Source organism: Chiloscyllium punctatum, chromosome 48, assembly GCF_047496795.1.
Source record: "Chiloscyllium punctatum isolate Juve2018m chromosome 48, sChiPun1.3, whole genome shotgun sequence".
Taxonomy (NCBI): Eukaryota; Metazoa; Chordata; class Chondrichthyes; order Orectolobiformes; family Hemiscylliidae; genus Chiloscyllium; species Chiloscyllium punctatum.
Window position 1 is genome coordinate 51,103,760 of NC_092786.1, and position 109,626 is coordinate 51,213,385.

Genomic DNA, 109,626 nt, shown 5'->3' on the forward strand with positions numbered 1-109,626 from the left:
TCAGAAGGTCGATTCAGGCAAATTCAGGGCGGCACGGTGGCACAGTGGTTAGCACTGCTGCCTCACAGCGCCAGAGACCTGGGTTCAATTCCCGCCTCAGGCGACTGACTGTGTGGAGTTTGCACGTTCTCCCCGTGTCTGCGTGGGTTTCCTCCGGGTGCTCTGGTTTCCTCCCACAGTCCAAAGATGTGCAGGTCAGGTGAATTGGCCATGCTAAATTGCCCATAGTGTTAGGTAAGGGGTAGATGTAGATGTAGATGTAGGGGTAGGGGTATGGGTGGGTTACGCTTCGGCGGGGCGGTGTGGACTTGTTGGGCCGAAGGGCCTGTTTCCACACTGTAAGTAATCTAATCTAATCTAATCAAATTGCTCAGGACTGGGAAGCAGGCTGTGTAACTGGACTTAAGGGACAATTAAATATCATTGTGGAGTTTTAACTATTTGCAAATTCTTCTGTGCATTTGTACTGCATAATCTTTCCTGAATATGTCTTTACTCAACAAAGCATGGCACACATGCCAACTACGGCGAGACCATTAACTTGGTGTAACACTACAGCCAGCCTGAAACATGCTCATGTTCCAGTACAAAGAGTCGTCCACAAAATCACAGAACTGTTATGATAGAGAAGGGCATCATTCGGCCCATCGAGCCTGCACTGGTGCTGACCCTCTGCCATTTCCCCATACTTCAGCACACGATTCCTATTCAAGTAGCCATCCAACACCCTCCGGAATGTCTCAATTCAACCTGCCTCCATCACATTTCCAGGCAGTGCCTTCCATATCCTGACTACCCGCTGTGTGAAGAAGATTTTTCAAAGATCACCCTTGCTTTGGTTGCTTTAAAACCCAGTGTTGCAGACTGACAAATATCCCAAAGTCCAGGACCACATGCTGAAGTACACACAAAAACTTGAGATAGCCTCTGTAAAGGCTAAAAGATCACACAACACCAGGTTATAGTCCAACAGGTTTAATTGGAAGCACACTAGCTTTCAGAGCACTGCTCCTTCATCAGGTGATTATGATGTAAAGGCAGAACGGGAAAACATGGCATTGTCTAATGCCCTTCAGCTATAGTGCACCCATAGTGAAGATTGTGAGAAAAAACCCTCTGAGTATGTTCAACTTTTAATGACTATGATAAATTCCAACTGTAATTGTAACTGTGATGATTCTTGTACAGTATTGGAAGAAACTGATTTTGTTGTGCCATATGAAATGTCAACTTTGGTTATTACTTTCATGGATTTTTATGAATAAAATATATTTTTGGAGGAATGGGATGTGTTTCTGGAGAGAGAGAAGGAACTGGTTATGACAGGAAGATGGGGTAGATGCCTTCGTCAGGGGTTAATTGGATACTCATGACTTTTCCCTTTTCCAAATACTATTTGCTCTTGTCAGGACTTATGAAGATATCTTGAGAACATTGTCCATTGATTTGATTTCCTTTCTGAAATTAAAACAGAAAATTCTGGATATTCAGGTCAGCTTAGTAAACGATTGAAACGGAAAGGATGGGCAATGACGATTGAGATTATGTACACATGATCAAATATAGTTTGTTCTTCATTTTATACCTTATTAAAATATTTTTTCACTAAATGCTGTTCCTCTTTTATGAGCTCAGATTTATCCCAATAATCTAGTGACTGCAGGAAGTAGGCAAGGTGACTGTAGAAATGAATTGAAGGGAGATCTGGCTGAAAATAGGAGGGAGAAAAGGAACAGGGGGTTCTGCTGAATGAGCTAGCAGAAGAAATAAAGAAGTGAGCTCAAGTGGAAAAAAGATGACAGCTTTGGTGCATAAAATATTCTGTTTCTCTTCTGTATATGACACCTATTTCTGACCTCTGAGCATCCCTATTTTAATCACTCCACCTTCAGCTCCCAAGGACCTAAGCGCTAGACTTTCCTCCCCAAACCTATTCATAACATCATGAGATATTGTAGCAGGAGTAAGCTATTTGGCCCCTCAAGACCATTCCACCATTCACTAAGATGATGGATCTGACTTTGGCCTTTCTTCTTTAATTCATTTAAAGGATCTGGGCATTACTTGCTGAGTCAGCACTTCTTAGCCATCTTTAAGTGATCTTTGCAGAAGTTAGATACAATTAAGCGATTTTAGAGGCTATTTCTGAGGGCAAATGGTCTGGTGTCACAAGTGGGCAATTTTTTTTATTCCCTGAAAGGGAACTGGATGGATTTTTAAAAATTATCTAATGGGTAAAGCAGAATCTCAGCTCAACAGTAAGCAAGCTTCCCATCAAGATGCATGCCAGTCAGTGACACCCACATCCTATGAGTGAATAAAAAAAATCTCTCCAAGCTGACTTGCCATTCCTTCACTGTCGCTAAGTCAAAATCCTGGAATTCTGTCTCAAAAGACCCTTATGGGTCTACCTGCAGCATATGGACTGCAGTGGTTCAAGATGGCAACTCCCCTCTACCTTTCCAAGAGCAACTAGGGACGAGCAATAAATGCTGGCTCAGTCAGAGATCAGCCCAGGTCCCACAAATGAATAAAAAGAACACGATTCAAAGTGGGTTCATAACACCAGTGAGAGAACCAGTGCAATGGCGCTCAGAGCTAGTAACTATTCCCAAGCCTAATGGACAACCAAGATACTGTGTGGAGTTCACTCACTTAAGTAAAGAACAGATAGAATTTCACCGCCATTTTGTCTGTCGATGATAATTGAGCAAAATTGGCCAACAGCTTCCTCACAAAGCTAGATGCAAGCAGTTGGTTCTGACAGATAGCCTTAGACAAGAGTCAAAATTGCTGACTACATTTATTCCTACAAACTGGCAATATTGCTTCAACAATTTAGCCCATGTGGGATCACCTCTGCACCAAAGATTTTCCAAAGGGTAATGTCCAGCATCTTGGAAGCCATTTGACACCTGAAGGACATCCTAATCCATGGTACACAAAGGAGGAACATGATCAGAGAGTCAAGGATATGTCAAAAGCACTCTAGATGCAGGAGTTACACTGAATAAAGAACACCAAATCTGCAAATTGAATTACATTCCTAGGACATGTTATCTGACAACAAGGTGTTACAGTGGACCTAAGGAACACAAGAGTCATCAGAGAATTTCTGGCACTGAAATGCACAAATAATGTCAAGTGCTTCTTTGGTATGATGAATCATTTGGCAAAGTTTATCCCCAACGTAGCCAGTCCTACTCAATTCATAAAAGCCCCTCCATAATGGCCACCATGGCATTGCAGACTGCAGTTTGTGGAAGGATTAAAGCTACCTTCTACTGATGCTTTGGATCATTACAATTCAGGCTTATTCACTATTGTAACTACAGATGCATCACCCACAGAATGAATAACAGGCCTTATTCAAGTGAAAACTGATGGAACATGCAATCCAGTCTGTTCAGTATTGGGAGCTTTGACAGAAACTGAACAGAGGTATTTAATCATGGAGAAGGAAACTTTTGTGGTTTCTAGGGGGTGTGAAAGGTTCACAGACGACATCATGGGATGGACATTGCAGGTTGAGATGGACCGCAGGCCTTTGGTAAATTATTTGGATCATAGGAATTCTTTGATAGATCTCTACACATTCAGAGATTCAGGTTTAGGCTGATGAGATCTGATCATAGTGTAGTCTGCGTTGCAGAAAGGGCGCAAGTTATACCAGGTACACTCTCAACAGAAGCATTAGATTGAACAGAAAAAAACAGGACCTTAGTCTTGTAGAGGAATTAAAGTTTTATTCTGGAGTAATTTTACTGGCAATGCAGACATATTCATGCAGCTCAAAAATCTGACAAGGAGTGCACAAAGGTCAGAGAACTCTGTCTGCTAGGGTGGCTGAAATATAATCTAGCAGAGTAACTACTGAAAAGACACGTCAAGCAAAAGCAACACTAGTCGATAGTGGAATATTTATTGATGTACCACCGTAGAACGGTTATGTCAAAGTCAATGCGAAGAAAGATTCGACAGAAGCTCCTGGCACACTATCTTGGTATCTCAGACTGCAGAGGAAGGGAACAAGAGTCAGTGTGGCGATCAGGCATTTTAAGAGTCAAACAAGATCACATGTTGTTGTGCAACATATCTGAGAGCTTACAGAGCCAATGATCTTAGCAGGATTTCCATTAGAAAGACTACCAATGGATTTGCTCCATTTTAAATGGAAGATATAGTTAGCCTTAGCTATTATTCAAGATGGGTTGAAGTAAAATGATTTTGTTCAACCCCAGCAGAGTCAGTGATCAATGACTCTTGTGTTCCTTAGGTCCACTGTAAGGATCTTTGCAATACAAAGTTTCCTGCAAGTAACAATATTGGGCAATAAACCGCAATTTGTGAACACAGATTTCAGGCATATCACTTTAAGAGGCAGGCATAAACCAGGTGACAGATTGCCTACTCCATCATCAATTAAATAGAGAGGCAGAAAGAGCAATCAAAACTGTAAAGTCACAAATGCAAAGAGTTCAGACTGGGAATGAGCTGTACTCGGATACAGAGCAACACCGTTGAAAAATGAGTACTCGTCACTGTTCATGAGGAGGAGGATAGAAACAGTTGTACCAGGTTTAATATCAAATCAAACCTCCCTGGATCATTAAACTGCAAGGCAATTAGAGAAAAGCCACAGCAAAAAGCAACAGAGATGATACAACTCTAGACACAGAATAAAAACCTCTGTCAATCTTAAAGTTAGGTCAGAAATTCTGATTAAGGGAAAGTATGTTTGAAGCTACAGTCATCAGAGAAACAGATCAACAGAGATATTGTCAGAATGCCTGAAGGAGCATTCAGGAAGAAGAGATAGACTTTGATTTGACATGAACCAAGAAATGAGACCAAGTGTGATAATCACAATTTGTGTGTATATATAACTACTTCAGAGACACCATCACCATAGCATTGAATGAACCAGATTAGAACATCCAGATGAGACCATCTCAACCTGTGAGATTCAGCCTATGAGGTGACAGCGAGGTAGTAATAATGCTGAAAGCAGCAATAATGGGAATATTGATGTTAATTATTACAACAATTCTTACAAAAACAGTAGAAGTAATTAATTGTAAATTACTAGGTTAATGTAGATTAAGTAGAGAGAAATTAGGATGTGGGGGGTGCAGGTGTGCTATATTGTGATTCATATAAATCATGATAAAGTAAATGACTATGTGATCCTGATGTTAGTAAGACAAAGACACCAGTCTAGAATGGGCATGTGAAGACAGGGGTTCAAACACTAACAGGAGAGCAGTCCTTGATAGCCTACTATGTATAGATGTAAAGCAGCGTTACGGTACATAGAAGTTGAAGTGCCTTACTTAGAGATAGGGAACAAGCAGCCTCAGGGACAATGCATGTGCAAACCCCCACAGCCTGAGATACTTCAGATGGTTATCTCAATGTGCAGGTGACAGTATGAGCTCTGAACACAATATAAAGCAAAGAAGAGAGAAGAGTGGAGGAAAATACATTGTGATTATCCATGCACAGCAACCTATTGTGAAACTATCAGCTGTTCGGTGGGTGGCTGATTAAACAAAGACAGGCAAAGTCCTGTTCCAAATATGTGGCGAATATGTGCAGAGTTACAACTGCACGTCTGGAGGGAACCCAGTTCCCTGTCACTCTCCCAGTAACTTATATATAGTTACAATAAAGCTCTCCAGTTGTAACTGATATTGTGTTTACTGCAGGTACGAAGTGCTTGCGTTAAAGCTATTTCTGTTCCTGGTTGGATTCCAAGAGCTATAATAACTCACTGCTGCGCCCTAGTCTGAGTCACTCTCTGCTTAGATTGGTAGCCAGGTACCTGATTTCCTCCGTTTTTCTGAATCCTTTTTGTGTTTTGAACAAAAAGATAGCTAGAATTGTGTTAGCAGGTTATCACTGACTGTGTCTTGCAAACATACAAATTAGAGCCCTTCGAGTCTCCATTAGACCCTGTGCTCCACCCCATTCAGGCCATTCAGCCCCTCATGCCTGGTCTGCTATTTGGTATGGTAATGGCTAATCTGTTTGTGGCTTCAACTTTACTTGCCTGTCAACACGCAAAATTTTTTGTTTCATATTTTCTTGCTTTCAAAAAGGCTGGTACTGGTCCAAAATACACAGGGTATCGAAGACTTGCTGTTACTTCAAGTGCTCCATAAAGAAATTCTGACCAATGTGTTTTCCCAAGCTTTAAAAGTACTGTAGTCCCCCTCGTACCTGTAGGGGATACGTTCCAAAATCTATCACAGAACCCGGAAACCGCGGATAGGAGTGAACCCATTCATTTAAATGGGAAACATACCTTCCCAGCAGCCTCCTGGTCCCTGGTTCTGGAACGTTCCCTATAACATGTTTGGGCCGCGGTAAACCTAAAGTAACTGAAACCGCGGAAACCGGACCCGCAGATATGGGGGTTACCTCCTGTAATATGGTTTGGAACATCCTGGAGTTATGGAAGGCATTACATAAATGCAAGGCAGAAGTGGGTACTGCAGATGCTGGAGATCAGATTACAGTGGTGCTGGAAAAGCACAGCAGGTCAGGCATCATCCGAGGAGCAGGAAAAATTGACATTTCGGGCAAAAGCCCTTCATCAGGACTACATAAATGCAAATCAGCTTTCTTTATTCCCTTGCTATTATTGGATATCCTTTTCTTTTCACTTAATTTGAAGTTGACTGTTGTGTTTCCAGCCCTTCCTGATTAGAATCATGGAATCTCTACAGTGCAGAAAGAGGCCATTTGGCCCATCAAGCCTCCAAAGAGCATCCCACCCACTCCCACCTTCACCATGGCAAATCCACCTAGCCTGCACATCAATAGACACTGCAGGCCACCTAACCTGCACATCTTTCGACTGTTGGAAAATACTGGGGCACCAGGAGGAAACCCACACAGACATGGGGCGAATGTGCAAACTCCACACTGACAGTCACCTGAGGCTGGAATCAAACCTAGGTCTTGGGCACTGTGAGGCAGCAGTGCTAACTACTCTGCCATTTAATTATTCAAGGGATTTCTGGAATTGAGAATTAATCTCCTCGAGCAGTGAGATTCTCAGGAGAGGACTTACAAACTAATGTGATGATGGTCACTGATTAGTGGGAAACAACATAGATAGATTAGATTAGATTACTTACAGTGTGGAAACAGGCCCTTCGGCCCAACAAGTCCACACCGACCCGTCGAAGCACAACCCACCAAGACCCATTCCCCTACATTTGCCCCTTCACCTAACACTATGGGCAAGTTAGCATGGTCAATTCACCTAACCTGCACATTTTTGGATTGCGGGAGGAAACCAGAGCCCCCAGAGGAAACCCACGCAGACACAGGGAGAATGTGCAAACTCCACACAGAGAGTCGCCTGAGGCGGGAACTGAACCCAGGTCTCTGGCGCTATGAGGCAGCAATGCTCACCACTGTGCCACCCAAAATAGTTCTCTATGTTTTCAAATCAACCAGCTCAGAGGTATTGGAATAGATGAGACTTGAACCCAAGCCTCCTGGATTAAAGGCAGGAATGGTGCCACAAGAGCCTTCATATAGTCCTTGATCAGTTGGTGCAGCCATTCCCACAGCATGTTCATTCCGTTCACGCAATAGACCAGTTTCAGCAACCCAGGGTATTATGGGTATGTGACACCACCATTGCGGCCTCACTGATTTTGATAATCGTTAGCCACAGTGATGGGGTGTTCATGGATGTGGTTTGAAACATAGTCAAAACTACTGAGGATAAAGGAATGTCATTGATGGGAATTAGTTTTACACAGAGGTGAACCTTATTTTCTCAGGCCTGTTTTGCACTATTGGCAGCTGATAATTTAATATCCCTTTCTCTATTGTCACCCCCTTGCTCACGGCATAAGCTTCAAATAACCCAAAAATCATTAACTATCACCTGCACATCGACATAACTTTTCCATTAATAACACTGGCCCTCTCCTTTCAAACCCACAAAATGCTATGATTCTACAATTCTCTTCCCTTCAGCTGCTAATGCTAATACGTCTAACATTCCTGGATTGGATCTGAGTAAAGATTTCCATTTTACCTCTGTTCTCCCAATTTCCATCCTGTCATGTGTCTGCTTTGATGCTGTTATGGTCTTTATGAATTCCAAATAGATCTACATACTCTCCTTCCTGCTTGAAGCCTTGTTTCCATGTTTTATATTTGACATAATTCTTTTGCAGGATCTTGTTGCTCGAAGCCTGCACACTTGGAGTTTTCCTTTGGTTACTTTTGCATGTAATGTGGACAGACATCTAGTTCTGAGAATATCTCACATTGACATCAAACGATGAGCGAAGTCACAACTGTAGCACAGCCATGCAATCTTCATAGTGCTAATTGTAAAATTGCATAGAACATAGAACATAGAAAAATACAGCGCAGTACAGGCCCTTCGGCCCTCAATGTTGTGCCGACCGAAGCCTACCTAACCTACACTAGCCCAATAACCTCCATATGCTTATCCAATGCCCACTTGAATGACCATAAAGAGGGAGAGTCCACCACTGATACTGGCAGGGCATTCCATGAACTCACAACCCGCTGAGTAAAGAACAACCCGCTGAGTAAAGAGATCAGATATCACATGATCAGACATTGCAAGAGGAGATAACACATAATCTGTTCTGCCAGAACATGTCCAGTGAATGTTCCCTGCTATGCCAGTGTCTAAGTTGCATATTCAGTCACAGTAAGAGTGAAATGATTTCAGAACAGAAGAGAAAGGAGCAAGCTATGAGGGCAGTGCCCATTTAACCTATTCTGCCACTCATTGTGGTCATGGCTGATCTGCCAGTCAGTTTCAATCTCCCCAGAACCCTTTAGTAGCCAAAAGTAACTCAATGTCTTAAAAATAATATCCAACCCTCTAGGGGGGTAAAGAAGCTCAGAAATCCACAATCCTTTGAGTGAAGGAATTTCACCTTAGTCCAAAAGAATCAATGCTTCATCCTAAGATGGTCACCCCCAATCTGTGATTCTTTGTAGGAGTAAAGTTCTGCAGATGCTGGAATCTGTACTGAAAACAAAAATGCTGGAAATCACAGGTCAGGCAGCATTCATGGAAAAGACGCTCTGATGAAGAGTCATCAGACTCGAAACTTTAGCTTGCTGTCTCTCCATGGATGCTGCCTGACCCACTGTGATTTCCAGCGTTTTTTGTTTTCAGTGTGATTTTTTTGGAGTTGCAAACCAGATTATTTTAGATTCTAATTCCAGATCTTAAATTTTCATCATGCGACTCGCTGTTTCACAAAATTGTTTGCGGTTTGCAAAACTTCCTGCAGTATTTTATTGGAAAGAAAACAAAACTAAAAATAAGCTCAGGTTTGGGTCTTTAAGGGACCAGACTGAATGTCTGTTCTGATTGGTAAGGTACACCCAAAAAGATTTTGATCTTTTCAATTGTGGCATCCGGATTTAAAATGGAAAGTAACCACTTGGGCAGTAAAAAAACGGTGAAAGAAATAAAGGCTGAAATTAATGGCTCATGCAGACAGGACAGACTGTCCCTATATATAACTGACCACTCTCATTACAGGTACAATTTCAGTTATAGAGCCATAGAGTCATTGAGAAGTACAGCACGGAAACAGACCCTTTGGTCTAACTCATCCATGCCAACCAGATATTCTAACCTAACTTAATCCCATTTACCAGCATTTGGCCCACATTCCTCCAAACCCTTCCTATTCATCTACCCATCCAGATGCTTTTTAAATGTTGTAATTGTACCAGCCTCCACCACTTCCTCTGGCAGCTCATTCCATACACGTACCACCCTCTGTGTGAAGAAGTTGCCCCTTAGGTTTCTTCTACATCTTTCTCCTCTCACCCTAAACCCACGCCCTCTAGTTCTGGACTCTCCCACCCCAGGGAAAAGACCTTGTCTATTTATCCTCTCCATGCCCGTCATGATTTTATAAACATCTATAAGGTCACTCCTAAGCCTCCGATGCTCCACAGAGTTCCTTGTTTTCAGATGCCTCCATGGCCTTAAGCTCTCCGTATCTCTGTAGCCTATAATACTCCTTATTCTGATTCCAATTCCAGCCCCACTCATTTCCCAAGTTTCATTGCTTCGGTATTGGTAACAATGCCTTCAGCTGCCTGGACATGAGATTGGGAATTTGGTTTGTTGAGCTCTGGTTACCAGCCTCTGGTAGTTTGTAGATGGGGTAATTTGCCACCATTCCTCTTTCCTTCTGTATTAAATGATCAAGGCCAGTTTAGACAGTCACTGGCAGGACACTGTAACAAAAAGTCAAAAGGTCCGTGAAAACTTATTACTAACAGATCAAAATATTGTTATCGGGGTGATGACACACTTCAGCTCCAACATGGCAAGCCTCCCCTCTACTCTTTCTAAAACCAAACTTTAATCAGGTTAGGCAGCCCCTGGTGAGCATGATGACAAAAGTAAAATCAGTCAATGGCAGAATCCTTAGGAACATTAATAGACAGACAGATTTGGGCATGCAGGTCCACAGTTCCCTAAAAGTGGTTACCCAGGTGGTCAAGATGATTAGGAAGGCATATGGCATGCTTGCCTTCATCGGCCAGGGCATGGAGTACTAGAGTTGGCAAACCATGTTGCACCTTTACAAACCCTTTTTAGACGGCATTTGAAGTATTGGGTGCAGTTTTGGTCAACACACTACCAGAAGAACGTGGAAGCTTTGGACAGAGTACAGAGGAGGTTCATCAAGATGTTACCTGGTCTTGAGGGCATTAGCCGTGAGGAAAGGTTCAAAAGACTAGGATTGTTTTCAGTGGAAATATGGCGGCTGACAGGAGACCTGATAGAGATCTACAAAATTATGACAGGCATAGATAGGTTGGATGGTCAGAGGCTTTTTCCCAGGGTTGAAGTTTCAATTACAAGTGGGCACAGGTTTATGGTGAGAGGGGGAAAATTTAAGGGAGATGTGCAAGGGACATATTTCACACAGAGAGTGGTCGGAGCCTGGAATGCACTGCCAGAAGAGATAGTGGAAGCAGGACCATTGGGGACATTTAACAGGTATCTGGATGGTTACTTGAATAGGGAGGGAATAGAAAGATACAGACATAATAAGGCAGAGGTTTGTTTTTTCGTTTAGTTAGGGCATGATGATGGGAACAGGCTCGGAGGGCCGAAGGACATATTCTTCGGTGCTGTACTTCTCTTTCATTCTTTGTTCTTTGAAACTTACTAGAGTATTATTACTCAGGGTAATAATCTTTCCTTCAAGATTTTTTTGAATCATCCTGTTCAGAGATGTTGTTATGCTCCTTGGGACTCAAACCCAGGCCTTCTGCTTCCAAGGTAGAGACACTACCACTGCACTATAAGATCGCTGAATCCTCCTTTCTATTCTTTGAAAACAAACCTAAAATCAGGTTAATGAGCCACATTATGGGGAACAGCACAAACTAACAGTCAACTGAAACTTAAGAAAAGTCAACAGAAACTTACTAAGTCAAAATAATATCTCAGGAATCCTCCTTTTTAGATATTTTCTAATCAACCTATTCACGGATGCTATGGAACAGGTGGGACCTGCCCTGGGCTCCCTGGTTCAAAGATAGGGATATGACCATTACACTCAGAAGAGTTGAGTCTGTCGGATTATCAGTGGTGACTGATTAAAGCACCAGTGAGTCTTCGCAAGGAGAGTTTGTGTAATGGCATATGTTGCATGTTAGCAATAGGTTGAACTTACATGAATTACCTCAGCATAATTACGACAATTGTGAACATTTGTCTCCACCTGGACTCACTGACTCTCCACCCAAAGGCTATGTGACATAATCAGATTGGGTGACGATTAAAGCAACCTCAACATTAACTCTTGCAGAACCATTACTTGATATGAAAGAATTTAGGGTGGTTCAGTGCTTGGCACTGCTGCCCCACAGCATCAGGGAACTGGGTTCTATTCCAGCCTTGGGTGACTGTTTGCACATTCTCCCCCTATCTGTGTGAGTTTCCTCTGGGTGCTCCAGTTTCCTCCTACAGTCCAAAGATGTGCAAGTTAGGTGAATTGGCCTCTTTCTGCATTGTAGGGATTCTATGAAGTGATAAGTCTGGATAAAATTAATAATATGGATATTCTTTGGGGTGGCATGATGGTGCCTCATAGTGCCAGGGACCCAGATTTGATTCCCATCTCAGGAGACTGTGGCATTTGTACATTCTCCCTGTGTCTGTGTGGGTTTTCTCCAGGTGCTCTGATTTCCTTCCACAATCCAAAAACGAGCAGGTTAGGTGAATTGGCCATGCTAAATTACCCATAGTTTTAGGTGCACGAGTCAGGGGTAAATATAGGATAGGGGAATGGGTCTGATGGACTACTCTTTAGAGGGTCAGTGTGGACTTGTTGGGCTGAAGGGCCTGTTTCCATACTGTAGGGAATCTAATCTAATCTAATTCCCACCTTAAACTTCTCCCCCTCCCTTTCCTCCATTAAGATGCTCCTTAAAACCCACACCTTTGATCGAGTTTTTTTGTCATCACTCCAAATAGCTGCCAAATTTTGTTTGTGGACACTCCTGTGAACCAGCTTGTACTACTATATTACAACTGTGATATAAGAATATGCTCTGGTGCTTGATTTCAAAATCCTAAAAAAGGGGAACACCTGCTGTGAACGGAAAGAAATATGAGGAAAGAAAAGAGAAGTAAAGGGAGGAACAATAAGGGAAAGAGAAGAGATTTATTCTCATGCTGTTTTCAGCCATCTGTGCCTGCTCTGGCTCTTCAAGTGAAGATCATTACCTATTTCTTCACCTGTGCTCCCTGCATATGTCTTGCTGCATTTATGCACAATGACCCCTCTAGGATTCACTTTGACAGAAAACATCACACCTTGATCTGGTCTGATGATAGAAACCCTGCAGGCCAAACCGCAGACTGACATGAAATTTCAACTCATCACAGCTTTCCCTTGCAGACCACATTGACCTTACGCTGGAGCTACCCGTGAACGAACAGAATTCCCGGGTGACCAATTTCCAAAGGAACGGAATTGAGTTGAATCACCAAATAGGTAATTGCAGGAGGAGAGATTGTGTCTTCAAGATCGAAAATCCTTTTTGAGAAGACACCCTGTCAAAATGACCAAAAAAGGGTCAATCAAAGGTAGTGTTTTTGTTAAAAATAGAGGACAAAGAAAATAATAGATTCTTTCTGTTGTGAGTTTGGTTAGAAAATAAGGTATTGATGACAAGAACTTCAGCAAATCTCCTTTGCTTACATTGCCAGTGCATAATCAATACTCTATTATTACTTTATCGAATGCACTGACAGCTCAGTGCATGTGGTGGAGGGAAGACCTGTACGATGAGTTAGTCTTGATATTAAACTCTTACTCATTCCAGGATGTCACTGTTCTGTCAATGGTTGCAGCCACCTTGTCTCTTTTCTTGGGGGTTGCTGAACCATGAAGAATACTCAAGTGCAAATTGTGGTTAATCGTAGATAGTTTTAATTGCCATCTGAGGACTATAGAAGCCGGGCAGGAAAGTGGAGTTTTGATCACAATTAAGTCAACCATGGTCTTATCGAGTGGGATATCAGACTTAAAGGGAGAACAGAGTCAAACAGTGTGGCGCTGGAAAAGCACAGCAGGTCAGGCAGCATCCGAGGTGCAGGAGAGTTGACGTTTTGGATTAGATTAGATTACTTACAGTTTGGAAACAGGCCCTTCAGCCCAACAAGTCCACACCGCCCCACCGAAGCGCAACCCACCCATACCCCTACATTAACCCCTTACCTAACACTACGGGCAATTTAGCATGGCCAATTTACCTAACGTGCACATCTTTGGACTGTGGGAGGAAACAGGAGCACCCGGAGGTAACCCACGCAGACACGGGGAGAACGTGCAAACTCCACACAGTTCGTCGCCTGAGGCAGGAATTGAACCTGGGTCGCTGGAGCTGTGAGGCAGCATGCTAACCACTGTGCCACCGTGCCGCCGTGGACATAAGCCCTTCATCAGGAATCAGGAAGAACAGCCTGTTCCCTGATTCTTTTGGTGATAGGGTCACAGGAGAGACACTAAGGGATGAAATGTGAAGGGATTTGGATCAGATCAATAATTACAGTGTGCTTGGTGGGAGAGTTGGTATGTCTATTTACAATGTAAGCATCCAGGGTTATGAGAGAAGATTCAAGAGTTACAGAGGGAAGGTGCACAGTGATGCTGCTCATCAGAAAGTCAGTGTGAACTCGATGGGCCGAATGCCCTGCTCCCACACTGACGGGGTTCTATGATAATAACTGATTCTAACAATTACAAGCACCTAGCAGTGGGAGATCTGGCTGAGTTTTTTTTGCTCCTTCCTTGCATAAGGAGTACTGTGACCAATTGTAAGGCCATCCTGTTGAACAGATCAGCAAAGACCAGGAATTGAACCTGCTCCATCTGCTCATATCTCCGGGAGCTCTCATGACTTGTTTATCTTAATGGAACTCGCAGATTCCTTAGACTCCTCCAATGAGATGCCACACATCATCACTTTATTGCATGCGTTTCGCACTCCCCACTTTGTGACGCTAAAGGATACCAGTTACGACACTAAAGTGGACGTGGCAACTCTTCCAGTTCTGCTGTTGAGAACAGTGTGCCATGTATTCAATTCCACCTTGTGTATGCATAACTGCTTTAGAGCATAGAACATTGTGTTTGCACTATAGGGCTTGAATGTTCTTAAGCAGGTCAGAATCAGAGTTCTGTTTTAATATATTACAGAACCACAATTACAGAGAGAAGATGCAACAAACAGATTGAAAGCTCAAACACTACCATCTATAATGAGGTACAAAGTCATTATAACAAACTGCAACAGCTGTAATGGCAATTAATGTGAAAGTGTCCCCCTGTGGCTATGCTGCACAGTGAACAACTGGGAAATAGACAGGGTATGTTTCGTTTCATCAGCATCCTGCTGAAATACTCAGCCGAGGAGTTCCGGCTTTCTAGACACGGGTTCAAGCCAGTGAAAGGCTCATTTACAATTGATGCCAGGAAGCTCTTCACAACAAAGAGCAATCAACACACGGAACGGAATTCCGGCTGGATTGGATAATGGAGGCAAAGTCTTGGAGCAGGTTGAATTGTTTTTCATTTGATTTCACTAACTTCCCTCTTGCTCATTTGAATCATAGAATCCCTACAGCGTGGAAACAGGTCCACACCGACCCTCCGAAGAGTATCCCACCCAGACCCATTCCCCTACTTTATTACTCTATATTTACCCCTAACTAATGCACCTAACTACACTTCCCTGAACGCTATGGGCAATTTAGCACGGCCAATTCAGCTAACCTGCACATCTTTGGACTATGGGAGGAAACTGGAGCACTCTGAGGGAACCCACACAGACACGAGGAGAATGTGCAAACTCCACACTGACAGTCACCCGAGGCTAGAATCAAATCCAGGACCCTGGCGCTGTGAGGCAGCAGTGCTGGGTAGCAGTGTCTGCTACATCTTCTGAGTGTGGGCTAACAGGGACCCAGTCACTTAGCAATCAGGTGTGGCCACATGTAGTTACCCAGTGAGCTTGCATTAATTTAAGCAAGTTTGGCATTGATTAAGTGTGACTGAGTATGATTAATTGTCATACAGGATTCTTCCGTTTCTGTTGAGGAATCAACAAAAATGCCCACGTTACGTCATCCCAAACATTTGCTTGTCCAACCCTGGTCTATGCAAATTGTACATGGGATCCTTATACAGTGAGAGACTTGAAATTGAAATGATCCAAAGACAATTCCACACAAATCAGTGTGAGGAATGCCACATCTTTGATCTAGATTTGGAATAGAAATTGCTATAGCACAGGTGCGAGACTAAATAGACTATCCACATTTCAGAAAATATGGGCTGTGGGAATTAACAGAAACATGTACTGCATGCCCTCTGGCAATGACAAACATGAAGTAGTCATTCTTATAAACTACAAAGACCAATTGTTTCCAAAATATTGTATCAATAATCTTTTCTCAACCCAAGAACAATCTCCGAATAGAATAAGTGCCCAATGGAAATAACCACAGCTTCATCACTTGAGCTTTTCAAGACTCATCTCTACATTATTTCCAGCAGGTCATGCTGGGTTTCACAAGAGCTGCTGGCATACATGTTGGCAGATACAGATGTTAGTCTATAGTTCAGCACAACTATTGTATTAGTTAATGGTTCTGAAGGAGTTAAAGTTCATGTCACATTGAGCTCCACACATTCTGAAGATGGCTCACAGTTTTTGGGTGGAGATAGCTGGGTTCTGCATAAGTTCCCAAAGGGGGCTGATGTATTTTGTACAGCTCCCGAGAGTTCTAAGTAACTCTGCTTAATAAGTTAATGTAAACCATATCTATTGTCGTCATTCTATAAACTATCTATTTATGTAAGACAAGGGGCTCTTCAAGTTTAGACTCATCAGTGGTCTGTCACTGATAATTAAATAGGCTTTAGACTTAGTACACACAAGGGAGGATTGGTGGCACAGACTTACTCAGTCCAGAATGGGTTATGCATAGAATAGAATCCCTGCAGTGTGGAAGCAGGCCATTCAGCCCATCAAGTCTACACCAACTCTCTGAAGAGCATCCCATCCCTCTCCCCAGCCTGCACATTATGAACAATTTAGCACGGCCAATCCACCTAGGCTGCAGATCTTTACACTGTGGGAGGAAGCCAGAGCACCCAAAGGAAACCCACACTTACAAAGAGAGAATGTGCAAACTCCACACAGACAGTCACCTGAGGGTGGAATTGAACCCAGGTCCTGGCGCTGTGAGGCAGCAGTCCTAACCACTGAGTCACCATGCCGCCCCAACAGTGATATTTAAGCTTGTGTTACTCTAAACAGGCCTATGTTATTTTGAGGAGTGGTACTGATGATGAGAGGCCCTGGATTTGAGCGGTAATTAATTGGCTGTCCTATAACTGATCATAGAATGCAGTGCAGGCCACTCAGCCCATTGAGTGTGCACTAACCCTCCAAAGAGCAACCAACCTAGAAACATGCCATCCCTGTAATCTGCATTTCCCATGAGTAATCCACCTAACCTGCGCATCTTTCCATGGGACGAAACTGGAGCACCCGAAGGAAACCCACACAGTCACAGGAAAAATGTGCAAACTCCACAGTCACTTGAGGCTGGAATCAAACACAGGTCCCTGGCACTGTGAGACAGCAGTGCTAATGAGGCAGCAGCAGTGCCTAAAAATATGACAAACTGAAACAGAAGCACTAATAGAGAGAAACACTACAGCCATTATAGGAAAAATATTATAGAAAATCCGTGAAAGTATGCACAAATATTAATACATGTAGAAAATATCTGATAAATGGCAGCTTTCCATGTTTTGCTGGGTTTTTAAGTCTCAAAAATATGCACCTATACATGTTTCCATTGCACAGTCAGTAACTAATGTGCCTTCATGAGTTAGAATAGCAATTATCCAACAGGAGGCTCCTTATCACCGATCTTATCATTTCCTCTCACCATATACCAGCATCAGTGTGTTATCCCTCATTTACTGTCAATCATAGGAAGAAACAACAAATCCCTGAACTTCAATAAGGTCTTAGATCAGTCAGGCTTTACTTTTTAATTACATATCTCTTTGGCAGACAAACAACTATTTTGGGTGAACAGTTTGAAACATGGTTACATGACATCCTTATATCCGTTATTTTAATGATGGTGTTTATCTACTTATGTTAAATGGGCTAAAACAAAATGCAAAAGGATTACTCTGAGTCCTATCACTGCATAAATCATTGAGATTGTCGGCGTTTAGCTTCTCAATACATTTTAGTGCGAATTTGATGATGTGGACGTGAGAGTTTTGAGGGACAGTGAAAAGGCAAGTAAAATCAACTGTTTTAAATTGAAAGAAGTAACTCTCAAGTTACTAATGGAAACACATAGAGCAGCATTAAGCACTATATGGGTCAGCTCCCAGTCTAGTAGTGAACTAATTGGGAGAGCAACAGGGACATGGCAACTGGGCTATATATGTGCCTGTGTTAAGGAGGGGGAATAGGTCAGAAAGTCCTGCTCCCAATGGATATTAAGTGACGTCCTGCAAAATGTGCACCTTGATTGAGAACAAGATTGAAATTAGCTGTGATAACCCCTCATAGACAACCTTCTCCACCAGTCTGCTCCCCCCATAAACCACCTCCCCCATTCCCAATTACAATTAAATTTTCAATTTCACCAACGAAAACTGAAATTGCATGTGAAACTTAGCAAGCCTGGCAGCACCAGTGGAGAGAAAACAGAGCTAATGTTTCAGGTCTAGTGACCCTTTCTCCAGCAATTCCTGTTTCTGTAATTTGAAAAGAGACCATTTGGCTCATCAAGTCTCCACCAACCTCCAAAGGGCATCCCACTGAGACCCGCCTCCCCCATCCTATCCCTTAACCCTGCATTTCCCACGGCTAATCCACCTCACCTACACATCCGTGGACACTATGGAGCAATTCAGCCTGATCAGTCCTCCTAACCTGCATGTCTTTGGACTGTGGGAGTAAACTGGATCATCCGGCAGAAATCTACACAGACAATCACTGAGGCTGAAATCAAACCCAGGCCCCTGGCACTGTGAGGTAGCAGTGCTAACCACTGAGACACGCTTGATTGATTCTGCATCCCTAATCTCTATCCTGGATTAGTGGTGCTGGAAGAGCACAGCAGTTCAGGCAGCATCCAAGTAGCTTCGAAATCGACATTTCAGGCAAAAATTCCTGATGAAGGGCTTTTGCCCGAAACGTTGATTTCGAAGCTCCTTGGATGCTGCCTTAACTGCTGTGCTCCTCCAGCACCACTAATCCAGAATCTGGTTTCCAGCATCTGCAGTCATTGTTTTTACCTCCCTGATCTCGAATCAATTTCTCCCATTTTCTCACAATCCTTTGCATGAAGACAGTCTTTGCTGTTTTCTGAAGTCAAGTACCACAGAGAAAACATTTTCCAGCGGCTCTTTCCAGCGTTTTAAGTACCACGACAGCGATCACCCACTCCACGCATCTCCCAGGGTTAGAATCCATGTTTGCCCCTGAATTTATCACAGGGCATCATTCTGGTGCATTGTCACCTTCTGGAGGTAAAACATGTACACCATTGATCTCTCATTCGTGCACTGCTGAATGTGACCATTTCTGATAAGATTCTCCTTGTGGTGGGTCTAATTTTTAACTCTCTGAAAACCTGAATCCTACCGCACAAAAATAAAATTGGTCCAATAGTAGTCTTGAAACAATTCAAGACTACGCACATTGTGGAAGTCCACACAACATAACAGAAATGGCAGGGGGTGAACATGGTATGAACAGAGGAGGAGGAGGCCATTCAGCCCCTTGAGCCCATTATGCCATTCAATGAGATGATGACTGATCTGTATCTTAGCTCCATCCACCTACCTTGGCTTTGAAACTTTTTCTGCTCTTGGCTAGCAAAAAATATGTTGACCTAAGATCTCAAATCATTCATTGAACCATTCTCCATGTTTTTTTTTGTGAGAGAGGGCTCCTCACTTCCATCCCCTTTTGGGTGAAGATTTATTTCTCAAGTTTTCTTATGAATGATCTGGCTCCTATTTTTAATGCGATGTTATATAAAGAGTATCGTTTTTGCAAATCCTTTCCAACACACAGGATGGGTGGGCGATAAAAAGGCAAGAGATTTTTGGCCAGGCACATAGAGTCAGATTTGAGAGTGTGGTGCTGGAAGAGTGCAGTAGGTCAGGCAGCATCCGAGGAACAGGAAAATCACCATTTCAGGCAGGAGGCTTTCATTAGGAATACTGCCTCACCTGCTGTGCTTTCCCAGCACCACACTCTCAAATCTGATCTCCAGCATCTGCAATCCTCACTGTCTCCACATAGGGTCAGACAGCATGGGAACAGACCCTTCAATCCAACCAGTCCATGCCGACCATAATCACAAACTAAACTAGTCCCACCTGTCTGCACTTGACCCATATCCTTCCAAACATTTCTTATTCATGTACTTATCCAAATATATTTTAAATGTTGTAACTGTACCTTCTTCCACCACTTCCTCTGAAGTTCATTCCACACACATTAAAAAAAATCCCCTCATGTCTTTTTTAAATCTTTCTCCTCTCATCCTCCAGCTTCAGCAAAGGACACCTGCCATTTCTATGCATGCTGGATAGAACATCGGAAACTCTGCCGTCACTATCCATACCTCCTGGGCTACAACATGCAGGTAAAAATGTACGTTGCCACAACAACTAGGACTACTTGCTGGATGACTGGTATAGAGCAGAGTGGTGGGAACAGGACGAGGTTTCATCCCCATTCCTTCTGAAGTGGATTCAGGAGCTGTTTCCTTGCTTTAACCCAAGTGTAGATCAGAGCCTGGAAGTCAGAACTGCCCTCGGTCACAGAACTGAAGCTGAAGAGTTAAATCAATCTTGGTCTTTCTTAAACTAGCAATTCCTACTCCCTTAAAATCTCAGACTGATTGAATTTGTTGGATAGGAATCACTTGGGAAGAACGTATGAATTTTCAATCAGCTGAGGCTACATGAGAACTCGCAACAGTGCAGAACCTCCCGAAATTTATCCTGATATCCCAAAAACAAAGGTTTAGCCAGCAATCTGCAAAGCCACATCAGTCATTCCTCATAACTGTTCATAGCATTTTTCATGAGGACCAGACAAGCCCTAACAAACAGAGTAATATTAATTCTCAGATGCCTCAAGGGCAACATTGCAAAATATTTTCAGTCATGATGCTCAGGTAACATTAGAATTCAGCAATCCCTGTTTCAGTCAGGCAAACACTTTGAAAAATGTGATCTCAATTATGTGCATCACATTTCACACACCGCATTTCAAAGCAGCCTGACCATGGTTTCTATCAAAGATCAGTTTCTGCAGTTTGCTGGAAAGCTGAATTTGATTTCCCTGATTCTACTGTTGCAAGACAATATTGTAAGCCCTGTCTGAAAGATTTGTTACATGCCAGGCTTCTTTCTAGCAACTGAGAGGTGGGTGCCTCGTAATGTGAGTTTAATTAGCCCAATTGCATGTTGAGCAACCAAATTTCGGAAGTTAATGTGTCAATCTGGATGTGTGAAATAAACTCACCGTGTCTGGCCAAGTCAAAAAAAGAAGAAAAGGTGCCCTTAAAGCTGTGAAAATGAGCATAGCTGCAGGTTTGTATGTTTGTAATTTTGATCCTTTTCAACCTAATCAAAGCAACTACATGGTTATGTAAACTTGTAGACATTTCAGCAGAGTAGGCAATTGATTCACACTGGTAAAAACAATGACTGCAGATGCTGAAAATCAAATACTGGATTGGTGGTGCTGGAAGAGCACAGCAGTTCAGGCAGCATCCAATGAGCAGCGAAATCAACGTTTCGGGCAAAAGCCCTTCATCAGGACGTTGATTTCGCTGCTCGTTGGATGCTGCCTGAACTGCTATGCTCTTCCAGCACCACTAATCCAGTAATTGATTCACACTGTTCACTCCATGTTGGAATCTCTACATGTACCATTATGTTTTACTTCTTGATTTTATTTTAATCTAATACTCTCACAAATCCTCTGATTAACTTTGCTCAACAGTTATTTATGCTTTCCATATCCTAAGAAAGTCAGACATGAAGAATATTCTACTCTTCTCCTTCCTACCACTAGTGCCAAATATGGGTTTATTTTCACTGATCAGCAGAAACAATCTTTCATAATTTGACATCAAATTCTTTCGTAACTTTGAGTATTCTAATTAGATCCTCCTTCAGCCTTTCTCTGCACTGGAGACTGCTAATTTTCACTTCTCATCCTCCCATTCTTGGTTCACACTTTCTCAGTTGTCCTTTCTGTAAGACAGTTCTCAAAAACTGCAGATGTTACTATGCTTTCATCCAGCAATATCCTGATATGAGCTTTTAGGACAACACACATTTACACTCAATTCTGAGGAAGGGTCACTGGACCAGAAACATTAACTCTGATTTCTCTCCACAGATGCTGCCAGACCTGCTGAGCTTTCTCATCAATTTCTGGTAGTTTCTAATTTCCAGCATCTGCAGTTCTTCTGGTTTTTACACATTTACTGTGTCTGTGCCAAGTGTGGGGACTTGAGGATGTAGTGGTAATGTCCCTGGACTAGAAATCCTGAGCTCCAGACTAGTGCTCTTGGAACACAGGTTTGAATACTATGCTGGTAGATGGTGAAATTTGAATTCAGTAGAATTCTGGAGTAAACGCTCCCCCAATAGCAACCACGTCTCTTGTTGCAAAGATCCATCTGGTTCACTCGTATCCTTTAGGGAAGGGAATCTGCCATTTCTGCTGATCTTTGGTCTGGCCTACATGTGATACCAGCCTCACAGCAATGAGGTTGATAATTAGGGATTGTAAATAAATGCTAGCTTAGGGAGTGATGCCCAGAATCCATGAACAAATATAAAAAAGGAGCAGTCCAGATATATTATTGTTTATGTTCATTCTTCATCATCACAAGTATGTCTTTTTTAAAAATGAAGTCCAATGTTTTCAAAAGGATTATTTTGTGCTTGTAACCCCATCTTAAATATATCCAAACAAAAATGGGAAAGTAGCTCAGTGGTTAGCACTGCTGCCTCATGGCACCAGGGACCTGGGTTTGACTAGATGTGTGGAGTTTGCACATTCTCCCAGTTTCTGCGTGGGTTTCCTCCAGGTGCTCCGGTTTCCTCCCACAGTCGAAAGACATGCAGGCTAGAGTGGATTGGCCACTCTAAGTTGCCCATAATGTTCAGGGATTTGCAGGCTTGGTGAGTTGACCATGGGAAATGCAGGGTTATAGAGATGGGGTGTGTCGCTGTGGGATGCTCTTCGGAGGATCGATGTAAATTCGATGGGCCGAATGGCATGCTTTCAAACTGTAGGCATTCTACGATTGTGTGTGGAAAACATCAAAATCTCGTAAAGTCCACAGAAAATTACAGTTCAGAAGTGGCCCATTCTGCCCATCAAGTGTGTTCTGTTCTCTGTTAGAGCCACCTTACACTCCCTGCTCACTTCTCGTTCTTTAATGATGTGTTAGTGTCAGCAGCTTAATGAGAGTATAGAGTTAAAGTTTATTGGGCCAACTTTCAAGAGGTGCTGTAAATCACTTCAAAATGGTAACAGCTGGTGTGAATCTCAGAAGAGTACTGAAACTTTGCAAGGCCAGGCTATTCACATCATTATTGTGAGCTTTTCGTCCAGATATGGCTGGGTGCAGCAATTACGTGAGTGATGGGAACAGAAGGCTGCTTGTATGTGAAATGTAAAAGGGGCAGCAGACAATTAAAAATGGAGAGGAACAAAACTGCTTCCAGTATTTGGTGGACTTCATAGGCATCATGACGGATTGCCAACCATTGCCAAGGGCCAGGGAGACAGGGCTAACAGGTGCTAGACAAGAATTAAAAGGAGAGCAAGTCCAATATACTGCATGGGTCATGACTGAATAGGCTGGCACTCAATAGCTTTTGGCTGCTGACTGCTCCCCAGTTGTGTTTTTAAGGATAATGGGCCAGATTCTAACCAATTCAAAATGTACCCATTTGCACTGTTCAAAATCAGGCCAAGTGAGTCATGAGCTTGGCTCCCAATCCCATGTTGCACACACCAGTCAATCTACAATGTGTCGTTGAAAACAAAATAACAGGTCAATTTTAACCCAGTCAGCCCAATGTGAAAGGGATGGGACAGGTGGTTAAAATTATGGTCAGGTGCTAAACTATGCTTATTGACATGACTCAGCTTGTCACCAGATTAGCTATATCTACTTGAGATGAAGCATCCTTTACGAGCAGGTTGGTAGTCGTGGTGGTGGTGGTGGTAGTTGGGGGGGATGCAGGTGTTGGGGGGAGTAGTGGGTTCAGGTTGCATCCTGGGTTCATTTCAAATATGACACTGTGACATTGTGTCTCCACAATTAGCTTGCTCTTGATCAGGCAAGAGGGACACCCATAAGAAAAGAACAGGGTCCTTTGTTAAGGCTGGTTGTGACCCGATCACATGGTCAGGAATCAGCAACTGTAGCAAGAGAAGTGTGATGGCTTCCACACCAGTTGGGAGATTCTGGGCCAGAGGAGGTCCATGGGTACATTTTGAAACCTATCAGCCATGATTGAATGGCAGAGCAGAGCAAAGGGGCCAAATGGCCTAATTTCTGCCCCTATGTCTCATGGTTTTATGCTTTGATGGTCTTAATTTTTTTGCCTCAGGTTTCCTTATGGGCTATCTAGGACAAGGGTTCTCCTCCAGCTTTGCAGTGAAGCTTTGGGCCTACTTTATCCCTCTCCCATTCCCTTCCCTTTGCACCCTCAATTATCTCCAGAGTGCTTCAGTTTAATTCAACCAGTGACAAGTGACTGTTCTTACACCTCCCTCCATTGTCAAATGCGCATGCCGTGGACAGTGGCTGTAATTCCAGGAAAACCGACAGAATTGTGGCCTCTACACCCTCCAGTTCACCTCCCGCTTGGAGGAACCCATGCAGTATGTGCCCACACCACCACCCCCTTTATCCTGGGGGCTGCAGAAAATAGACACTTCACTGATAAAATGATTTGTGACTGCCCAGTTCAGTAACAGATGTAAAAGGCAAAGCCTTTCGCAGAGTCATTTATCATCACTAATGGAATTCAAAGCCTGCAGTGTCCTGTCACAGTCCAATTAATTATGGAACGGTCATTAAATGAATTCAGCACTGACCATGGGCATTACCACCTGCGAGCTCAGATGGAAAGGGAGCTCATTAACATCCCGTGGAAATGGATAACCGGAGTTGAGTGTGCGGCTGGAAAAGCACAGCAGGTCAGGCAGCATCCGAGGAGCAGGAGAATCCACGTTCTCAGGGAATTCCTGATGAAGGGCTTATGCCCAAAACATTAACTCTCCTGCTCCTCGGTTGCTGTGAGACCTGTTGTGCTTTTCCAGCACCACACTTGTGACTCTGATCTCCAGCATCAATTGTTCCCACTTACTTCTACTTCTTTCAAATGTTGTGGAACGGAACGAGGACATGCCGCAACCCAAAGGATTAGCCACACTACCATACATCAGGAGCATTTCTGAACTGACAGCCAGACTACTGCGACCACTAGGACTCATAACAGCACACAAACCAACAGCCATGCTCAGACAACAACTCACCAGAACAAAGGACCCGATACCCAACATGAGCAAAACTAATGTAATGTACAAAATCCCATGCAAGGACTGCAGAAAACACTACATTGGACAAACAGGAAGACAGTTAACGATCCGTATACACGAACACCAACTAGCCACGAAACGACACGACCAGCTATCCTTAGTAGCCACACACACAGACGACAAGCAACATGAGTTCCACTGGGACAACACTACCATTATAGGGCAAGCCAAACAGAGAACAGCCAGGGAATTCCTGGAGGCATGGCACTCATCCACAGACTCTATCAACAAACACATCGACCTGGACCCAATATACCGGCCACTACAGTGGACAGCTCGAACTGACAACCGGAAGCGGCAGAGACAGGCCACTATAAATGCCGGAGGAAACATCACAGAAGCGCTTCACAGGAAGCTCCCAAGCACTGAGGATGTCACCTAGACAGGGGACGAAACGTTTGCAAGACAAATTCCCAGCTCGGCGAACAGAACCACAACAACGAGCACCCGAGCTACAAATCTTCTACCAAACTTTGAACTTCTTTCAAATGGATAGTCACCCCCTGTTGGAGTGCTCGAAATTTGATGATGGAGATGACAAGAAATGGGTAACAGAAAGGAGGTGTGGAGAGATTCTGAGACCGTGAGATCAAGAGAAATACAGATAGAAAGGTTGGTAAGTGAGGCCCTCTATTTATCTGATATGGTAGCAGCTCCCCCTCTGACAGCTGATGAATGTGCCCTCTCTGCCCTCCATATTGGAGGCTTGGGTACCTGTTTCACAACAGGGACAACGAGTATGTCACTTACCAAATCATGTCTGGGGAGAAACAAAAAGACTGCTCTAGAAACCCAGCAGCTCTACAGAGAGAAACAGAGATAACGCTTCAAGTCTGGTATGATTTTTATTCAGAACTTCCAAGGAGAAGTCAGAGATAGTGAAACACCTTGGGACACCAAGAGAGGCAGCACATGTGAGAAGCAGACAGAAGGTTAGAAAGTACCAGAGCCAGAAATGGTCAAAAAATGAATGAGACAAATGGCAGTTTCCTGACAGCTGAGAATTGCATTTTCATGGGTAAACAAGTTGCACAGCTGGAACACTGATCCACTGGGCAGGAGTCTCATGATATTTGCAGTTGTAACAGATGTATAAACTATCCAGTTTCCACCAGGCTTAAAGGTCAAGCAGAAAGACTGTGATTTTCCTTGTCTGCTGTGACCAGCAGTTTAAATCAGGATGTCATGAGATGATGTTCGGGCTGTGTAATTGCACAAATGCTACAGTTAAAGAAGCAACCTGCTCTGCTCTGCTAAACCGTCACGGGCAAAATAAAAACTCCTGTTTAAGAGATTTGCTGTGACTTCTCTCTCGATTACTCTGAACTCCATTCCGGAGCCAGAAGCTGTTCCATGTGAAAGCAGGTTTGAGTCCCAGACACAGACGATGCCATGAGTTATGTGCAATCATGTGCATTTCAGAGTCTTCAGCCTCTACTATTTATATCACATGTTGGAACTGAGCATCTCTTTCAAAAATAAATTGGAAAATTTGCTCGTCATTTATTCAAATAAGTAAGAATGGAGAGAATTGTATTTTCTGTCTTAATTTGGAATAGCCTGGAATTTGTTTGGAAACAGTTCTATTCTGGGAAAATCAGCTGTGGTGTACTTAAAAAGCTGGAGGCCTCCACAGTAAATGACAGCATTGAGAATTTGCACCTGTCTCCCCTCTTTGGACCTTTCTCTCCCAGATCCTGTTGTCATGGAATCTGGACCATGATCACTTGCATCTGAATAGCAGAGGAGTCTCTGTTTTCCCTTCAACTCAGGCACTGGAGTTGATTATGCTCTTTGAAGAGCTAACATGTGGTGACTGAACAACTGCACGTTGCAAAGATAGAGTTTACCACTCACACCCTCCCAAAATCCCATCCTCCTGGCCCTCTCCCACTTTGGAATTTTTGAGGCCTTGAATTTTTGAATCCTTACCATGGCTCACACTGTTGTGAGAACAATATCTGGATTATTGTCCATCGTTGGGCAACAATTTTCTATTTTCTAACCAACCTGTTCAGAGGTGTAATTAACTCAGGAACAGGTGGGACTTAAACCCGGGCTTCCTGACTCATCATTGGGTACTATTTCCGTTTCCAGCCTTCTTTTAGCTAGGGATCTACAGTGCCTGGTGTCTCACATATTAGGGGGAAAGTAATAAGTAATCCAAAGAGAAGAGACTCTAGTTTTAAATAAACTGTAGTCTATTGCATGAGAGCTACTAGATTTCAGTTATATTGATATCATAGACAAAGTTACACGAGGCAGGCTGAAAGGGTTACTGCTTTAGATGATAGCTCTGTCTCCTTTGATACGCAGAACTGTTCCCCATCCAAAAGATATTACATCACCATATTGGATAGTGCTTAATGCTTCTCAACATTCATCCTTTCAGAGCCAAGGCCCTTATGTAAACAGCGTCATCTAAATTTGACTGCTTTGTCTCACAACACCAGTTTGAGGTGCTTAAATTGGAGAGAGACAAAAAGCAACAAGCAATTGTAGTTAGAAGGATCATCATCATTGGAAAGTAGAGATTTCCAGGCAACATAACCTTACTCAGAAGAAGTTGGGGTCAGCTGAAAATTTCAAAAGTGAAATGAATCCATTTCCATATCCAATGATATAGAAGAGATATGGATCCGAGATGTGGGTAAGATACAGATCAGTCTGTATCAAATTGATTGGTAGAACAAAGGATTGATAGTTCACAGTTAGTCTCAATGTGCAATGAATGGAAGGGTTAATTTTTCAGAACTTATTCGAATGAGGAAAAGTTGGACAGTAACTTCTTAGGGAGGGGTATCCCCAGCAGGTTCTGAGACTCTGTCATCTAGCCCAACACCTACAGAGTTGTCAATAGGAACAGCTTTTACAAACAAAGGCGGTGTTTTTATTTGCTCTGTTTAAATTTCAAGGTATCAAGTTTGTCTTGAATTAAACCTTGTTTAAATGTTGTTTTAAGGATCTGACTTTGTCAAAAACTTTGGGTGGGTCCTCCCAGTTAGTTTCACAAAAGAGAGGATCAGAAAAGTTAAACAACACACAGCGACCTTTTAAAATTAGGTTCTGGGGTTTGGATTAACTCTCGTGGTTTCTTTATTTTCCGGAAGGGCTCATCACACAATACTGACTGACACTCAGTGAAATGAACTGAAAAATACATAGTCCACAGAGGACACACAGCAACTGTTTGGTGCTTTCCAGGTCTATTTATAAAGCCCAGGATGCCATTTTTTTTAACACAGTGATCTCAACGTGTCCTGTCATGTTCAAAGATTTACAGATGCCCCCAGTTCCCTCTGTTCCCACACACCCCATAAATATTTACCATTTTATTTCTATTGCTTCTCCTCATTCGTCCTTCCAAAATGTATCATATCACACGACTTTGCGTTAAATTTAATCGACCGCATGTGTGCTCGTTTCACCAGTCTGTCCACAAACTCCTGAAATCTGTTCTTAACTGCTTCATATTTTTGAGTTGTGTGTCATCTGCAAACTTCTAAATGATGACTTTATACCCAAGTCCACATTGTTAATATAAAGCAAAAAAGGCAATGGTCCTAATCGTGACTTCTGGGGACCTGTATTCCTAATAGCAAATAATTCTTCAACATTCTCTGCTGTTTGTTTCTGTACATTGTAGTTATTGTAATGAGGTCAGCCAATTGGACCTCATAGAATATGAGGTCCCTGATTGTGGCTGTTAGTCTGGTCCAATCAGGGAGCCCTGGCTGATATACATAAACTCAAGTGTCAGAGGTTCTGTTCACTCCAAGAACTCGCTCTAGAGGAGCTGGATCAATGTCAAGTACTATGTGGAGTAAATAAAGGGTGACTTGGAGGTGGGATACTGGCCTCTGTGGAATTATTTCACAGACAAATTTGTATTCATGTTTCCACTGACCCTTTAACACCATGCAATTCATTGTAGCTACCACATATTTACCTACAGAAACTGGGGAACTGAGTGTGCAGATTATAAGGTTGTAGGATCATGAAGATGATGCTGTAGAGAAGGTGACCATTCAATCTATTTTGCTGGTGCTAGTTCTTTCACAAAGTTATCCAATTAATTCAGTCAAAAAGATATAATTGTAACTGTTTATATTTTACTGCAAACATAAATCAATGGCTACCATCACCCACCTTTCGCTGTCTGACTGTTCTAAGTCTCTAAGATGTAGGAGAAGAAATAGGCTATTCATTCCATTGTTCCCACTCCACTATTGAATGAGATCATGGCTGATCTAATAATTCCAAACTCCACTTTTCTGACTTTTCCCCATAACGCTTAATTCTCCAACTGATTAAAAATCTGTCCATCTCAACCTTGAATATCCTTAGTAACCTAGCTTCTATGTTCCAAGTCCTAACCCTGTATGGTAAAGAATTCCACAGATTGACTCCACCATGAGATAAGAAATTCCTCTTCATCTCTATCCGTCTGGATAACCCTTTACTCTGAGATTACGGCCTTTGGTCAGACTCTTACACAAACAACCCCTCAGTATCAACTTTGTCAAGTATGTACGTATGTTTCAGTAAGGTAATCTTTCCTTCTTCTAAATTTCAATGAGTACAGGCTCAATATACTCAACCTCCTCATATGAAAATCCCTCCAGACAAATTATCAGCCTAGTGAACCTTCTCTGGTCTTCTGACGATGCCAGTATGACTTTCCTTAGGTAAGGGGACAAAAATTGTTCACAGTATTTGAAGTGTGGTCTAATTAGTGCTTTGTTTAGCAAGACTTTCCTATGTCTATATTCCATAATTTTATAGTTTTTACTTGCTTTTCTACCTATTTTATATTATCTGCAAGCTTAATGATAGTACATTCAATTCCCTCATCCAAGTCATTCATATGCATTGTAAATAAACATGGCCCCAGCACGAATCCCTGTATCACTCCATATAATACAGGTTGCCATCTTGACCATGCTCCACTTAGCTCAATATTCTATCTATTAGTTAATAATTTATTCAGGCTTTACTACTCCCAAAACCATGGGGTCTTAATTCATTAAGTAGCCTTATGTGTACCTTTTAGAAATCCAAATACATTATATCTACTGGTTCCCTTGAATCTACCTTACTTGTTACCTCCTCAAAGAATTCTAATAAGTTTGTCAGGCATGATTTCCCCTTCATGAAGCCATTGTGCCAATTTTGCTTGACCGTATTATGTATTTTTAAATACAATGCAATGGAATCCTTCATACAAGACATTTACCCAATGGCAAGTGCTAACTAGCCTGTAATTGCCTTTTTTTTTATTCCTTCCCTTTTTCAATAAAATTGGCAGTTTCCCAATCCTCTGGGACTTTTGGAGACTAGAATTTTTGGAAGATTATTATCAGTGCTTTCACTATCTCTGTACTTAAATCCTTTAATATCCTAGGATAGAAAACGTCAAGTCAAATGCAAGTATCAGACTTTAGGCTCATTAGCTTCCCTAGTAATCACCTATCCTAGTATTTTTCTCTGGGGATAGCTTTTTTTCTTTGTTCAATCACAGGATGTAGGCATTCCTGGCTAGGCCAGCACTTATTACCCATCCCAATTGCCAGAGGGCAGTTAAGAGTCAACCTGGTTGAGGTGGACAAAATAACAACAATTAAAAGGCATTTGGACAAATACATGGATAGGAAAGGTTTAGAAGGATATGGGCCAAATGCAGGAAAATGAGGTTAGCGTGAATGGACATTTTGGTTGGCATGGACCAGTTTGGGACAAAGGGCCAGTCTCCATGCTGTAGGACTCTATGACTCTAACCATATTGCTGTGGTTCTGGTTTCACATAAAGGCCAGACCAGGAAATGATGGCAATTTCCTTCTCTAAAGAACATAAGTGAACCAGTTGAGTTTTTCGGATGACTTACAATGGTCATCGTTAGACTCTTAATTCTAGATTCTTTTAAAGTTGAATTTAAATTCAATCATCTATCACAACATGATTCAAACTCAGATCCCTAGACCATTAGCTGGGTCTCTGGATTAATAGCCCAGTGACAACACCTCTAGGCCATTGCCTCCTGCTCCAAGTTGCCATATTTATTTCCTCTCCTCTTCTGAACCTTGATTTGTTAGTTTCTGTGGAATGCCATTAATGTCTTCTACTGTGAAGACTGCTGTGAAGTATTTATTCAATGCTTCTGCCATTTCCTCGTTCCCCATTATCATTTCCCCAATCACGTTCTCACATACCTGTGCACACCTTGACCTCTCTCTTTCTTTATATACTTTTAAAGATGATATTGGTTTCCATATTGGTATTACTTGTGAGTCCTGATGAACGGTCATGTTCAAAATGTCAATTCTCTTGCTCCTCAGATGCTGCTAGACCTGCTGTGCTTTTTCCAGCACCACACTTTATCGACTCTGTTTATCCTAAAAGTTTACTTTCTCCCATTTTATTATTTTATCAGTCATCTTTGGTTGACTTTAAAAACAAATCACTGGTCTTGCTGGCTACAGAACCTCTCATACATTGAATCAAAGTGAACAAAATGTAAGATCATTTATTGAGAAATTCACTCCCCAGGCAGTCCTATCCAGCCCCAAGTGCTGTGGGTTATTAGATTAGATTCCCTACAGTGTGGAAACAGGCCCTTCGGCCCAACAAGTCCACACCGACCCTCTGAAGTGTAACCCACCCAGACCCATTTCCCTCTGACTAATGCACCCAACGCTATGGGCAATTTAGCATGGCCAATTCACCTAGCCTGCACAGTTTTGGATTGTGGGAGGAAACCCACGCAGACACGGGGAGAATGTGCAAACTCCACACAGTAACCCAAGGTTGGAATCGAACCTGGGACCCTGGTTCTGTGAGACAGCAGTGCAAACCACTGAGCCACTGTAACACCCCTATACTGAGATATGTGACATAATTGGGTGAACTATTTGGCGAGGTCCACCACAACTTTGGAATCACCTTGCTGCAACTGGAGTGCTTTCCCCAAGTGGCATTGCAAGATTCTCATGAGGTATTGGCGAGTTCCAACTTGATGCTCATTATTGCTTATTAAAATGTTGGGGAACACTGGAGAAATTGGGGAATTGCTGAATGCCAAGGAGATTAAATCATTTAAAGTTCCTTAAGGTTTACATAACCTCAATGTAGTGATTATACCCAGATCAGCTAGCTGGACCTCATAAAATATGAGTTCCTTGATTGGTGCTGTTAATCTTGCTCAATCAGGGAGCCCTGACTGACAGATAAAAAAGGGGGAATGTCAGAGATATTGACACTCTGCTGCCTGATTTTGTATGAGGCAGTACTATAGTTCAGGAATGTAAATAAAGGGTTACTTGGTGACAGGATAATGGCCTCTGTGGAGTTAATTTACTCACGGTACCTCTGAGGGTGATAGAAATTCTTGCATTTATGACAGCTTGAGGTTGAGCTTGATTGATTGGCCACCTTTTGATAGCAAACTGAGACCATGTTTATTTAAAACTGCAGCACTCAAAGGCCACCTGGGTCACCCTTCACCTGACTGCCTGTTTATTAGAGGTGATGCTGGTTCTTTGGGTTTTCATTGGCACAGAACATAATTACAAGAAAGTGACGACTGCAGATGCTGGAGATCAGAGTCGAAAAGTGTGGCGCTGGAAAAGCACAGCAGGTCAGGTCGCATACTGATGTTGCCTGACCTGCTGTGCACTTCCAGCACTATACTTTTCGATACTGAACATGATTACGTTCAGCGAGTCTCAACAGTTCACACCTACTAATTAATATTATGCTGAAGCTGTAATGTATTTCTCTATCAAATTGTACTTCCCAATCTTGATTGAGTCTGTTGAAGAGAGAATCGTATTGCAGCCTACATGAAAATACTGATCTCCCAATCCTTGGTGAGTCTCAACTGTCTTAATTTTGTGTTATGCTTGCAAAGTGCAAACAGTCATGTAAGGAATGACATGTGAAACCCATCAACAATATTGGTCAAGTTAGAAAAATATTCCAGGACATGATATGTCTTCCTTAAAATAAAAATGAAAAATAAGTGATTATGTGTTGGACCTGCATTGGCCATACAGTAATTTGTAATCAAGAAAGTACTTTATTTAAAGATTAACCACTATTTGATGTAGGAGACTTGGTGGCCTGATTGTTGCTTTGAACTTGAGCAGTTCAGCGGTTTGGAAGAGGTTACAAAGATATGGCGAGGCTTATCCAAAGAGGGATTAGGAAACAAGGGTAAAAAATGTTTTGGAAAATATTGTGGGAGTATTCAGCTGAGAATGGGAATCCACTTCAATTCCTCCTTCTTCCAACTTCTCTAACTCTCCGTGGTCGGATGGCCTGCCAGAAAATAATTGTCTGGGATTATAGATGGCCAATGGCCGATTAGAATTCTGATGGAGGGTCACCGGACATGAAACCTTGACTCTCTTTCACTCACCACATTTGCTGCCGGACTTACTGAGTTTCTCCAGGAATTTATGTTTTTCTTTCAGCAGCCAATTAGAAATGGTTCTGGAACGTCAGTGCTGCCAGCCACAGTTACCTTTAATAAAGTCAGGGTCTTCAAGGACAGGAGGGAAGGAATCTGCGACAAGAAAAACAGGTCATAGACTCATGTCTTGAAATATGGAAATCCAATTCTGCAGTGATTTCAGTTCGAGTGTGTATCAATCCAGAGGAAATCCAGTAATTCCCACAATTCTTTGAGTTTTTTTGATAAAATCTGGCTGTTTTGACTTGCCCAGAATTAACTTCACATGGCCTCTACACAACTTGATTTCCCAATTCCAATCTGCTAGTGTAAACGGTGATTAAGAACTCGTTGATAGCAGGTGAATGTGAGTCAATGAGAGCTGCTTTGAACTGCATTCCTCCTGTTTTCTGAGTGGTTTTGGAATGAGTGACAGTTGCCAGTGATTCCTTGTGTAAACTATGCAACAACCCGACAAAATCTCTTGGTCATTTTGCTATGCAGCCAGCTGTATTTGCTCATCGGATCAACCTCAGTCATTCCACATTACTGTGTGATGTTAACCCACTCAACCCTTCATGCCATGTTCTTCTGTGTACCTTTTACACTAATTCACTTGCTGACCTGAAGCCCATATCCTAGATTCTTTTGCTCCCCCCGCCTGTTTTCACGTTCCTTCTTTCCCAGTTCCTATCTTCTCTAGCTCTTGGCAACTTAGACGTATAGTTCTTCAAACTCTCCATTGCTGGGGATTTCCTCAATTTTTTTTTGTTCATTCATGGGTTGTGAATGGCTCAGACAGAGCCATGTTTATTGCCCATTCCTAATTGGTCTTGATAAGGTGGCAGGAACAACTGAGTTGACTGAATTGCTCTTGGTCTGGAGTCACGTGTAGTGCAAAGTGGGTAAGGATATAGAACATAGAACATAGAACATAGAGCAATACAGCACAGAACAGGCCCTTCGGCCCACGATGTTGTGCCGAACTTCTATCCTAGATTAAGCACCCATCCATGTACCTATCCAAATGCCGCTTAAAGGTCGCCAATGATTCTGACTCTACCACTCCCACGGGCAGCGCATTCCATGCCCCCACCACTCTCTGGGTAAAGAACCCACCCCTGACATCTCCCCTATACCTTCCACCCTTCACCTTAAATTTATGTCCCCTTGTAACACTCTGTTGTACCCGGGGGAAAAGTTTCTGACTGTCTACTCTATCTATTCCTCTGATCATCTTATAAACCTCTATCAAGTCACCCCTCATCCTTCGCCGTTCCAACGAGAAAAGGCCGAGAACTCTCAACCTATCCTCGTACGACCTATTCTCCATTCCAGGCAACATCCTGGTAAATCTTCTCTGCACCCTCTCCAAAGCTTCCACATCTTTCCTAAAGTGAGGCGACCAGAACTGCACACAGTACTCCAAATGTGGCCTAACCAAAGTCCTGTACAGCTGCAACATCACTTCACGACTCTTGAATTCAATCCCTCTGCTAATGAACAATAATACACCATAGGCCTTCTTACAAACTCTATCCACCTGAGTGGCAACTTTCAAAGATCTATGTACATAGACCCCAAGATCCCTCTGTTCCTCCACCTGACTAAGAACCCTACCATTAACCCTGTATTCTGCATTCTTATTTGCTCTTCCAAAATGGACAACCTCACACTTGGCAGGGTTGAACTCCATCTGCCACTCCTCAGCCCAGTTCTACATCATATCTAAGTCCCTTTGCAAACGACAAATGCCCGCCTCACTGTCCACAACTCCACCTATCTTCGTATCATCTGCGAATTTACTGACCCACCCTTCGACTCCCTCATCCAAGTCATTAATAAAAATTACAAACAGCAGAGGACCCAGAACTGATCCCTGCGGAACTCCACTTGTAACTGGGCTCCAGGCTGAATATTTACCATCTACCACCACTCTCTGACTTCGACCGGTTAGCCAGTTTTCTATCCAATTGGCCAAATTTCCCTCTATCCCATGCCTCCTGACTTTCCGCATAAGCCTACCATGGGGAACCTTATCAAATGCCTTACTAAAATCCATGTACACTACATCCACTGCTCTACCCTCATCCACATGCTTAGTCACGTCCTCGAAGAATTCAATAAGACTTGTAAGGCAAGACCTACCCTAAAGGGTCAGACTTCCATCCCTAAAGGGAAAATAAACAAACCAAATATGTTTTCACAATAATTCAGTAAATGACCAAAATTGTTGATATTAGCTTTTTATTCCAGATTTATTTAATTGAATGAATTTCAATTCCCCAACTTCCATGGTGGGATTCAAACTAATTTTTCTGACGTATCAGTCCAGGGTTCTGGATAACTCACCCAGTAACATAACAATTGCATTACGATATCCATAATTTAAATTTGTTTTAAATCTATTGATGGATTCTGATTTCTATAGTACACTTTAGAATCAGAATTAGAATTAAGTTTTATTATCATGTGTACTGAGTTACAGGAACATACAAATACTGTGAAAAATGTACAAAGTTGCCATTCCTGGTGCCACCTTAGGTACAAAGGTACCTAGATACAAAATCTTACAAACAAAGTAGAAAAAAATACAGAAATAAGTTAAGTGTTAAACATTATGGCTCTTCTTAGTCAATATTGATTTTTTTAAAATTCATGAAATAAAGATTATTCAAGGATGTTGCCAAGGTTGGAAGGTTTGGAGAGGCTGAATAGGTTGGGGTCTATTTTCCCCAGAGTGTCGGAGGCTGAGGAGTGACCTTATAGAGATTTATAAAATCATGAGGGGCATGAATAGAGTAAATAGACAAGATCTTTTCTCTGGGGTGGGGGAGTCCAGACTAGAGGCCATAGGCTAAGGGTGAGAGGGGAAAAAATTTAAAAGGGACCTAAGGGGCAACTTTTTCACTCAGAGGGTGGTGTGTGTATGGACTGAGCTGCCAGAGGACGTGGTGGAGGCTGGTACAATCACAACATTTAAAAGGCATCTGGATGAGTATATGAATAGGAAGGCTTTAAAGGGATATGGACTAAGTGTTGGCAAATGTGACTAGATTAGTTTAGTATAGTTGAGAGGGAAATTAGTGAACCAGATCAGTTTTTCATACAATCAATGGTCATCATTAGACTCTTAATTCCAGATTTTTTTAAAATTGAATTCAAATTCCACTATCTGCCATGGGTCCCCAGGATGTTATCCGAGTCTCTGGATTAACAGTCCTGCAATAATGTCACTAGGTCATTACATCTCCTCATTAAAGAAATAAAATTAAAAATTTAGCATGACAGTCTTTCTTTCGCCATGGGCCTGCAAACGCTCCACACTGGGCTTTCCTCATGAGGGCTCACTCTCTCCCAATATTAACTGGGAATACTATAGTTCAAGTAGTTTAGATGGGTCAGTTTTTGTTCAATGTGTGCAGGAGGGTTTTCTGACACAGTATGTAGAAGGCCAACAAGGGGTGATGCCATATTGGATTTGGTACTTGGGAATGAACCGGGCCAGGTGATAGATTTGGAGATAGGTGAACACTTTGATGTTCGTGACAATGATTCAATTATGTTTACAATAGCAATGGGCAGGAATAGGTATATACTGCAGGGAAAGAGGTATACCTGGGGGAAAGGCAGTTATGATGCAATTAGGCAAGATTTAGGATGCATAGAATGGGGAAGGAAACTGCAGGGGATGGACACACTTGAAATATGGAGCCTTATTCAAGAAATAGCTACTGCGGGTCCTTGATAAGTATATACCTACCAGGCAGGGAGGTAGCTGTCGAGAGAGGGACCTTTGGTTTACTAAAGAAGTTGAAGCTCTTGTCAAGAGGAAGAAGAAGACCTATGGGAGGATGAGGCACAAAGGCTCAGTTTGGGGTATTGAGAATTATAAGTTAGCCAGAAAAGATCTAAAGAGAGGGCTAAGAAGAGCCAGGAGGGGATATGAGAAGTTGTTGGCAGATAGGATCAAGGAAAACCCTAAGGCCTTCTCTAGGTATATCAGGAATAAAAGAATGACTAGAGTAAGATTAGGGCCAATCAAAGATAGTAATGGAAAGTTTTGTGTGGAATCTGAAGACATAGGGGATGTGCTTAACGAATACTTTTCATCAGTATTCACATTGAAAAAAGGCAATGTTAGTGAGAATATGGAGATACAGGCTACATGATTAGACGGGATTAAGGTTGACAAAGAGGAGGTTTTAGCAATTTTGGAAGATCTGAAAATAGATAAGACCCCGGGGCCGAATGTGATTTATCCTCAGATTCTCTGGGAAGCCAGGGAGGAGATTACAGAGCCTTTGGCTCCGATCTTTATGTCATTATTGTCAACAGGAGTAATGCCAGAAGACTAGAGGATAGCAAATGTTGTTCCCTTGTTTGAGAAAGGGAGTTGGTGCAATGCTGGTAATTAAGGCCAGTGAGCCTTACTTCGTTTGTGGGTAAGAGGTTGGAAAAGGTTAAAAGAGATAGGATTTATAGTCATCTGAAAAGGAATAATTTGATTAGGGATAGTCAACACAGTTTTGTGAAGGATAAGTCATGCCTCACTAACCTTATTAACTTCTTCGAGAAGGTGACAAAACAGGTCGATGAAGATAACGCGGTTGACTTAGTGTATATGGACTTCAGTAAGGTGTTTGATAAGGTTCCACAGAGTTTCAGCATTTAGTGGTTTGGATCAGAAATTGGCTAGCTGAAAGAAGACAGAGGGTGATGGTTGATGGGAAATGTTCATCTTGGAGCTCAGTTACCAGTGGTGTGCTGCAAGGATTGGTTTTGGGGCCACTGCTGTTTGTCATTTTTATAAATGAGCTGGATGTTGCTGTAGAAGATTGGGTTAGTAAATTTGCGGATGACATTAAGTTAGGCAGAGTTGTGGATAGTGCCGAAGGATGTTGTGGGTTACAGAGGAACATAGATAAGATGCAGAGCTAGGTGGAGAAGTGGCAAATGGAGTTTAATGTGGAAAAGTGTGAGGTAGTTCACTTTGGAAGAAGTAACAGGAATGCAGAGTACTGGGCTAATGGTAAAATATTTGGAAGTGTAGATGCACGGAGAGATCTCACTGTCCAGATGCTCCTTGTAAGTTGCCACCCTGATTGGTATGGTTGTTAAGGAGGCATACGGTGTGTTGGCATTTATTGGTAGGGGAATTGAGGTTCACAGCCATGAGGTCATGCTTCAGCTGTACAAGACACTGGTAAAGCCGCATCTGGAGTATTGCGTGCAGTTCTGGTCACTTGGAAAGCTTTGGAAAGGGTTCAGAGGAGATTTATTCAGATGTTGCCTGGTATGGAGGGAAGGCCTTACAAGGAAAGGCTGAGGGAACTGAGGCTGTTTTCATTGGAGAGAAGAAGGTTGAGAGGTGACTTAATCGAGACATATAAGATATTCAGAGGGTTAGATAGGGTTGACAGTGAGACCCTTTTTCCTCAGATGCTGAAGGCTAAAACAAGGGCACATAGCTTTAAATTGAGGGATGATAGATTTAGGATAGATATTAGTGGTGGTTTCTTCACTCAGAGAGTAGTAGGGACGTGGAACGTCATGCTTGCAACAGTAGTAGACCCGCCGACATTAAGGGCATTTAAATGGCCATTGGACACACATAGTGGATAATAGTGGAAAGTGGAATAGTTAAATGGGCATCAGATTATTTTCACAGGTAATCGCAACATTGAGGGCCGTAGGGCCTGTACTGCACTGTGACGTTCTATGTTCTATGTTCTCCCCTGCACTCTCCTCCAGACTGCCATTTTATGGAAATTAGGGGCCAACAGAATTATTTATGCATAAGCAAAAGATCAAAGAAATCATCATATCATAATTATATCAAACTGTGTCAATAGAGCACCGCACCAACATTACAGCTAAACTACAATAAAGACAGATATAAAACAGAGAAAAGAAAATAGCGGAATAAAGATATAATTCATTAAAGCTTCTCATCAGGACAATTCACAAGAATACTAATGTCAAAGGGAACTACAGTTTTATAGTGTCAGGGAGGAATGGGCTGATTGGTTGGCAAATAGATTTTGATAGGTCGTGGTATTGCAATAGGAAATGTACCAGTTAGATAATAACAGACCATTAACTGGCATGCTTTGTTTAAATTTAAACCAGGTAGATTGACTGATTGGTCAAGGCATTCCCCAAAGGAATGAATCAGAGAATGGCTGTCATCATTTTTCTTCAGTTACAACAGGCACAAGGTGTGTACATATTCCTTTTGTCTACAAACAATCAGATAAATCACACAACACCAGATTTTGTCCAACATGTTTATAGCTGGGAGCCAACTGATGAAGAAGCAGCATTCCAAAAGCTTATACTTCCAAATAAACCCGTGTTGTCTGATTTTTAACTTTGTCCACCCCAGTCTAACATCAGCACCTCCACATTATGCAAACAGTGAGACACTGTGTTCATTTTTTTTTCTTACTGATGAGATGTGAGCCAGAATTTTTCACCCATCTCTAATTGTTCAGAGGCAACCACATTGTTGTGGGTCTGGAGCCATATGTAGGCCAGACCAGGTAAGACAGCAGATTTCCTTCCCCTGAAGGGTATTAGTATACCAGATGGGTTTTACTGACAATCAACAATGGTTTCATGGTCGTTATTACACTCTTAGTTCCAGATTTCATTTATATTGAAGTCAATTTCCACCATCCAGCCATATTAGGACTTGAACCCAAGTCCCCACAATATTTTTCGGGTCTCTAGATTAATAGTCTAACAATAATACCATTAAGCCATCAACCCCTCCAATATATGCTGTTTCTAGTACTCACACATGCACCATACTGCAATCCCAGTTGACAAATTGTCTGACAGCATAATTCTGAGCACAATTAGAATTAAACAACAAATGTTATTCAATCATGAAATTGCATCTAATGTTGGACCCTATGTGAGTACTCGATGCTTGACTCATTAACATTGTAGTTGGTAAGCTGTTGGAAGAGATTCTGAGGGATAGGATTTACATGTACTTGGAAAGGCAAGGACAGATTAGGGATAGTCATCATGGCTTTGTGCATTGCAATTCGTGTCTCATTAACTGGACTGAGATTTCTGAAGTGACAAAGAAGACTGATGAAGACAGAGCAGTGAACATGGTGTATATGGATTTCATCAAGTATTCAACAGGGTTCCACATGGTAGACTGGTTAGCAAGGTTAGATCAAATGAAAGCTGGGAAAAGCTCACCATTTGCGTACAAAATTGGCTTGAAGATAGAGGACAGAGGGTGGTGGTGAAAGGTTGTTTTCCCGACTGGAGACCTCTGACCAGTGGTGTGCCACAAGGATCGGTGCTGGGTGCAGTGCTTTTTGTCATTTATATAAATGATTTGGATGTGAATATAGGAGATATGGTTAGTAAATTTGCAGATGACACCAGAATTAGTGGTGTAGTGGACAGTTAAGAAGGTTACCTCAGAGTACAACGGAACTTTGAACCAGATGGGTCGATGAGCCAAGGAATGGCATGTGGATTTAAATTTAAATAAATGTGAGGTGTTGCATTTTGGTAAGGCAAATCAGGACTTATACACTTAATAATAGGATGCTGGGGAGTGTTGCCATACAAAGAGATCTTGGGGTGCAGGTTCATAATTCCTTGAAGGTGGAATCACAGGTCAACAGATGGTGAAGATTGCATCTGGCACACTTGCCTTTATTGGTCAGTGCTTTGAGTATAGGAGTTGAGATGTCATGTTGCGGTTGTGCAGGTCATCATTTAGGCCACTTTTGGAATACCACATTCAATTCTGGTCTCCCTGCTATCAGAAGGATATTGTGAAACTTGAAAGGGTGCAGAAAAGGATGTTGCCAGGGTTGGAGGGTTTGAGCTACAGGGAGAGGCTGAATAGGCTGGGGCTGATTTTCCTGGAGCATTGAAGGCTGAGGGGTGACCTCATAGAGGTTTATAAAATCATGAGGGGCATGGAATAGGGTGAATAACGAAGGCCTTTTTCCCTGAGTAGGGGAGTCCAAAACAAGAGGGGATAGGTTTAAGGAAAGAGGGGAAGGTATAAAATGGACCTAAGGAAAATGGAACCTTTTCACATAGAGGGTGGTGTGTGATTTACCAAAGGAAGTGGTGGAGGCTGGTATAATGATAATATGTAAAAGACATCTGGATGGGTGCATGAATAGGAAGGGTTTAGAGGGATATGGGCCTCTAAATGGCAAATGGAGCTAGATTAATTTAGGATATCTGTCAGCATGGATGATTTGGACCAAAGGGTCTGTTTCCATGCTGTACAATTCTATGATGCTATCTGAGTTTCTATTTAAGATTGGATGCAGATAGGTATAATGTAACATAAAGCTTGTCACAACCGTAAAATGCAGCATATTAAGCAATATTACCTGGCTTATTTTCTGGGGCTATTCAGAATCTATCCTCAAGCATTTGAATGGGTGCGGTCGAGTCTATGGGATAAATTACATATGGCACGCAGAAGGAATATGTTTAATGATGTTAATTGCCGTCTTCTCATACTTTGGATTCTGAGGTGCTTTAAGAGCCTTGCAACATTATGTGGGAAGATGGAATGGTTTCAGTCATAGGTTTCCAACCGTATCACTTCTTTAACCTTCTGAGTCACAGGAAGCAAAATGTGTTCATTTTGACCTCTTCCTGATCTGTTTCCAGCTTCCATTTGCAAGCTTCAGTTACCTCCTTCTAGCCGTAGCTAGTTCCAGTCACCCCAAGAATTTGAAACTAATCATCTCCACTAGCAGTGAGTCCATGCTGTTGAGATTCAGGGTTATACACTCATTAACCTTTCACATCAGAGAAAATCCAGAGAAAATCCAGAAATGGGGTTGTTGCGATACGTTATTACAGGCCAGGATAAGCTAGAGGCACCATGAAAATTGGGTTGATCCCCTTCACACAAATGCTGAGAGGAGAACCCTTTACATGGGAGGCCTACTCCTTTTGACTGACTCCATCACAGAATATCCCACAATGCAGAAAGTTTTGTGTAGTGGAATAACTTCTATTGGATGTCCAATACTTAATTAGATGTCCAATGGTTAATGTTTTGAGGCATTTTCGCAGATCCTGTGCTGCCGGATCGAAGACACAACTAAAATTAAGCGTGATTGTTACTTCTTTTCTCCTTTACTCCTGCTTGGGAAGTGGGTAATGCTGGACAGGACAGATTTTACTGCCCAGATGAACTGGCTTTGAACTGAACAGTTTGCAAAAGCCATCTCAGACAGGAGGGAGGAGCCAATCATGTTGTTTTGGGCCTGGAGTGATACGTAGACCAGAATGGGTACAGATTTTCCTCCCCCTCAGTGAATTATATTCTAATTGTTTTTACAAATTAATTGCATTTAATTTTTTCTAGCAGGCATTGTGGTGTTGGAACCTGTGTCCACACAGCTTTAGCCAGAGCTGTTAGATTACTAGTCATAGAAAAATAGCAGATAGGAGCAGGAGTAGGCCATTTGACCCCTCAGGCCTGCTCTGCCATTCATTATGATGATGGCTGACCATCAACCTCCATACCCTAATCCTGCACCCCACCCCCCTATCATATTGTTTGATCTTTTAGCTACAAGAGATATATCTACTTGCTTCTTCCTGACCTAATGCTTTGGCCTCACCTACTTTCGGTGGTCGAGAATTCCACAGGCTCACCAGTCCCTGAGTAAAGAGTCCCACAAGAGTTACCCCTTTTCCTTAAACTATGACCCATTGTTCTGGACTCCCTCACCATTGGGAACATCCTCCCTGCACCTAACCTGTCTAGTCCTGTTCAAATTTTATATTTTTCTATGAGATTCCCCACTTTGTTCTTCTAAAGTCCAGTGACTCAATCTCTCCTCATACATCGATCCTGCCATCCTAGGAATCATGTGGTAAACATTCACTGCACTCCTTCTGTAGCAAGAGCATCCATCTTCAGATAAAGAGACCAGAACTAGACATAATATTCCAGGTGTGGCCTCATCAGTAATTGCAGTAAGATATCCTTGTTCGTATATATGAATGCTCTAGCTGTGAAGGCCACCTATCATATTCCCAGCACCCCTCCCCCAAATTCCCTCCCCCCTATCTTTTATCTCAGCCCGCTTGGCTCACCAGCCTCATTCCTGAAGAAGGGTTTATGCCCAAAACGTTGATTCTCCTGCTCCTCAGATGCTGCCTGGCCTGCTGTGTTTTTCCAGCATCACATTTTTCAACTCTGGTCTCCAGCATCTGCAGTCCTCACTTTCTCCAAGGCCATTGTACAGTTTACTTTCTTTACTGCTTGCTGCACCTGCATGATTACTTCCATGACACCCAGGTCTCATTGAACTTCTCTCAATTCCAATGACATGACCGCAATGCACTGAGTCCCTCACACATTGATGCTATAGTGGAGCAGCCACAATGAACTGCATTGATCCTTCCCAACCCCGTGCACATTACAAAGGTGTTCATTTCCATGAGGGTTGTGGAAGCAAAGTGAAATAATGATTTCAAAAGAAAATTGGATGGATGTTTGAAGGAAATGGACCAGCATGGGAAAGGGGAGTTGATGGGCAGGAGGTGGGTGGTGATGCAGATCAAGAGGGGAAGTGAGACAGACTGCATTGTTTCTGGGACAGGTGATGTACACTCAATGGACTGAATAGCTTCTTTCTATAGTGTAAATGACTGTCTGGGAATTGATTTAGCTCAGTTGGGTGGATAGTTGGTTTGTAGAGCAATATGATGCCAACCGTGTGGGTTCAATTCCCATCACTGGTTTGAGGTTACCATGAAAGACTCTCCTTCTCAACCTCTTCCCTTGTCTGAGGTCTGATGGCCCTCAGGCTAAATCACCACCAGTTGCTTCTCTCTAATAAGGGAGCAGCCCCTATGGTCTGGTCAGACTATGGTGACATGACCTTTAGCAAATGACTCTCTGGGCATGACTTTCCCCTCCCTGGAGATAGTGAAGAAGGTGGCTAAAAGGCAGATAGTTGTGTGGGTCAGATCTGGAGAGATCCCTCCCTTGCCACCACCTCAACCTTTTCAACCTGCCACTAGCCCAATCTCCTGCCTTCCCAACAGTCAGGAATAGGAGCCGCTCCCACCCCCTCTCCCCTGCCCAGTAGGGAAACTAAGTACAGACCAGCCTCCATTTGCCCCAGTTCAGCAACAACTGAGGGACGGAGATGGGACTGCAGGTACATGGTCACTGAAAGCTACTCCAACCCACAACCCTTACCCTGCGATTGTCATCCAGATAGAGAAGGAATGATCAGTGGTTATTGAACAGTTGAAGCCAAAGTACTTACATATCTAATCCAGTTAGGTCTTCTTACTGGTTGGGGCAGAGAGTTAATAATAGGTGCAAATTACTGCAGATGCTGAAATTTGTACTGAAAACAATGAAGGCTGGAGATCATAGCAGGTCAGGCAGCATCCAAGGAGAGAGAGAGAGAGAGAGAGAGAGAGAGCAGGCTGCCTGACCCACTCTGATCTCCAGCATTTATTGTTTTCAGGGAGTTAAATATCCCTGTAATTATCCAGTCCAAAATCTTGTTGCACAGAGCGCTAAATCCTAGCCTCTGACTCTGTGCCCCCTGCTGAGACTGTACAATCAATACAGTTTGTCGCCTTCCTGTGTTAATCGTGCGTTGTGTGACACATACGTTAGTATTTTAATACACCAACACAGTGGCAATTCCAAGCTTCAGTAATCCATGGAGACTAGATTTGGCTCAACCCAGGCTGTTATTTTCAACTAGGCTCGGAATCAAGGCACTTAAGCATCTCAACTGGGCTTGCTTAAAGCAACCAATTGAAGAAAAATTGGAGTGAAATTTGTCCTCATTCCATTGCCAACTGCACTTTGTTGGCGAGCCAACAATTCTAGAGACCAACAAATATCCATTCCTGTTCAGCTCTGGGTGAGTTGTGCGCTCTCACTCTCAAAATTTCTCTTCACTTGAAGGTTGGGATCTCTCAAGTTTATAAAGCATTGGTTCAGTAACAGAAAAGCAGGTGGAGGCATAGATACATAGAATCCTTGGAGTGTGGAAGCAGGCCATTCAGCCCATCGAGTCAACACCACCCATAAATGAGCATCCCACACAGACCCATTCTATCCATATAGCCCTGCCTTTCCCATGGCTAACCTACTTATGCTACACATCCCTAGACACTATGGGATAATTTACCATGGCCAATCCACCTAACCTGCATATCTTTGCACTGTGGGAGGAAATCCACATAGACACGGGGAGAATGTGCAAACTCCACACTGACAGTCACCCAAGGGTGGAATCAAACCCGCGTCCCTCGCACTGTGAGTCAGCAGTGATAACCACTGAGATACTGTGCTGCCACCATAGTAGTCAAGCCATTGGCTGAGCCATGCTCAACACCCAGGCTAGTGACTTTGGCATGACAGGAGGTGGAATTTACATCCAATAAATAAATTTTGACTTGACCATTGGCCTCAGCAAAGGTGACCACAAAAAACACGGCTAGATTTTGTGAAAACTCATCTGGATCACTCACGTCCTTCAGGGAAGGAAATCTGCCGTTCCTACCCAGTCGGCCGACATGTGACCTCAGCAATTTCATTGACTTCCTGAAGTACCCTAGCAAACCATTCACCTTCAACGGCAACTAAGGTTGAGTAACCAATGATGGAGTCACCAGCAATACCCATGTGCCTTAAAAGAATGAAAAAAAAGTGTTGCATCGAGGTCTGGTCCTCACACCTTTGGAAGGATTGACGATCTTTGAGAGGGTGAGGAAGACATTTATCCAAATGGTTCCAAGGGTGAAGACATTGAGTTTGTGGCTGAATTGCCTATGAAAATACAAATTATGAGCATTTATCATTTAACTATATCATTGCTTGCGATAACCCCTACCAGACCCATGGGGAATCATTAAATGTTCATGATTTCATTGCCCACAATGCATGGGAGAAGTGGAGGCTATCCATAATTTGGAAAGGAAATTGGATAGTCACTTGAGGGAAGTAAGTTTGCAAGGCTAGAGGGGCAGAGGGGACAATGGGACTTACTACTGTGCTTTATGCAGAGCCAGCATGAGTTCAATGGGCTAAATGGCCTCCATCTCTACTATAATGACTCTCAATCCACATGAGTTCCAACATAAAGTAAAATCAAGAGTGAGCATGAGCAAGAGGAGCCTCCAGTATGGCACAGTGCTGACCCTGCCCAGTATCTACACACATTCTTTTCCCAGCATCACTTGCATAACTTTCCTTACGATAGATCAGGGACATAGATCAGCGAATAATTTCAGTTCTACTTTCACTCCTGAGATCAGCTCCAACCTCCCAACTAGGTAAGGACAAGATTAAACTGACAAAATGTATTTCGGTCCAATGGTTCTCAAGCATTTTTGGTTGAGGGATTTCTTTCTAAAAAGAATGTTATACATATTTACCCTGCTCCTCCATCTAAATTATAGTTACACTGTCTAAGTTGTATATTAAAATCTTAATCATGTTTTTAAGAAAACCAATATTTATTTTTAGGCTACTCCCAGTATTTGTCCATGAGCAGTCCCGTCCAAGGTAAGACAGTCAGCCCATTCTCTGCTGCATATGCAAAATCTATACTCTATTCTCAGCTATCCTTTAAAAAAGGAAAAATAATTTTCAATCAACCTGTTCAAGCATTTTGCAGGGTTGGGTGGTACTTGAACCCAGAATTTCCTGTCCCAGAGCTAGGACCACAAGAGCATACTCACACTTAAACATTATCTCGCAGGCTCCCAGTTTGAGAATGACTGTAATGATTTGCATGGATGTGACATTCTTCTTTTTTTATATAGAAGATTGAATATAGAGCATAACTGGGTACAATTCTTTTCACTGTTCCCAGTTACTCATGTGGGAAATGAGCACGATGCAGAAGATGAATTGACTCTTCTTTCTCCTGCATGATTGATTGGCAGCCCGAAATGTGTGGCCCTTTCAATTCTGATCTTGGCCTTACCATGTACCTCACAATAGAGGGGTTAATGATATGGAAATGGCTTTTAACAGGGCTGCTATTGACTAGTTCACAGCACCTTCTGCTGTCATCAGCCCAGATTATTGCAAATCGACTAAACTGAGCCAAACCATGATACAGGGATATACGTTTAACACAATCATCTGCTTGTTGATCACATATTCAAGTCAATGTGTTCTGAAGAGTCGTCACTGGACCGGAAATATTAACTCTGATTTCTTGCCATAAATGCTGCCAGAGCTGCTGAGATTTTCCAGTAATTTCTGTTTTTGTTTCAAATCAATCTGGACATGCCAAATATCCCACATTATCAATCAAAACAATCTACCGATTTCAAAAGCCAAGTCTTGCAAACTGGAAACTTTTACATTTTATGAAGATGAATTTGTGTTAACTCCTGTCATTACCTTCAGATCAAATGTGGAGACATGGGTACCTGTGTGGGTCCCTGTTATGCCAGTCTCTTTGCGGGTACATGGAACAATGCTAGCTCCAGTTCAACTCAGGTCTGTCCTGACAACTCTTTCTCTGTACATCGATGACATCATCAGAGCCACTTTCCTCTCTTGTTCGGAATTGAAAGTATGATCAATTTTGCTTCTAATTTCCACTCTGTTCTCACTTTCACCCAGTCCATTTCTGACTTTCATCCCTTCCAATACATCTCCATTTCTATTTCTGGAATTGGCTGGTCACTGAGCTCCACTAGAAACCCACTGACTCCCACAGTTATACATAGATACACATATACTAGACATCCTCATACCTGCTCCCTGTAAGGACTCTGACCCGTCTTCCCGGTTTCACTGCCTCCATCACATCAGTTCTGATGATGCCACCTTCTGCAGGGGTTCCTAAGAAATGTTCACCTTTTTCCTAAGCCAAGACTTCCCCATTACCATGGCGAAAGTGAGGACTGCAGATGCTGGAGATTAGAGTCAAGATTAGAGTGATGCTGGAAAAGCACAGCAGGTCAGACAGCATCTGAGGAGCAGGAAAATCGACGTTTCGGACAGGATACCATGCTTAGCCAAGTCCAACCTATTTCTCACACTTCTCTTCCCTCACACCTTCCCTTCCTTCCCACAGCAACAATACAGTATTCTTGATCCTTACTTTCCACCCGATCAGCTTCCACATCCAAAGGGTTATTATCTGATACTTCCACCACTTTCAGTGGGGATTCCAGCACCAGACACATATTCCCCTCCTTTCCATTGTCTGTATTCCACAGGGACTATTCCCTCAGGTCCATACTGGTCCATTCCTCCTCTATTCCCAATACGTCCCCACACCCACAGAGCACCTTCCTGTGAAATCGTAAAAGGTGCAATACTTGCCCACTTACCTCTTCCCTCTTCACTCAGGCCCCTTTCACACCTTCTAGATGAGGCAGTGGTGTACCTGCACTTCACTTAATCAAGTTCACTGTATTCCCTGCTCACGGTGTGGTCGTCTATACACTGCAGAGACAAAACGCAGACTAGGAGGCCACTTTGCAGAATGTCTCTGCTCTGTCTGCGAAAATGACCCTGAGCTTCCAGTTGCCTGTCACTTCAATACACCACTGAGTTCCAATGCCAACATTTCTGTCTCAGGCCTGCTGCAGTGATCCAGTGAAGCACAAGGTGAACTAAAGGAACAGCACACATCATCTTCCACCCAAATGTTCAGCATTCAACATTGAATTTAACAATTTCAGAATGTGAACACCTTCCTCTATGTTTCTAACTTACCCCCACACCCTAGGTCCTGTTTCGTGTGGATTGCTTATCGGCACAGCCAACCCATTTTCAACCATTTACACTTCCTTACTCACTAGTTTCCCAGACTCAACTTATCATCGGCAATCCTTTGATTGTTTTTCTCTCTCTCTCTCACGGGACCATCTCCATGTGCACTATTCACTCTTTCCCCTGCAAACCCCACTCTCTCCATCATCAGCGTAAGTACCAGTTCTGACAAAGGATTTCTGGACTCAAAAGTTAAATCTGCTTTTCTTTTGTTTCCAGAAGCTGCTAGACCTTCTGAGTTCCTCCAGTACTATCTGTTTTTGTTCCAGATTTCCAGCATCTGCTGTTTTTTTTATTTTAGTTGCTGAAAGCTTGATTTACTGAGGCAGCTTCTCAAAACCACAGGTGTACTTGCCATGGTAGAAAGCCACGTGGAGCACATAAAATAACTCTGTATTTGTCCTTCCGGCCAACAAGTATCATCTGAACTCAGAGTGTGCAATATTGAAGATACCACACTTGACTGCACAAGTCTAATAGTGGCTGAGTCATTGGCTGGTGTAAGTTGGTCATACCTCTGTCCTCTGGTGCTCTACAGTCCTAAGATCTGTACAGAAGTGAAGAGAAACCATGAACAATTTTCCATGCATCTCATTTCCTTCCCACACAAGTCCTTACAGCAATATCTGAAGGTGGATAGAACAGGTTGTTGACACCACCCTTCTTGTATACCCCACCCTTATCCACTTGTCTTAATAACACAAGCCCGAAGCAAATTTCTATCCCATGATCTGTCATTTGCATAGTGGAGTGAGGAAGAGCCAATTACACTGAAGGTAGTTTTAAAGCTGAGGTACCCATTGGCTTTGAATGTGATTAATGTAATTTTTTTTTCCAAAGGTGCTATAACTTCTGCTACTTCTTGGGGTACCTGCACTCATTAGACTTTGCTTAAGTGATTATTTTTTAAAATATCAATAGCCGATATCAGTTTTCAGCTATTAGGACACAACTCATTCACACAACTCTTAACACACAACTCATTCAACTCAACATTCTGCCAGGTAATGTGGAGAGCCCTTGAGGTGTTCTTTCTTTCCACCTTCATTCTGGGCATTAAGGTTTATGGACCCTTGAGCTCTGCTTTGACCTTGACCAACCATCTCAGCGCAAGTTAGAATTTTGTCCTTCCTTGAACCTTCTAGACCCAAATAGCGAAGTTGCAATCATGACCGTGAATGTAATCACCAAATCACACAGCAGAAAGGAATGTGGAAATTCAAGGCAACTCTTGTCTACAGTATTTGCAATGTCACAATCAAAATAATTCCACAGAAGTCAGTATCCCATCACCAAGTCACCTTTTATTTGCATGTGGAAATTCTTTGACACTGATCAAGCTCCCACAGAGCCAGCTCTCAGAGTGTTTATATCTGTCAACCAGGGCTCCTAATTGCACCAGACTAACAGCCCAAATCAGGAAACAAACTCTTGCAGTCTTCTTTGATATTACTAGTTTGCTTACCCTTATATTTCATCTTCCCCCCTCCTTATTGCTTTTTTAGTTATCCTCTACTGGTTTTTAAAGGCTTCTCAATCCTCTGGCTTCCTACTAACCTTCCCCACACTGTATGTTTTCTCTTTTACTTTTATCCTGTCCCTGACTTGCCTTGTCAGCCATGGTTACCTCATCCTCCCCTGAGAATGCTTCTTCTTCCTTGGGATGAATTTCTCCTGTACCTCCCAAATTATCTCCAGAAACTCCTGCAACTGCTGATCCACCATTTTCCCTGCTAAGCTTCCCCTCCAATCAATTCTGATCGTGTCCTCCCTCATGACATTCTAGTGACCTTTATCAATTATAATACCATTATATCTGATTCTACCTTCTCCCTCTCAAACTGCAGGGTGAATTCAATCATATTATGGTTAATCGCCTCTTTGGGTTCCATCATCTTAAGCTCCCTAATCAAGTCTGCCTCATAACACATCAAATCCACATAGCATAAAAATTAGTTTTAAAAATTTCAGAACTAATGTCTTGCTTCTTTTTACTCAATACATCACTGTTTTCTAGCTTTCTTTCTGTTTATATCTGAAAATGCTTACATTCCTGAGGCCACACTAAAAGAATGAGAATGCCTGATAGGTTAATAAATTTCACAAACCATTAAATTAGTAATAATTATCAGCATCTTTTTTGATGAGTAAGTCAATATCGCTCTTGTAATCAGATGATGATGGTGAGCCAAAGATTCTCTGCACTGGTATCCCCCTGGAGACCAGGATTTGAAACACAGAGAAGCAGGAGGTACATCTGAAGGTTGCAGTAAACTTTTCCCTTCCCCCGCTCCTTCCTCCCCTCAAGAGAACACAACACAGCTTAAGGATGATACTCCAGGTCAGATCAATAGATGGGCGGCAATCATATATTAATTATTAGCAGATTAACCTCCTTGAGAGGTGACAGCTAGCAATGATGGCTTAACCTTTGTTACAGAACAGCTTCACCACATACAGGAAAACTGGGCTTCTGAAAACTGCCAGTCCCTGTCGTATTTAATGAAGACTCTATTGTACAGCTAGTAAACATTTTGGATAAAAAGAGTTGGGAAAAGAATGGCTAATAGGGATATCTAGTATCGATATGAACTTTAATGTAACGTAGGTGCAGTATTAGATGTCAATAAAGATTCACTGGTGCCAATTAATCTTAGATAATACATTTTCATAAGTATGGTCATTTATTTTGGTGTCTGGTTGGGTTGAAGGATGTTGGCAGTGGGTAATTGAAGGTGTTCCCACAAGATCAAGTCTAGTATGGTACTAGAGAAACGAAAGGAAATTAAAATGAAATTAGATTAAATCCAATAAAAGAACTGAATATATTCTTGCTAAGGAAATATTGGGAAGGTTTGTAGGGAAGAACAGATTAGTGGGACTAATTGATAGCCAGCACAGGGCATGATCCCCCTGTGATGTGTGATTCCACGACTCTGTGAACTTATTGCAATTACTGACTATGGCTTCATGGTTTATCAACTGGTACCTGGGAGATTTCAACCATCAGTGGCACTCTTGCTTATATATTAGATTTTGTGAAACCTATTTCCCAGTTATACAGTCCCTTGTTAAAAATAAATGTTTGGACGAGTGTACTGGGCAGCTTGCTATTATTGTGTGACCTTTACTGGTACTGTACATGCTTTAATTGCTATTTGTGGCAGTCATTAGCACATTTACTGGAAACATGGCATCAGAATTGCAAAGCTAAGATTGAGTGAATTTTCAAAGGTGTAGGCATACCGTAAAAAATAAGCAAACAAGAACTGAAACCACAGACTGCATCCCTGAGGTGGTGGGTCAGGTATCAGGTAGCTCTGAATTTATCATTCCCCAATGCTATGGAAATGAAAGGAAGTATGAGACAATTTGGGGCAGCACGATGGCTCAGTGGTTAGACTGCAGCCTCAAAGCACCAGGGACCCAGGTTTGATTCTAGCCTTGGGCGACTGTCTGTGTGGAGTTTGCACATTCTCCCCGTGTCTGAGTGGGTTTTTTCTGGGTGCTCTGTGCAGGCCAGGTGGATTGACCTTGCTTTAAATTACCCATAGTGTGAGGTATATTAGTCAGGGGGAAATGAATCTAGGTGGGTTACACCTCGAAGGGTCAGTGTGGACTTGTTGAGCTGACGGGCCTGTTTCCACACTGTATGGAATCGAATCTAATCTAAAAGTGGTTACTCTCAGTGACAGAACTATGAAATAGCTGCAGAATTAAATAAAATTTTAAGCATATAAAAGCAGAAACTCTGTTATTTGTGCTGGGGATAGAATGCTAGCAACTACTACACCCTAGATCTCACTGGGGAGTTGCAAATTCAGAGATTTCAAAGGCACAAAGACATACTTTGAATCCCAACATCAGGGTTCCAGGGGAGTGCGATACTATTAATTTTTTCTACTCATGGGTCAAAAGTGGTATGTTGCAGTGTTCACTTATTGGTTACACAAGGTCTGTAGAGTAACTTGTGAACAAGTTAGATTTGATAGTTTTGGAAGACATGCAGGCACCAGGTGCCTTTGGATTGAAAAGCTGCCTTCAAACAGACTTTGGAATTTACATTGCGATTTGAGTCAGGACGGAGAGAATAGTTGTACTTGGGCTTCCAAAAAGCCTGCAACTGAACAAGCTGTACCTCTTTCAACCTCTGTCAGTAACAACAAAAAAAAGGTACTCAAAAACTCTGAAAAGAAGCAATTCTAATTCAAGTAAAGACCTAGATCCAACTGACTGGCTATTGAGTTGAGGTTCTCCAAGATAATAACAATGTGATCTCACGGCAACAAATAAAATGAAAGAACTTTGAGAAATTTGTCTCATTCTATTCTTATTGGTTGGATTCTTGATCCACAGAATCTTTCTTTTTGCTTATGATTTTCCCTCATGTCATTTCAATAGAAGTCCCTGTCTGGTCTGTCCTATTTGTGAATAAATGTGTGTGGGTTGGTATTTACAGGGGATATAGTTTAAAATTGTATGTCAGAAGTTAATCATTCATTTTGCTGCTTGCTAATTGCTAAGTTTACTATAATAAATACTGTTTTGTATTCTCATTCGTTGATGAAACCTGGGGTGTGATTCTTTTACCTTAGGTGTAGTCACAGTCTATCAACCATCTTAGTGACTTGAATGGTGATTTGTATGATTATGATGGCTTGCAGAATATCAGGGCTTGACAGCTCATCCTATCAAAGTCTTGATGTAGAACACATTGTTAATGAATTACAATTGATAAATAATTCTTTTTTTGTCATGTGTATTGGGTAACTTTAACAACTTGCAATTGTTAATGATGGTATGGATACTTATTGATGTTTCTTTGTGAACAGGGAGATGCATTTTGGGGAAATGCATTTTTATATAGTGTGCTGGCTAGCTTGGTGCAAACATGTGACCTTTAGCTCTGCTATAGGAGCTTCAGTTTTGTTTGTAGCAGGCTTTAAGTATATTACTTGAAACAATAGCCACAGTTGTGAGTTTTCACATACCAACTTCCCTACATGTGCCCAATTTATCTTGGAACAAAGATGTGACATGTGGCGAGAATATTGTGATATTCCTCATTCTCATTCTCCTCCCTCCAATTCCTTTTTCTGGTATGGGAAAAATATATCTTTCTGAGGTTGCAACTGAGGCATGCTGCTGTGGCAAAATAGCTTTGCTCTGTATCAAATCTTTTACTGTAGGGCATCCCACAGTTAGGACTGGAACTCCAAATGGCTCTTGAGCTGAAATTTTGGTGTCCATAGCTTTGAGACATCAGTGGCTGCCATGGAGCACTTACCAAGTTATAAGAGCTGTCCTCACATTCCAGTAGGGACCCAGTTTCCCCACCAAACCCACTCTCTCAGTTCTTACTCAGGAGTCATGACGATTGTCAAACACTGAAATAGAATGCCAGTTGGAAAATGTTTGGGAAGCACAGTTTTTTTACCTTACTTGATTTGAGAGAGTTGGTTGCTGTCACTGGACACTGAGCGTGAGAACATATCACACTCTCCAGCAATAACCCCTTCTTGACAATTGTTAAAAGAATCAGAATGACGACTGCCAATTGAGTAATGACTGTCACAGCAAAAACAGAAGACTTTCCAAATTGCAACATATTTCAGCGTATTTAACAGAGGAGAACTTCTATAAAAGTATCCAGTGAAAAATCTTCAGTATAGCCGAAGCCCACCTCTGCTTTACTCTTACTACACCACAGTGGCCATCATTTATTCTGTGATGTTGCCATGGGAGACAATAGCAATAACAATCATTGTTTCTAGGGTTACCAGTGTGAGGTGCATACAGAACACCCAGTCTGCTGGTGTTGCCGGTTGCTGAATATTGATACCTGGCCAATACTGCATTGGATTCAATGCTGGCTCTACCTCCCTAAGGTTTGTGTCAATGTGTTTGCGAAATAATGAGTGGCACTTTGCAGAAGTGAGGCAGCATTTGTCATGAGATGGTTTTCTAGAAAGAACAAATTTCGAATGCTTTTTGTGCAAAATCCTTAAACTGGGGAGGCTCAATAAGTTTAAAGAGACAGGTGGATGTTTCATTGAGAGGAACAGATGGAAAGCTGTTCAAAGAAGTAGGCATCATTAATTCACCGTAAGGTTGCACTGAAATACCCTACTGGGGACTGTGGTTGTGCAATTGACCTTCACCTCTGGGACCTGGGTTCACACCAAGCCCAGGTGGATGGGTTAGACGAGTCTTCAAGGGTAATGTGCAAAGTAGTTTTGAACAGGTTCAGTTAAGTGTCCAGTACTGCAGAGCAAAATAGCCCCAAATTCCAAATTAATTGACAGCTCTAGCACTGAGACCACAGAATGGGAACTGAAGATTGCTACAGGGCAAAACGGGTTTCTTTCCCAATATCGGGTTGTACTGTATCTCTCCCTGGAGCACACAACAGGGCAGCACACCCTCATACAAAAGCATCTTCCTGATGATGACTTACAGGTGTTTTGACATGGCAAATGCAATTTCTATTTCCTTTATTCATTGAAACCTGTATTTCAACATTGAAACTTGTCTTTCCTTGTATTTCAACTGAGAGGCCAGGCAAACTCTTTGAATACAATATACAATTGTGGGTGGGCTAATATTGGGAAAGCTAAGATAAGTAAAGGACTCATCAGGAAAAGCAGCTGATTCTCAGTGGAGTATTGGTATCGATAGGCATTCATTCTCAAGGTCACCAACCTGAATCATAGAATCCCAACAGAATGGAATCAGGCCATTCAGTCCACAACAATTCTCCGAAAACTATCCCACCCACTCCCTAAAATCCTGCATTTCTCATGCCTAATCCACCTTGCCTGCACATCCCTGGATGCTATGGGCAATTTAACATGGCCATACACCTAACCTTCACATCTTTGGACTGTGAGAGGAATCTTCAGCACTAGAGGATACCCACACAGACACAGAGAGAATGTGCAAACTCCACACAGACAGTAATCTAAGGGTGGAACCAAACCCAGGTCCCTGGCACTGTGAGGCAGTAGTGCTAACCATTGAGCTACTGTGCTGCCCATATGACCATATGAATGGGTCATTCTACCTAAGCTGATAGGACAATTATAAAGAATGATTTCTGTCAAATTGGTGTGCCTTGTTTAGGTTCTAGGAGAGGAAAACAATGATGAATGTAGTCAGAAGTTTGACCTTCAGTAAATTAACTAAAGTAAGACCATTATAGGCCCTGACAAGCATCTGCCTAACTGAATAACACCTTAAAACATCTCTAAGTGACACAGTGAATCATCCTGATTGGTCAGAAATAATCTGCTCTCCAGAGAAAGGATTTGTTTTGCTGAAGTAGGTATGTAAAAAGGTCAGCTATTTTACACCCAAGTTGGAATGTCTTAGAAAAGGTAAGAATGCTATAAGAAAATTCGTATGAGCTTTGGACAGAAGGTTAAGATAGCTGAAGCTTTTCAATTTAACACCTATGAATTGTATCATTATCGGTAACAACTCAAATCTCTTGAGTGCACAGAGGAACCGCTATGACCCCATATCAATTGGCAGACGTCTGGGGTTAGCCAAACTCAGGCTTGGAGGTGACTGAAGAAAACAATGACTGGCAGAAAATAGCTAATGTGGACAGGCAAGAGGCTGGAAGAACCCAGCAAGCCAGGCAGCATTAGGAGATAGAGAAGTTGGAGTTTTGGGTGTAACCCTTCTTCAGGACTGACACCAACCAGATTCATTCCTCCCATTGACCAACCAGGTTGTACTGTCTGCCTGTCTTCACCTCTCCTCACTTCACTACCCTGTCCCTGCCACCCCCTTTATCTGCAGCTTCCCCTACACCCAACCCCCAGTCCTGAAGAAGGGTTACACCTGAAACATTGACTTCTCTACCTCCTGATGCTGCCTGGATTGCTGTGTTATTCCAACCTCTTGCCTGTCTACCTTGGATTGCAGCACCTGCAGTTTTTTTTATCTCTAACCAAGTTTGTTCCACCGCGAAGTCTCTTCAAAGGATGACCACTTTGAGGGAGTTCTCTGCCTCCGTCAGACATGCACTCAGTGAGTCCCTTTCTCACTGCCTCAATGCCGTGACCACTCAGCCCTCCTCCAGCTCTTTGGCCACACGATGAAACAAACTCACTGCTATAGCCACGTGACATTCCTCAGCTGCTGCCTTCGCAATCATCTCATCCATCAAGGCCTAAAGGTACATTACAAATCCTCCAAATTTGGACTCACCTTTGATGCTTCATACTGACAATAACTAATCACACACAACCTCAGAAGTGAAGCGAGGACTCCAGCTGAAGTTACATATGGAATGCCAATCTACTTCACAAATAAGGTTGTGTGTCGGCATGTAGAACACAGAGAACAGCCTGAATGACCCCAGGTGCAAGCTTATTAATGATACATTGAATAACTATCTACGCATGGAACCTTGCTAAGCAATTATAACATTGAACTTGTAATCAGGGAGATTCTAGCTTCTGCTTTAATACAGCAGGAGGTTTAAACTGATTTGCCTGCAATGTAGACTATCAATTAATCATATTTACCCAAGTATTTTATGAATGTGTAACATTCTAACGAAGTTAATTGTGTTATTATGAATGTGTCAAATAAAACTGTTAAGTAATGCACCTCTCCCCGCCACTTTGTCTTTGCCTAAAAATGAACAGATAATTACTTCATTCAGTGTTGCAGTACATCCTTACTGTAATAGTCCAAGACAAGGGGATGCTGTATTGCTGTAGGTGCAATAGTTTTCTTCAACCAACATGGTAAAGCAAATTTCTCTCCACTTGTTTAAGTGTCTTCATAGAATCCTCGCCATTATGTGAAGATGTGCAAAGAATTCCTTCAGGATTTAGGCCAATATTTAGCTCTCAAACATAACATCAAACCAGGCTGTATCATACACCAATGAACTGCTACCTCAGCTCAGATAACCGCAGTGATGTTCTGTGAACAACGTTGAGGAGCCCAAAAGAATAGAAGGGCACTTTGTAAATGTAAAATGTTTTTTGCTGTCTTAGCACTTGCAGGCCAGTCCTCCTAAGTCCCCCGTATAATCTTTTCAAGACTCAAATGTTCATTTCTATCATCGTAGCTACATTCCCTCTTCGAAAACAGTGCTCCTACCTGGGTTATGGTTTCAGCCATTGTTGTCATGAAAAAAATAAAATAAACAGACAGTTGAGATGCTTGGTGGCTGCCAACATGCATGAGGTTGATTTGACTGCTGTCAATTTCAGTGCTGGGAAATGAATGCATTTATGTCTTTTGGTCCTTTGTCAAACTAAATGCATGCTTGTCCTCCATTGCATGGCAAAGAAAGAACTCCTCACCTTGTCTTCCCAGTACCATGTTGAATAATCCATTCCAAACAGCTGAGCAAAAACTCATTGCAAAACTAAAAACAAGGTCAGTTTGGGAAGGTGGTGCTTTCAGAGAAGAGACCTGCCCAAGATGTCAATGAAAGTTGAAATTTGTGCTGTACCACAATGGTTTAATAGTCCATTGATAGAATCAGTGGCTGGTACAATTACTGCATTTAAAAGGCACCTTGATGGGTACATGAATAGGAAGGGTTGAGAGGGATATGGGCCAAATGCTGGCAAATGGGACTAGCTTAATTTAGGATATCTGGTCAGCATGGACAAGTTGGGCTGAAGGGTCTGTTTCCGTGCTGTACATCTCTATGACTCTATGTTGTAGCCTGACCCTCAGCAAGAATCAGGGTTACAATCTTTGCAGCCCATTTTGAAAATGAAGAATCAGTTATACTCCAAAGGTCTGATGAACACTGGAGTTATAGTGTTATAGTCCCAGTTACTAGCAGTGGTAGAGTCTCTGGTGTTATAATTTTAGCTTCAATCCTGATAAACAGGGATCAGGTATTAAAGCCATAAATTCTGACAGAATTCTGAGTCAGTTCCTCTTGTGAGATAATCTCAAGTCAAGTGTGTGTGGTAGTTACAGAGCAGGGATTTCCCTTGCGACTTGCTAAATTACCATTGAACCTGTTTCATTTTCTGGTGTGTGCAATGTACAAAGTGAGAAACCAAACTGTCTCCTAAATCTAAAATCTGATGTATTGAGGCAGTTGAGGGGCTTCTAATAAAGAAGAACATCAGTCATCGGGTAGTTACTTTCCCAATAACTATGTTGATGAAGTGAGAATGTAGCTCGGTCGTATCCCTCAAAGGAAATAAAAGTTGCAATCATAGAAATAAAGCTTAGGAGATAATTAATGCAGACAGTGTGGGGTACAGTTTGTAGAAAAGAGAGGAGATGGGCACTGCATGTCAGTGATGAGGTAACATTGTATCATCCTTGGGGTTGGAAGGTACCATCATATTTAGGGAAGGAACATGGTGGAGTAAGCATGTCTATGTTGTTCAAAATAAACATTTTGTTACCTGTGCAAGCCTGGTCCTCATGCAAATCTTCTTCAGGTGTCATATTTTGTAACATCAGCAAAAGCAAACAGTTTGTTGTTTAGAATTAAGACCCCTGATAAAACAGGGTTTTTAGTTTTGTGTTCTCCCAAATCAGAAGGACAAGGTCTTCTGAAGGTCTCTGCTGTGTGCTGAGGTTTTTGGTTGTCAATTTTTCCCGGCAGCTTGGAGTCAAATCAAAGTGTGGCCCATGGATAGAATCCTTGCCATTGTGTGAAGATGCGCAAAGAATTCCTTTAGGGTTTTGGGCAATATTTAGCTCTCAAACATAATGTCAAAACACAAAAAATTAGTTTGCCAACTCACCAAAGTAAATGCACACTAAATGTCAGCCATCCATTGCAAATCAGCCTTACACAGATCCCTTTAACATTTGCAATTTTCAGCAAGGTATCACAAGATCGTGAGCAACACAAGATAGTGAGCAACACATGATAGTGACCAACACATGATAGTGACCAACACAAGATAGTGAGGAACACAAGATAGTGAGCAGCACAAGATAGTGACCAATACATGATAGTGACCAATACATGATAGTGAGCAACACAAGATAGTGAGCAACACATGATAGTGAGCAACACATGATAGTGAGCAACACATGATAGTGAGCAACACAAGATAGTGAGCAACACATGATAGTGAGCAACACATGATAGTGAGCAACACATGATAGTGAGCAACACATGATAGTGACCAATACATGATAGTGAGCAACACATGATAGTGAGCAACACAAGATAGTGAGCAACACATGATAGTGAGCAACACATGATAGTGACCAATACATGATAGTGACCAATACATGATAGTGACCAATACATGATAGTGAGCAACACATGATAGTGACCAATACATGATAGTGAGCAACACAAGATAGTGAGCAACACATGATAGTGAGCAACACATGATAGTGAGCAACACATGATAGTGAGCAACACATGATAGTGACCAATACATGATAGTGAGCAACACATGATAGTGAGCAACACAAGATAGTGAGCAACACATGATAGTGAGCAACACATGATAGTGACCAATACATGATAGTGAGCAACACATGATAGTGAGCAACACATGATAGTGAGCAACACATGATAGTGACCAATACATGATAGTGAGCAACACATGATAGTGACCAATACATGATAGTGACCAACACATGATAGTGAGCAACACATGATAGTGAGCAATACATGATAGTGAGCAACACATGATAGTGAGCAACACATGATAGTGACCAATACATGATAGTGAGCAACACAAGATAGTGAGTAACACATGATATTGAGCAACACATGTTAGCAAACTAACATGAAATAGTGACCTCCTCAGAAACAGACCTTTTGGTCCAACTTGTCCAAGCCAACCAGATGAAATAGTGACTAACACGAGATAATAATCAAATACAAAACAGAGACACAACATGAGATTGTGATCCAGTACAAAGTAGTGAGCAACGTGTGATAGTAATCAACACGAGACAGTATTCTAACACAAAATGGTGACAGATAGAGTTTAATAAATATCAGGATGAGCCTCTGAGGTAAGCTATAATGTCATCAATACTTTCGTGGTTCTTGTGTTAGTGTTGCACTAAGAGGTTGGATACTGTACAGTATGAAACATGTAGCTCAGTAGCAATGCCAATGTACAGTGTATTAATAAACATACACTTCAAAAATGTTTTGCCTGTGAAGTACTTTAATTGGGGCTAGCTGAGGTTGTGAAATCTGCTATATAAAGGCAAGACTTTTCTTGTAGAGTGAATGCTTCCCTCTGTGAAATGGGACATGTTCCAGAGGTTGATTTTATTTTTAAAAATAATTTATGGCACATCAGCACCATTGGCTGGGCCATCTCCAATTTGATCTGGAGAAGGTGACAGTGAGCTGCCTTCTTGAACCACTGCAGTCATTGGGGGGTAGAAGGGACACCCATAAGGGAGATCCAGGATTTTGATCCAGTACTTCAGTAGTTAGAATCATGGGTGACTTGCAGGGCTGTACTCTAATACCTATATTCCTGACATGCCAACAGACACATTCAAAATAAAATGTATGATATTAAGAAATGTCACAATTCTGGACTAACCGGCTCAGCAGATACCAACACCCAGTCGCCAGAATTAACTATCTCATTTGCAAAATTCATTAATTGATAATGTGATTTGTTAATCAAGGAACTGATATCAATATGTAGATGTTTCTTTCATAATAACTCATTTATGAGCTTCCTCAAAAGCAGCTCCTTCAAAAAAAAAGTTTTCCCCTTTAATAAAGATTTGATGCTATTGTCAAATTTAACAAGAGGTGGAAAATCGGCTACACCAACGCGGGAATTTTGTCAATGCCACTAGATGTCTGCGTGTGAATCCCATCTGAGTGAATAGAAATTATAATTCCCCTCTGCTGTATGTTGTCAGGCTGTTCTTTTTAAATTATTTCCTATCTCCCTCTCTCCCGTTCGTATCTCTCTCTCTCTCACACACACACTGTTCTTGGATCAAGTGAATTACTCTCCCAGTATGTGTTGTAGCTGTCTCCACTCTCACTCTCTCTCCCACTTTGCATTTTAACAAAGCTCTTAACACGTGGATACCGATGAAAGTCTCCCTCCATCGCCCTCTCCTTCATCTCACTGCCGCTTTTGTATCACAGGTTGTGGTGCGAACCAACCCTCTCCTCCCTCCCCTTCCCACAGCCAGGACCCGATGGGGTCAACATTGGCCAGGAAAGGGATGATCGTGGAGCTGGAAGCATTTTAGCACAGACGCATACTCACTCACACACACACACACCCTCACAGAGAGAGGGAGGGGGGAAGAGAGAGACCCTCACACACACACACACACAGAGGGAGGGGGGAGAGAGAGACCCTCACACACACACAGAGGGAAGGGGGAGAGAGAGACCTCTCCCCCCCACACACACACACCCTCACAGAGAGAGAGAGAGGAAGGGGGGAGAGAGAGACCCTCTCTCACACACACACACACACACACACTCACAGAGAGGGAGGGGGGAGAGACAGAAACACCCCCCCCCCCCCCCCTCACACACACATGAAAAGGACGCAAACAACATAAAAATCTCACACAAGCCAAGTTTCCCTTTCCTGCAGCTCAGGGGTTTTGAGTGAAGTGGAGGAAGAACTGGGAGCTGTCATCATACCAGCCGGACAAGTTACATGCAGCGGCCGAGGTAAGCGAAGGAGCAGCGGGGCTGCAAGTTCACTCTCACCCGGAGTAAGGAAATAACACGAGGGGCTCGCAGCTTGGGTTTTAATTTCTGTAAATACAGTAGACTGGCATTACTGATAACTCAACCGGTCTGACTGCTGTCCAGGATAACATAGATTTCGGTATCGTCCTGTGAATTTTAACGCAATCTCTCAGTCTGTGTGTGCGTGTTATTATATATAATTATCTCCAGGCTTTTTAAAGATCGCGGTTTCCAGTTTAATCTACTGTGTGCATGCATTTGGCAGTGTCCATTTCTCCCTTTTTTTTGTTCCCTCCCCGCTGTATTAATTTCTTGCAGCTTTTCCCCCCACCGCCGTCAAGTCCCCACCCCGGTTTGCAAACGATTTTCTTTTCACTTAATCGGAACGTGGCCTCGTCGGAAATCATTGGAACGGGAGATTTGTCAGTCTTTGCAGCACGTTCAGTGAAACTGATGCAAATGTTGCATTTTTTTTTGCAACTTGTTGGAACGAGGGAGGGTGTGCAATTTGCTGGCGCGTTTTCAATTTGTAGTAAGGCCTCTAAAGGTTACATTTCTTTGCAAAACTAAACGTTAAACAACAATTGTCCTCCCCCCCCCCCCCATAAGAGTGAGACACATCAAACTTTGAATCTGATATGAATTGGCGGAGATGATATTCGTAAATCAGCCCGCGGTTGTATGGTTATCAACATCAGAATATGCCTTTAGTGTTGTGTTGGGAGGAATATTAGTGGTTTGCTGGTTATGTATTAAAGGGGTGGTGATGTTTTGATTACCTCCTGTGTGTTATAATTGCTGGAGTGATCTGATTTAAATTGCTCCGCGTACAGTTCCTGCTCTCTTTTCTCTCTCTCTCTCTCTCTCTGTGTTTCTCTCTCTCTCTCTCTTTCCTCCACTTGTTTCTCCTTTCTAAGGACAGAAATGTAACCAGCAGATTGACAATTTTCAGTGGAAACTGTATCCAAACCAGACGTCCCTCCCAGTGTTGAACAGCGACACCTTACGGGATGGACAAGAATGGCGAGACGGGGCCCGGAGCATATCGCTCTCTCCCACATAAGGAGCACCCCAAATCATTGTCAACCGCTTTATCTGGACAGTTTCTTTCTGTCACAGCAAGACTTCGAAACAATAGAGACACGTTGCTATTTATGATAGGATTAAATGCAGTAGGCACTTTCCCTTTTGGTGGGCTAATTGGGAGGTAGGGGTGTTTGAGAGGCATTAATGTGTAAAGAATTTAAATCCCAGATCATTCAACGTTCTTTACAGTTCCATCCTGGATGTCTTTAATTTCAGCTGGCCTATCACTCTTGGACTACTGTAGGGTACTTAACAGTGCACCCAAGTCTTCACTATTAATCAAGATCTTTGAGCAATTAATCAACCATTTGGAGATTAATCAAACATTTTCAAAAGGGAGAGGAATCAACAAAATTGAAACAGCTGAGTCTAGGGAATCAGCGCAATGGCTGGAGCTTTCCTGGGCAGTCTTTAGACCTTAATTAAAGCAAAGAATTGCAGATGCTGGAAATCTGAAACAAAAGTAGAAATTGCTGGAGAAACTCAGCAGGTCTGGAAGCATCCGTGAGGAGAAGTGTTGTTGGACTCAAAACTTTAACTCCGTTTTCTCTCCGCAGATGCTGCCAGACCTGCTGAATTTCTTTGGCAATTTCTGTTTTTACTTCTGTCTTTAGACCTTGTTACATGGATTATTTTGTCCTGTTAAAATATTTGTATACATTAGTTCATGTGTTGAACAAATTCTTCAAACAGAAATATACACTCATAGGAAAAAAGGCATTAGAATTTGATATAAAAATCAGATTAATCCTTCTTCAAATAACAAGTCTCTTATTTAACTTATACCACATCAGATTATGATTTATTTTAACATGTAGGGAGACTTTGATGAAGAAACTACAGGTACCAAAATTGCTATTGCATTCCAGTGTTTTTTGGGACATTATTTTTGAGTTTAGGATTTGGTCCTCATAGACCGATGAAATAGATCCAACTAACATGTGAACCATTGAGGGAAAAATATTTACATTGGTCAAAATTTTCCTTATTCAAACTAGGCATTATGAGTGTATGACAGTAACTAACTGATACAGTAAGGAATTTAGAAGAAACTTATTTATCCAGAGGGTAATTAGATTGTAGAATGTCTAACCACATGGAGTAATGGGGGTGAAAAGCTATGATCCAGGGGACACCAGGTTAGTATGTGAGGGTGTGTGAAATATTTCAAAGGATTAGATAGGGAGGGAGCTAAGAGGAAGTTTATAAGGAACTCCAACAGGGACCAGTTAGTCTTAGTGGCCTGTTTCTGTGCTGGAAATTCTATGTGAACGTCCACGACATGTCTTTGTGCAGATAGTGGCTACGCTGAAAGAAAATCCTCAATGGCTATAATATGCTTTGGCATGACATAAAATTGTGAAAAGTGTTAGATAAATGCAAGTCCCAAATTGCTCTAGAAAGTGAAGTGACAGCACACATTTCTCCAGCTCACTAATCTCATGCTATAAATTATGACCTTTTCCAGTCGGTGAAATTTAGTGCCCATGTCACAGTAATGTTGTGATGCAGTTGTAACATTGCGTGGGAACTGGCTACAATGTCAGCACATTGACAGCAGGGTGGACAGAGTTAGGATACAAATTAACTGTGACTTCTTTGAATACCAGAACAGGCTCATACTCTAGATTTCTTTTCACATTCACTTTAAATCACTTTAATTTGTGAACTCCAGCTTGCAATATAATTTTGAGTGTCCTCATGACCCTTCATGTTTCAGGTAAACTCTCGGTAGTGGAAGGATAATAAACAGAACAAATCCACGAATGGTTTTCGAGAGTGCAATTACCCTAGGTCTTCACACAATTTGTCTGCTTTCCTCAATAAGCTATTGATGCAATTTTAGGTTAAAGTTATTAAATACATGGTTTTAACAAAAATTGAACCAGCAACTGCTTAACAGTAATGCAATACATTCCATCCACCTTCTTGAAAAGCATTAACTCAGTGTTAACTATTCTTTATAGATTATTTTTATACAAGTAACTTTTTTCTCTTGTATTTCATCTCACCGAAAAGCTAAGATAAAGCTAAAACCTCCTATAAGTTCCAAGCTGATTTAATAACTACATCTCCTTAAATATTCCCAAAGACTCACTAAATTTGAGTATCTGTCAACCACACTGAAAAACAACAACTGTACAAACGACACAGTCAGTCCACATTCGAAGCTTGTCTCTCCGTCACAGTTTGCAGACTGTTTATGAAATCTTTCAACATCAGTGTTCAGTTGAACCAGATGCAAAATTCAGATTATCAGAGCTTTACTTTCCAAATTCAATATGTTCCAAATTCAAATTTTCCAAAAGTGAAAGAAGATGGATTTGTTTTAATTTACTTTGTCAAATTTCAGACAGTGAAAGCATGATCCTGCCATTAATGATTGTGGCTGATGCCCACACAATGATTACAACCAGTTCACTGTATAAGACTAGAAGCCTCTGGTCTACTGGGCTTCTAAATGAGGCGTGGGTGGAGGTAACAGTTTAAAGTGACTTGTGACTTCTGAACCAACCTGCATCAAGGCCCGTTCACCTATCACTTCTGCGTTATCTGAACAACATTGGTTCCCGGACCGGCAATGCCTCAATTGTAAAACTACCATCCTTGTTTTCAAAATTCCTTTGTGATTAATATCCTCTCCATCACTGTACCCTCCTTCAACCCTACACCACTTCAAGATCCCTGTACTCTTACAGTTCTGTCCTCTTGCACATCCTCAATTTTTGTAACTTCACAACGAGAATCAATGCTTTCAGTCGGCCAAACACTGAAATTTCCTCCTTAACTTTTTAGCCTCTTTTTTCTTCTTAATGCTCCTTAAAACAAACCTCTTTGATCAAGTTTTTGCCTTGTCCTAATATCTCCTTATGTAGTTCAGTGTCAACTTTTTGATTTGGAGCGTGTTTTATTATTTTAAAGGCACTGTCTAAATACGGGTTGTTGTTGTTGGGAGTATTTCCCAGTCTTTGTATCTATATGTACTTGAACATTGGCAAGAATAAATTCTGTTCAGTTTTCAGAAAATGGCCCATCCTTATCCAACAATGATACACTGCCAACAACAAGCAGATACCTCTTGTTTGGATGCTCCAAGCCTGAGTTTTTAGATAACAAATATAGACCAGCTCTCTAATTCTTATGTTAATTCCCCAACATCTGGAATAAATGCCCAAGGCAGGAAGTGAACACCAAGACCGTAACCTTTGGATAACTGATCGTATGCTATTTTTCTTGATGCAGCTTTTATGTAACATTATTCAATCCTGGATTTAATAAGGCCAAATTCAGATAATCGACACCTTTAACCATTTTAAGGAACTGTTTCCAACTTTAGCACATGATAACTGACATGCCCCAACTACTCTACATAGTGCCTTGATCACAGGAACCAGTTCAATAAGAAAATGTAGAAGGAATGTGTGCTAAACACATCAATCAAAAACTATAAACTTATTAACAAAGCTCTTTTAAAATTCGTTCATGGGCTTCAAGCTTTACTGGCATTTGTGGTGCACCCCTAGTTGTCTTTGAAAAGGTGATGGTAAACTGTGTTTGTGATCTGTTGCAGTCTTGGAATGTAGGTTGTTGTTCAGAACATCAACAAATGATTTGGATAGTGACAGAAACAAAAGGTCTCCGAGCTTGCAGGTGATAAAACAGTGAATCTGGATAGACCATGGAGTTGGGCTGAATAACGTCAAATGCTGTTGAATATAGACAAGTGTGCAGTCAGTGTGAATGCTGTCTAGGCCCCAGTTTTCTGAAGCTAGTAGATACATACTTAAGGATCACACAGAAAAAAATCTGAAGTGCTTGCCATATTTCACATCTGGAGAGTCCAGCCCCAGACTTACTTCCTCTTAAAAAAAAATTGTTTGTGTAAAAGGCATTCAGTGGAACATCCTGGGAAATGGAGGAACTTCCAGAAATGCGCAGTGATATTGGATTGAGCTATTGAACAAAACAAAACTCATAAAGATCAGGCTGCTGTGTTTCTCTGAAGTTCTCGTATTTTGCAATAGTGATTTCACTTCAAAAGCGGTTTATTGGCTGCAGTATGTTGTAGGATGTCCAGACCTCTTCCTTAACACATTAGGTTTAGGGCTGATATTTTGTCATTTTTCACAATTTCCCCCTTTACCTGGAATGGAATTGAATCTTCTAAAGCTGCTATCTTTAGCTTGAGATAAAAACTGAGGTAGTGTGGAAGAAACTTTACTCTCTCTGTTTTGTTGTACCTGCTCTGGGAATGTGCCATGTGGTGAAAGCTTTACATTATTCATACGAATAGTGTCACACTGAAGTAGCAACAGAAAGTAGAAGATTCATTGGGTTTGCTGAGTGTTTAGCCGACTCACCATCAATTAAATCACCAATTAGCCAACACCCTGCTGTTCTCTGGAGGGAATTTGTTTATTCCAGGTGCGATTCCTATCGTTGCCACTCCAACTCATTTCCCCTCTGATGGTGCTGTTCTGTTCCTGGTGCGAAGGTTGCCAGCTGGACATCCAAGTGGTTGATCTAATGTGCCAACTGAGATAGTGGCAGCCTGAATGTGGCAGAAGGTAGGGAGATGAGCCTGATCCTCACATCATCTGAAATGCCACACTGGAACAAGAGGAGGCCATTCAGCTTCTCGAGCATGTTCTGCCATTCAGTGAGATCGTGGCTTGTCTGTAGCCGAACTAAAAGCATTGAATTCTCTCTGTGCCTCGGTCAACATTCCTCCTACAATCAGCACCAGCTTGAACAAGCTCTTTGGCCTTTCATTCAATTGACCCTAGGTATGACTTTTCTGTGTTCAAATTGGAAACAGCATTTACTTACACAGGTGAATGCATTCCAAGAAGCGGTTGTGATGTTATAAGATGTTCTGAGACTGTTATTGGCACCTCACAAGTGAAGGTTGTCTTCTTTGGGGAAGCCTTACTTGCAATATCATATTTCAGAGAGCAAGAAGAAACAAGAATAGCAAAGTAAATTGAATTGTCCTAGCATTTATAGAGACAGGACCGGATCATGTATTGTTATCACAGACAGACTTCATTGTATTTGTGAATTCAGATGTAGCCCAGGCTTCAAACCTCCCTGGTGTTCTGCACGAAAAGAAAACACTTGAAAATCCCATAGCCAGGCAAGCTATAATTTGAATTAAAAAAACCAGAATATATTGCCTTCCTTCGGGCATCCACAACAATTAGTGAGATGATATGGTTTGACACTTTGAACAACGAGGTATGATTCCTGAGGGAACAGACTCACCACTGGAAATCTCGTCCAGTTTTTGACAGCCCTACAACACTCCAAGATTTCTGTGCTCTGCAAAACCTGACATCGCTGGCTTTCTCCGTTGTGCTGTTAGTGACCATACCCTCAGCTGCCTGTGCTCTAAGTTGTCCCTTTCTAAATCTCTCCACCCTCTCTGCTTCATTTGAGAAATTCTTTTTTAAAAAAGAGACTCTTTGACCAATTTGCTGGTCTCTGTTATTACAGCCTCATGTCAGTCAGCGCCACAGTTTGTCAGCGCTCAAGTGAAAGACCTTGCGTTGTTCTACTCTGTGAATGGCATTGTTTAAACACAAGTTGTTCTGTACGTTTGTGGGCATCGTATAGAAAGCACAGGATTTCTGGTATCTGGATCACAGGACTGGAATCATAGCATTTTCTGGCTATGACACATTGCTATAATAACATAACAAATTGACTACCATGCAACTAAGGAGGAAGAGGAGGGACTATCTAGCCCACCCACTCCTGTATTAGTATCATAGCAAAACAAAGGCAAATCCAGTTTGCTGAATAGGTGCACTGATAGAATTCTGATACCACTATTGGCACAGTCTGAGCGGGTGTCTGGTCTGCTGCCAGCGTCAGCCGTTTGATCTACCCTTGATCTTGTGCCACCTTTATTTGTGCTCCACACTTTCACAGTTGGGTTTAACAAATTCCTGGACTGCAATGATGTTGGTCCTGTAACCTTAAACCAGCTCATCATGGAAGCTAGCCAGAGTCACACAAAGTAACCCTCTTTTGTTTCTCCAGCCAGGTGTCTGCTCTACATTATGGCTTGGGGAACTGGCGTTGGACTGGGGTGGACAAGGTGAAAAGTCACACAACATCAGATTACAGTCCAACAAGTTTATTTGGAAGCACTAGCTTTCAGAGCGCTGCTCCTTCGTCAGGTGGTTGTGCACTGCTGCCTGATGGAGGAGCGGCACTCTGAAAACTAGTGCTGCCAAATAAACCTGTTGGACTATAACCTGGTGATGTGTGATTTTAACTATATTTATTGGCCAGAATGGGCGTGATAACTTTCGCTTTATTTGGTTTAAACTGCCTTGTACAGCTACGCTCCTTTTACATCTCAATGTCAGTTCTTGAGTAGAAAGGTTGCCGGTTCAAATCTTGCTCCGGTGACTTGAGAACAGAGTGAACAGCTGAAACTTCAGGACAGTACTGAATAATCGCTGCATTGCTGGAGGTGCTCCTTTAAAAGACTGAGGTCCCATCTGTCCTCTTGGGAGCTGTCAAACATCCCATGGCCCTATTCAAAGAAAAGAATGAATATTCTCCCTCTTGCCCTGGTCAACATTTATCCTTCAACAACAATGGAGGATCTGGTCACTGTCATGGTGCTGTTTGTAGGAGCTTGCGAGAATCATAGAGTCATAGAGCACGGAAACAGACCCTTTGGTCCAGTTGATCCACGACGACCAGATTTCCGAAGCTAAACCTATCCCATTTGCCTGCATTTGACCCATAAACCTTACTATTCATGTACCTGTCCAAATGTCTTTTTAATATAGTTGTACCTGCATCTACCGCTTTCCCTGTTGTGTGCAATTAGGTCGGCACTTCTGCTAGTTCACACTTGTAAAATTAACTTGATCCTGTTTAAAGTGCTTTGGGATGTTACTATATAAAAGCAATGTTCCTGTTTAGCTGAAACTGCTTGGTGACAAGAACTGTCTGCATGTGTCTTTACTCCCTTTTCCATTTTCTCCCTTGTGTCCTTGAATCTACCCATTCATTATGAGAGGTGATCAGGGGGTATGTGTGAACACTGCTGCCTGAGAACAGCTGGAGCTGTCAAATTGGCCTGAGTGTCCCTGGGAATATAAGTACAAAAGTCAAGCTGGACTCTCCCCAGTGACTGGATCTCAGGGAGGACCAAGCTGTGCAGTGATGTTCCCATGATGGAAAATCCCATCAGCACAGCCCGATAGCTCATCAGGAGGCTCTGGGGTTCTGAGGGTCAGTGAAACTGAGGCAGCAGAGAGAAGACAATGGAGAGAATGAGCTGCAAAGAATGACATTTTGGGCCCTTTAAACTCCACGTTAGCTTTCATTTAAAAAATAAACTTTCTGCAAAGAAAATAAAAACTTCATCCTCAATAAAAACTCTTATAAATCCTGAAGCTGTTAAACGACATGTCTCTATTCGCACGGCTTATGACACAGGCTGTTGTCATGCTGCATTGAAATATTTATGCCCACACCTCCAATTTACTTTGATCTAGCTTTAAACCACATTAAATGTATTTAAAGCATAGATAAGATTAGAATTGGCTTTATTGTCACATGAACACGGTGAAAAGTTTGAGTCTTAGGTATAAAGGTGCCTAGAGCCAGATTCTTGAGGGCAAATTCTGAGGGAAAAAAAGATTGAAAAATAAAGAGATAAAAAGTTTGGCATTACAGACCTTCAAAAGTTTAAAATCATAGAAATAAATGAGAAAAATTAAAAGTTCAGAACAACAGTCCTTCCACAATAGTATGATTTGAAAAAGAGAAACTTTAAAACAAAAAGGATTTCAGACAAAGTCCATCTTAGTCCATTTCACGAATCTGAGCTTGAGGACCCAAACTGCACCCCCCCACCTCCCCACCTACTCTGTTGGAACCCGGGCGAGAACCCCATAATGTTGACGAAAAGCCACGTGGAGTCACAAACCTATGCCGAAGCCGTCCTGAGGAGACCCATATCAAGTATGTGGGATTTCTGGAAAGAAAACTTCTGATGAAACAAAAATGATCTCATGGAAATCAAATAAAGCAAACTTCAAGCCCTGTTTCATTCAGTGACCATTCTCCCATCTCTCCTTTCGTGGCTGGGGCTGTAGCATTGCAGTGGCTCAGTTCCGCAGGCCTCAGGTCTGGTGTGTATTGACTTTGTTGCCTTCTTCTCAGGATGTTAATCTCTCCCAAATCCCCCCCGCCTGAACCCTGTCCATTGATGGGTCAGAGTGCAGCCACCCTGTGTGTTGGGCTCAAACACTGGAACTTCAGGGCTGTATAGGAGAGTTCTTCCTCTCTGTTGGAACCAGGGACCTCTGAGTGTACGTTCATTTTGCCCCATGAAATATAGTTTTTTAAAAAGTCACATGGCTAAACAAGACAAAACCACTTTGTAAAAAGACAGTTTGAGGGAGTGAAATAAATTCTCCAGTCCTAAGTAATGCTTCAATCAGTGATTTCTAAACCTGATGCTCTTGCCTCGTCAGGACTTTTAATTTCACTACAATAAGGAATTCTCTCACTTTCCAAATATCTTTAATTTTTTGTTTGCCCAGCTTTTCCTTGCATTCTCTCTTTCCTCAGTACTTTGCATCCCTGTCTGGCTCCTGTCTAAGGGCTGGTTTCCCTTGTGTATTTCTGGATTTCTCGCTTCCTCACCGTTTTTGTCCTTGTTTCTATCCTTTTACCTTAGTCTCTCTTCTTCACAGCTTTTTAAAACTTTCAGACAATTCCTTTTCTTACTGACAATTCCACTATTTTGTTCTCAAGCTCTCTCTCTCCCTCCTATTACTCCCCCTGAACCTCTCTTCTGTCTCAGGCTAGTTTTCTCCCTTCTCTCTTCTCTGCCCCTCAGACTGGCTCTCCCCCCTCTCCTTTGGACTAACTCCCGTTTCCTTTTGTTGACCTCTCCCCTCCCCTCTCTCTTACGCTCAGTCTTTGCAATCCCCTCCCAGGCTAGCTCCCTCCTACATTTCTATCTCTCCCCTCTCTGGAAAGATCTCTGCTCTCTTGTCCTCTCTCTCTCAGGATAGCTCTCTCTTTGTCTGTCTTTTTCTCTCTCTCTCATACACACACACATTCCCCTCTCCCATTCGGGCTCTTTCTCTGTCCTGTCTCCCTCAGGCTAGCTCTCCCTCTCTCTCTCTCCTCCCTTTCTTCATATAACCCATACCCTCCCTTCTCTCTCTCCTTCCCTCTCCTCTCTCCCCTTTCTCTCTATCCTCTGTCTCTGAAGCTAGCTCTCTCTTTCTCTGTGACACCCCCTTCCCCTCTTTATCCATTCCCACCGTCTCCTCCCACCCCTTCTCCCTTCTCCTCTCTCCCTGTCTTGCTCCCTCCTCCCCTTTCTCCCCATCCTCTGTCCCCTCTCTCAGGCTAGCTGTCTTTTTATCTGACCCCCTCCCTCTCTCTGCCCTCCCCGTCCCTCGATGTCACCTCACTCTGTTCCCTCTCTCTTTGTCCCCTCTTTTCTCTCTAACCTCTCTCTCTGTCCTATCTCTGTCCCCCACTTTCTCTCCCCATCTCTTCATCCCTCTGTACCTCCATCACTCTGTCCTTCCTCGCCCCTCATTCCGATTCCCAATCCGCTTCCCCTTCTCACCCCCATCTCTCTCTCCTCATCCCTCTCTCCAACCCCCATACCTCCCTCCCTCACTCCATCCCTCACTTCCTCTCCCCTTACCTCCTCTCTCCCTCTCCGTCTCCCATCCCCCACCTCCCTCTCCTTCTTCCTCAGCCCCTCCCTCTCTTGCCCTCTCTCTCTTGCCCTCCCTCACTTTCTCCACCCTCCCTCTCCCCGCTTTCTCTCCCTCTCCTCCCCCTTCCCCACTTCCCTTCCCTCTCCTCCTTCCCATCCCTCTGCTCCCTGTCCTCCCCTCCCCGTCTCCTATTTCTACCCTCTTCCCACCACTCCCTTCCCTCCTCTCACCCCCGTTCCCTCCCCTCCATCTTCCCCCAACCTTCCCACTTCCCTACCTACCCCCTTTCTTTCCACCGCACCTTCCTTCCCCCTTTCCCTTCACTCCTCCTGCGTTCCTTCCCCCCTCCCTCCACCTTCCCCAACCCCTTCCTTCCCTCTCCCCCACCTTACGCTTTCCCCTCCCCCACCCCTTCCATCCCACTTCCCTCTTCCTCCCCACATTTCCCCTTCTCCATATTTCCCCTCTCCTCCTCCTCTTCCCCCTCCCCTCCCCTACATCCTCCACCTTCCCCACATCTTCCCCTTCCCGACATCTCCCCCTCCCCTCCCCTCCCCTCCCCCACATCTGCCCCTCCCCCACATCTCCCCCTCCCCTCCCTCACATCTCCCCTCTCCCCCACATATTCCCCCTCCCATCCCCTCCCCCACATATTCCCCCCCCACATCTCTCATCTCCCCTTTCCCCAACATTTTCCCTGACCTTCCCCCACCCCCACATCTTCTCCCCCCAGTCTCCCACCCCCCCACATCTTCTCCCCGTCTCCCACCCCCACATCTTCTCCCCCCATCTCCCACCCCCACATCTTCTCCCCCCATCTCCCACCCCCACATCTTCTCCCCCCATCTCCCACCCCCACATCTTCTCCCTCCATCTCCCACCCCCACATCTTCTCCCACCCCCACATCTTCTCCCCCATCTCCCACCCCCACATCTTCTCCCCCTCCCCTCCCCCACGTCTTCCTCCTCCCCTCCCCGTCTTCTTCCTCCCCTCCTCCACATCTTCCCCCCACGCCCCCACATCTTCCCCCCACCCCTCCACATCTTCTCCCCCTCCTCCCCCCTCACATCTTCTCCCCCTCCTCATCTTCTCCCCCTCCTCCCTCCCACATCTTCTCACCCTCCTCCCCCCCACCTTCTCCCCCTCCTCCCCCCCACCTTCTCCCCCTCCTCCCCCCCACATCTTCTCCCCCTCCTCCCCCCCACATCTTCTCCCCCTCCCCTCCCCCACATCTTCCCCCAACCCCTCCACATCTTCTGCCCCTCCCACCCTTCCACATCCTCTCCCCTCCTCCCTCCCACATCTTCTCCCCCTCCTCCCCCCCACATCTTCTCCCCCTCCTCCCCCCCACATCTTCTCCCCCTCCTCCCCCCCCACATCTTCTCCCCCTCCTCCCCCCCCACATCTTCTCCCCCTCCTCCCCCCCCACATCTTCTCCCCCTCCTCCCCCCCACATCTTCTCCCCCTCCCCCCCCCACATCTTCTCCCCCTCCTCCCCCCCACATCTTCTCCCCCTCCTCCCCCCCACATCTTCTCCCCCTCCTCCCCCCCCACATCTTCTCCCCCTACCCCCCACATCTTCTCCCCCTCCTCCCCCCCCCACATCTTCTCCCCCTCCTCCCCCCCCCACATCTTCTCCCCCTCCTCCCCCCATCTTCTCCCCCTCCCACCTCCAGACATCTTTCCCCATCTTCCCCCCACCCCTCTCCTACACCCCTCCCCTACACCTTCCCCCCCCCCATCCCTCCACATCCTCCCCCCCCCCCTCCCCAGGCTGATTCCCTGTTTGTTGCCCTGCAGCCTGCTCTAGGCGGGGTTAGCCTGCCTGCTTCCGCGCTCTCTGTGTTTGGGGGAGGTTCAGGCTGGGGCACTGATTGATGGGTTAGCGCAGATCTCTCTCTCTCTCTCTCGCTCCTTGGCGTGTGCGCGCTCTGATTTCTTGTATTTTCTTACCCCCACCGCCTGTCTCACCCAGGGCGAGCAGAGTTGGAGAGTTGGAGTTCTGCGGGATCCCAGTGTGGGCTGGATGGATGGGAATGGGGAGAAGGGACGCTCCATTCGGCTACCGGCTGCTCGGATTGCTCAGCCTGGCTCTCTGGCTCCCAGCAGGTAAAGCAAAGACGGTCTTCTCCACAAAGATTGGCAGATGGAGGCTTTTCCCTCTCTGTGTGTCTGTTTTTAAAGTTTGACTCTTGCGTGGGCTGACCTTAAAATGTCCCAGATTTCAAATGCAGAAAGTTTTGTTCAGACAGTTCATTATGCAAGTCCCCTCCAAAAAAAAGTCTTAGAGTTGCATTTGTTGGGGGGGGGGGGGAGGGGAGAGGGACAATCAGAATCTCAGTGTTCAAGGGGATCAGAGGGAAGTTTTTTTTCACAAAGTTCTTTAAAGTTGTTAAGCAAGAAAGGTTTGGAGATGGTGGGCAGAGAAAGAGTTTAAACTTTTCATTTCTTGGTCAGTGTGAGTTAAATCAAATCCCTTTTTTTTGGCGTCATAAAACGAGCAATGTGTTTACAGAAATCCCTCTTCCTCCGAGTTGGAGGTTTGGATTTTAATACAATCTATCCCACCAAGAAGCAGATCTCAAATGTGTGTTTTTTAAAATTGTTTTGCTCAGGGTGCAAGGGTCTCACAAAGACCCTTCACTGCAAACTCTGTTTTGTTGGGGGATGGGAGCGTGGGCAACTTAAAAAAAAGACTTTCAGAAACTTTCTACTGTTGTATAAAATCCCCGTGTGGACAGACCCTAATTACTCCCTTTTGTTTTGTAAACGCATTTCTATAGTTTGAGTTCATTTCTGCAACACACTAGCAAATATCTCCGGACAATTTTGTTACTACCTTAATTTGAAGATCCACCACCAAACTTAAATAATTTAAGGGGGTGGAAGTGACTGATAAACGCGTCTGAAGTACATTTATACTTCCATTTGATCAGCCGCCCAACGAGTTGAAATTGTCACCAATAAGACTCGTTATAAGGTACGCGATAAATATTATTACCGCCTTCCCTTGCACGTTGTCTGTCAGAATATTTCTTTTAAGGATTGTGAGAACGTCGTGTGAACTATAGGAACCTGCCTCCCACGCGGGAGTTCATAAAATAGTTTAAAAGCAGCTTCCAGACGCAGTATAAACTCTGCACTGTGTAAAATAATCTCAGTCTGCACTTGTTACTGTAACATTTGAGTGCAGATTTTTCTACAGTGTTTACGTTTCTGAAGTCTTAAGGATTTTTTGTTTCTAAATAAAATTACGGTATAAAGTATTTCACATATTTCAGTATGACTCCTGTTAACAGTCAGGGAAATTGTAAATTTTGACTAAAACAGTCTGATTCTTCCCAGCCAGAAGAGGCCTGACCTAGGAAGTGTCTGGGTAATATCAGTGATTAGGTTTGGAGATCAATGATTTTGTGTTTGTGTGTCTGTGCATATCTTACTGTGTATTGTGCCTTTTCAGTGCCTCAGTGCACCTTTCAAATTCATGAATTCATTCCCTTTTCTGATCTTCTCCACTTTCTATATAAAAAAATCTTCTCTCAGGGTTCCTTTGTGGGGGAAATCTGACTGTCTTCACAGGAGGCTTTGTAGTGTTAATTAAATGTGCCACAGAATCCAAATTGCCCATTCTTTTATTGTCAGGGGAAAGTAACAATTGATTTGCATTTTTCTATAAATATTTATTTTTAAAAGAGCAATGGTGTATTGTAGTCACTGATAGTGAGATTAGCCATTTATTTAAAGTCACAGATCTCCTTTTTTTATAGGTAAAATGTGAGATTTTTATTCAATCCATGGTAATATGTTCCTTTTTATTTGCTTGAAGTTGCGAAGGGAGAGTGCGTTGTTCATTCAGGAAGAACTGATTGCTGTTTTGAAAATGTTTTCATTTGTTGTTTTTAATGCAGAGTAGAGTGCTATAATTTGTGGGGAAATATATGTGTGTTGCGTGAGTGCTGTTTACATATCCTGATTACCATCAAAATAACACATTTGTGTCCTCACTCTATCACTGATCAGAATGTGGTTTTCTTAACTCCAAAGAGTAGCCAGAGTTAGCAGAGGGAGCTACAATTGGTCTCAGTATCCCTGTGTCTCAATCAAGGGGTGGGGGGAGTGTTGAGTGGAAATTGGCCAGGGTTCCTGCTCCACACTGCAATCCACAATTCCCGCAGCCAAGTGCAGGCATCAGGTGCAGGGATTGACATGGTAGTGAAGCTCCAATTGTTGAATAGCCTGGTAAGATCTTGGCTCATGTACATGCAGAACACCCACTTCAGTAAAACACCAGAGAGAAGTTGACTTTTCTGGAACTGAGCCTTGGCGAGAGTCTGTGCCAAGGGGAGGAGGAAGTAATCAACAAAGAATTCTTAAAATAAATTAACGCCAGTTATCTATTTCTGAAATATGACTTTCTTTCGAATCTCAACCCTAAAGGTTTCTGTACTGGGATCAAAATGATTAACCTTAAAAAGCAGCCCTTTACAAGGAAGGTAAATTTGTAATTTACTAATTTCAGAATTGTGCCCTTCCTCAGATTTGTTTCATATAAACAATAATTAGCATTAAAAAAGGAGTTATTTCAATATTGTGGCGAATGGATTTAATTTAAGGAATTAAATATGTCATTATCTCTCTCTCTCAATAAGTCAGAGACAAGAGATTATTATATGTTAAGAGGTTGGGGAGCATCAATGTCTTACTTTTGATTGGAAGATTCAGCAAGCATAGTTCTTGCCCTCAGTTAATGAAATTTGTTCATGTTTGAGTAGATGTTGAGCTATGTTCAGAGCCGTGCTTTAGGAATAGGTTCGTCCACCTGCTGTGGTGCAGAGTGATGCAGAACAGACTAGAACCCAGTTCCGTTTCTTCACTGTGCAAGCTCAGCTCGTTTCATATTTGGTGGCGAGTGGCTTTAACTGGGAAGAAGGCCAATGTCAATCATTCAGGGTCTGTTGTCCACCTTTTTACACCCAGGTCCACAGTGGGAATTGCCTGTGCATTTGGCCGTGAGGTGAGAGCAGGTTAGGCTCGACTGTAATCCTTTCATGGTCAAATATGGATTGACTACTCACTACTTCAGCAGCCCTTTGGATTAGGTGTTGCAAAGGTCCTGACACCTTTTAAAGCCCCAACTAGTGAGAATCCTCATGTGTAAGGGAGGAGTGAGACAAAATAGAGGTGGAGATGCCTTTATAAGAGCATTTTAAAATAAGTGTTCTTTACATTCCTCATTTGGAATCTCATTTTAGTATCATTTTGCGACAGGCACCATTCGCTGGCCCAGCCATTTCTCTCAGTTGACTTTTCCAATCAGCTTCTGTCGCTGAACAAAAACAGCTGGATAGACTCCAGGCATTTTTGTTTTAAAACGCTGAAAGCTGCCACTTACAAACCAGCGTTAGGAACTGTGTGTGAGACTTGTTACCGAGCAGCAGACTGGCTGCCTCAGTACGTGTCTGAAATCACTGCCCTCGGAATAATCAGGATTCCCAGAGTATGAGGCTGAGGATCGTGTGCCGATTGCAACATTGGGATGTTCCAGCTGCAAGAGAAACATTTGTGAAAAGACCCTCCCTCCTCCCCCGCACCAGTGCACTTGCCCGATTATAATGACATGGTGCCCCCCCCCCACCCAGATATTTGAGGGCGCCCTAACTGCGCAGTGAACGTTGGCTGAACATTTCACTGAGGACCAGATTGAGACCCCTGTTGCCAGCTGACTTACTCATTTGCCAGCGGCAACAACAATGATGGGGTTGACATGCTCCATCTTGCCTCTACACCCCAAATCACCCAGCCCAGTTTGCTGTTGGCGGGTGGATAGATAGAGGTGCCGAAGGCAACTTTGGAATCTCTTTGAAAACGCAAAGTAAGGATTAGTCCCGGGTGCTCACTGGAGAGTTTGGGCAGCTCCATGTGAATGGCTCATTAGAAGTACTGCAAAGGGAACTGAAAGACCTTAATGGCTAAGCAATACAATTTCCTTCCATACAAAACCTTGTAGAGCTTTCCCAAATTGTTGACATAAAGCTATTATATGCCATAACACAGATTGTCAGCTGCAGATCAGTTCTTGATAAGTCCACTTTAATCGCTTCCTAGCCGTGAACCATGCAGTGCACATACCAACTGAGGACGCCATCTCCGGATTCAGCTGACATTTATAAGTCACATATGCCTTCTGCTGTGATTTGTGATGTCGTCTGACTCCCTTGAATTAGATTTGTGTCCTAATCACCCCCCAGGTATCTCTTCATTTGAAACGTAGCTTTCAAATCAAGAGACAGAGTGGGAAGGTCACAATGGGAAAGAATCATAGGCATGATAGAGCAGAGATTGAGATCGTTCAGCCCATCCTCCCTGTGCCAGCTTTTTGACTGAGCTGTTCAATTGGTGCCACTCCTGCACTCCTTTCCTGCAACTCTGTTAAATATCTATACCCAATCTCCTTGAACATTGCTATTGAGTCTATTTTCCACCACCCTGTCAGGATGTCTGTTCCTTATCGCTGTAACTGGCTGCATACACTTCTAATTTCCTCACCTCGCCATTGTTTTTGAGCCAATTATCTGTGGTCTGTCCTACTAATGGAACCTTGCCTTCTGATTTACTCGACTCAAACCCTCCAGGATTTTAAAACATTTTTTGATGAAAGTTCAGGAAAATGGAGGAGTTGATGTTAGATGACAATGAGTTTTAAATTCCTTTAAAAGATCAGAAAGGAAAGGGAACACAGGAGGTGTAAGGCATGCCGCAATCTGGACATCCTCCAAAAAAATGTGTTTTACAGTCAGAGGGAAGAACAGTTAATATCAACTCAGGAGCAGGAAGCGCATGTAGGTCAGAAACACGGAGTCAGTAAACACAAGATGAAGAGGGGCTCGGGTGCCAAAACATTAGAAAAATGATTCTCGGGACCTTGAATTTAGGACATAATTTGTCTGTTTCAAAAGGAGCTGTGAGTTACAGTGTTTCCCTGTCCAAATCTCATTTTCGCTATATAGCATGTACAGTACTTATATATTTTAGATTAGATTAGATTCCCTACGGTGTGGAAACAGGCCCTTCTGCCCAACAAGTCCACACCGACCCTCTGAAGAGCAACTCACCGGACCCATTCCCCTACATTCACCCCTGACTAATGCACCTAACACCATGGGCAATATAGCAAGGCCAATTCACCTGACCTGCACATCTTTGGACTGTGGGAGGAAACTGAAGCACCCGGAGGAAACCCACGCAGACACGGGGAGAATGTGTAAACTCCACACAGACAGTTGCCTGAGGCAGGAATTGAACCCGGGACTCTGGCACTGTGAGGCAGCAGTGCTAACCACTGAGCCCCCGTGCCGCCCGTTATACATTGGTAACCAACATTCAATAGGCTTTCCTTTCCTACTACCACTGGGAACTGCAGCCAATATAACCAAGACTGTCAATCAGTGACTTGTTCCTTTTATTTGGTGAGATTAACCAGACTCCAATGAGGGCGAATTCGGGATGGGCACCAGACGATAGCCTTGGCAGAGACACCCAGCATCCCATGAAAGAACAAAGAAGGAAAAAGGAAAGACCGAACTTTGGCCTTGATACTTTAAGATTGGCTCTGTCCATTACTTGTGCAATGTTCATAATTCTTCCCTTCAGGCTCTTCCACCATCTTGCTAACATTAGTGTCACTATGGCCCTCCATTTTTTCAAAACAAAGATCCGTGACAGATCCGTATTTCCAATGTTATGCAGTGATACTTGGGTGAAATGTTCTCTCTACAAACCCAGCATCACCCCCTCCACCATCCCCACACAACCCCTCCCACAAACATAAGCCCCGTACTCCATGCTATCCACTCAGTACAAAAGTTGGTGGAGTTGAGGATAGCAAGGAAGGTTGTCAAAGGATACAACAGGCTATGGATCAGCTGAAGTGTTGGGCAGAGAAATATCAGATGGAGTTTACTCCATAGAAGTGTGAGATGATGCATCTTGGGAGGTTGAATGCAAGGGGAGAGTATGCAGAAGGAGCATTGATATCCGGAGGGATCTTGGGCTACAAGTCCACAGCTCCTTGAAAGTGGCATCACAAGCGGATCAGGTGGTAAAGAAGGCATGCGGCCTACTTGGCTTCATTGGTCAGTCCATTGAGTACAGGTAGTTCTCGGATACGTGCATTCCGGCAGCGCAATTTGCTTATAACATCGCTGAGAAATTAAGGAACGAGAGTTTCGAGAACGCTTCCCTCTGTTCCCAATAGTGCGATTCCATCGGTGATCGGTTGCGCGCTTTGTGCGATGTCAGCTGGCAACAGAGTGGGCTCTGGGGAGAGGGTTTCTAGAGGGAGGCGCCGGGCAGAGAACGGGCTCCTGGGGGAGGGTGCCAGGCGGAGGGCGGGTTTCTGAGGGAGGGAGCCGGGCGGAGAGCGGATTTCTGGGGGAGGTGCGGGGCAGAGAGCGGGCTCTGGGGTTGGTGCCGGGTGGAGAGCGGGTTTCTGGAAGGAGGCGCCAGGCAGAGAACGAGCTCCGGGGGGGGGGGGGGGGGGGTGCTGGGCGGAAAGCGAGTTTCTGGGGAAGGTGCTAGGTGGAGAGCGGGCTTCTCGGGGAGGCGCCGAGCGGAGAGCGGGCTCCTGGGGGAGGCGCCGGGCGGAGAGCGGGCTCCTGGGGGAGGCGCCGGGTGGAGAGCGGGCTTCTCGGGGAGGCGCCGGGCGGAGACCGGGCTTCTGGGGGAGGCGCCGGGTGGAGACCGGGCTCCTGGGGGAGGCGCCGGGCGGAGAGCAGGCTCCTGGGGAAGGTGCCGGGCGGAGACCGGGCTCCTGGGGGAGGCGCTGGGCGGAGAGCGGGCTCCTGGGGAAGGTGCCGGGTGGAGAGCAGGTGTCTGGGGGAGGTCCCGGGCGGAGAGCAGGTGTCTGGGGGAGGCGTAGGGCGGAGAGCAGGCTCCTGGGGGAGGCGCCGGGCGGAGAGCGGGCTCCTGGGGGAGGCGTAGGGCGGAGAGCGGGCTCCTGAGGGAGGCGTTGGGCGGAGACCGGGCTCCTGGGGGAGGCGTTGGGCGGAGAGCGGGCTCCTGGGGGAGGTCCCGGGCGGAGAGCAGGTGTCTGGGGGAGGTCCCGGGCGGAGAGCAGGTGTCTGGGGGAGGCGTAGGGCGGAGAGCGGGCTCCTGAGGGAGGCGTTGGGCGGAGAGCGGGCTCCTGAGGGAGGCGTTGGGCGGAGAGCGGGCTCCTGGGGGAGGCGTTGGGCGGAGAGTGGGCTCCTGGGGGAGGCGTTGGGCGGAGAGCGGGCTCCTGGGGGAGGCGCCGGGCGGAGAGCGGGCTCCTGGGGGAGGTGCCGGGCGGAGAGCGGGCTCCTGGGGGAGGTGCTGGGCGGAGAGCGGGCTCCTGGGGGAGGTGCTGGGTGGAGAGCGGGCTCCTGGGGGAGGTGCTGGGCGGAGAGCGGGCTCCTGGGGGAGGCGCCGGGCGGAGAGCGGGCTCCTGGGGGAGGTGCCGGGCGGAGAGCGGGCTCCTGGGGGAGGTGCCGGGCGGAGAGCGGGCTCCTGGGGGAGGTGCCGGGTGGAGAGCGGGCTCCTGGAGGAGGCGCCGGGCGGAGAGCAGGCTCCTGAGGGAGGCGTTGGGCGGAGAGCGGGCTCCTGGGGGAGGTGCTGGGCGGAGAGCGGGCTCCTGGGGGAGGTCCCGGGCTGAGAGCGGGCTCCTGGGGGAGGTGCTGGGCGGAGAGCGGGCTCCTGGGGGAGGTCCCGGGCTGAGAGCGGGCTCCTGGGGGAGGCGTTGGGCGGAGAGCGGGCTCCTGGGGGAGGCGTTGGGCGGAGAGCGGGCTCCTGGGGGAGGTGCTGGGCGGAGAGCGGGCTCCTGGGGGAGGCGCCGGGCTGAGAGAGGGTTTCTGAGAAAGTTTCACTACTCCTCGATTATCTTTGTTTTGAAATAATGGAGGGCCATAGTGACAGTAATGTTAGCAAGATGTACCCTGGTGGTAAAATTGCAGCTGGTGAATGTAAAAACATGGCTATAACCCTGGAAGAGAAGCCCGATATTTTGAAATGTTTTGAAGTTAAGGAGAGAATATGTGATGTAGCTCACTTAACATGAATGAGGGAGTTTACCTTCTGCACCATGGTGACCCTCTGTCTCTGCATTAATCATTATTTTTAAATGTTCTGTGTTAAATTTACTTTTGTTTTGATGATAAATATGATTTATACCTTCAGTCTGGCGGTGCTATACTTTGTGTTAAATGTTTGGGTGGTTTTTGAGCGATTGTGAGTGAAATGTTTTGCTGGTTTCCGGCTCACTCCTCTTTTCCCATAGGCCCCCTTATTTATATGAAGCGATTTTCCATTAAGCAAGATGTAGCTGGAACACAACCACACTGTTATAGGAGAACTACCTGTATAAGAGTTGCCAAGTCATGTTGCAACAGTGTAAGACTGAATATGGAGCAATTGATGGAGTTCTGGTCGCCATGCTTTTGGAAAAACGTAGAGGCTTCAGAGAGAATGCAAACAAAGTTTACCTGGATGTTGCCTGGATTGGAATGTATCAGCTATAAGGAGGGGGGCAGACAAACTTGGATTGTTTTTGCTCGAGCATCAGAGGCTGAAGGGTGACCTGAGAGAAATTTGTAAAGCATTTTACAGATAAAGAATAGAGGGGTACCAACCGTACGCAGGCAGGTGGGATTAGTTTGGAGTGACATTGTCGGCACACATGTGGTGGGCTGAAGGGCCTGTTCCTGTGCTGTATTATCTGGAGGTCACAGGCAGACACTGAGAAACGTGACTGTTCTCTAGCTCTGAAGAAGAGTGATACCAGACTGCAAAGGTTAACCTGTTTCTCTCTCGGCGGTTGCTGTCAGAGCTGCTGGGTTTCTCCCTGTTTGTGTCTGTTATTTATTTCTCATCCTCCCAATATTAGGTGTGCTATTGAAATAGTTGTGTCTGATTGGGACAGAAAGCTCAGGGATGCAGTGGCAGTCCAGGCAGAGCCTTTAGTCATTACTGCCAGGCTAGAAGTGGGTGTTCTGTGCCATCCCAGCATCATAGTGCCACTGATCATCCAAGCTTGGCTGGTATATGTACCGGGGCAAATACTGATCTGCTCAGGGTTACCTTTATAGTGGGGTTGTGGTTCAGGATGCTACAATTGACCTTGTTTAACCTGGGAGACCATGGTGTAGTGGTAATGCCCACTGACTTCAGAGGTCTAAGATCAAATCCCACCAAAGTTGAACTTAAATTCAATTAGATGTAATCTGGAATTGAAAGCTAGTGTCATGAAACTATCACTGATTGTTGTAAAAATCCGTCTGGTTCACAAGTGTCCTTTTAAGGGAAAGAAACCTGCTGTCCTTTCCCCAGTCAGGCCTGCACGTGACTCCAGACCCCCAGCGACGTGGTTGAAACCCCTCCACAAGCCTCATGGTTCAAGACCAAGCGTGGGATATGCTGCCAGTGATGCCTACATTCTGTGGAAGAACAAAGAACAATGAAACTCACGCTGGAGCTTGGAGCCAGAACAAAAAAAGCCCTAGTTGAGATCTGCCACAGTGATTCCTGTCAGGTTTCACTGCTAAACTGTGCTGCTTTTGCAGTCGAATAGCAATCCCTGACTCTCCTGGAAGGTGATCGTATCTACCGAGGAAAGTCTGGCGGGGTGCAAAATAGGGTGCAACATTGGGAAGTCAGCGTTAGCAGTGACTGAATGATTCTGTTTTTGCTTCTGTCCACAGTCAGCTGCCAGTGCCGGATTCTGAAGTGTAATTCGGAGTACCTTTCTGCGACTTCGGGATTGCACGTGGGTACCGAAGAATCAGCGGAGTTCTGCATCGCTCTGCGAGCCTACTCCCAGTGCACGCGCAAGACTGCGCGGGCCTGCCGCGGTGACCTGGCCTACCACTCAGCCGTGCACGGCATCGAGGACCTCATGAACCAGCACAACTGCTCCAAGGTGGGGCCCACCCAGACCCCCGCCCGTGCCCAGCCCACCTCCCTGGACTGCATGGTGCACTCAGACGCCCCTGAGCTCTGCAACTACGAGAAGAGCCTGCAGCGGCACGCGCCGCACCCCAACTACACGCACTGCGGCCTGTTCGGGGACCCGCATCTCCGCACATTCACTGATGACTTCCAAACCTGCAAGGTCCGCGGTGCCTGGCCGCTCATCGATAACAACTACCTTTTTGTCCAGGTGACCAATGTCGCCGTGGTCCCGGGCTCCAGCGCAACTGCCACAAGTAAGGTGAGACCACGGAGCGAGTCCATTTCCAGGACAAACCGTGTTTCGGTCACGGTCGCGCGGGAGTCAAAGCGTTGCATCTCCTATTCGTCAGGGCCAGTGCAAGATTACTGACTGTCAGAGGGAACAACAATTTATGACTGTGTGGGAAAAGAGTGCTGCTTGATTGGTCACATAGACTGCACTGGGAGTCCCTGGGGTGTGCAGATGGGGAGGGTAGTAGCTACCTCGGTGCGTTGTCTTCCTGATGCGAATGGGGAGTCACTGAGAGCTGCAGGGATCTAAATGATCACTTACTGCACTCTCTAGATTCTCCATTAATGCCACAAGTGAGCTCTGTTTTGAGTAGAACATGGAAAGTTCGCATTTCAAAGTGGTCCTCAGATCTGTCATGTGACTGCCACTGCTACATCATCATAGAGTCATAGAAATGTACAGCATAGAAACAGACCCTAGGGTCCAACCCATCCATGCCGACCAGGTATCCTAACCTAATCTCGTCCCGTTTGCCAGCACTTGGCCCATATCCCTCTAAACCCTTCATATTCATACACCCGCCCTCTAATCTACCAGATGCCTTTTAAATGTTGTCATTGTACTGGCCTCCACATGGCCATATGAACTTGCACTCTGTGTGGTAAAGATCAGTTTAATTATCCATCATTGCCAACTTGGCTGGTTGGAGGCTGAGGGCAGCACTTGAGCAGTTGCTATGGGCACTGGGCAAGGCAAGGGGAGATCTGGGTCAAGGGGAGATCTGGGTCAAGGGGAGATCTGAGTCAAATCTGCCCAACTTCTGACCCTGCGTAACTGCTTCCAGTAAAGAAAACATTTGGTTCAGATGAGAATTGTAAAAGAAAGGAGAGGAGATAGGCCTGTATTTATATAGCACCTTTCATAAGAACGTAAGAAATAGAAGGAGAAATAGGCTATTTGGCCCTTCAAACTTATTCAACAAGATCCTGACAGATCTTCCACCTGAATAACACCATCACTAAATTCCCCTTGTCCCAAAACTGGTGACTTCCATCTTAAATAAATCGAGAGATCCCTCATAGCACTTTGGACGTAGTAACTCCACAGATTTTCATCCCTCACCATTGCTACAACCAGCCAAATACAGTTTTTAATGGATTGCTGTAATATAGGGAGCTGTTTGTGCACAGGAAGCTCCCAGTAACTGCTGTGCACCAGTAACCTGATCTCCAGTTTTAAGGCTGGAAGAAGGCGAGGTATTGGCCAGGACACCAAGAAGAGCTCCTTTGCTTTGTGCTCACAGGATTGGTCCCCCAATGGGTGATGCTTCCCACAGTCGAAGACCCTGCCAGCACTGAGGCAAGTACTGACAAATGCTCATTGGTGGACCATTTTACCAATAAGTCCAAGTTATGGCTGCATTCAGTATGTTCAGGGGAAGAGTGGGAGGGTGGTATTGAAGGTGTGTTTAGTGTTGGGTTTGGATTGTGCAAAGGCAAGGGTTATTTTGGAGAACATGGTGTCTGTCCCATATCACTATCTCAGGGTGTCTCTGAACTGTGGATTATTACCTTCACAAATCCACCAGCACCTTTGCCTGAATGGGAATGTGACGGCCATCCAGCTGCTACACACTTACTGAGAGCAGCGAGTACTGTCTGAAATGGAATGGAAGTAAATGTAAGATGCAAACTGACGAAAAACCCAAAAGAGAGTCACATGAATTCATTTTAAACTTAAACTTAACTTACACCTTTTACAGAAGTGTTTTTACGATTTGAATTTGAAATAAGGGGAAGGAGTTTCATCTGTAAAGTGATAAAATACATCATTGAGAAATGATGTCCCAATCAGTTGTATCTTTGTATTTGCACTGAGTTGGTTTTGTGAGGGTGTTCCACTTTCAGAAGGTCAGCTTAAGTGAGGAATCCATGAGGGCAAAAAGTGGGTGCCGGTTCAGTATACCAGTGATCTCAGTCCTGCCCCATCCAATAATCTACTGGATTCCTCAATGGCATCTTGAGGTTCTACTGTACATAGGCCATCTGACATAGGAACAGAATTAGGTCATTTAGCCCATTGAATCTTTTCCACCGTTTGATCATAGCTGATATGTTTCTCAACCTCATTCTCCTGCCTTCTCCTTGTAATCCCTGATCCCCTCAGTAATCATTAACCTATCTCTGTCTTAATGACACTCGGTGACTTGACCTCCACAGCTCTCTGTGGCAATGAATTTCACAGATTCACCAGTCTCTGGCTGAAGAACTTCTTCCTCATCTCATTTCACTCGGTCCTGGTCTCTCCCAGTCATGCAAACATCTTCACCACGTCCACTCTCTCCAGACCCCTCTGCATTCTGTACGTTTCAATCCGATCCCCACCGCCTCGTCTTTATAATCCACCTGAGTACAGACCTTAACTGCTGCTCATATGACAAGCCTGTCACTCCCGGCATCGTGGTCACGTTGGTATGAGCTGGGGGGAATGTGTTACTACTCTGCTGCACGCGTGCCCGACTTGAGGCCCTCGAAACAACTGCTTTACCTCCAACTCCATTACACCAGCAGCCTCACAGGACGACAGTAGAAATCAATAAGCAACATCACCAAGGCACCCTTAAGAGTCAAATAAACCTTTTGACTCATGGGAGACCCCAGCTTGTGACCAACCAGAATATGGAAGGCTCATTCTGGAAAGGGTCATGCACGTGGAGTGATTTGATTGGGGGAGGGAGGGGGGTGGGCAGGTACAGGGGTGAAGTGTAGAAGGGAGTGGACACTCCTTCCCAAACACTGCCCAAAAACCACCTGCTCCATAAGATGTGAGGCTGCAGGTTGGACATTGGCTGGGTCAGCATCTCCAATCCCATCGATCGGGGGCAGGGGAGGGGGTGGAGGGGATTCAAGTAATCCTCAAAACTGAGGGACTGCACATCAAAGTTAGAGGGGTGTGCGTGTGAGGTCAGTGAGTTAGGCTGGGTGTGCGCGTGCAAGGTCAGTGTGAGTTGGGGTGGGTGTGTGTGCGAGGTCAGTGTGAGTTGGGGTGGGTGTGTGTGCGAGGTCAGTGTGAGTTGGGGAGGTGTGTGCGCGAGGTCAGTGTGAGTTGGGGTGGGTGTGTGTGCGAGGTCAGTGTGAGTTGGGGAGGTGTGTGCGCGAGGTCAGTGTGAGTTGGGGTGGGTGTGTGTGCGAGGTCAGTGTGAGTTGGGGAGGTGTGTGTGCGAGGTCAGTGTGAGTTGGGGTGGGTGTGTGTGCGAGGTCAGTGTGAGTTGGGGGTGGGTGTGTGTGCGAGGTCAGTGTGAGTTGGGGGTGGGTGTGTGTGCGAGGTCAGTGTGAGTTGGGGGTGGGTGTGTGGGTGAGGTCAGTGTGAGTTGGGGAGGTGTGTGTGCGAGGTCAGTGTGAGTTGGGGGTGGGTGTGTGTGCGAGGTCAGTGTGAGTTGGGGGTGGGTGTGTGTGCGAGGTCAGTGTGAGTTGGGGGTGGGTGTGTGTGCGAGGTCAGTGTGAGTTGGGGGTGGGTGTGTGTGCGAGGTCAGTGTGAGTTGGGGTGGGTGTGTGTGCGAGGTCAGTGTGAGTTGGGGTGGGTGTGTGTGCGAGGTCAGTGTGAGTTGGGGAGGTGTGTGTGCGAGGTCAGTGTGAGTTGGGGGTGGGTGTGTGTGCGAGGTCAGTGTGAGTTGGGGAGGTGTGTGTGTGAGGTCAGTGTGAGTTGGGGTGGGTGTGTGTGCGAGGTCAATGTGAGTTGGGGTGGGTGTGTGTGCGAGGTCAGTGTGAGTTGGGGAGGTGTGTGCGCGAGGTCAGTGTGAGTTGGGGTGGGTGTGTGTGCGAGGTCAGTGTGAGTTGGGGAGGTGTGTGCGCGAGGTCAGTGTGAGTTGGGGTGGGTGTGTGTGCGAGGTCAGTGTGAGTTGGGGAGGTGTGTGTGTGAGGTCAGTGTGAGTTGGGGTGGGTGTGTGTGCGAGGTCAGTGTGAGTTGGGGTGGGTGTGTGTGCGAGGTCAGTGTGAGTTGGGGAGGTGTATGCGCGAGGTCAGTGTGAGTTGGGTGTGTGTTTGTGAAGTTAGTGTGAGTTGGGGGGGTGGGTATGCGCACGAGGTCAGTGTGAGTTGGGGGTGAGTGTGTGTGTGAGGTCAGTGTGAGTTGGGGGTTGTGTGTGTGTGCGTGCGTGCATGTGAGGTCAGTGTGAGTTGGGGGTTGTGTGTGTGCACGAGGTCAGTGTGGTGTGTGACAATGCAACGAGTATGTTAATTGAGGATTGGTGTGCTCGGATGGTAAGTGCCCACAGGTCCTCAAGGGGAATGTTAATGGTAACGTGTAGACTGCAATAATGATTGATCTCAGGGATACTCTAAGATCATGAAAGGTGCTATACCAATGCAAGTCTTTGACTGTGTAGCCTGGGGATTCTGAAATTGAAATGGAATTGGTGTGCAATAAACTTTCTGATGCAAACCCATTTGAAAATTCCTGAAGCATTGTCAGATTTCCAAGGACATGGTCAGCACCATTTTAAAACTCTCCCCTTGTACTCCTGGTGATAACCTGGCCGGTCGTCCTACCTGATGTCAAGGTGAACTGCAGGCTCTGCCACATACTCTTCACCTTGACAACTGCATTTTTGACTTTGGTCCAAAACTGATGACACTGAGGACCCAGTGACTGAACCTGTCTGTGTTTCACGCTTGATCTATGGTTTGCAAATTGACAGCGCAGAGAATGGTTGATGTTGCATTTATGCTTTTGAAAAGCTTCAACTCATTTAGAAGTCAGCAACCTGTGAATGTAATTGAATAGATGCGAATGCATGCCTTTTCCCTTGCTTGCTGGGTGTTACTAACCAGGCAACTAATTCCAGCAATTCACCCTGGCGTGATATTTATTTTCTGCTTGGCTTCCCAGCCCTGTGTCTGAATGGGTTTCTGATTTTGGAATCTGTAAAAATGACAATTGTATAAAATGAAAATATTTTTGGCATGAAACACACTTTACTATCTCCCTGCAACCCCACTGCCCTACCCCTCTCTCTCCCCCTCCCCTCAATTAGTAATATGAGCAAGGGTAGGCAATGGCAAAGAGGTATTGTCAGTGAATAGTTCACCCACAGACGCAAGGAATGTTCTGGGGACCCGGCTTCAATCCCGCCAAGACAGATGGTGGAATTTGAATTCAATAACACTCTGGAATTAAGAGTTTAATCATAGATTCCCGACAGTGCAGATAGGGGCCAGTCAGACCATCGAGTCAGCACTGACTCCCTGAACACCATCCCACACGGACCTTATACCCAGAACCCCGCATTGAGCAAGGCCAGTTTATTTAACCTGCACATTTTTGGACTGTGGGCAGAAATGCAAACTCCACACTGACAGTTGCCCGAGGGTGGAATCGAACCCTGGTCACCGGTGCTAACCAATGAATCCATTGTCAACTGTTAGAAAACCCATCTGGTTCACTAGTGCCCTTTAGGGAAGGAAACTGCCATCCTTCCCTCTCTCTCGGTCTCTGCCTCTCCTGCTTCTCGGATGCTGCTTGACCTGCTGTGCTTTTCCAGCACCACACTCTTGACTGCTATCCTTACCTGGTGTGGCCTACATGAGACTCCAGACCCACAACAACATGGTTGACTCTTCACTGTCCTCTGGACAATTGGGGATGGCCTAGCCAGTGACACTCACATTCTCTGACTCGATGATTATAAAAATTAATGAACACCCTCCTGATCCCTGTTCAGATAGCTGGCTGAGGGTCAGGAGGAAACTAACCATGAGTCTCGGTATAGTGCACCAGTAGAGAGGAGGGAGGTAGGGATGAGGTGCAAAGCCGGACAACCTGGGTTGCACTCTGTGTGATCCACATCCACAGGAATGACCATGACCTTCCCAGCTGGTTACCGTTTCAAGAAGCCATCTTTGCTCCCTTGCTAACATCTCCATCCTGGCCTATCACAGTGTTGCAGTGAAGCTCATCGCAAACTGGAGGAACAACACCCAGATTCGGTTCCAGCCTCGGGCGACTGTCTGTGTGGAGTTTGCACATTCTCCCCGTGTCTGTGTGGGTTTCCTCTGGGTGCTCCAGTTTCTTCCCACAGTCCGAAGATGTGCAGGTCAGGTGAATTGGCCATGCTAAATTGCCCAGAGTGTTAGGTGCAATAGTCAGAAGGAAATGTGTCTGGGTGGGTTCCTCTTCAGAGGTCGGTGTGGACTTGCTGGGCCGAAGGGCCTGTTTCCACACTTGAGGGAATCTAATCTAAGCTGGTGTGGCATCCAGTGCTTTAGCCTCACTCTGCCTCCTTACGTTACCCATAAAAAGCAAGTCAGATTCACTCTCCCACCCTTCCACTGAGTCCGAGTGAATACTGCCAGAACGCTACTCGGTAATCATGAATTCCCATCTCAAAACACAGATCCAAACCCAAACATTGTGTCCTTTTTGTCTCTGTCACAGTCTTTCTTTTGTGGAGTTACAGAATTTTCCCCATCATCTATTGTCTGTTCTGCTTTCCTGGACCCTCTCCAGATTCTAATCAAGAGACATTGCTCAATTTCCCATTTTAGCTTGAGGTATAGTTTTCAAGCTGGTGCTGTACTATTTACACCGGAGAGATTTTCCCACACAGAGGCTGATAGCAAAGCTGGAGATTCAAATTCTTTTTCTGAACCTTAACTCTGCAAACTCCTCAAGCCCTCCCTGAGCCCTGACAAACAGCAGGCTTTTAAAACCCAAGCGTTTCAAGATTAAATGATTAATTTCTCAATTATCTCAATTCTGTGCATTCGCCGGTCTTGGTCAAGTGGGACCTTAATGCGTTTTTCTCAATAACAGATAAATTGCAAAGAGAAAGCCTGTTAGGCAACACTGCCACCTAGTGCTCAAAGGCATGATTAAAAATCAAGTACTACTTTGATGTTCAACTCGTTTAAGGATCACAGTGTTTTCTTTTTCAACCTGAATTCTTAATCTTTTGAAAGAAATTTGGCAATTTAAAGTGAAGTAATATTTAATAACATTTCTGGAAAAGGTGCAGAAGATGACAGATTTTTTTGCCTTCGACCGACTGTTAGAATTCATAACAATTTCACACAGCTAGTACGTTCATCAGCAAAATCTCCATTACCTGAAATGTTCATTCAACCAACAAGTGACAACAATAGGTTTCCCCACTCTGGGAGCTGACCATTTGGTCATCTCTGTCTCTCTGTGCGTTTCTTTGTTTGTCTCTCTCATCTCTTTTCCCATGATGTAGAGGTGCTGGTGTTGGACTGGGTGGACAAAGTTAAAAATTGTACAACACCAGATTATAGTCCAACAAGTTTATTTGGAAGCGCTAGCTTTCGGAGCACTGCTCCTTCAGGTCGCTGTGGAGCAGGGCCATAAGACACAATCACCTGATGAAGGAGCAGCACTCTGAAAGCTAGTGTTTCCAATTAAACCTATTGGATTATAACCTGGTGTGGTGCGATTTTAGCATTTCTCTTCTTGGTCTCTATATCTTCTCTATTGCTCCTTTCTCTCTCTCTCTCTCTCTCTCTCTCTGCGTACCTCTCTGCTTCTCTCTCCCTCTGTCTCCCTCTCCCTGCACGGCCTCTCTGTCTCCCTCTCATAGTTTCATAGTAATAAGAGCAGGAGTAGGCCATTTGGCCCATCGAGCCTGCTCCACCATTCTTAAAGATCATGGCTGATCTATCCATTGTCCTAGTTCCTCCTACCTGCATTATCCCCATAAACCTTCATTCCCCTACCCCGCAAAAACCTGGGTCTTGAATAAATTTAATGAAGCTGCCTCTACTTCTTCCTGGAGCAGAGAATTCCACAGCTTCCACTTTTCCATGGGAAAAGCAGTTCCTCCTGAGCTCTGTCCTAAATCAACTCCCCCCTAATCTTGAGACCATGTTCCCTTGTCCTAGTCTCATCTACCAGCAGAAACGATTTGCCTGCCTCTGTCTTATCTATCCCTTTTGTAATTTCTATGCTTTTATAAGATTCTCTCTCATTCTTCTAAATTCTAGCAAGTATAGTCCAAAGCAGCTCAATCTCTCCTCACAGGGAAACCCCCTCATCTTCGGAATCAACCTGGTGACCCTCCTCTGCACCGCCTCCAGAGTCAGCGTATCCTTCCTCAAGTACGGAGTCCAGAACGGCTCACAATACTCCAGATGCCACCTTGCCAACACCTTGTACAATTACAGCAGAACCTCTCTGCTCTTAAGTTCATCTGGATACATCACATCATCCTCCGCCATTTCTGCCACATACAAACAGACCCCACCACCAGTGATATATTTCCCTCCCCACCCTTATTTGCATTCCATAAAGACCATTCCCTCCGCGACTCCCTTGTTAGGTCCACACACCCCCCCCACCAACCCACCCTCCCCTCCCGGCACCTTTCCCTGCCATCGCAAGAATGCAAAACCTGTGCCCACACCTCTCCTGTTACCTCTGTCCGTGACCCCAAAGGAGCCTTTTAGTCAGAGATTTACCTGCACTTCCACACACCTCATTTACTGTATCCATTGCTCCCGATGTGGTTTCCTCTACATTGGGGAGACAGGATGTCGACTTGTAGAGCACTTCAGGGAACATCTCTGGGACACATTCATGAAGCAACCCCACTGCCCTGTGGCCGAACACTTTAACGATCCCCTCCCACTCCCTCAAGGTCCTGCAAGTCCTGGACCGCCTCCATCGCCAAACTCTTGCCACTCCACCTTTTGAGGAAGAATGCCTCATCTTGCAGCCCCAACCATATAAGATCAACGTGGATCTCATCAGTTTCCTCACTTCCCTTCCCCCCAACCTTACCCCAGATCCAACCTTCCAACACAGCACCGCCCTCTTGACCCATTCATCTTCCTTCCCATCAATCCATTCCACTCTCCTCTCTGACCTATCACCATCATACCCCTCCCATCTACTTATCCCATTCCCAGCTACCTTCCCCCCAGTCCCACACCCCTCCCACTTATCTCTCAGCTTCCCCCCCCCCCCCCCCCCCCTCCTCCCGCCAACCTCCCCCTCCCCTCCCTGGCCCACACGCCTAATTTCTGATGAAGGGCTTATGCCTGAAATGTCGACTCTCCTGCTCTTTGGATGCTGCCTGACCTGCTGTGTTTTTCCAGCACCACATTCTTGACTCTGATCTCCAGCATTTGCAGTCCTCACTTTCTCCTCCTTAACTTCAATCCCTCTAACAATGAAAACCAATATTCTATTTATCTTCCTGATTACCTGTTGCACCTGCAAATCAACTCTAAGCGATTCTTGGACAAGCTAAGTCCCTCTACACACCAGCACACTGTAATCACTGTCTTTCTCTGTGTGTCTCGCACTGTCTCCCATTCTCTCAATCAGACCTTGCTGATGGTCTTTTAATGATCCTAGCCACAACCAGCACTTCCATGTAACCAGAAACCCTGACTCTAATTGTGTGCCAGATACTGGGCAGTTTATTGTATTTGGGATTTTATATTACTGGCCATTATACCACAGAAATTGGCTTCTATTTGAAGATAGGCTCAGTGCAGCACCTGGTAACCTGGGTTTCGGTGATATATTCAGACTAACCAATTGGTCAAGAATAGTTTTGAAGTGAATCTTTTATCAAGCTGGACATGTATTTATGGTGCTACCTATTACAAGTGTATGCCTTCTAAACTCAAACACTGCAACATTTCAATAAATTTCTCATTATATCTGTTCAACCTCCATTATAAGTAAACATAATTAATGGAAAATTAACCAGATGGTCAGAAAGTGAGGTTCCAGACTCAAAGCTGATGGCTCAGTGGTTAGCATTGTGGCCTCACAATACCAGGGACCCGGGTTCGATTCCCACCTCAGCCGACTGTCTGCGTGGAGTTTGCACATTATCTGCATGGGTTTCCTCCCATAATCCAAAGATGTGTAGGTCAGGTGAATTGGCCATGTTGAATTGCCCATAGTGTTAGGTGCATTAGTCAGGGTTAAATATGGGGACTGGGTCTGGGTGAGTTACTGTTCGGAGGGTCGGTGTGGACATGTTGGGCTGAAGGGCCTGTTTCCACCCTTTAGGGAATCTAATCTAATCTAGTCAGTGTTTACACTGAGAGCTGTTTCAACCTCTTCATTGATATCTTCCCATACATTGTGGGAAAATATCATGTGGTCTCCATAGACATTGAGTGAAAAGGATTATTTTAATGTTGCATTGTTGAGATTTTCTAAGTAACAGTTACTACAAATGCAATCACTACAAATGTGGGAGCCAGTCTCCATCCTCATGGTCACATAAACAGCAACAGAGTAGAAAGTGAGGTTTACTCTAACTATACAAGGCATTGGTGAAGCAACACCTGAACTATTGTGTGCAGTTTTGGTCTCCTTATCTGAGGAAGGATGCTCTTTCTCTCTCTCTCTCTCTCTCTTGAGTGCAGCGAAGGTTTACCAGACTGATTCCTGGGATGGCAGGACTGATGTGGGAGGGGAGATTGACTCAGTGAGGACTTTAGTCCCTGGAGTTTAGAGGAATGAGTGGGGGGGGGGAATTTCATAGAAAAGCATAAAATTCAAACAGAACGAGACAGGTTAGATGCAGGAAGGATGTTCCTGACGATGCGAGTGTCCAGAGCCAAGGGTCATAGTTTAAGGATAAGAGGTCAACTTTTTTGGATTGAGATGGGAAACGTCTTCACCCAGAGGAGTGAGCCGGTCAAATTCACCCCCAGGAAAGTGGTTGAGGCCAGAACACTGTGTTATCAAAGATACAGCTCCTGTGGTTAAAGGGATCAAAGGATATGGAGGGAGGGGTGTGTGTGGCAGGATTAGAGTATTGAGCTTGATGATCCATAATACATTGAATGGCAGAACAGGCTCAAGGGGTCGAATGGCCTCCTCCCCCTATCTCCGATGTTTTTATGAGGCAGTCTGGTGATGAACAGGAGGAATATTGACCAGGACAGAATGCTATTTGAATAACTCTCCCAGACTCTGTAGCACTAACCAGGATTGAGTTTGCTCACTCGGCTGTAGGACCCTTGTTTGAGCTCTTTCAGCACTTCATGACCATAGCAGGGGGTGTGTGTGCTCCACCCCTGAGTCTGTGGTGCTACTGATGCAACGTTACCAGTAGATTTTGATAAACTTTCTGGGTATCGGGAAATCTGCGATTAATGGGCGGTCTGCACTGAGGTTTCCTGAAGTGGTTGGATTTTTATAATAATCCAGGTGCCTTGCAGTAATGGGGTCAGATTTGTTGAATTGAATTTGTGACTTACTGTGAAACTGGACAGCCGTCAGTCCCTGCTGAGTTTCCCAGCAATTTCTGATTATGAAGGGAAGGCGATGGTCTAGTGGCCTCATCACTGGACTGTTCATCCAGATAACATTCTGGGAATCTGAGTTCAAATCCTACCATGGCAGATGATGGAATTTGAATTCAATTTCATAAAAACTGGAATTAAGAGTCTAATGATGACTATGAATCCATTGTCGGTTGTGGGAAAAACCCACCTGGTTCACTAACGTGCTTTAGGGAAGGAAACTGCCATCCTTACCTGGTCTGGCCTACATGTGACTCCAGACTCCTAGCAATGTGGTTGAATTTTAACTGCCCTCTGGGCAATTAGGGATGGACAATAAATGCTGGCCTAGTCAGTAATGCCCTCATCCTGGTGAATGAATTGAGAGAAAAAGAAATTTCAGCATCTGCAGATCTTTGGGTTTGCTTTGTTCTGTTTAGCGTGTCACTGTGTTGAGTTGGGATGGGACACTGATTGGTGTTTTTGTTTTCTGTCACTTCAGCTCACGGTCATTTTCAAGAACTTCCAGGAGTGTGTTGATCAGAAGGTGTACCAAGCAGAGACCGATGACCTCCCAGCGGCCTTCGTCGATGGCTCGAGAAATGGCGGCGAGAAACATGGCGCCAACAGCCTGAGGGTGCTGGAGAGAGTGGCCGGGCAGCACATCGAGATCCACGCCAAGTACATCGGGACCACCATCGTGGTGCGGCAGCTAGGCCGCTACCTGACCTTTGCCGTCCGGCTGCCCGAGGAGGTGGCCAATTCCTTTGAGGACAACCAGGGCCTGCAGCTGTGCCTGAAGGGCTGCCCCACCAACGAGCGAATGGACTGGAGGCTCCCTCAGCCACGGAAGGGAGGGTCCGCGGCCCCCCACAGCGCCTTCACCCGTGAAGCGGCCACCGCTAAGTGCAGGGAGCGGCTGCCCGTGGACGACCTGTACTTCCGATCGTGCGTGTTTGACCTCCTGACCACGGGCGACGTTAACTTCACACTTGCGGCGTACTACGCCTTCGAAGATGTGAAGAACTTGCACTCGAATAAAGACAAGCTACACATATACCAGAGGACAGCTGACCACTCGGAGGGCAACTCTGCCCCTGGGAGACACTGTCTCCAGACTCTTCCCATCGCCCACTTCCTGCTAATCTGCTCCCTTTGGTGTTTCCTGGCACACCTATAGCCATGCTGATGGGTGACTTTTATCAAGCAGCTGGTTTTGATCTGAATTGTTTTCGCTTTGAACCGCCGGTGACTACCTATCTTGTACCTCGTTTTTGCGCTCGTCCGTAAATTATTTCTGGTCTCCCCACCCCCCCCCCCCAGCCCCAGCACCTGCAGACACATTGATTTCTTCTCCTGCGCTGCCAGCTGTTAGGCGGAGATCACCAGTGTCATTCCCCACCCTGTCGGTGTTTGTGGTTGTGTGTTTGTGGCGTTTGTAGGGGATTTGCAGGCGTGCGATGTCCATCTGAACCAGGTGCCTGGCTGCACATCTCCGTCACTTCCCTGTGACTGCCCCTCCCCCGACCTTCGGCGAAAAGAGGACCACCCATCTGAATCTCAGTACACAATTTCAACCCCCTTTCAAAACACCTTTCAAAATCTAACCCTAACCCCAACCCCTTGACAGGGGAAGCGTCGGCAAATGGTGAAAATTCTCACTTGGTGAGGAATATTGGATCCGGGTAAAGCTTGTGGAGTTCCAGTCTCCTGGTTGCCAGGATCTGTGCTTTCACAGGGCACGTTCCTCCTGCTACTTGGGGCCTTCCACTGATTCGACCTTCCCTTTGAGGCTGGTGAGTGTTGACAGGCTATTACTACACCGGGCATCACAATGGTTTAGCACCAGGCTCAGTCCCCTTGAGCTACAGAGTGGCACTATACATTAGGGCTTCACCTTCATGGACAAAGTAAATGTGCTGTAAGCCTGAGTACAATGCACTGGCACTTTGTGGACCCCCCCCCCCCATCTTCCCAGCTAACCAGAAGCGTAGTGTCGTTTGATTTGCCTTCTCGATGGGTACTGTGACGTGGAGTTTCATGCCCATTTGTGCCTATTACTCTGGCACCTGATGCCCTGTGTCCGGCTGGCTTTGGTTCAGCACAGCTGTGAGCCTTTGTGTCGAAGATTGGAACTCGCGCACTGCGGGTCATTGACCAGCTGCTGGCTCCAGCTGCACAGCTTGAGATTAAAGATGGCGGAACAGACACACTGATGGCTGGGAGTCCTCACGCATTTTACCCAGCAGTCCACCACGAGCTGCCCCCTTCCTCCAGGATCAACCAGGATGAGAGACCGTCACCGGCTACACTGGATCTGACCCGGTAACCTAGACAACTGGAGTGTCCTTCCAGCTCTTCCCATGTTGGCTTGTGGGTCAGAGGCAGTGAAGGGGCTTAAATAACACACACGTGCGCGGTCCTGTCCATTCACCATCATCCATTGTCCCCACACCCCTTCAGTGAGCTGTTTTTACCTGTTAACCTTCTACTGTTCAAGCATGTCCCTTGGCCATGGTGTGAAAGGAGATGCATGTGACAGGAAGAGAAAGCTTGCGTGGTACTGAGGAGGCAGCTCCCCTGAGGGCTCCAGTGATGAATGCCCTGCCAGGTGGGTTAGTGAGCCGGATAGACACAGGTTGACTTCGCAGTCTGGCTGGAGGGAGCTGTATTGTTGGGGGCAGAGTTGATCTCCTTGGGACGAGGAAGGAGGTGATCAAGCCAAAGTTGCTGCGTTAGCCCCTTTCTGTGGAGAAATGTCTGTCTGAGTGAATACAGCAGCATAACGGGGTGGAGGCTGCTATCAGACCCGGCTGATGGGCCTGTGATTAGATTAATTTTCCAACTCAGAGGGATGTGAGCTGACCCTTAAAGACACATGTCTGAGGCAATCAACAGTTTAAGATAGAAAGTAGATTTTATAGCTATGTATAATAGTAAATTACACAGTTTATGTAAAACATTCACTTTATTATTTATATTGAGGACTACATTCTGGGGCACTGTAACAGTAACAATTAAAAAAAAAGTCATGGGGGTGGGGCAAACAAGGGAGGGAGCTGAATCAGTATCGAGTCTGCGGAAGAGAAGGCACACTCCCAACACCAGCAGTGCCCACCTCGATCTCTTAAAAACCTCAAGGGTGCTGGTAGACACCGGATGTTCCCTCTTCTAAGGTTACCTGGGCATAAATGTAGCTGTGGAAGAAGGGCAGGCAGTCAGGAACTACCCCATACCTCATCCCTTTCATGGGCCACTCCCTGAGCCCTATTGGTAATCATTTCAGGCTGGTCAATGATGAGGTCACACACACACACATAAGGCTACAGTCTCCAACTATTTGATTGAAGGTTTAAAAAAAACACAAGCCACTGCTTGAACACCTTCCTCCATCCATTGGTTTATAAGATCCAGTGGGTATATATTGCCACGATCTTGCTGCAGCCGTTGTTTCCGCTGAATGAGAACTCGGTGGTCGATATCTACAGAGCATGGCTTCTCTGTGTGTCTTTCTCACCAACCACCCCCCCCCTCCCCCCCACCACCCTCCCCCTACCTCAGAAATGGGAGAGGCTGAAGAGATTCTTCCTACAGCATCAGAATAGCATTGGAGTTAAAACCAGGTGGAAGAAATAGTGTTTGGAAACGAGATTGCTAACCACAGGCTTGGACTCAGTAGCAGTATTGCCCCTCTCTTAAATTGCTGAAGAGTTTTGTCCTGGCCTTGCATACTTTTGCTTTCTTGAGTCAAGATCCCTGCCCTTTCCCGTTTGCCATTTTAACTTGGTCGCTTGTCTTGTGCAACCTTCACCCTGTGGGTCTGGAGATCTCCGAAGAGCCCGTGCAGTTTCCTTGCCGGCGTTGATTCCCCTTCTAAGCTGAGGATGGACTCTGAGTGTAAGCAGGTTACTTTTCTTGCATCTCAATCGTGTGCCCACTTGCCCTCCCTCCCTGACTCCCAGCAGCACAGCCGGAGCACAGAGCAGCAGGTGATGAGCAGGAGCAGGAATCCTGCCTGTACCGTTTATCTGTTGCTCTCAGAGCAGTGTTGCAACCCCTTGTTTCCACTTCAGGAGAGAGGAGAGCTAATTGCATCTGCTTTATTGATGTGTAAATTTACAGGTCAGTTCAGAAAAGAGATATTTATATATAAAAATGAGAAACAGAACAAAACAACATTTGCAAGTTCAAAGAACAGCAGGCTCCAAGACACAGTGACAACGATTCAACACAGTAATTACCCAGATATTGATGACAATGATCCCTGCCCCATGGCCTGAAGGCACTTTATCTCAATGACAGCCATCTGTACTGTGTGACTGTGGAGCTCATTGCATGGCATGGTGTTGCTGTGACAGTGTAAATACAGTGTTGTATATTGTTGGGTGTAATTTATCTTTGTTGAGATAATATATAGAGACCCATGGTGAACATTTGTGACTGTACATATGGAGTAATGTAATATTTCGTTTAATATTAATGTCTGAAGTTTTAACCCCAGCAGCTATGTTTACTTGTTAATGTGCTTTGATTGTGTTAGGTTGACAGATAAAGGAGGACTTGTGAAAGCAGACCCTTTAAGATTTCTTTCGAATGGAAGGGGCCTCGTTGGCATCATTCTCACGTTGGTGTGCAGCGGTCCCGACGTCACCAAGTACTGTTCTTGTTTCCAGAGTTGAACATGACCCAGGAGCTTTCTCTGCCCACCCCAATAACCCACCTCATCCTTTCTCCCTCGCTTGTCCTGTCTGCCGATGGAGCCCCTTTCAAGAGATTTTTAGGAATGGCACTTTATCTCGGTTACAATGTGACGTGGTTCTGCTTTGTTTGATTGGTTGAGACGGTAGGACAGGAGGTATCGCTGTCCCCAGGGAGCAGGAGGCACAACAGTGCGGTGTTTCCACAGTCAAATAGCTTTTATTAGGAAAATGAAAAGAATGACTCTATTCTTTCCATATGTAGAAATTTTCAGCAAGATCTCTCCTTGTGTACATAATGTAAATTATTTATTATTGAAAAAACTTTGAGTAAAATTTTTGAGTAACAATTTCAACAATTCAGCATTTGGCTGTGTGGTTTTTGTGCTCATCCGGTCCAGCAATTTCGGTGCAGAGTGGTTGAATGCTTTTTACATTCTTTCAATATCACGCGTACTCAGCTCAGGTACTTTGTAGTTCAAATGTAGCATCAAGCCCTCTGTACAATGCTCCATCAAACACTACCCATTGGAATACAGACCAGTTTACCTTCAGAGTAAATCCCATCAGCCTTGATTTTATCAAATGACAAGAGTAGGCTTGAGGAACCATTTAGGCCTATTCCTGCTTCCAATTTTTACGTGGAGTAGCAAAGCTCCCTCAGCACAGTGCAAGTTCACGCTACTGTACTCCGATAACATTTCTCAGATCTCACAGCAGCTCGACTTTCCAATGGCCGCACTGAAGGATTACAAATTGGGGGTAGTTTTGTTCAGTGTTGTCTCAGTAACTGGTTGGGTAGAGTCCAGTCTAGCTGAGCAATTTTTGTTCTCAAACTACCTGCAAGCATGGGGGGAGAGAGCTGGCATCTCCAGTTCCCAACACTGGCCCGTCCACCTCCCACACCCGATGCAGAGAGCCAGATTGGTTTTAATGATGAGGATTAAGGCCCTTCGGTCCATGAAGCCTATTCCACCATCCAATGAGATCATGGCTGTTCCAACTGGTGTGTAGAAGTGCTTCCTAACATCTCACCTGAACAGTCAGACCCTAATTCTCAGACTATGCCTTCTTGTTCTAGAGCCCCCAGGCAATGGAAAGAGTTTATCTACCCAGGCTTTCAATATTAGTATCTTTACGAATGCTAAATTCACTCCCAGGATGACAGCATTGCCACAAGTCTACACTGGCCATTTCTAGCTAGCCTGGACAATGTGGTGGGCAACCTCATTAACCTGCTTCAGTGCGAGCAGTGAAGGGAGATTCTCTGGTAGGAAGGCAGGAGCTCCAGGATGTGGACGCAGTGATAACGAAGCAGGAAGAAGTCTGACTTAGGTGGTAGTTGGACTACCATACACTTGTCGTAGGTGTAGACATTTCCAACATGGAAACAGGCTCTTCACGTCCATGCTGGCCAACAAACACCTATCTCTTCTTGTCCCATTTCTAACATCGGTCCTTAATCTTGTCTGCCATGATGCTTCAAGTGATCATCGAAATACAGTACTTCCTAAGTGGTGAGGCAGTTCTTGCCTTGACCATGCTATTGGGCATTGAGTTCCACATATTCACCAGCTTCCAGAGGCAGGCCCCTCAAAGCTTCCTGCCCTTTGCTGTAAATCCATGGCCCCTGACTTCTGTTCCCTCTGTTAAGGGAAGATCTTTTTTCCTCTTCCGCACTCCTCACAACTTTGTTCATCTCAAACAAGTCCCTCCTCTGCCCCAAGGGAAACAATCCCAGCCCCTCTTTACAGCTGAATCACTGCAATCCAGGCAACTTCCTGGTGTGTGTAAAAAAAACCAAAGGAACTGCAGATGCTGGAAATCAGAAACAAAAACAGGAATTGCTGGAAAAACTGGCATCACGTGGGGAGAGAAGGCAAAGTTAACGTTTCAGCTCCAGCATCCCTTTATCAAAACTGTTTCAAGGAAGAGTCTCTGATCCTGGAGTGTTGGCTCTGCTTTCTCTCCACAGATGTTGCCAGACTTGCTGAGTTTTTCCAGCAATTTGCATTTTTGTTTCTGACTTCCTGGTGAATCTCCTATGCAACCTCTCCAGTGCATTGCATCCTTCGTACAGTGTACACTGTACGAATACCAAGGAAGAATACCATGTGGTAACCAACACCCTTAACTCATCTGCCTTCCTTGACTCTCTGCATTAAAACAAATGTCATCCAACCTTGTCAAATTTGCAGGAGTCTGATCTTGATGATATACATTCCGCTTGCCAAAGGGGCCTGGAATTTCTTCTATAGGTGACTATGTGTTACCCAATTGTACATGCACTCCATGTCCCACTCCCTTGACAAATTAATTTGCAGCATACAAACAGCTCTCACTAACATTCCTGCAAGGACATGGATCTTCTTACAGTTTTAGGAGCAATCCTCAGACTTACTCAGGTCCCACCTTCCCTAAAAATAGACCCAGTGAGTCAGAAGTGTAATGCCTACTGTCCTGCACCAACTCTTCAGTCACATAATAACCCACTCAATCTGCTGTTAATAGATTGGTTTCTAATTAACCTGTTCAGTAAGTGCATTGAGTATAGCAGTTGGGAGGTCATGTTGCAACTGTACAGGACATTGGTTTGGAATACTGGGTGCAATTCTGGTCTCCCTGCCATAGGATGGATGTTGTGAAACTTGATGGGGTTCAGAAAAGATTGACAAGGGCGTTGCCAGGGTTGGAGAGTGAGCTATAGGGAGAGGCTGAATAGGCTGGGGCTTGTTTTCCCTGTCAAAAAGTATGGCGCTGGAAAAGCACAGCTGGTCAGGCAGTATCCAAGGAGCAGGAGAGTCTATGTTTCAAGCATAAACCCTTCATCAGGAATGTGAGGAGGCCAAGGGGGCTGTGAGATAAATGGGAGAGAGAGTGGGGCTGATAGGGGAGGAAGGGAGCTAGGAATATGATAAATGAAGGTGGGGGTGAAGGTGTTAGGTCAGAGAGGAAGGTGGAGCAAATAGGTGTTAAGGAAGATGGACAGAACAGTTCAAGAGGGCGGTTCAGAGTTGGAATTTTGGATCTGGGATAAGGTGGGGGGTGGGGAGATGAGGAAACTGGTGAAATCGACCATGCGGTTGGAGAGGCCCAAGGTAGAAGGTGAAGTGTTCTTCTTCCACGCATCGGGTGGCTAGAATTTGGCGGTGGAGGTGGCCCAGGACTTGCATGTCCTTGGCAGAGTGGGAAGGGGAGTTAAAGTGTTCAGCCACAGGACGATGGGGTTGTTTAGTGCATCTCCCAGAGATGATCTCTGAAATATTCTGCAAGTTGGCATCCTGTCTCCCCAATGTCAAGGAGACCACATCGAAACCAACAGCCACAGTAGATAATGTGGGTGGAGGTGCAGAACATGCAATAGAGATTGGTTCAACTACAACATTTAAAAGGCATCTGGATAGGGTATATGAGTAGAGGGCTATGGGCCAAATGCTGGCAAACAGGACTAGATTTAAGATAGCTGATTTGGACTGAAGGGTGTTTCAATGCTATATATCTCTATGACTCTGTGATATTATGATAAACCTCTAAACCAGATGAAGAATACATTTTTCTCAGAGGACTGAGTGTGTTTGGAATTCCCTTCTTCAAAAGAAACTGTTAAGCTCATGAGGACAATGTCCTGACTCCTGGAGGACAATGTCGCGCACACTGGCAAATTCTGGGCAACCAGCTCCATAATAACCGCAAGTGCTTTTAGGATTCATCATCAACATTTACTGGCACAAAAACCCTGTTCATTATAAAGCAGTGATACAGCACGGGGTGGGGAGAAAAATAAATAATCCATTACACCAATACAGGAGAACCTTGATTTTCCGAATTTCAGATTATCCGAACAAGATCACAAGGTCCCGATGTTTGGGTAAGCTGTTATCTGCCATTCGATTATCCGAACAAAATACTCCACACCTATGTCATTTGGATAATCAAAGTTCCCCTGTATTTTCACTCCTATCTTAACATCTAATCACCCTTAATATGTATGCAGAAAAAGAGCTATACAAGGGCCACATTTAAAAGCAATCACATTCTTGTCCTATACCTAGTGAGGTCCTGGTTATTTTAAGTAATCCTCTTGGAAATAATAAGCAAACATATGGTCCATTCATAATGATGATACACATCCAAGCTTGAAGTGAACCTTTTAATGAGGAAAGGACACTTACTATCTTGACCCAGTCTAATGCACGTTGAGTAGAAGTTCATAAGAAAAAAAATAGAAAGGCAATGTAGTGGCAAATGCCTTCTCAAGCATCAATTAAGAATGGGCAATAAATACTTCCTTGCCAGAAACATTCACTTCACAAGAAAGAATTCTTTAAAAAGTGGAGGACCAAAAGATGCAACTCTAGATAGGATGAAGTTGATAGGTACAGTGCATCTTCTCTCTCAATACAGTTGGAAGAACAGAGTACAGTAAGATTAGAAAAAAGATTTTCTGCTGTTGAACGTTACACCAATGTATTTGTAGATCAATTTGATCCCTTATACTGCAGCCATCTCAGCCACTAGTGTTTGACTGATGGGCTGGTATTTATAGAACTTCTATCTGGTCCTATGTCATTCCCAGAGATATTCTGATGAGACCAGGAAACTGAAATGTTGACTTTTAAAACAAAAACAGGAATTGCTGGCAAAACGCAGCAGGTCTGACAGCACCTGTGGAGAGAAAGCAGAGTTAACGTTTCAAGTTTGCAACATTTTAAGGAGAGGTGATGGCCTAGTGGTATTATTGCTGGATTACCAACCCAGAGACCCAGGTAATGTTCTGGGGACTCGGGTTCAAATCCCACCATAGCAGATGGCAGTTTGAACTCAATGAAAGAAAATCTGGAATTAAGAGTGTAACGACGACCATGAATCAACTGTTGATTGTTAGAAAATCCCATATGGTTCACTAGGGAAGGAAACTGCCATCCTTACCTGGTCTGGCCTACATGTGACTCCAGACCCACAGAAATGTCATTGACTCTTAACTGCCCTGAGTAATTAGGTATGGGTAATAAATGCTGCCTAGTCAGTGGCACCCTCATCCTATGAATGAACTTTATAAAGTCCAGTGACTTCTTCAGAACTAACAGATTTCCTAATTGACTCAACCAGAAACAAAAAGATCCATAAAATCACCAAGCCCTTCAACTACACAAAGCTGCACTTCGTTTTAAAGTAGTGATCGAATTCTCCCCTTGATTGTTCTGAAGAGAGCTACAGGTGAGTGGCTGGAGTTCCCTCCTCTCCCTCCAGCCCATCAGAATGTTGGAGGTTCAACCCTTTTTGCAAGAGACATGAGTTGACAATGCAGTCTGACACTTCAATGCAGTGTTAAGGGACTGCTGCATTGTCAAAGTTGCCAATTTTCTATTGAAATGTTAAAAGTAATGCTCTCAAGTGTATTTAAAAAAACACATCCACAGAACAGCAGTGGAATTATCCTCAGTCCAATATTTATCACTCTATCACCATCAATAAAACCGATGAACTGGTCATTTTGACAATGCTCTTTTTGAGATCTTGCTTTGAACAAACTTGGTTGCTTTGACCCCTATAACTCCTAACAAACGTAAAGCACTTTGACACTTGAGGTGTGAATGGTGCTATGCAAATGCAAGTCTTTTGGTTATTTAATGCAAGTTTGCCCCCCAAACCTAACAAGGTGTGGAGCTGGAGAAGCACAGCAGGTCAGACAGCATCTAAGGAGCAGGAGAGTTTACGTTTTGGGCTAAGAGCCTTCATCAGGGCTCAGATTATGGTCAAAGTACTTCGGCGCAGAGGAGATGACTAAAAGGTTGCAGTGGCAGACACACCACTGAGCTCTCTTCGGAGGGAGGAAGAGATCTTCTGTAAGGTGGGCATCCTTGGAAGAGTCCCAATGGCCTGAAACACTTGGGAGCAGCACACTTAGGGAGTTTGTCTCTCTCTTTAAAAAAAACAATAACAGCTTGGGTTTACATAACCTCTAATATAAATAAAATAATCCAAACTGTATTAGTGGATTATCAAAAACTAGGAAAAATGAGGAGGTAGTAATTGACCATAGGCCTGGGTTCGGGCAACTAAGTGCACAATCACCTAAGTATTTTCAAAGGGGGATGCACAAGAGGCGAGAATTAGATCACACACAGATCAAAAGAAAAGGTCTTAGACAGTAAGAGATGTACAGGCAACAACCAAAGGTCAATTGTATCAGGTATGACAGCTCTTAACTCAGGTAAAAACAATGACTGCAGATGCTGGAAACCAGATTCTGGATTAGTGGTGCTGGAAGAGCACAGCAGTTCAGGCAACATCCGAGGAGCAGTAAAATCGACGTTTCGGGCAAAAGCCCTTCATCAGGAATAAAGGCAGAGAGCCTGAAGTGTGGGGAGATAAGCTCGAGGGGAGAAAGTAGCATAGAGTACAATAGGTGAGTGGGGGAGGGGATGAAGGTGATAAGTCAGGGAGGAGAGGATGGAGTGGATAGGTGGAAAAGAAGATAGGCAGGTCAGACAAGTCATGGGGACAGTGCTGAGCTGGAAGTTTGGAACTAGGGTGAGGTGGGGGAAGGGAAAATGAGGAAACTGTTGAAGTCCACATTGATGCCCTGGGGTTGAAGTGTTCCGAGGTGGAAGATGAGGCGTTCTTCCTTCAGGCGTCTGGTGGTGAGGGAGCGGCGGTGAAGGAGGCCCAGGACCTCCATGTCCTCGGCAGAGTGGGAGGGGGAGTTCTGTAAGGTGGGCATCCTTGGAAGAATCCCAATGGCCTGAAACACTTGGGAGCAGCACACTTAGGGAGTTTATCTCTCTCAAAAAAAACAATAACAGCTTGGGTTTACATAACCTCTAATGTAAATAAAATAATCCAAACTGTATTAGTGGATTATCAAAAACTAGGAAAAATGAGGAGGTTCCTTTCGGGCCTTCCACATCCAAAGTTTCACCTGCACATCCACCAATATCATTTATTGTATCCGTTGCTCCCGATGCGGTCTCCTCTACATTGGGGAGACTGGATGCCTCCTAGCAGAGCGCTTTAGGGAACATCTCCAGGACACCCGCACCAATCAACCAAACCGCCCCGTGGCCCAACATTTCAACTCCCCCTCCCAATCTGCCGAGGACATGGAGGTCCTGGGCCTCCTTCACCGCCGCTCCCTCACCACCAGACGCCTGGAGGAAGAACGCCTCATCTTCTGCCTCGGAACACTTTAACCCCAGGGCATCAATGTGGACTTCAACAGCTTCCTCATTTCCCCTTCCCCCACCTCATCCTAGTTCCAAACTTCCAGCTCAGTACTGTGCCCATGACTTTCCTACTTGCCTATCTTCTTTTCCACCTATCCACTCCACCCTCCTCCCTGGCCTATCACCTTCATCCCCCCCCCCCCCCCCCTCCCCCCACTCACCTATTGTACTCCATGCTACTCTCTCCCCACCCCCACCCTCCTCGAGGTTCTCTCTCCACGCTTCAGGCTCTCTGCCTTTATTCCTGAAGGGCTTTTGCCCGAAACGT

General features: G+C 44.4%; 1 protein-coding gene across 2 annotated transcripts; it reads left to right on the top strand.

Annotated features, from left to right (window-relative positions):
• The first annotated feature begins 62,498 nt into the window (after nt 1-62,498).
• rgma (repulsive guidance molecule BMP co-receptor a) lies at nt 62,499-102,491 on the top strand. Of its 2 annotated transcripts, XM_072565201.1 has the most exons (4): nt 62,499-63,154; nt 75,957-76,090; nt 85,690-86,198; nt 97,938-102,491. In XM_072565201.1, exons 1-4 carry the CDS (start codon nt 63,141-63,143, stop codon nt 98,613-98,615), a joined length of 1,335 nt encoding a protein of 444 aa, XP_072421302.1. In that variant the 5' UTR covers nt 62,499-63,140; the 3' UTR covers nt 98,616-102,491. The 2 variants fall into 2 exon arrangements, with proteins under 2 accessions (XP_072421302.1, XP_072421303.1); XM_072565202.1 differs by lacking the exon at nt 75,957-76,090.
• The last annotated feature ends 7,135 nt before the right edge of the window (nt 102,492-109,626 follow it).

Excerpts from the sequence above, each read along its gene's own strand:
- rgma (XM_072565201.1), top strand. Across the intron at positions 76,091-85,689 it reads GGCTCTCTGGCTCCCAGCAG|TCAGCTGCCAGTGCCGGATT; the intron begins GTAAAGCAAAGA and ends TTCTGTCCACAG. Across the intron at positions 86,199-97,937 it reads GCGCAACTGCCACAAGTAAG|CTCACGGTCATTTTCAAGAA; the intron begins GTGAGACCACGG and ends CTGTCACTTCAG.